The sequence below is a fragment of the Phoenix dactylifera genome, chromosome 14 (assembly GCF_009389715.1).
Source record: "Phoenix dactylifera cultivar Barhee BC4 chromosome 14, palm_55x_up_171113_PBpolish2nd_filt_p, whole genome shotgun sequence".
NCBI lineage: Eukaryota > Viridiplantae > Streptophyta > Magnoliopsida > Arecales > Arecaceae > Phoenix > Phoenix dactylifera.
The window spans coordinates 6,632,488-6,773,894 of NC_052405.1; the positions used below are offsets into that span (position 1 = coordinate 6,632,488).

General features: G+C 42.0%; 12 protein-coding genes and 1 long non-coding RNA gene across 24 annotated transcripts in view; 9 read left to right on the plus strand and 4 right to left on the minus strand.

Annotated features, from left to right (window-relative positions):
• The window catches only part of LOC103712374 (nudix hydrolase 12, mitochondrial-like), a 4,644-nt gene extending 3,892 nt beyond the window's left edge, over window positions 1–752 (plus strand). For both annotated transcript variants that reach the window (XM_008798880.4, XM_008798879.4), the window contains exons 5-6: window positions 1–71; window positions 170–752. The exon at window positions 1–71 is cut by the window's left edge and continues 79 nt beyond it. In XM_008798880.4, the coding sequence (XP_008797102.2) occupies window positions 1–71; window positions 170–367 (269 nt within the window). In that variant the 3' untranslated portion in view covers window positions 368–752. The remainder of the gene's footprint in view (window positions 72–169) is intronic.
• A 10,877-nt stretch (window positions 753–11,629) lies between these two features.
• On the plus strand, window positions 11,630–12,835 carry LOC103712373 (ethylene-responsive transcription factor LEP-like). Its single transcript, XM_008798878.4, has one exon. The coding sequence runs from the start codon at window positions 11,756–11,758 to the stop codon at window positions 12,620–12,622; it is 867 nt and encodes a 288-aa protein (XP_008797100.2). The 5' UTR covers window positions 11,630–11,755; the 3' UTR covers window positions 12,623–12,835.
• Window positions 12,836–15,308: 2,473 nt separating this feature from the next.
• On the minus strand, window positions 15,309–26,722 carry LOC103712372 (retinoblastoma-related protein-like). 5 transcript variants are annotated; one of them, XM_026806675.2, is made up of 18 exons: window positions 26,254–26,722; window positions 26,045–26,146; window positions 25,836–25,969; window positions 25,642–25,738; window positions 25,514–25,560; window positions 24,706–24,901; window positions 24,472–24,538; window positions 24,181–24,360; window positions 23,885–24,078; window positions 22,913–23,789; window positions 20,628–20,748; window positions 20,404–20,476; window positions 20,142–20,318; window positions 19,939–20,058; window positions 19,738–19,864; window positions 19,544–19,653; window positions 15,795–15,919; window positions 15,309–15,710 (listed from the first exon to the last, which is right to left on the minus strand). In XM_026806675.2, exons 1-18 carry the CDS (start codon window positions 26,356–26,358, stop codon window positions 15,554–15,556), a joined length of 3,009 nt encoding a protein of 1,002 aa, XP_026662476.2. In that variant the 5' UTR covers window positions 26,359–26,722; the 3' UTR covers window positions 15,309–15,553. The 5 variants fall into 5 exon arrangements, with proteins under 5 accessions (XP_026662476.2, XP_026662475.2, XP_008797098.2 ...); XM_026806674.2 differs by having other exon boundaries at window positions 15,309–15,704; window positions 20,592–20,748; XM_008798876.3 differs by having other exon boundaries at window positions 19,544–19,650; window positions 20,592–20,748; window positions 26,254–26,721.
• Window positions 26,723–28,548: 1,826 nt separating this feature from the next.
• LOC103712371 (multiple organellar RNA editing factor 8, chloroplastic/mitochondrial-like) lies at window positions 28,549–33,914 on the minus strand. Its single transcript, XM_008798874.3, has 4 exons — window positions 33,484–33,914; window positions 32,673–32,770; window positions 32,521–32,586; window positions 28,549–29,549 (listed from the first exon to the last, which is right to left on the minus strand). The coding sequence occupies exons 1-4, from the start codon at window positions 33,873–33,875 to the stop codon at window positions 28,759–28,761; spliced, it is 1,347 nt and encodes a 448-aa protein (XP_008797096.2). The 5' UTR covers window positions 33,876–33,914; the 3' UTR covers window positions 28,549–28,758.
• An 18,050-nt stretch (window positions 33,915–51,964) lies between these two features.
• On the plus strand, window positions 51,965–56,359 carry LOC103712369 (U-box domain-containing protein 44-like). Its single transcript, XM_017844102.3, has 3 exons — window positions 51,965–54,122; window positions 54,195–54,492; window positions 54,583–56,359. The coding sequence occupies exons 1-3, from the start codon at window positions 52,923–52,925 to the stop codon at window positions 56,178–56,180; spliced, it is 3,096 nt and encodes a 1,031-aa protein (XP_017699591.2). The 5' UTR covers window positions 51,965–52,922; the 3' UTR covers window positions 56,181–56,359.
• LOC103712370 lies at window positions 55,796–62,269 on the minus strand. Of its 5 annotated transcripts, none has more exons than XR_005514767.1 (6): window positions 61,814–62,269; window positions 61,594–61,681; window positions 58,715–58,816; window positions 57,306–57,375; window positions 56,638–56,737; window positions 55,796–56,176 (listed from the first exon to the last, which is right to left on the minus strand). It is a non-coding gene; the product is annotated as an uncharacterized LOC103712370 (long non-coding RNA). The 5 variants fall into 5 exon arrangements; XR_604928.4 differs by lacking the exon at window positions 55,796–56,176 and adding an exon at window positions 56,333–56,513; XR_001879759.3 differs by lacking the exon at window positions 55,796–56,176 and having other exon boundaries at window positions 56,333–56,737; window positions 61,827–62,269.
• Window positions 62,270–70,170: 7,901 nt separating this feature from the next.
• On the plus strand, window positions 70,171–74,995 carry LOC103712367. 2 transcript variants are annotated; one of them, XM_008798870.3, is made up of 4 exons: window positions 70,171–70,559; window positions 73,214–73,417; window positions 74,196–74,256; window positions 74,334–74,995. In XM_008798870.3, the coding sequence occupies exons 2-4, from the start codon at window positions 73,224–73,226 to the stop codon at window positions 74,631–74,633; spliced, it is 555 nt and encodes a 184-aa protein (XP_008797092.2). In that variant the 5' UTR covers window positions 70,171–70,559; window positions 73,214–73,223; the 3' UTR covers window positions 74,634–74,995. The 2 variants fall into 2 exon arrangements, with proteins under 2 accessions (XP_008797092.2, XP_008797093.2); XM_008798871.4 differs by having other exon boundaries at window positions 74,349–74,964.
• A 6,068-nt stretch (window positions 74,996–81,063) lies between these two features.
• Window positions 81,064–91,508, plus strand: LOC103712364 (potassium transporter 5). The gene is made up of 9 exons (XM_039133465.1): window positions 81,064–82,315; window positions 82,720–82,942; window positions 83,999–84,247; window positions 84,538–84,588; window positions 87,932–88,192; window positions 88,297–88,349; window positions 89,598–89,712; window positions 89,805–90,059; window positions 90,200–91,508. Exons 1-9 carry the CDS (start codon window positions 82,124–82,126, stop codon window positions 91,273–91,275), a joined length of 2,475 nt encoding a protein of 824 aa, XP_038989393.1. The 5' UTR covers window positions 81,064–82,123; the 3' UTR covers window positions 91,276–91,508.
• A 1,513-nt stretch (window positions 91,509–93,021) lies between these two features.
• LOC120113126 lies at window positions 93,022–93,978 on the plus strand. The gene has a single exon (XM_039133940.1). It carries the CDS (start codon window positions 93,022–93,024, stop codon window positions 93,976–93,978), a length of 957 nt encoding a protein of 318 aa, XP_038989868.1.
• Window positions 93,979–104,785: 10,807 nt separating this feature from the next.
• LOC103712363 lies at window positions 104,786–106,181 on the plus strand. Its single transcript, XM_008798867.4, has 2 exons — window positions 104,786–105,861; window positions 105,940–106,181. The coding sequence occupies exon 1, from the start codon at window positions 104,884–104,886 to the stop codon at window positions 105,859–105,861; it is 978 nt and encodes a 325-aa protein (XP_008797089.1). The 5' UTR covers window positions 104,786–104,883; the 3' UTR covers window positions 105,940–106,181.
• An 8,508-nt stretch (window positions 106,182–114,689) lies between these two features.
• LOC103712407 (zinc finger protein GAI-ASSOCIATED FACTOR 1-like) lies at window positions 114,690–117,054 on the plus strand. The gene is made up of 3 exons (XM_039133941.1): window positions 114,690–114,839; window positions 115,436–115,848; window positions 115,972–117,054. Exons 1-3 carry the CDS (start codon window positions 114,690–114,692, stop codon window positions 116,924–116,926), a joined length of 1,518 nt encoding a protein of 505 aa, XP_038989869.1. The 3' UTR covers window positions 116,927–117,054.
• Window positions 117,055–123,007: 5,953 nt separating this feature from the next.
• Window positions 123,008–128,237, minus strand: LOC103713274 (DNA cross-link repair protein SNM1). Of its 2 annotated transcripts, XM_008800142.3 has the most exons (9): window positions 127,547–128,234; window positions 126,484–126,664; window positions 126,094–126,333; window positions 125,874–126,018; window positions 125,153–125,287; window positions 124,809–124,875; window positions 124,644–124,721; window positions 123,532–123,584; window positions 123,008–123,452 (listed from the first exon to the last, which is right to left on the minus strand). In XM_008800142.3, the coding sequence occupies exons 1-9, from the start codon at window positions 128,079–128,081 to the stop codon at window positions 123,354–123,356; spliced, it is 1,533 nt and encodes a 510-aa protein (XP_008798364.2). In that variant the 5' UTR covers window positions 128,082–128,234; the 3' UTR covers window positions 123,008–123,353. The 2 variants fall into 2 exon arrangements, with proteins under 2 accessions (XP_008798364.2, XP_038989394.1); XM_039133466.1 differs by lacking the exon at window positions 125,153–125,287 and having other exon boundaries at window positions 127,547–128,237.
• Window positions 128,238–130,635: 2,398 nt separating this feature from the next.
• LOC103713272 (probable magnesium transporter NIPA8) lies at window positions 130,636–140,970 on the plus strand. Its single transcript, XM_008800141.4, is given in 16 exon segments — window positions 130,636–130,908; window positions 135,796–136,093; window positions 136,667–136,754; window positions 136,856–136,917; window positions 138,462–138,547; window positions 138,643–138,715; window positions 138,944–139,003; window positions 139,005–139,048; window positions 139,216–139,344; window positions 139,496–139,595; window positions 139,714–139,833; window positions 139,925–139,973; window positions 139,976–140,014; window positions 140,099–140,161; window positions 140,355–140,454; window positions 140,528–140,970. Coding segments are annotated over 13 exon segments (1,002 nt in total). The 5' UTR covers window positions 130,636–130,908; window positions 135,796–136,000; the 3' UTR covers window positions 140,158–140,161; window positions 140,355–140,454; window positions 140,528–140,970.
• Window positions 140,971–141,407: the final 437 nt, after the last annotated feature.

Genomic DNA, 141,407 nt, shown 5'->3' on the forward strand with positions numbered 1-141,407 from the left:
ACATATATGCCTTGAAGGTCACCGAGGAGCTTCAGTGCTGGCCAGAACAGGCGAGCCACAAAAGGAGATGGGTCAGTATCTAATTGCACTCCAATTATATGGTATACAAACCAGGTGCATCATTTGAGAACTCACAGGCCCCCTTCTAACACTACTATTCTTAAATCAGATACAAGTGAGGGAGGCATTTAAACTTTGTCGGTATGACTGGATGCGTTTCGCTCTTGAATCATTCATACGACTAATGTCGGACCAAACTATGCTGCCTGCTCCTGAGTTGCCAGAACCAAAAAAATTCCAGTTGCTTCATCGGAACCCTTCCACAGCTGTACCATTAGCTTCTGTGCCACTAGCTTCGACGAGCTGAGTTTTGTTAAGCCAGTCTTATGTTCGTTCTCTCATCTTTATCAGAGAACTTGGGGCTTGGCTTTGTATCATGTCACTCTGTAACATAATGGAGTTGCTTGTTCTACAAAGTTCTTGGTGAAAATGAGGCTCGTTTTGTTTACGCCAGAACTGTTGTGTGGAGTCCCAGACACAGGCGTTACTTTTGATGGGGCAATTTGGCATTGGTCTGCTGTTGGGTGAGTCCCAATCATGACAACATCTTGATCAATCCAATGGCTGTCATTGGGAATCCAGGATGGTTATTAGTGTAGAGTGTGTCACTCATGTTGTAATTCTGCTGTAATGAGAATGGGTTCATTTCCATCCACTGGGCATCTATGTGTACAGTACTTTATATTTTGTTACTGGCCTGATTATAGCTAATGCTTCATATATCAATACTAACGCTCGCTCGCGCACAAAAAGAGAGCAATCTAGCCTCTGCATGATGGACGGCTTAGGAATTGAATCTGTTTCCTATATTCATCCTTTCATCTTGATTGGAGATGAAGTTTTTAACCAAGAAGTTTATTGTTTCTCACCTTCTAAATATGACCACAAGTTTGGTGGTCCTGGAATTGCTGGAGGAGGTACAATGATCTAGAATTCTGAAAAAGAAATTTTATCAAAAAGTTTAGAAGGAATTTACACAATTTAAATCTCAGAGAGATATGCGAAAATAGAATACAAATCTATTCATACTTTTCCATAGTGATCATGCAAGAGCAATAAATAATAAATAAAAACAACTGCATTATTAATTATCGTATGAATCAGCTGTTACTTATTCATTAATTAAATTAAAGATTCTCAGTAAGCTTTGACTGACTGGGAATAATCCAAAGAATCATATAGCCGGGGAAAAAAATGTGAACAATGTGAGAATTTTTCAATAATTGAAACAATTTTTTATTATGCTTGTAGTTCTTAGCAACCTTCTGCTGCCTCCCTCTCTCTCCTCTGTAACCTCTCCACCTAATTCTCTTGCATTTTCTTTTTTGTTGTCTCTTCCTTTCATTTTCTTTTTATTCCTTGCTTTCTTTAGTCTTTCTTTAGTAGTATTTTTTCATTATCTCAACGAAATCTATATTAACGTAATACCTTGTGATGAAAAAGAAAAATATTATCCTTCCCCCAAACCACCAACAAAAAAAAAAATCTAAAAGCTTGGTCTAACCATGACCAACAGACATTTTTTTGGAACAAAGTTGTCCCTGTCAACCATACCATCCAACATTTAAGCTTACTAGTAATAATCTAGAAGCACTTATTTTATCATAACTCTGCAATCAGAATCAGAAAGAAGCACTTAACCACCAAAAGAAGAATCACAGAGAAGCACATGTTTGGTGCATTAAGTTGGAGCACCATACTCTAACCACCTCTTCTTGATTTAAAATATTTGGTACTCACATATGGCTATAACATTATTTCAGTACAAGAATCTCATTGTGTCTCTATGAGATTGTATTCAAAATTTGTATGACATGTGGTTTACAGTCAGTAGATGGTAGGGATGCTTTAATATTTCCAAGACATAATTAGTTTATTGTTGTCACTGTAAATCAGAATATAGTAGCTGTGTCCCTCTTTTGTTTGGAGAAGGCTCCAAGTACAAGTCTTGCAAAATGTTCCCCCCAAATGTTTAACTTGGATAATTGTGGCACCATTTCTTGAAATAAATGATCGTTCTCGATCATTAAAAAAAAAAAAGGGGGTGAAACAAGGTCATGCATAGCTGTGGCACTAACATAATTCACTGAACATAATTTTTGTAACAGTCAGGTTAAGTACTGAAGGATGTGCAGATTATGAAAGTAATATAAATGTTCATTTAAGTGAGGATCACAAGTCTGCGAACCATCTCAAAAGAAAATAGTATATTTATCTCATATCTTGATGAATCCAAACCATTTTGTCCACGAGCTTTACGTAATTTCAAAACAAAATTTGACATTACAATGGCAATGATGATGATGATGATTGTAAGTTTTCTCGACCTACAGCATTTGAATTCAGTCCATAATGAAAGAACCACAGCAAATAACATAAACTAGGTAATGTTGCATGACCAAAAAAAGATTTAATATAAGCATGCAGATTTGGTCTGGGTGCCAAGTGAAATCTCCAACTGGACTGAATAAGGTTCTGCCGAAGTTAAAGTCAATCCTCTGTTCGTAACAAGTCAAGAAGGTAGTTTAGGAACAGGCAGGCTCAGTGAATGTGGAAGGAAAAATAGATCACTTGTGTATATGAGTGCTTTTGGCTCAAAGTAATACGGGGTTCCAGCCATGGCCGTGCTGGCCTGGGTGGATTCTGATCCATTTCCACAGGGAAATATGGTAGGGAAAGGTCCAGTCCTTTTGCTGACAGCACTAAACTTTGTGACTTGATCCAAGGTAAGAGAAGACAAAGGGTTCCACCAATCAACCAACATAAACTCCGAGGGAAGACCCTCTCCACGCAGTGACTATAACTTTAGTTTCCTTTTTTTTCTTTATTTAAAGGAAACCAAGAAGCAGCAGCGACAAGTATCCACTTAAGTCTTCCTTGAAGCACTACAAGCGTGGAAAATGGCACTTGAGACTTTAAGGTCTGTACCATCTTTATATATCTACGATTTTCCCTTCATCTTTACTAAAAATTTTAAAAAAACAAGTGAGTGGCCTTCAAATGAACTCATTGGTCACCAATTTTTGTTTATAGCTCATGAGAGGGGCCACTAGCCTAGCAACTAGTATCTACCATTTACTACTTGACATTCCATCGTGCACACAAACCATGGAGCTTTTTGCTCTTATAGTGGTTTGCACTTTTTGACTCCCCCCTCATCACAAGCACATCTTTTCACATCATGTTCTACAGGAGCCTAGGAAATGAAGCCTAATGGGATATTGTGAAGGTCCATCACACCAGCTTTCCCACTTGATAGACCTTTTATAAGGTATCCTAACCCATGTTTACATGTTCAGTCCATGCAATATTAAGTTGGTGTGGGGCTTTAAGAGACAAGTTGGTACTCTTTCTAGCATTCTGCTGCAATTTTTGAACTCAATAGGTAGAGCATATTTCTTGCTCTGCCAGTGGCAAACAGCTAGAAGTTGGGTGTGTAATTTAAAAACTGATGCTGAAACCAGTCAAATTTGAATATGGATTGTGGCATCTGAGTAACAACTGAATTGCATATTTCTTTTTAGTGTAGTTCCTTGTGAGTGCTGACAACAAGATGATCGATGGTGGATTGTCTTAACTTTAATTATAACCGAGGGTGAGGCATTTAGAGGCAAGATTTGAGTGTTTGCTTAATTCAGTGGTAGAAGTTAAACCAAAAGTAGGATTTTTCAAATAACTAGGTGTAAGAGTTTGGATGGGATCATTTGAAGCTTCATCTTGTAAAATGTATCTGAAGTCTGTCGGATGGCATCTTGCCTCCCTTTCAATCAAAAAAAAAAAATCTAGAGTTCATCTTGCCTGGTAACTCTTCAGATGTGTTACAAGGCATATCCATGGAAGTCTTTTGTAAGGCACTTTTCGAAGTTCTTTTTTTCTAGTTCAAAAAGGAAAAATAAAGTGATTCATTTATAGCCTTTGTGAAAATGCATCTAGATTCTTGAACCTCAATAAGCCCATGCCAAATCCAGGTGATGCAAAATTAAAAAAGCAGACACTGGCTTAATTTACCATGAAGAACAATTAACATGTCTGGTGCCATATAAATATTTTTTTGAAAATGGCATGTAAATTGGAGTGCAAGGTGGAGGGTTACAGCTCTACTAAATTTACCTATTGCATTCAAATTTAGAGTTGTTATAACTGTTGGAGTTTTCTTTTTCTGCTGTCATTAATTGTTCTTTAGAGAGATTCATGAGAGTTCATGCATGTTTAGAGAGTAAAATACACACGTTCTGCAACATAGGCATGTGTGCAACCTATAGATACAATCAAGGCTATTTGTCTCATCTCATTTGGCCTGATTTAGCTAGATAAGACATAGCAGCTCCCTGATTCAATGGAACTTAACTTAGATTCTGCGAATATCTCAATACTGTTCTTATGCTTGACAAACAGTCATAAAATACTTATAATAGTAGTCCTTTAAGAAGAGAAACCAACAATATATAGTACTAAATGACAATGTAATGCATGTTATGGGATCTTGTGGTCCACGTGTCTGCTGCGAGTACACTGCACTCGACTAGCCTCTCATCTTTTCATGCACGTCCTATTTAATCAACATGTAGCTCTTGATGGGCCTCACTTAGCCTATCCTATATATGCTCCAATACGTACCTGAAGATGATATATATATATATATATATATATATATATATAGAGAGAGAGAGAGAGAGAGAGAGAGAGAGAGAAATATGAAATAAGCCTTTCGCTTAAGCTCAAGGACAAGGTTTGTAGGTCATAACCGATCTACATAAAATTTTAATCTGCTACTGTTAAGCATGGGATGCGAGGATGGCTCATCTCTTGTCTTGCCTTGGATAAGTTAGGATTTACTAAAATTAGTGCAGTAGTGGTGTGATTTATTTATTAGAAAACCCAAGTGAGAGCAGTCACAAGTCTACAGGCATCATATCCCACTCAAGCATGCAGTTGAGGATAGTATCATTATGGATTGGTGGATGGATATGAAGCTCTAATATCATTCTCTGTTCATACACCACTAATCCAATTCTAACTTTTCATTAAACTTTTTGGATTGAACCTGAGATTCACATCAAACGATGATAGTATCTTAACAGGCTTGAATGAGATTGTCTTCTGGCTTTTCTTCCTCGTTTTTCAGCAATGTGCCAGAGGGATTTTTGGCAGGGGTTCTCAAAAGAAAATCCTAGATGCCTAATTATCTTTCCATCTCCATATTGATGGGATTGAATTGTTCTTCTTTAGTAGCTCTCATTCTTGAGAGAGAAAGAGAGAGAGAGAGAGAGAGAGAGAGAGAGAGAGACCACAAGGATTGAACATGGCATGGAGAGGAGAGGGGGTTGAGTATTTCAAGCAAAACAGTTCATTAATTATAGTTTCATGTTCCCATTGATTTGGCACTACGACTATCTCATGTGCCTCAGGGACACATTTGGTGTCCTAACCATTTTGATGAATTCTAGCTTTTAACTTGTAAGCTCAAGTAGGGCTCGTTAGGCAACCTGTCGAGTGTTGAGATCGGAAACCATGTTTTGCCTGAGCCAGAATCCTGAAGTATATAGCAACCCTAGCTTTTATAGACCATTTTGACCGTTACCATGGATCTTTTCTGTCGTAGTGGCATCTCAGATACTACAGTGATGACTAATGTCAAGTGGTTAGACAAAGAATAAGCTAAATACGTGGGAGGTCCTTAATAACAAAGGCTAGAGCTCTCTTTTTCATTGCCCTCTTCCTTTGCTAAAAAAAAAAAGAAAAAAAAAGATGCTTTAGAATCCATTCGTTACCTCCTTATAAACTGCCATTGTTTTGGGTATATATGGAGAATGGCCATTGAAGTCTGTATGGTCCTGTTAGAGAACCAAAGAACATTTAAAGAACTGCAACAGCTCTTGGAATTCATTGCTTAATGCAATTTCCCGGTGTTTGGATGGAAAGAAACAGTATTTTTTTTTAAACTAAAGAAACAATAAAATTTCCGTTAGTAAAGCTGTTCCTCCACATCACACACTCATGAAGGGAATTTCCTTGTTCTTATCCTGGAGCACAAGAGGTCCTCAAAGACAAGTTTCTGGTGTTAACCTCCTCTGTAATAATATATCCTCTCTCTCTCTCTCTCTCTCGGCTCAATGTAATTGCCATCTCTGATGTTGCTGCTCCTCTGAGTCAGCTATTTCGTATCTTTGTTGCTGCTGCTGCTCTCTCTCTCTCTCTCTCTCTCTCTCTCTCTCTCTCTCTCTCTTTCTCTGTGTCTGTGTCTCAAAAAAAAAAAAAAAACAAGAAGAAGAAAGAAGAAGAAGAGGGGACCAAGTTAAGTGACAATATTTTAGCCTAGTTGTTAGAGTTGTTCTCAAGTGTCACCAGCCCAGTCTAGATTCATTGCAACCAGAATATAATGGGGATTTTCCTCCTCCTCTCATGTCCCACAGTAATAGAATAATATGAACAGTTTCCTATTGGACAATCCATAGTCAAAACCATTAGGGCATTCATGGGAGACCATATGAGAAACATTGACAAGGATGCATCAAGACAATTCCAGCTGCTGGGTGTTGGACGCAGGATCACGAGACTCCAACACTAGGCTTAGATAATAAAGGCAGTGCCAATCTACTAACCCGAATTCCAATGGTGTAAAAAAATTCATTTATTCACCTAGCCATTCATTTAGGTTCTCTTGACCAAAGAATATCACTAGCCTAATTCAATAATCATTGCACATTTGACAAGATTTCTGTATTGGCCCTCACTCCGCTTTGGATGGTAAAGCTTTTGCTAGTAGAAGTTTTAATAGAAAATTGCTTGTTGTTTTGTAACTATATTTGAAGTGACGTAGAACTTTAACATCTGTTTGGTAATTAAACTAAGAAAGTACTTTTAATACTAGAAAATAATAATACATACTTTCAATTGTCTAACTATTTTTGCTATCAAAAACTATTATTATAAAGTATTCTCAATTTATAAAGAATTCATATTCATATTTAACAAAAATAATACAATAAATTTATTAATAATGCTAAATTTTAAAATTTATTAAAAAATAATAAATTATAAATTATCTTATCATAATAAAAGATATTAGTATAATATAATATGCTATTATTATTTTAGTATATTAAAGTACTATATCATAATAATGATATAATATAATAATATTAAATTATTATAATATGATCATTATGATAATGATGACGATAATATAATACTGTTATTATATTATATTATCATACTATCAAAAAATTTTATTATAAAGTACTGTTAACATAAATTATTTTTAAATAAAATTTATAAAAATTCTGTTGTCAGGAGTTGCACCCTAGAGTTTTTGTTTAGAAGCTCCAACTTGAAGCTTTTTCCTATTAGATCTTTTTCAACATTTGAAGGAGATAGAAACCTCTTTCAAAACTTTTACCAAATACCTCAAAATTATCCAATAAAAGCTTATGCCCTTTCAAAAAAATGTTTTTCAGCCCCCCAGAGCAGTGCGAGAGGGAGCCTCTAGTTTTCACATCTTATTGGACTGCTACTGCACAAGGAAAATCTGGAACTTTTAAAAAACTGGGTTACCTATTTTTGGATGTCCAGATTCTATCAGTTCTTTCTATGTTTCTTGGATAAGGATTCATGATCCTAAAGATCCACAGCATGGATGGACTCTATTGTCTACGTCAATTCGGTAGAATATCTGGTAGAGAGAAATCAAAGGATCTTCAAACCCAAAGGCTGGGAGGCATCATTGTCTATTATTGAAAAGATTGCTTCTCTACTGCAAACCCATCTATGTCCTCTAAGCTGCTTCCTTTCATGTTTGCTTGTTCCTTATAGCTTCTCTGATAGTTTCTTTTGTTGGACTCTTGAATTGATTTCTTAATCCCCTGAAATGAGTAATTATGGGGATAACAAATTTGAAATATTTTTTGGAGGACTACTTGGTCTCAAGTTAAGACTAAAGACAAGCAAGATGACTCAGTTTGGAGAGACTTTTCCATCCAAAAAAAAAAGAGTTTGGAGAGTCTTCCCAGCACAAGAACCTAATATTGAAAGCTAATTTACACATTTGATGATTTTTCCCTACAAAAATTAGCGAATTTTGTGACATTCTCGGAAGGAAGAGCATGGTCCTCATGCCTGCAACTCTGGTTGTAATAACTCAAAACCTTACCCAAAAAAGCTAGCCGAAAGATATTATTTGGATTTCTTGATCTTGTATAAGCATCCAAGATCTACCTAGCAAATAATCGATGTGGAGCTAAACACACGGCTGCACGGGTCATCATATACTCCCTTCGTTTAAGCTCTGGCATCCTAATCGGGCGATGGATCCAACTCCATTCAAATCCAATCGTAAATACCACGATCAGCTCGTGGTCAGCTCAAATATACTTAGGTTGTAGTGTCCCCTGGTCCACATAGGTCATGGGCCGGATCCGCTCTGATACCATTTGTAGCAACTCAAGACCTTACTAAAAAGGATAACCAGAAGGTATTATTTGGGCTCCTTGATTCTGTCTAAGTACCCAAGATCTACCTAGCGAATAACCGATGTGGAACTAAACACACTTCCGCATGGGTCATCATAGTGGTCATCACAATTTGAATAAAGAGAGATTATATAATTAATTCAATTATAGCTAGGTTAATCAGCTAGATCAAATGAAAAGGAGTGAAAGCAAATCCAGAAATTTTTGGTATGGATAGAACCTCATGGCATTTGGATTTGTTTACAGTCGCAGGATTATGTCACTAAAGAAATTGCACATCCCTAATCTCATTAGGTTTTTACAACCTCTCTGCAGCACCGGGCTCTAAATGCCCTTTTTTATTGTTCTATTATTAGTTAGATTACCAAGAAACAAAGGAACCATCTCCTTGGATTCCATGGCAAACTTTATCAAAGGCAGTGTAATTAATGTCTTTGATCAATGCATCTGTGATTAGGCAAAGCACCATATTGCTTTTGTCAGAAAGCTTCTAAAAGGCTATATTGATTAAAGGACATGAGCTTATAGTGACAAGATCCCTCAAACCAAAAGATTTGGCTGCTGTTTATTAGAGCTCTTCTACTCTAGTGGATATGTGGCATAGGGGATGAAAGTTTCCAGTGCCTAGTCATTGTTTCACTAAATAACAATACTTGTACAAGTTCCCCCCTCACATGCATCCCAACATTTCTTTTGACTCATTCAGGGTTCCATGGGCCTCACAACCAAGTATAGAACTGATAAAAAAAAAAAAAAACTTACATCCCCACCATTAGATTGAAAAGGAGACATTGGCTTTAAAAAGGTGATGGCTTGTGGGACTGATCATTGATTTGGCTCAAATTGGAAGCACATGGATAGGCAATGATAGTCCTTTCATACCTTGGTTTTAAAAACTTATGCATGCCATTCAGAACATGATCTGCATTCAAGCTCCTGTAAAATATTCTAGTGTACCTAACCTCTTAATTTGAAAACTACCGAGCTCTTGGGACCTCAGCCTTCACCTTACAAGGTTAGTAATATGAGTGTTAGGTCAAAAGGCAAACGATAATCCATTGTTAGATTCCCAGCTGTTTCGTGATTAAGATGGAATTGTATATGACTCAGTAGATGGTGAACACAATTGATAAAGAAATCAGTCCTTTGGATGTGCCTAGTCAGTCTGATCTAAAATTCTGAAGTACATCAAGATTTAGTATGGAGAAGATAATTGTCTGTGATATTGATTAGTTTTTAAGAACCTTCGTCGGCAACTTCTGTAATGGACCACATGAGATCACTCTCTTCAATGGTGAAAAGGACCCACAATTAGTCGCTATGTTAGAATATTTTGTAAATCGATTATCTAGTTTTAAAGTGACTACTTGGATGTTTCATGTTGATACCCATCATGGTTTTGCATATATTTTTTTTTTAAAGTAGCCCCTTTTGCACCATTCAAACTGACTTCCCGAAACCACCAAGGCCATAAAACATCGAACACTATTGAAATCAAACATAGGAAACCACCTCAATTTCTTCCTAAGTTTTATTTTCTTAAAAAAAAATGGTGGAAGGGAAATGCTTCAAGCCTGTAGAAAGCATGACCAACTATAATATGGAAATGTCTGGATGAAGTTAAAGGGAAATACTTATCAAAGAGATAGATAAATCGAAAGGAAATCTTTGATATGTTATAGAACATCCACTGTATATAAAGATGAAGAACTAAAAAAAAAAAACATTTAATTGAAAGCTGCAGAGAAATCTCATGAGAGTAAATAAATTAAGTTAGAGAACAATAAAGGTGATCGTATTTTCTAGCTCATGGACGCAATCAAATCTATGATTAGTTTCTGTTCCAACTTTCGACTTTTTTAGTTTCACTATATCATATATGTGTTAGCTCTTTTTCTTGTACAATTTAATTCTCTATGAGGAAGAAGTACTTTTAAATTCGAATGTACTAGGGTAAGGCATCAAAAGGGAAGAGATTGCACATGCTAATCATTTCTGTGAAGCCCTCTAATCATGTGATCGCATTTGTTTTGTGAGGACCTCTCCTCATCATTAGAAACTTCTTCCATCAGAGAATAATCATCAGAGATTTTTATTTTTTAGAAAAAAGAAACTCCTGGGCTACTCATTAGCTTTTGGCATGCACTTTTTGATTCAGCCATGGATTTGTTATGACAGCGTTAAGGTAGGAGTAATGGGTTGTTGACGGTACATATCGTTGAATTTGTTCAAATGCCATTCATGAATCAACATGCGGACCGTAGAAATATGGGGAAAAGATAGAAACTAGTATCAATTCATGTATGTTGGTGAAATCAGACTATAAATTATGTGTTTAACCACATGAATAATGTTATGGCTGCAAAAAATTGGTTTGTAAGGTTTTTTGCACTCACCTAATGCAAATAATAGATGCATGAAAACCATTTGTTCCCTTCATATTGAAAATCTTCATTTGTAATCAGTTGTTCAAGTCTTCTTTGATCTTGCATGCTTCCGTTTATTGATCACAACTCCTCACTTTGCTCCTAATGATATGCATTCCACTCTTGCGTCTAGGTTAATGACTTTTCCTTGCAAATTATGAGGTCTCAAAATTTTGCTCTGTGAACAAGTTTCCTAGTCAAATTAATGATTCTGACTTCAATTTTCTTAAAATAAATTTTCTTGCAGAAAACTTGGACAATTTCAAATTTTCCAATTGACTGATACCCTTCTTTGTTAGCAGGTGATCATTGCAGCGTACCATGACAATGTTCTTCAGGATTTCTTGGCAAGTGAAGGTAATTGTTGGGTGCTCTCTAATCCATATTTAGGCTAGCTGAAACGTTGAGAGTCTCCCTCATCATGGCATATTAACATTTAGCTCAATCCAACTATCACTCATAGCTGTTACCTTGGAGCCATGGAGAAAACCATTTGGACTTCTTCCACCGGTCCAAATCATTAGGTTGACCAGTGGTGGACTCCACATAGAATCAAACCACAAATCCTCAGGCTAAATTGCCATTATAATTTTCTCAATGGCAATCAGAGTAAAATCTTTAAGGAATATCACTCTCTCTCTCTCTCTCTCTCTCTCTCTCTCTCTCTCTCTCTCTCTCTCTCTCTCTCTCTTTTTCTGCTCCTTATATAAACGCCACCATGCTGCACCACTCCAACCACCCTAAACCCCAACCTCTCTCTCTGTGTGTGTGTGTGTATATTTCTATTTACTACTCAGTGAAATGGACTTCTCCTATTTCTTATCCTCCTCTTCTTCTTCTACTTCACCAATCACCGACGTGCCGCAAGAGAAGAAACCTAAGCGCAAATCACCAAAGCAGCAACAAGAGAACAGCAGCAATGGCAATGGCACAGGTGGCAGCACGAGGTACCTCGGAGTGCGGCGTCGGCCATGGGGGCGATATGCGGCGGAGATACGTGACCCGGCGACCAAAGAGCGCCACTGGCTCGGCACATTCGATACCGCCGAGGAGGCCGCCGTCGCGTACGACCGCGCAGCCCGCACCCTCCGCGGCCCCCGCGCACGCACCAACTTCGCCTATCCTGACCTCCCACCTGGCTCCTCCCTCACTCCCTTCCTCTCCCCTGACCTCCAACAGCACAACCTTCTCCTCCCCTTCTACACGCCGTCAACCACTCATGACTCCCCTCAACCCCCGGCGATCACCTTACCCCACCACCAACCTCTTGCTGGCCATGAAGCCATGGGGGGCGGCGGCGGCTTCGTCCACCAACCGGAGCTCTACTATTCTTCGTCTTCTTCTTCTTCTTCGCTGTTAACTCCTCTTACACACTCTCCAACGCCAATGGCTCCGCTGGAGGCGATGCCCTCGTCGGATGCTCCACCGGAGGCGTGCTCCGCCGCCGGGATGGCGGAGGAGTTGGCGGCGGCGATGTGCTGCGACGTGGGGGAGTTCAACTCATATGGGTCGCCGGTCACGGCGAGTGGTGGTTGTGGAGGGATGTTCTTCGAGGAGGGATACGTGCACAGCCCGCTGTTCGGCCCGATGCCGACGGTGGACGACGCGGCGCCGGGGCTCGCCGACGGGTTCCAGCTGGGGGGCTCCTCCTCCTCTTACTTCTTTTGAGTTTTTGGCATTGACTTTCCTCTTCGCGCGTGCGAGCGCCCGCATGGACGTGGCGTGGGGTTGTGCGGGGTTTGAGCCAGTCCTTGTTCGGCTCATGGGTTTTCAGTGGGCTTCAAGGTTTTTCCTTTTCTCTACCCTTCTGTTCCTAGCCTTTTCGATCTTTATTTCTCTTGCTGTCGTGTGTTTATGTTATGACACAAGGTTTTCCTTCAAGTGATGAAGTGCACATAAAAAAAAAAAAATATCTATATAAATTGTCGGCTTAGAACGCTGGTGGTGTCGAGGGTCGTTGTAGGGTGAGTTGGAGTGCTGCATGGAGGCAAACACCGGGCATTTAAGAGATCCGAGTGGAAGAAGACACGCAAGTGTAGTTCACGTGGGTGGTGGAAGCACTCCACATGACATCTTCTAATTCGGAGGAAACACCTCCATGTGATATTTAGGTGGAGCGCTGCGTTTGATTGCTAACCGGCCAAAAAAGTTCCTTGTTGCATGTTCTAGAGATGCTAATCATTGCTTGGATGTGCATTAGAGCAAAAGCAATCGCATTTTCTAGCTTGTGACACATCAACCTCGTTACTTTTAATGTTTTTAGACCATTTTTATTTTTGTGGTAGCCAGTGTTCGTTCGATCATCCAATGATCTAATACAGCACTAGTAGCACGCCTCGCAATCATATCCTTTTTTTTTTTTTTTTTTTGGAGCTAACTAATCCAAGATCTACGTATTATAATTATCCTGGATCGAATACTTAAAACATACACCATCGAGGACTTAAACCTAAAATCTTTAGTTGCTAAGCAGAAAGGTATAACGTCAGAATAAATCTCATTTCAGGCACAAGAAGACAAATACATCAAACCAAGATCTAGCCTCATGATCTGCAATTCAAAAGGCTGGGTGTTTTAATGCAGCTATTTGTAAACATAGTATTTTCCTATTTGTTTTGGTGTCTGTGTCCTGGGAAGCAGCTAGAATGGGTACTGTTGTGACAACATGCTATCTTGTGTCAGCGCTCGGAATTTTCAATGTGCTTTCCATGGCATTTTTTCAACAGGTCCTGCCCATCAAACCCCTAGTCTCAGCCCAATATGAGCAGGCTTGGTTTAGTAAAACAAGTTACATGTGGAGCAGCCCATTTGATAAATGGATTAGGCCTGGCATCGGCTATGAGGCCTAACACTCCAAAGGAGCCATGTAATCTTTACACAACTGTTGGCCCATGCCGACATGTAGAGATATACGGGCCTATATGTGCATACAGAGTCGTTAGAATGCGTTGGAATATGTACCATGGACTTGGATTTGCAAATAACTCGAAACCAAAAGCATGCAAACATTTTTTGAGAGAAAGGAAGAAGCTAGCTGACCAAATACTTTGAGTGCACCATCCAAGAATAGAATCCAAAATATTTGATTACCAAGGGAGGGAGCGTGACCAATACTATAAAGCCTAATTCATGCATGCCAAGACTATAAATATCAGGATCACATCATTGCTAGAATATATATATATATATATAAATCACGATCGCAACAGGACAAGATGTAATTATGAGAATGAAGGATTACTTTTTTTGGTGCGACTAAATATAAAACAAGCATTTTTTTTCTTAGTTTGCCTAGTGGGCATCATGTATGAGCCAAGTGTCAGGTAATTACCTCACAGGATGGGTTGAAATTTACCTGCACTCAAGATGCCCGCTGCAAGAGAACCAAGCAAAACTACTGACCAATGGAAATGTTGCCTTTCAAGTTACAGTACAATTAAATTGCATGCAACTGGAATCGGAGGCAGCCAACTAGCCTGTTGTTCACACTTTTGGAATGCTTTCGTACGATCTTTGGGTACTGAATGTGACAGCAGCATCATGGGTCGTGTCTTCCACCTGCCGGGAAAGATTAAAATCCTGAGGAATCTGACAGAGAGCTGCAGCCCGTGAGGCATCGCCAGATTCCTGCCCTTCCAGAAAGCTAAGAAAGAGGAACGCGAAGGACACAGGCATCTTCAGATACCCAGTTATTTTCCTTTGGATTTAATACCAATCATCCTCTGCCTTGCCTCCTTTTCTTTAACTCCAGATCAGATATCTTGCCAGCCCCTGCTCACCCCTACCTTGGCAGCCTCCCCTTCCCCATCTCCCTTGCTATATTTGTTTCACAAGTGCTATCTGAGCCCACCACCCTGCTATCCCTAGCTCCGGCTGGCATCGCAGGCCCCGACCAGAATGGAGCCGCCGCCGCCGCCGCCTCGGTAGCAGTTGCCATTTCACCTCGAACAAAACCATCAGAGGTCCCTCTGCTGCCTGCCTCTCATTGCCCCTCACACCCTCGTCGCTAATACTTATTAATTATGTTCCCATAATCAAGTTGCCTCCATGGCTCATTGCTAACTGCTGTTGTGAGATTACCTTCCCTAAATGAATAACATTGGCCGCTCTTCTTCAGACAAACAAATGATATTAATGTATTTCCTAAATAAATAATATTCATGCAGTTGTTTGAACAAACCAACAGTTATACGGGACGATATCACACGTTTCTTTGAGGGTTTACTGTCAGCAAGTTGAGAGAATGAATTGAAACGGATCATAAATGCTTAAAACTCCTTTACAACAACAGAGCATCAATGCATGTAAGAAGGTTCTGTATTACACAAGCAGAAATGCATAAGAAGAACACGTATGTTAAAGAAGCAACGAGGAAATTCTTATTAAGTTGAGTAAGCACGTATATGTCGATCTTATAAAAAAAATAGCAAATCAGAGAGGGCAGCTGAATTATTTATTCTACAGCATGTGCTGCTCGCCTAATGCCCTATTTCATATACGCAAGTACAAATAAAAATTATACTCTCTCTGAAAGAAAATCTATGAAAGGTATGGTGGGTCAGAGCAGGCTACATACAAGGGCGGTAGTCCACGAGCTAGTCAGGAGTCAGGCTGCTCGCGTTTCACCGGAAAGTTTGGGGTGGCTGGAGCAGCTGAAGATGCCAAAGTGCCATTTGGATGGCCAAGAGCGCCACCTACCATAGAATCGCTCACGAGGTCAAAGTTGAGCCTGCTGTTGATCCTCCTGCAACTGCCACTGGCATTCCAATGAACACGAAAAGAGTCAGCAATCAGCATCTTCAAACAGAGTGTAGCGATCCTATGTTTTACTGGTGTTTACCTCACATACGAATTAAGGCGGTCATTAATGGCAGCAAGATCACTGGATGGGCTCCGATAAGCATGAGTGCTCTCACCAATGCATGCATAGTAACTCCTGGAGCTTGGTGAAAGCAGCGCATCCATCTGTTAATTTTCATAGAAGTTCCATTATAAGTAACAAAATCAAAACAAGCCCTGATAAGCATGAATGCTTTCACAGATACAATATATGAGCAAGAATAAGACTTGAATCATTCCCATAGACTTGGAGGTCTATTTACTTGTTCAAGAAAAATATAATTGACAATGTATATAGCACCTATTATTGTGGAAAGTGATGCAATGTTAGTTGTCTTTCCAGCTTATACATTCAGTATCTATCTCAGAGAACTGAGTTGTTGTCTCCAGGCTGTAGGAACATAACAAAGGAAATAACACAGAACAACATGGTACAAAGCAGAAGCACTATAATGATGGCACTCGCTAAGCACATGTTTTAGAGAGAGAAAGAGGGAGAGGGAGGGAGAGTCCATATCCATTGATAGCACCGCCAGATTTCGAAAACTGAAAATACACTAGCACATGCATATATGCAACTAACATTTAATACAGTATTCCATGCCACAACAAAAACATCATGACTTTGGAACAGGAGGCAATTTTTCCATGGATAACCAGCATGAGTAATCCACAAAATATGTTCTGCATTAGCCCAAAGGCAAATTTATCATTAAAATTTTCAGTTTAACCTAGAGATCTACCAGAAATAGCCCAAGCTTAGTTCAACACTCACTAAGAGATGAAGTTTTATAAGAAATATCCATACCAGGATGCGACACAATGAGCCCAGAATTTCCTAAGCAGACGCAGGTGGACCACCCTGTACATATTCTCTCAAACCATGGAATTTAAGTTCACCATGGCCAGTTTTGTACCTGCAGCTGACCTAGGCTGTATAGCACGAAATGAGAATCTGTTTGGGACCATGGTTTTGATAGGTAAATGTAAAACACTCCTAAACTTTACTGAGACATACCAAACATTTTGAAGTTCCTCTTACATCCTTGCCAACTTTAGTACAATCCTCACTGTTGATATAGGTAGTCAAAATATTTCCTTATTCTTTTCTCATTTTTTTTACGGTTTCCTCCAAATTCTTAATATATTTACTTATCTAAAACTCTTGCTCTACATGTAGTTGAAAAAAAATCTTAAAAAGGTTTTACACTTGCATCATTGTTCAATTTCATAAATAAACCGAAGCTCAATTGGTTTGGATGCTTCTAAAAAATAATGAAATTAAAACACAGTACCAAATTATTACTGCTATGTATGAATATAAAATTAGCTCTTTGGTTTTAGTTGGTTTTTCCCCCCGAATTGTTAGTACTTAAATTATCTAAACTCTTGCTCTATATAAGACAGTGAGCCTGGGCACGACAGTAAAGTTGCTCCATTTTGATCTAGATGTCCCAAGTTCAAAACATGGAAACATCTTCTTTGCATACAGGAATAAGGCTGTGCATACTTGACCCTCCCCGTACCCGCACAGGCCGGAACCTTATGCATGAGGCTGCCCTTTGCTCCATGTTGTAAGCAAAATAACATCTTTAAGGTTTCATATTTGCATCATCGTTCAATTTCATAAACGAACCATAGTAATTCATCTAGATGCTTCTAAACCGCAATTAAATTAAAACCACCAAACAATTAATACTATGTATGTATGTGTAAATTAGCTCTTTGGTTTTAGATATTTTGGACATTATTGATCATAATCTATGGCATGGACTCTCAAATTACCTAGCTTTGATTCAAAACACTTCAAAAAGGGCAAGTGCATTGTTATAGTTCAACAGTACCTATACCCAGAATAATCAATCACATTGGCTACAGGACGAGGAAAAACCTACGTGCATACCCATATCAATTAAACTGCATGAGAATAAAGAGCCAGGGCCACATGGAAAAGCATGATCTACAATAAATGACACTGCCAAAAGCATTTAGTTTGTCTAGCTTCTTGATAACTAAACTAAACATTCACAACATCTCAATTACCAAACATTAAAAAAAAATCCCCCTAAAACACAAGATCCATGACCCATGATCTTTTTCTTTTCTGCATAGGTATAAATTAGTGAAAAAGAGGCATACTGATTGGTTCAAAATGTACACAACGAATTTTGTCCGTATTGGCTGCACACTTTTTGGATAGACAGTGACAGTGATGACTATCAGAGTGGTGACTGTATGCATGGGAACCAGTTGTTTCCAATTTAGCTCTCCTTTTGACAATTTATTTCCATTATAGCAAGGGATACTGACTGTTTTATGGTTGAGCTAGGCTGCATCTCATTTTGTTCAATCATCTAGAATGCAAAAAGAAAAAAAATTCATACCAGGACTCATTATAGTATTCCACCGTGCCTAGACACATACATGGAAAGGACTTGGCAGTAAAGTTTCCACCCCGGTATATAATTAATTTGGTTTCGCAATATAGCCAGCCTATGTTCACAGAACTATCACAGCTAAAATGGAAAATATGGATACTCAAGCAACAAAATTGAAAAAAAAGGAAGTATATCAGGGCATAACATAAAGGTCGCAATGGCATACATGTTATCCAAATCCAACTTTATGCTGTGTTTGGTTGCAGGATAATCCTAGAATTGAGATAGGTTATCCCATTATCCCACCTCATACACTTTTGGGGTTTATTCTGGTCAATGCATTTTAACCCATTATACAGGGTTAACTTTATTTCCTTGGAGAGGAGGGAGGGAAGGTCAAAATAAAAGTAAACTGTGAAAGGATGAAAGTTTCTTCTCTCTCCTACTTTTCCCACTTTTCCCACTTGACCTCACAAACTCCAACCAAACAGCATTTTTTACTAATCCCAGGGCAGTTGCAGAATCTTGGTGTGTCATGAGGATTAAGGATGATATCCTGCTTCTTCCTGTTCTCCAACCAAATAGAACCTTTATAATAAAGGGTAACTTATTCATATTGCTCTCATAAATAAATATTTATTTTTATAATGTTCTGATAGATATTGATTTCTAGATATTCCACCACTAACCAAATCTTCACTTAAGCTGGATGTTGACCCAAGATCTGCCATAGGGACATGTACCATATGATACCACATACCGATAAGGTATTTTTACAATATTGAGGCTCGGTTGGGTTCGGTATATAAGCCAAACTGATCTATACCAGTCTAAACCGAGCAAAACCGCCCGGTTTCCAGCGGTACCATGCTAGAAGTGAGAAATAATGTTGGCAGCTTATCTCGATACGCGATGCATACCATACCTTACCGGTAACATTATCAGTATGGTTCTCAGTACTAGTTTTGTGGACCTTAGTTGGACTAGCTTATCTTTATTCACCTATTGATCATATTAAAGCCTTGAAAGGCAGCAAAAAAGAGCATGCATACAATTATCATTGTATGAGAAATAAACATTCTAGATCTAACTGTAATTTTTAAGCCTTGCCTCATATGTTTCTAGGATCGGCTTTACATATTTTCTTTACTCAGCGTACATCTAACCTTCCTCAAACCCCACAATGGCAGAAGCCTTATGCACCGGCCTGCCCCTTTAGCTTCACATATCCTACTTTTTAAGCAAACACAGTTCTTAACTCTTACATCTTGGAATAACACCCTAAGCAATAAGAGGATTTAAACCAAGAAAAAGGCACAAAAACTTGACTATCATAAAAGAAGAAAACCAAGTGAAATCAAAGAAGGCACACCTTTGATTGTCGCAAAGGAGAAACATAAACATTATGAGTAGCAGAAACTTTCTTTGGGGACATATCTGGGAGATTTGGGAAAGAAGACAACTTTGGTGACCCTGGACCTGCTTAATACAGTAGAAAGACATAAGACTTGTGTATCAGAAAACCTTCATGCAGCATGACGTGATTAGAAAAATTAGAATTCATACCATTAGCATTATTTTTATCTTCTGTGACATCTCTAGCAGGGGCTAGTTCCACCAACAAAGGCTTGACTGTTGGAATAAATATTTCATTGTAAAAGGTAATAATATCAACATGCTCCTGCACCATCCTCTGTTCGGAGATAATATCAGTTTCAAGGCTGATAAGAAAAAAGTTAGTTAAAATAGTAAGATCAGATACATTACCCCATTATGGTTTGCTGATGGCCAATTAACAAAGATGCTCTGGAAAACTTGAGGTTTACATTGTGGTTGCTTTCTATAATTGTTGACAATATTCTTGAAGGTCAAACCTAATTGCAAAACCTGCCAGAAACAATGTGAGTGAGAAATCACTGGTTGTAATGATCAGATACAAACAACTGTTACGTGAGCATTGGCATGCATACCTTAGCAACTCCGTAGAAGCTGCATAGGATGAGCTGATCAATATGTCGGTTGAAAAAAAGAGCTGTCCTCTGATAAAGAATTCGTTGGATAAGACAGTACATACACTCTGAAAATTGTTGAGACAGTTGTAGCCTTTCGGACAAACTTCTAATCCTGATAGCAGCTAACTTTAAAATCTACAAAGCACAAAATTGAACTTCAAAATTAAAATGCAAACAAATAAAAAAGAAATATACCCAATGATAGTCCACTAGATTTTACCTTACTATAGAAAACTTTAATCCCTGTCTCAGCACATGTTTCCCCTTCTCCTGTAGGACTAGGCTGTGATGGGCTGCAAATAGGAGTCAAATGTAAAAATCTCACAGTGAAGAAACAAATCTCATTAAGTTCTTAGAATACAGATGTGAAAAGAAAAAGAACATTCCCAAAAAAAAAAAAAAAACAACCTTGCAAATGTGGACTGAAGAGGTGCTAACTTTGACCTGAGGCAGTTAAAAGTCAATAGACGTTCCTTGCCAGGTGATGAAAATGAAGAATGCTCTACCAACACACTCCTGTATTCACCGCATATTCTTTTAGGTGATCGGGCATCACCGTTCTGATCTGTAACAAGGGTAACATATTTAATAAAGAATGCATTAGATATTCAGCAAAGCTAGGGGTATAAAATAAATAAATAAAGGTGTCAAGAGAGAACGTCTACGTCATTGCATGCCCCCTTGGTACCATCCACTAAGTCAACTTGCCTATGAGTAGCAACATCACCATCTTCAATCTTTTGCACATCAAAAATCATCCAATATTCACAGCCTATCATTACTGACTCATATACTTAACAATCATTTTAGATCATTCCTTTGACATTCTCCCTTGGCCACCTCATGTAGATTTTAGTGCATCCAATTGAACTGATAGCTTATAGGCTGGGCCTCAATAAGATTTCAGAACCCAGAAGCATATTAACAGATTTTAGGGGAATATCTCTCTAATGAGTTTCCTTATGTTAAGGTTATTTTAGAAGATACCAAGGTCAGCCAAACCGTTACGAACCGGATGGTTCCGGTCGTACCGAGTCGTCCCAGCGGAAAACCCGGATGGTTCCAGCAACAGAAACGAAACCCATTACTGAAGGGGGAGAAGGAGAAGGAAAGAAAGAAAAAGAGAGAGGGAGCGGGGGAGGGAGAGAGGGAAAGCGAGGGAGGCCGGCGGAGGGTGGCGGAGGCCGGCGCCTGAGTAGGAGGTGGAGGCCGTGGCCAGGTCCCCTGTTTCGTTTGAAACAGAGGTCCAACCGCTAAAAAAAATCATGATTTTTAAGTGAAGTTGGCAAATCGCTTCCTGCCCGACCGCGTCCTCCACCTCCTTCTCAAGCGTCGGCCTCACTCTCTCTCTCTCTCGTTTGCCCTCTTTCCTGCCTCCTCTACTATGTTAGTAGAGGCCCGGAGTGGGCCCGTACCGACCTATACCGCCGAACAACCGGTCCGGTGCTCAATACCAGCACAACAAACCATGAAGGGTACGTTGCACAATTTTCCTTAACCCTTTTTAATTTCTTTAGCAATACTCAAGAGAAATTTGAGAGATCAAATTTAACTTTTTTCACGTTTTTATCTTCTTTACTCTTAGTCCTTGGTAGTCTTTCCTAGCAAGCTGTTTTAATTCTCTATCCTAAAAAGAGAAGTAGCTAAAACTTATAAATATCTAGATCCTAAAGAAAGTTTTATTTGAGCTCTGTTTGTCACATCTTTCTTTCATATCAACCTTCTCTTTTCCTCCTCCTTTTTCCAGCCCTTCTCCCTGTAAATTTATATGCTGGTTTGTTGTTAAATGGTTATCTACCACACTTTAGACCCTGTAAAGCACTTGTCAGCACCTATAAAAGCCACCCTTTTAAATCAAGTTCTATTTCAATCCCCCATAGTCCCTAATGAACCCTAGAAACAATTCCCCAGTCCTCAACCAAAAGCTGTAGATGCACCAAAATCTGTCTGCAGGACGCATTTCTAGAAGGAAGACCTACAACTCTATCATTTAAATTGCATATAGCTATTAGTGTCTAGCTTTTTTCCCTAACAAAATATTGCACTCACTCCAACACTTGCTCCTTATGTCTCAATCTGCGACAAGAAAAAAAGACAGCACCGATAAGGTGCCAGACCTGTTCAATTTTATTATGAGGAGAAACTGCTAATCAAAATTTATATGATAAAGTTCTATTCTGCAGGAACTGAAATTTCATGACTGATACAGCTAACCGAAATTTATATGATAAGGTTTCTTAAATCTAGGTCATGCAGGACTGCAATGACAAAAAAGATTGAAATAGAAATTCTTGACTTAACATAGCAATAGAGCAGGAATGTTTCAAAATAAAATGTAGCATGCTTTAAAAATTTAGCATCAGAAACAATTAGAACACAACTATTGATCCCTTGGCCTTAAGAAACAGCATGCATACATAACATATAACTATTGTTAAGAAAGGTTCACAGCAAGTCAACAAAGCTGCAGCTTAAAACCCACAAATTTTAACAACAAATTTATGTCTTCATAAGATGTGTGAACTCATGCGCCTTGGTAGAGATTTGTATTTCATGTCTGATAAAAGAAGAAAATGATTATTTGTAAAATTTTTATTATAAATATGACACTAGAGAAAGTCATCTGAATAGGTTCTTCCAAAGCCTGTAATGACGTTGGATCCACAATTGACTACTATAGTCTCAAGCAACAGAAACGATGAAGCTTCATCTAAGGATAAAAAAGTAACCTGGCAAAGCATCAAATTTTTGAGAAGACAGGGGTGGCAAGCCTCCATACGGAATATTATGATGCACTGCAATGGCGTCGAGGGATGGCATTGGTTCAGCTAATAGCCCCAAACGATTTATTTCTGCGGCAAGATCTGGCCTTGCTATGATCAAGGAATTATACAATGATGAACCTTTTTCCCATGCCATGCTTTCTAGAAGCCGTTCTTCCAAAGAATTTAAATGCCTTTTCAACTCTCTTGGAAGAGTTTCCTCGTGCCTTACAAAAGTTTCAATCACCTTGCTTAGATCAAATGCTGTTAACCCAGTTACCTCCAAGACAGCAGGAAACATCATAACGACTGTCCTGTGTGTAGCCAAAACTAATTCAGATGAACAAGCAAGCATGCACCGGTGAAATCTTTCATTGGATAACAATGAAGAAAGATTATTGGTTTTCAGTAACTGCGACTCTGCTCTGCAAATCGCCTCCAAAATCCTGTAGTACAACTTCAGGGCCTCCATTTTTCTCTCCTTTGCCCATGTTCTATCAATCACATCGACACTCTGAATACTCCCAGAAACACATCGTTCACCAAAAGAATTACTTGAAAAAACTGCTTCCAATATTACATTGGCCCTACGCGTAATTTCATTGGTTACATCCCTGTGACATGATGAAAGAAACCGTTCAAGCTCTGCTGAGGGTTTTGGTGGAAGTGGAGAAATGACATCTCGAAGCCACTTTGCAGTCGTCATGGCAGTGCTCACTGGTGTAACAGGAGCCAGTTTAGAGCTACTGATATAATTAACACTTAAAGGAGATGTAGGAGAATGAGGAGGAGTTGACAAGCTTGTCATTGTCCTTGCTGGAGAAGCAAATGCATCAAATTTCCACTGCATAAATGTAATGAACCATAAATAGTTTGCTAGAAAAAAAAAATCAGTTGTGAAGCCATACTTGCATGTTTACGGCATTATGGCAAACATACCCTCATGCTGCATGAGCCCATGGCTCCTCCAGATAAGTTCTCAGTACCAAGTAAACTTCCCTTATCATTAACAAACATGCGTTCATCTAACTCACATTTATTATTAACTGCGTCATCATAATATTGCTCTAACATAAGCAAACTCGATTGCAATGACTTTCCCTCTAGTAGATCCTCAAAATATGTCAAGCCATCTGTTACAGTAAGGATGCCAAACAACTTGTTATAAAGCAATAAAGAAAAAGTTCACAAACCCAAATGCAATAATAATGACAACCATAAACAAGACTTTAGACCTGTGTTGATGTGATCTAAATTTTCTGTTTTGCATTCTGAAGCAGGACATGGTTGCTTCTTCAAAATATCTGTGATTAACTCGTTAGTTTTTTCCACCATTCTCCTCAACTCATCTTCAGAAGTATGATATTTGTCACACAAGGAAGCAAGGAGGTTCACACCCTTGTCAGATCTCTTAACTGGAGCAAAGAGACAAACAACATATACCGGATCTAACATTTTAGTACCTTTTATGAAGCTAGAATTCGTAAGAAAAAAAAACAACTTTTATGGGCTCAAAATATCATTACCAAAGCAAACAGAATCTTGGATAGTAAAATTTCTGAAGTGTTTAGGCATGTGAAGAACGAGTATGGCCTGTCACATAATCAGCAGATGCTTCATAGTCTCTCAAATGTAAACTTCATCAGTGCTTACTGATCGTGATAATATGATAGTGCACAAAAGCATGCTTCATTGGGAATAAACAAGAAAACGGAGCAAGAAAACCCAGAATAATTGAAGGATGAAGGGGAAAAACTAACCAGTATCGACACTAATCCATTTGTACACGTCACCAGATTAAAATGGCTAACTGAATGAATACGCAGTGCTAAGAACAGCAACCATCCAAAACGATAACAGTCTGAGACATACTGTGCACTTCTAGAATCTTCAGTTTGTTGAGCATTGCTCACGTCCTTCAGCAAGAAGAACTCTTTATATGCCTTATTGTAGAACCTGGTATACCATGTCATGGTCATAAGCTAAAGCTAGCAAGCCTTACATGGGACATATGATTGAATTAAGAAGAAAAACCACAAGCAACTGTGCTTACTGACTACACAAACAATATATACACAAGGGCAGTCATAATTGGCAAGTACAAATATAAAAGATGGTGCATTAAATATGAAAAGCATGACCAATATAGTATTGTGATCGAATTGCTTCTTAAATAAGTATATTGGGCAGATAAATGCACTCCAAATTCAAAGACCCAGAGCAGCATTTTTATGCAAATGTTGGTGTTAGATGCAGGAAAAATAAAATTCAGAAATCCAGGAGTCGATATTTCTAGCAAGTTTGTGAGTAATTGGCAAGTATGACAAGATCATCAGACTGTCCCATGCTCATCCTACAGAATTACCTTCGGAACAATATTCCTAGCGCACTGACACTTTATCCACCTTTTAAAAAAAATTAAATAAGCAGGTAATGTGGACAGCCTAACCCAGATTCACTTTACCCACTTATTGTCTTATTCCATATCATAATCTAACAGTTAATGTGGTGAACGATCAAACCAGAAGCAGCGAGAGATGGATAATCTTGTTGAGGGCACAACTTTACCTGCTCAGATCCATCAACTGCGCAACATTTTCCTGTAACTCCTTCAACTGCTCACCGAATGTCAAAAGCACAAATTAGTTTGACATAATAAAACTTTAAATTAAACTCCGTTCCCACAAATTTCTTACCTCGAGCCTCTTCTCCCAGTCAGAACCGTAGAGTCCACTAAGAATACGGCTAGCCTTCAGAGATAACTGTGGCACCTCTTTGAAGAAAGCCACAACACTACATTTCAAGAAATGCATACAATAAATCAAAAGCGATCAAATAGACCCCATGCGATATTCAACAGGAGAAGAAGGAAACGAACAGGACAGCTCACTTAAGCTTAGCGGCTCTCAAGATTTTGCATAGTGTAATCCTGCCTCCCTCTTTCTCCTCCTTCACCTCTCCCTTGCCCAGTCTGGTCACGCAGTAAAGAACAAATGCCGACCAGTACCTCTCCATCTCCTCCGGCTAAAAAGATTTCATCTTTAGACCATTAATAAAAAGAATCAATGAAAGAGAAAAATAAAGTGATTAGAAAATCACCGATCTGTTTCCAATCGCTGGCATGTTCGTCGAGAGAAACTTCTTGCTTTCTTTAAACGCGGCCATCCCTTGCCTCTCCATGCTCTGGCCAAGAGCCAATTCCTTCAACCCAAGCCAGATGGCCATTTCAGAACACAAACACGAAGAAAAGAAGAAAAGAAAAACTGAAAAGAAAAGAAACAGATCAAAAAAAATAACAAGCACAAAACCTTGCAAAGATCAGCGAATCGAGCTTCTATCTGTCCGCCGCCATCATCCGTACTCGAAGAAGCCGGAGGGTTCGAGGCCTCCACATCCATGGAACCAGGACCCATCGATTCAAGCTGCAGCCTTTCCGAACCCTAATCGATCTACCATCTGAAAAACATGAAAGATTTCGAAGAACGGAGCTGGGGAGATGGATCCAAGAAGATGCTGCCAGCAAAGGAACCTCAACGGATCTCCGACGAGATCTCTACGGTCCCCCTCTCGATCCTCCCGATCCGCGGCCGGGAAACAGTCGCAGAGCGCCGTAGAAGGCCGATCCGGCGGTGAATTCGGTGGCGAGGTTGGCGAATCGGATCCCCACGGACCTAGGGTTTTGGAGAGATCACGAGGACAAATTCCAAAACCCCCTTCCTCTTCTCCCTCTCCTCTCTCCCCTCCTCTTTTCTCTTTTTCTTTTATTTTCTGCTTTACCTCCAGGTGTTTTATATCGAGAGAAATTTCCCCGACGCTTTAGCGCGGGAAAGAGAGATACACGGGCGTTCCTACTGTTCCAGCCAATCCAGGATAGACACGTTGACATTCCTTTAGACTCCTTTACCGCCAAATTGTAACTCCTGGAACGTAAAAAGATGAGAATAAAAATAACGCGGGCCCACAGGATAGATGCTTTAGAGATTGCCGCCACGTCTCGTTTCTCGGCGGCTCGAGGCTCCGATCGGCTCGGCTCACATGGGCCGTACGGGAAACGGGAATTCTGTCATTGAGATCTGCAGATCCTCGCCGTCCGATTGGAAATTTACGGATAAGAACGGATCTTGGACGTAGCTGCCAGCCATGCGCGAATTATGGAACGGTGCGCACGACTCGGACTCGCATGTGGATAGCTTTCCGTAATACTGCGGTCAGCCACAAAAATAAAAGATGCTAATTATGATGATAGTAACCAAAAATAATAATAATGATGATAATAATGCGATGTTGTTATTTGTTAACCTTACGTTTTCCGAACGGCAAAACGAAAACTGAAGCGCCAACCGTTGCCTCACATAAATATTTATATGCCCCATTTTAGTTTTCCAGAGCACAGCTCAAGCCAGCCTTTTTTGCTTTGCGCTGCATTCACTGAGCGGTCACTAATCCTGCAAAAGCACTTATTAGGTTACTATTTGCCGCAGGGCTTCATCCCCAAGAAAAACTGGCTTGGATGTTTTTTTTCTATTTTTTTAATTTTATATAAATATTTAAGACTTTTTTTTAGTAGAACTAAATATAATGAATCCCATATCCTTTTCTCATTTAATATCTAATATCCTCATAAGCCTAAAGCTCCAAATTCATTTAAATTTAATTACAGGCACCTCGAACAGCTTATGGTAAACCTCAACAAGCCGTATTGTAGTGTTTTCAATTTATGAGTTATAGGCCAAATTCACTCCGATTCTGTTTTTTACAATTCAAAATTTCATCTAAAAAATAATTTTAAAATATTTTTTATGAGTATCTAAAATTTTTTTCAGTGGATGATCGATGCCAAACTAAAAATCTCACACTATTCCTCCAAAAAGTAGAAAGCATTTGTTAGGTTACTGCTATCCCAGATCACGTCCTACAGGAAAAGGTCCAAGTTAAGAATACCCGGTGATCGTCATGTAAGGGTGGCCATTAAAACACAGCCGCCCCATCAGAGCATAATTTTGTAACCTCTCGAGGGAGCTCCCACAGAAGAACTCCTTGTTCCAATCAGGTGAGTCTGGCGCATATGCTACTACTGAACATCGCAAGGAGCACCTAGAATTATCATTCTTATTCGCGTTATCCATGGAAGGATTGGATTGGGGTGAAAACTATAGACCCGCTTGGGTCATCAGAATTCCATATCATGCATGGAACTGAACGCTCCCATTTCTTAAAAAGACAGACAGGTAGGCAAAAACAAAAATAAAATTCCATAGCAGGGAGCTGAATTTGAGCGAAGCTCGGCCCCAACCTATGAGCATAATAATTTTATTAATCCTGTCAAGGCCGATATCAAAATTATGGAAAGAAAATCATAATAATCACCGAATAATTCAAATGGAGATTTGAATTCAAATGGACTGCCACGATGCACCACCAGTGAATTGTAAATACTCTCTATAGCCCGTCAATGAGTTAAGGATACCTGACACATTTCAATTTCATGGACCCTCTGATCCATTCAAACTTCTCAAATCAAAGCGCATACAGTCGGATACCATATATCAAGTTATTTGGCCAGAATTTAGCATCACAGGACATTTTGCTCAAAACAGTAACAATAACACTAGAAAAACTTCAGATCAAAATCCAAAACCTTTTAACACCTCAGAGATTCATGTTCTTACAAGCATAAAGAGAATCCGGAGGACATATTACCTATGCAGATAAGGTTCCAGTCTTTTAAACATTAATAACACCTGCACTATGGCTCCAACAGAGTTGCATTACCTTATACTCAATTCTGCACAAGCATCTCTAGCAAATAGTTCCTATTGATGATCTCTTCCTGGCAAGTCTCTCCCTTGATAAGCAGGAGCGTCTCCTTGATAAGTACGTCCACCCTGCTGATAGTTAGGGCTGCCTCCTTGATAAGGAGGTCCATCCTGCTGGTAACCAGGGCCACCCCCTTGATAAGGTGGACTACCTCCCTGATAGCCAGGGCCACCTCCCTGATAACCAGGGTTGCCTCCTTGATAACCTGGGCCACCTCCCTGGTAACCAGGGGCTCCTGGCATCCCACCCCCAGGGCTGCCCCCTTGATACCCATGGACGCCTCCTTGATAACCAGGGCCACTAGGCATGCCACCGCCAGGACTGCCTCCTTGATACCCCTGGCTTCCTTGATAACCAGGTCCACTGTTTGGCGCATAGCTGCTCTGAGGGTTAGGAGGCATTTGGCTCTGGTAGTTGTGGGGCATACCACCCACATTAGGAGGCATGGCATTGTAGTCACGGTTAGGTGGTGGAGGCATCTGTCTAGGAGGCATGGCATTCTGTGCATTAGGCATTGGAGGCATGTCTCGGGGTGGCATCCCACTTTGTGGTGGAAAAGGGTTCTGACCGCCCTGGCTTTGGAAGCTCTGATTTGGCATCGGAGGTGCTTCTCTGTTTTGGAAGTTCTGCATATTCTCCCTTCTCCTTTCAAAGTTCCTTGATCTATCAAAATTACGAGGTCTGTCATTGCGCCTGGATCTCTCATTTGCACGGGCATTATTCCGGACCCATTCTTCATGGTACTTTGGGTCATAAGGAACAGCTTTACCATCTATGAATGGTTCCCCTGCCAAATTAAAGGTGAAAGAATCCACACATTAGACTCGAGAAAAGCTCCTAAATAAACTTTTCTCTTATGTTGCTAATATGCAGTACAGAAAGATGAAAAAAAAAATATATATGAATCAAACAAAATAGCAAGCAGGCCAAGTTACCTTGACTTGGTTGGTAATACATTTGAATGCTATGCATCTAGTAACAATTTTAGGAAAATTTACGAAGCTTACTTTCACTGGAAACCAAGAAAATAATAGATAGCTAGTTTCAACCAATTGGGATTCGAGACCTCTTTCTTCTCTTGGATGCTTTGTCCATGTAATATAATGAATTTAGACATTTTATTCAAATATTAACTGTCAACCTTCATCTTTACTCCCTGAAACACATTTATGTTTTCTAATTTATCTTACGCGCTAACCACAAATAACACATGATCCTGCAACTGCTGATATTTGAGTAAAATCCCATCATTTTTTATTAAGTTCTTTCCTTGCAGTAAGGAGAAAAACACAATGCAACAAACGATTGGTAAAATTGGAGAGAATTATTAAGGATCCAAATGAGAATTTTCCAATGAGTCATCTGCCATCTCTAAATCCAATCTCTTTCCTAAAGAAAGGAACAGTAATTAAGATTTTAAGGAGTGGAGATCCCAAAACTATGTCAAGCAAACTAGAAACTTGAGATCTTCATATCAGTTGGTGGGTAAAGCATGTTATGCTGATCATCTGTTTCTCTATGCCACAGGATCAATATATGGACATTTTTCATGATTCCGGAAGTAGATTTGTCCTCTTCACCTTATTTTTCAATGGAAACAAATCTTTTTCACTTTAAAGCATGTTTTCCTCCTTACTAGATGGAAACTATTCTGGCCCCTAGTCAATGAATCTCCAAGTGGACAAAGACCAAGAGTGATAAGAAAAAAAATAAATGAGCACTTGGAATCCAGGATGAAAACCAATACATGGAGGACACGAACTAATTAAAGAATTACACATTATTCTCTATTGGATGACTTCACCACCCTAATTGTGCAGGTTATGCTTGCTAAACCTTAGAAAACAGCTAATTTAATCATTCAGGTCACACCAAGCGAAACTTTTTTTTACGCTAATATCATTCTTTTATATGATCACACTACAGCTTTTCTATCATGGGAAATGAGCTAGTTCCGAAGACGGTTGCGGAATTGTGTTCATACTTCTAGAGTTCAATATCACAAAAAAAAAAAATCATTGTTTACTTTTTATTTAATGTAGGTTTGTCCCTGCAATATGCTCCATATCACATCTTCAAGGATCGCATTATAGAATTTCCTCTTTAAAAAAATAATGTCAAAATATCTCCAATATCTATGAGGTGATCAATAAAAGATTCTCAACATCATCATGCAAACTTTCTTCCAAGCTAGATCAGTATACACATGTTACCTTAGTTTGTCATCATGTATCTCATGTATAATTTCAAGAAAACTAGCAGCAAGATAAAGACAGGGAAGGTGGTCGAGGTAATGAGGCAATATAGTATTCCATCTCTCTTCTTATTTATGTGTTGGCATAAATGGTGGCAAGCTCTGTTTGAGATGTGCTTGCATTCTCCATCATCACTCTAATAGACATTGTAGGCACAAAGGTATACTTGTCAATTGTATAAAGATAATTCAGCGCCAACATATGGGTGCAAGGTTATAGAACGAAAATGAAAATAATTCAGAGATAGAGGAACTGTGTGCGTGTGTGTGTGTTGGGGGAGGGAGGATTGGGTAATTAAAACAACACTCATGGAGAAAAATAATTCAGACTGTCATTCAGCCCATTTGATGGAAATAGCCCCACCTTACAGACATAGTTAACAGTAGCAAAACCCTAAGAATTAACAGAGAACTCATACAAAAATAAAAGTGATGTCACGATCCAACTTTGCATTCACAAATTTGAAATGCCTTAAAATATATAAGTTTATGATAATGACTTTGAATTTTGAGGTTTTCTAGACCAAACATAAAACAATAACTAAAATATGGCAAAATCAAAGCTTTGATGGGGGGAGTGCACCTAAAATTCTAAACATGATTGTGATAGCATATTAAGTATATGAGGAGACTAATTTTATACACAGAGCAACAAATCAAAATACAAATATCATTATATCAAAATCAAGAAATACATTTGAAGCAACATCACGTACGTGAATTCACCACGGAAGCATACACTGTCATGAAAGAAAACTAAGGAACACTACTATCTTCTATTTAAGTGGCACTTCTACAGTTGTTAAATAGCGCAGATGATTAACATGTAGGAAACCCTGAGATTTAGTATACATATCTTAAACCCTCATTTTGCATTCTAGCAAGAAGATATAGGGAAATGGCCGATAAAGATCTTTGCAAATCCATGGTAATTTCTACAATATCCATCTCTTTGTTTGGCTTACCCAGCAATGGTTATTTAGATTGTTGTTTGTGCAACGATAAATTGATACTATAAAAACTTTTTCCTTTAATTCTCCAACTACTTACCATTCTTTTCCTTTATATGTTCAACATTAGACATGACATCCATACATATGCTTGCACTGTAAGGCATTTTGTTCAGCATAATTCATCAAACTAAAGGCCAGCCAAAGCAATCATCCTAGCTGCCCATTCACAGGAGCCAAAAACCAAGACAAGAATGAGGCAAGTGCCATATTTCCATGTACATCAGCTGATCATTTGGACCTTATACTACCAACATACAAATAACCAGTCTGTATTTAGTATCTATTTAGATAAGACCACTAATTTAAGTTGAATATTGTTTGGGAAAGATATATAGACACGAATTGCAGACATTTTCTCATTAAATTATGGCATTGTTCACATAATATTTATCTTTAATGAGCAAAAGATGCATCCGTGTCCAATTGACCACCATAACCAGTGTCAAAAAGCATATTCCGTAACAAAATAAATTGATTTTTCATATGCTTACCTCCATAATCTTTGTTCTTAACATCCAAGTAAGAATCGGGAAGAACCCAGCGCACCTTTGGAAGAGCTGTATTACATTTCAAAGCATCAACAGTAAGATTTTCAATACTTCAAACAAAAGCAGGGATAAGCAACTGGATGCAGCAGACATACGCTTGATCTTGTATGATGTCTCTTCAGAAACCTTGCATCCAAAAGCAAAATAGTGCTTTGTAGACACTGAATATATCGATTGCTTTGCTTCTTCCTCACTGCAGTATGACATAAATTAACAGACCAAGCAGAAGTCTAGAAGAGACAATGACAAATAAGAGAAGACATGGAAGTTCACTATAGTAAATTATTTCCGTGGTAATAGATTCATAAAACTCGCCTACTCAAACCCAACTAGAGCAGATGCATGGCGAAAGATGTGGGAAAAGAAAAGCTAACAAGGACCTTTACAACACGTAAAGAATTAAAAAAGAAAAGAGTATCAGGTGATAGCAAAACAACTAATTGCAGAAATCAATAACCTTGGCAAATAACAGAGGAATTATTATCACAGACATCAGTGTCATATGGAATGGAGGTAGGAAGCCAACTAATGTTCTTTTCTCCAGCTCCACAAATATATTCTAATGTTATTTAATAAATGTTTGCACAAAAAAAAACACATATATATAAGGGTGTAAGAAAGAATATAAAGCTTGAAGAAATCCGCCACGGAAAATAAAAGCAATCAATCTTATTCTCGGAAACAAAATTACAAGCACCAAACCAGGGCTAGAAGCATGAAAACCATATCTTTCACTAGACAGCGCCAATCGACCATATCCTAAGCACAAAATTCCACAAAAGGGGATAGATAAAGAAGCATTTACAAGCATTTCTTCCATTTTCCACGCCAATCGAAGAAAAAATAGAAGGAGCGAAATTAAGCATACAGAGGAGCGGGAGGGAGAGGGAGGCGGAGAACTCTAACCTTCCGAGGACCTGAGCGAGGGTCTTGATGTAGCTGTCGATGATCTCGTCCCGGGTGAGACTGGGGTCGGGGGGCTCCATGACGATGAGCCAGTGCTCGAAGTCGCACCCGTCGAGAAGGATGGTCTCCTTGGGCGGCCGGTTGCTCCAGTTCGGCGAAGGATCATTCAGCGACGACGTCGTAGGCCGGGTCGAGAAGCACCGGACCACACCGCCGCGGCCGCCGTCGACGGGGAGGCGGAAGTAGTCGGCAAGTGGCAGGAGAGGGCGGAGGCGGAGGAGAGGGGAAGAGGGACGGGCAAAGAAGAGAGCTCGGGAGGCGAAGAATCCGGAGGAGAGGAGAGGGGAGAGGGACACCGAGGGGAACTTCGAGATTAGGGCTCGGCCCGCCATTGGAAAAACCCTAACCCTAAGGAGAACCAGGGGTTAAAAGAGAGGAGACGAAGGAGAGAAACCTTAGATATAACGGCTGTGGAGGGGTTTAAGAAGGTTTTATCTTATGTTTTACCGGAAATGTCTCTACCACTTTGCACCCCAAAACGCACTCCAGTAACAGCTGGGATGGATGACATCATTTCTTCATGGTTCTGTGACTTTAGTTTCCTTTGGAGTATTCATTTAGGTGTCAAAAGCATTGCATTGATATTTCGTGTGTGAGTCGGCTACAAATTCGTATTTTGTATTGAAGTTGTGTGAGTCGGCTACAAATTTCGTATATTTGTATTGAAGCTGGGTAATCATTTGCCGGCTTTCTGACATTATTTTAAGCCTCCCTCAACTCCTTGCGTATCCCATATAGCTCCATGTTTTATGTTGTAATAGGATCAAATTATGATGTTATACATATCATTGTACTCCATTTGGCTCTCATCTTAATCTAGCATCCACCAATTTGCATGTACACTCATCATATTGAATAAATGCTAGTAAATAACAAATTAGGCAAAGCATGTGTATTCTAGGGTCCGGAGCAAGCTTTCGCAAGTCATCTCCATGCCACCACTTCCAAAGCTCAGGTGGTCGATATTGATACCTAATTATGAAATCAATATTAGATGTATTTATCAATATTATTATACTTGCCCAATTGAAAGAACATTACTATAATCTACAGTAAATATAAAACTCTAATCCATTAGACATCGGACTCCATGTTAGAAAAAAAAGTATATTCCAATCGATCAAAATAAAGAAGTTTTTTTTATTTTGTTTTTAACTTTAATCATTATATAATATTAAATCATATCGTGCATTGCAAGAATCTAATCTAACTTATGTAACAACTAATTTGGTTTAGTATGACCCCATTATGAATCAAGATACTCGTAACTGTAATATGCCATTTTGTTTATTATATATATGTCGAGCATTAATTTTGCCGGCATATATTTTAGTTACATACTAGGCATCTAATAATTTTCTTGGCAATATCTATGCTCGGAAACAAACATAATGATAGAATAACTAACATTTACCCCATGCTTTATGTGGGTGTTGGACTCGTGGATTAGCTTTGTGGATGTTGTCCAAGAGAGCTTTGGAACTAAGCAGTATGAATAATCAAGATCATTCATTTGATAGTAGTAGTTATTGATAGAATCCTAATTGTAATTTTATTATCTAAACATTAGTTAATGATGCCTTATATTTCGATTCAAGAAATGAAAATATTTATGTTAACATATCATGATGAAATTGTGAGGATCCGTGTGGGCGTGTATTTAGTCCCACATCGGTTATTCGCTGGGTAGATCTTGGGTATTTATATAGGATCAAGGAACCCAATTAGTACCTTCCGGCTAGCCATTTTGGACGAGGTTCTAGGTTGTTACAAATGGTATCAGAGCGGACCCAGCCCATAACCTATGTGGACTAGAGGACACTGCAGCACAGATCCATTGAGGCTGACCACAGACCAATCATGGTGTTTGTGATTAGATTTGAACCTTTAGCCTGACGAGGACGTCAGGGCTTGAACGAGGGGAGTATGTGAGGACCCGTGCGGGCGTGTGTTTAGTCCCACATCGGTTATTCGCTGGGTAGATCTTGGGTACTTATACAGGATAAAGGAACCCAAATAATAACTTCCGGCTAGCCATTTTGGGTGAGATCCTGGGTTGTTACAAATGGTATTAGAGTGGACCCGGCTCATAATGTATGTGGACTAAGGGACACTGCAGCACGGATCCATTGGGGCTAACCATGAGCCGATCGTGGTGTTTGTGATTAGATTTGAATGGATTTGAACCCTTAGCCTGACGAGGACGTCAGGGCTTGAACGAGGGGAGTATGTGAGGATCCGTGCGGGCGTGTATTTAGTCCCACATCGGTTCTTCGCTGGATAGATCTTGGGTATTTATATAGGATCAAGGAACCTAATTAGTACCTTCCGGCTAGCCATTTTAGACGAGGTTCTGGGTTGTTACAAAAATATACTCATGTGTTACCATCCTTAGTTTTTTCTTTTATTTTAGATATTATTTATATGGCATGGGTGCATTTGTATATGACCTGGCTAAATTGATCCAGTAGATCCAACTCAACCTAATTTGAATTGACCCAACTAGATTTTTAAAACTAAGATCAAGCTAGGTTTAGGTTGAGAAACTCGAGTTAGGAGTTGAGTAGGATTGAGTTATTGGAGTCTAGCACTAGGTCTAGGTTGATTTTCATCCATTTTTAATTTGTCATTTTTTCTTCTCTACTTATATTAGGCCATTTATGTGCATAAGAAATAGAGGTTGACTAAACGAGGTGGCACCCGACCAAGGTCATATAGGCGAGTGAAAGATTGAATTTGGACATTTTTAGAATTTGTTAGATGTGATTGTAGAATTATTTTACCAAAATCAATATCTTGCCTAGCTTATTATCTTTGTGCCAATATGCTATTTGTAGAAAGAAGATGATGATGAAAACCCGCAAATTGGTCAAGCGGAGTGGTTATCAGGCATGACTTGAAATCACGTGGGTTTTGCCCGTAGGTTCGAATCCCGCCAATCACACTTTCCACCTAAAATTTTTTATTACCGTAACCCTTTATATTTTTGAACAAGAATCATCTACAAATTACTATTAGTTTTTATTTCCACAGTTTTTTATATTCTAGAACTGCAATCCCTTGTCGATATACCTTGTCCACTTTGCAAATTATTATTATCTTTTCCCTCATCATTTCCTAAAAAAATTTATTCACATAACTTCTTATATTTTTAAACAAGAATCTCTTGCGCATACCTCGTTCGCTTCTCGATTACTATTCTTATATCTTCCCTCATAATTTCCTCTTCATATTTATTTTCATAAATACCTTGTTTTCAAAATATCATTTTTCATCTTTTTCATATATTTTCATAAATCTTTATATTTTGAATAAATGAATGAGGTATGAACAAGATTCTCCTCCGCATCATTTCCTAAATTTTTATTTCATAACCCCTTATATTTTTTAACAAGATTTTCTTGCACATATTAGCTTTTATTTACATTTTTTATCTATCAATTTTTATTTTTACATATACCACATTCTCTTCTTAAATAATTACTCTTTTTCCCTTTATATTTATATATTTTCAGAATTTTTTATATTTTTGAAGAAGAATCCCTAATAAACCTCACTTCTCAATTTACTATTATTTTCTCTCTCATCATTTCTTGTCATTTTTTATTTCTGTATATACCTCATTCACTTCTCAAATTATTATTCTTTTTAACCTTATTATTTCCTAAAGATTTTCATTGTCATAACTCCTTATATTTTGAACAAGAATCACTTGCACATGTCGATTTCTATTTACATTCTGCACCTTCAACTTTTTGTTTTCATAACTTTTTATATTTTTGATCAAATATTTTTCACTCATATACCCCATCCATTTCACAAATCCTTATTCTTTACTCCCTCATCATTTTCTTTCAATTTTTATTTTCATAACTCCTTATATTTTTACCAAGAATCCCTAACAGGAATACCTCATCGAGTTCTCAAATTATTACTTTTAAAAAAAGGCCCGCTTTTCGATAGAGTAGGATAATTTTTTTATTAAGAATATAATAAATATTTTATATAATTTTTTTAAAAAAAAGATGCTCGGCCAAATATAAGCTATTTTAAAATATACTAACTAAATATGTAAAAATCACTTTTTCAGACATTAGATATCTAGAGATCAACTTTTCAGAAAAAAATAATAAATAGAGCAAAAAAAATTTCCGAGGCGAGGGAGGCCACCGGTTCATGGCATGTGGCAATGGAGCTTGTTGCTGGAAATTGGACCCGGGGGCAATCTTCGGTCGAGGAGAGAGAGCGGGAGGTGGATGCTCACGGCGGGACGGCGGTCCGTCGGCGGGCGGCGTCCTCCGTCCGGGGCGGTCGGAGAGAAGGAGCAGCAGGTCCTCGCAGCGGGGCGGCGATCCGTTGGCTGGTGGTGTCCTCCGTTCGGGTGCCTGCACACGAGCCGGTGGCCGGGTTTTCCGGCGCCGGCCCTCCGACGCTCAAGTCAGGGAGGGGGCAAATGGTGTGGAGAAGGAGACAAACAGTGAGTGTATGAATGTTTTTTCTCTCCCCCCTTCTCCGAGAGGCGAAGGCTCCCTTTTATATGCGGGGGTCGGTTTACCTGTGATGTAGCGGGGCGAAGCCGTAGTACGGCTCGGCATGTCGTTCTGGTCGGCGCTTGGTCAGGCGAATCATTGCACTGATGTCGGCGGTGAGGGCGTCGTACAACCCGAACTAGCGCGCAACCAGGCGAATTATTGTATCGGTGTCGGAGGTATGGCCGAGACCAGAGTCTTATCATAGTCGACTAGACTCTGCTGGGCTTACTTGCCGTGGAGAGCTGGGAGTCCGTAGATGACAGGAGCTATGTGCAACCAGGCGAATTATTGTATCGGTGTCGGAGGTATGGCCGAGACCAGAGTCTTATCATAGTCGACTAGACTCTGCTGGGCTTACTTGCCGTGGAGAGCTGGGAGTCCGTAGATGACAGGAGCTATGTGCATTTATTGTGGAGTAAGCCGGAGATCTGCATTTATTGTGGAGTAAGCCGGAGATCTGCATTTATTGTGGAGTAAGCCGGAGATCTGCATTTATTGTGGAGTAAGCCGGAGATCCGCATTTATTGTGGAGTAAGCCGGAGATCTGCATTTATTGTGGAGTAAGCCGGAGATCCGCATTTATTGTTGAGTAAGCCGGAGGATTACAGTGGCCATGCGCAATAAATGCCCGAAGGGTGTCAGGGCGTGGTCCTCGGCCGGACCTCAGAGGTGCACGGCCGTGGTAGGCGGTCGACAAGAGTAGACCTCGAACGTCGGGGTCTTTCTTAGCTTAGAGGTCCCGAGGTCGGTTGTCTTGGTCGTCTTGAGGTCGGATGTTCCGAGGTCGGATGCCGACTTCGGCTGTCCGGGGTCGGAGGTTGTACAGCTTCTTAGGAGCATTTATGTCACAGAGAGAAAAATCTTATTCCCCCCCCAACACTACCCCCCGACTTCCGAGTGCGAGCGGCTTGTGGGCTCGGACGTGGGAAGTAAAGTCTGTCACCGAAGTTGGGGGGACGAGTCTCGTCCGCCCCCTTGCGCTTTTCGGAGCTTTTGTGGTGACATCCGCGCCCTTTGGCGTCTCGAGGTCGCTTTATTCAGTGGACTTATGACAAAGCCCGTATCATTACGTTTCTAGAAGCGGGGGTGGCGTCCCTTGAATCGCCGGGATTGTTTTACGGCGGATTAATGTAGGGGATCCTCGGGTTCGTCGAGGCAGATTAATGAGTGTGCCGTTGCGGGGTCCCAAACGGACACGCGGCGTGACGCAAGGTCGGACGCTTCCGATTTCGTGTTACCGGACCATAATTCCGAAGAGGCGGAGGCCACATCGGGGCTCCAGGTGTCCCCGATCTTATTAAATGGGGGGAGCGGGGGCGCCGTCCGCTCGTCCTTCAAGGCGATTCGATTCTGTGGACCCATAATGAGGTCCCGAGATCCGATGGGACGACCCTTTGATTTCGTACTCGATTTATTAAACCGGAGTGAATATGGTGCCTCGGCCTCCGAGGTCGCCACGTGGCGCAGGCCGATCGGGGGATAGGAACCGACCCCATCGATCTGGGCCGTCAGGGGGGTCTATATAAACCCCACGAGTCTGCCCTAAAGGTTTTATTTGGCTGCCTCTCATTTCCGTTGTCTTTTCACCTTGCTTTCTCCCTCAACCGAATTTTGCCGGCGGTGCCCGGAGCGATTTCCGGCAATGTCCAGTAGGTTTTCTTCCTGCTTTCACTAGGGTTTCCTCTTTTCTTCTCCTCGTCAACTTCCGTTTCCTGTTCTTAACTTTTATTCCACTCTTCTGTGAGAATGGGTCCCGGTCCCGAAGAAGTTGGGTCGAGTTTGTCAGGGGAGGAGGTGGAGATAATCCGCTCACGTTTCTTCTTCCAGCCCGGGTTTCGTCTTGAAACCGCAGGGCCGGAAGACAGGGTGACGCAGCCGCCCCCAGGTCGGATCGCGGTTTACCGCGAGACACTTTGGGCGGGTCTGCGTTTCCCTACCCATGAGTTCGTGAGCAGCTTGCTGGCCGAGTACCAGCTCGTCCCGGCGCAGTTGGCTCCGAACTCATGGAGGACCATAATCGGGTTTTTGTCCCTGTGCCTCGGGCACGGGATTCCGATCACGGTAGGCCTTTTCCGCCGGTGTTTTCTGTTAAAGAAGAATCCGGCGGACGCAGGGTGGCTATATTTCGCCTTTCGGGGCGGTATGTCACTCTTCCGGGGCGCCCCTACCTCGATTCACGATTGGAAGCTGAAGTTTTTCTTCCTGGCGTCCGAGGCGCCTTGGGGGTTTGAGCCGAGGTGGGGTCACCCTCGGCTGAAGGCCCTCAACAAACTCTCCGAGCCCACGGGGAGGGAGCTGAGGACCCTAGACTCCGTGCGAGCCCTCGGGAGGGGCAACGACCTGACCGAGCTCTTGCGGGAGGACGCCCTGGCGAGCGTGGGTCTGAGCTCGGCGCGCCCCGAGGGTAAGGGTGGCTACGTTTTTTTTTTTTTCTTTGTTTTTCGCTTTTACTGCCACTGGCCTGACACTTAGCAAAATTTTTGATTTCAGATATTCCCCGTATGCCGACCAGTAACATATCGCTTTTTTCCCGCCTGAGGAGGCGGGAGGCCGAGGCCGAGGGGGCTAATCCCCAGCCTCGGAGGAGGGCAAGGACAGATGGTGCTTCCTCATCGGCCGGGACGAGTGGCCCCGGGGCGGGGGCCCCTGCAGCCGACCCGAGGCAGGAGCGGGTGGTTAGCGGTGCGGGCCCGTCGGCCCTTCCTTGCCCAGCGGGGGGAGTCGTCCGTGGCTCGGCCGCAGCAGCCAGGATCCGGACCTACCCGAGGCCCCGAGGCGAGCGGCTCCGGGACCTCGGGTTCGATCGTGCCGAGCTCTTCCCGGGCCTTCCGAGAAGAGTCGGTTGAGCCGGACTCTTCTATTCCTGAGGGGAGCTCGGCCTTTCAAGACGCCGAGGTCGCACGCTCCATGTTGCGGCGTGCAGTGCTTCCAGCGGACCGGGCCGTGTTCCGGGGTATTTCGCTGGAAGAGGTCGCCGGCAGTGCTTACTGCAGCACCGCCCGGGTAAGTTCCCTTCTTAATTTTCCTGAGTTATTAGCGTGCATACGTGCCTTTCAACTCACAGTACCCTCACTTCTTCTCTTTTTTTTTTTTTTTTTTTTCAGCATATTCTCGAGCTCGATACCATGGCGTTCCTCGCCCACGGGTATCGGAAAGAAGTTCGGCAGCTCGGCCAGCAGCTGGAGCCGGCCAGGAAAAGAATCGCCGAGCTAGAAGCGGCGTCGGCCGCGGCCGAGGCTCGGTGGGCGGCCGCCGAGGCCGAGCGCCTTGCCGTAGTGGGGGCGCTTGAGGAGGAGAAGGCGGCTCATGCCATGACCAAGGCAACCATGCGCGGCACGGAGGCGCGCTTGGGGGAGGTCCAGGCCAGGGTCGCGGCCCTCGAGTATGAGGAGAGGGCCTTTCGCCTCCGACTCGAGCAACTTGAGGCCCGGGAGAGGAGGGCTCTCGAACGAGCCGAGCACGCCGTGGAGCTCTTCAAAGAGTCGCAAGAGTTCCGCGACATGTTGGAGGAGGAGACAGTCGACGGTTTCCTTCGAGGCTTCGAGAACTTCCGGGAGCAGGTACGCCGGTACTGCCCTCAATACGACTTCTCGACGGTCCGTCCGAGGGAGGACCGGGGCTGGGGGTCCGACGTGCAACCCCTTCCCGTCATCTTGACGTCCGAGGCGGGAATATACGAGGAGGACCCCGCCGAGCCTTCGACGGGGGTAGCCGAGGCGGACGTTGTTACGGAGGCGGCTCCGGTGGCCGAGACCGACGTTGTCCCGGAGGTGGTGCCCGAAGCTCCTGCTCCCGACCCCGAGCCTGCTCCGGAGGAAGATCATGAGGTTATCAATGTGCCGGACGACCCCCCGGACGTGGCTCCCGCCGCTTAGGACTTAGCGTATTTTCCTTTTCTTTTTCATTGTATCCGGGGTCGGCCCTTGAGCGGCCGACCTCCGATTTTGTAATTGGCCTTCCGGCCCTTTGTTAATGAAAAAGTGTTTTTGTCATTCTGTGTTCATCTTTCCCTCTGTTGTCGTGAATGAGGTTAGAACCTTAGCTAACCACCTCGTCGATCTCTAACTTCGTATTTTAATCTTTGGGCTGCTTAACGGGGCTGCCCCTTTCCCTGGCTATACCTTAGCTTTCTCAGATTCCAGTCGTCCCGACCAAAGGGAGCTCCGAGCTCACGTTTCTAGAAAATTTCTCTAAGTTCTATAACTCGGATCTTAGAGTCGTGGGAGCTGCCATGTTTGGTTTTTAGGAAAATCTTAAGGCACCGAGGTCGGGCCTTAGCTCTTCAAGCGGAACCGGAATAGGTCCATTCGTGCCGCTATTTGGGGAGTTTTGCCGGGTTCTCGAACTCAACTCCGAACCCCTCAAAGAGGGCGCGGGCTAATAAGCAGGTCATTTGTCGAAGGTTTTCGTAGTTATCGTTCTCGGACTCTGCCGAGGCTTCGGTGAGCAAGGCCGGGATTTCCAGAGATTGCCTCGGTACCCGTGTTTGGCTGGTACATTCGTGGCCGGGACCACTTTCTCGTAGGAGTTTGTGTCGGAGAGCCGAGTCGGACACTAATTTATGAAACCCTCTGTACAAGTTTCGGAGACTTGACGAACGGTGCTTGCATAATGTAGTTAGGAGGTCGGCCCTAAGCCGACCCGTCAGAGAGACCCGGCTTTGGGGCGAGATAAGGCCCCAACATTAAGATTCCGCTCAGCAATATGTAAATAAAATTTGACAAGGAGGGCGTCCAGTTGGATGTACCTTTTCATTCTCAGAGTTATGCTTCGCATGTTGGAGTAGGTTGCTTTCCTTCCTCATCGACCTCCGGAGTCGTTTTTGACTTTAAAGGGGGCTCGGGCTTCTCACAGACCCGACGGCACCCACCGAGGTTGGGAGGAATTGGGAAGTCTTTATTGAGTCGTAGTTTTCCACGAGGTCGAGGGAGCCTCAGGCCCTATGGTCGGACCTCAGGGCACCTCAATCTTGGTCGAGGAATCTTGCGTCAGGTCGGCGGGTCTGTGGATGCTTTGCCGACCTGTGGTACCTCCCGAGGTCGAGGGAGTCTGGTTCTCTACAGTCGACCCTCGGGGCATCCCGACCTCAGTCGAGGGATCATACGTCAGGTTGGCGGGTCTGGGCACGCTCTACCGACCTGCGATGCTTCCCGAAGTCGAGGGAGTCTGGTTCTCTACAGTCGATCCTCGGGGCATCCCGACCCTAGTCGAGGAGGCACTACGGGGGGCCGCGAAGGTACTACCCCGTCTTCCCGAAGTGTCGAGGGGTCTGGGCACGCACTGTCGACACTCGGGGCATCTCGACCTTAGTCGAGGGATCGCTCGCTTCGGGGATCGGGGATCGTCGACCGCTCCTGGGGGTCCACTTCGTGGCGCCCCAGGTGGAGCCACCCTTTCCACCCCTCGCGGCGCCTTCCCGAGGTCGAGGGAGTCTGGTTCTCTACGGTCGACCCTCGGGGCATCCCGACCTTGGTCGAGGAATCGTTCGTCAGGTCGAGGGGTCTGGGTACGCACTGTCGACCTGCGACGCTTCCCGAGGTCGAGGGAGTCTGGTTCTCTACGGTCGACCCTCGGGGCATCCCGACCTTAGTCGAGGAGGCGCTACGGGGGGCCGCGAAGGTACTACCCCGTTGTTGGTGATGAGCGCCACGGGGGGGCCGCGAAGGTACTACCCCGTCTTCCCGAAGTGTCGAGGGGTCTGGGTACGCACTGTCGACACTCGGGGCATCTCGACCTTAGTCGAGGGATCGCTCGCTTCGGGGATCGGGGATCGTCGACCGCTCCTGGGGGTCCACTTTGTGGCGCCCCAGGTGGAGCCACCCTTTCCACCCCTCGCGGCGCCTTCCCGAGGTCGAGGGAGTCTGGTTCTCTACGGTCGACCCTCGGGGCATCCCGACCTTAGTCGAGGAATCTTGCTCCATTCGACGTTCCATCGTCTTGCGATTCTTCCCGAGGCCGAGGGAGTTTGGGACTCTACGGTCAAGCCTCGAGGTATCCCGATTTTGGCCGGGGAATCTGAGGATCACAGACGACCCAATATTAGAAGAGGATTACAGTTATCAAAGTGAGGGAAATATTTGCAGAAAAAAGGAGCTGAGTCCATTGTCCTGATTGTTTTGAACCCCTTAGGGTTTCATTGGTAATACATTCGTAGATTCTCGGAGTTCCAGCTTCGTGGGATCAGAGTCCCCTCCAGGGTCTTCAATTTGTACGCCCCTGGTCGTTGTACCCGGGCGATTTGATACGGTCCTTCCCAGTTTGGGGCCAGTTTTCCTTGCTCGGTAGGTCGAGAAGCCTCGGCTCTCCTGAGGACGAGATCCCCTGCTCTGAAGAGCTTGGGCTTGACTCTGGAATTGTAGTATTGGGCCGTTCGCTGTTGGTATCTCGCCATGCGAACCCGGGCGACCTCTCTCGTCTCTTCAACAAGGTCCAAGTTGCTCCTTAGCTGGGAAGAATTGGTGTCGGGGTTATAATGCTCCACTCTGGGAGAAGGTAGGCCGATCTCCAACGGGATGACGGCCTCAGTGCCGTATGCTAGGTTGAAGGGGGTCTCTCCGGTGGGCAGTCGGAACGTGGTCCGGTACGCCCAAAGGACATTGTACAAGTCCTCGACCCATTGACCTTTGGACCGATCAAGCCTAGCCTTGAGCCCCTGCAAAATAGTGCGGTTAGTTACCTCAGTCTCCCCGTTTGTCTGGGGGTGAGCGACCGAGGTGAAACGGTGATCAATGCCGAGTTCAGAGCAAAATTCCCTGAAATGAACATTGTCAAATTGTCGACCATTATCAGATATAAGGATACGGGGTAGTCCGAATCGGCAGATTATAGACTTCCACACGAAATCCCGCATTTTTTGCTCGGTGATCCGGGCGACAGGTTCGGCCTCGACCCATTTGGTGAAATAGTCGATGGAGACGACCAGGAACTTTCTCTGTCCGGTGGCGAGGGGAAAGGGCCCCAGGATGTCGATCCCCCATTGGGCAAACGGCCAGGGGGCAATGATGGAGGTCAGCAGAGCCGAAGGTCGGCGCTGGATACTGGCGTTTCGTTGGCACCGATCGCACTTGCGGACGAAATCTGTTGCGTCCTTCTGGAGTGTGGGCCAGTAATATCCTTGTCGCAAGATTTTATGGGCTAGTGCCCGACCCCCCAGGTGACTCCCGCAGATCCCTTCATGGACTTCTCGGAGAGCATAGTCCGCCTCGGAGGGGCGGAGGCATCTGAGAAGGGGCGAGGTAAATGATCGCCGATAGAGCCTATCCTCGTACAAAACATACCAGGGGGCTTGGCGTTTGATTCGGCGAGCCTCCGTTCCCTCATGAGGTAGGGTCCCATCCTGGAGATAGCGGACGAGCCCGTCGATCCAGCTTGGCTCGGAGTTAATGCACATAGTGAGCTCCGGTTCCTCCGTGCTGGGGATTTGAAGGTACTCGAGCGTTGTTCCCTTGGGAAGCTCGCTCATGCGGGAAGTTGCTAATTTGGATAGCTGGTCCGCCCTGAAGTTTTCCGCCCTGGGAATGTACTGAATATTGAAAGAATTTAGGGCGGTCGTAAGTTCCCGTACCTTTTGGAGATACTTTTGCATGGATGGCTCTTTAGCTTCAAAGTCTCCTTGGATCTGGCTTACCACCAGCTGGGAGTCACTGAAGGCCGTCAGGTCTCCCACTTTTAGCTCCTTCGCCAGCTTGAGCCCGGCGATGAGAGCCTCATATTCGGCCTCGTTGTTCGAGGCCGGGAACTCGAGGCGCAAGGCTTGCTCGGCCACCACTCCGCTAGGGCTGGTGAGGATGAGCCCAGCTCCGCTGCCCCCCGAGGTCGAAGACCCGTCCGAGTGCAGGACCCAGGGCTGCCTCGGGGCCTCCTCCTCGGGTCCAGATGGCGGCTCGAGGTCGTCCGGCAGGGTGCATTCCACGATGAAGTCGGCGAGTATCTGGGCTTTGATGGCCGGCCTGGGCCGATATTCGAGGTCGAATTCCCCGAGCTCGACCGCCCATTTGGCGATCCTCCCCGCACGGTCCGACCTCTGCAATATTTGCTTCATGGGCTGGTCGGTCAATATAACTATCGTGTGGGCTTGGAAGTAAGGCCTGAGTCTCCGAGCCGAGATGATGAGGGCGAAGATGGTCTTCTCAAGTTTAGAATATCGGGTCTCGGCATCCCTGAGAACCCGGCTGGTGTAATAGACTGGCTTTTGGAGCTTGTCCTCTTCCCGGACAAGGACTGAGCTCACTGCGGCTGGGGAGACGGCCAGGTATAAGTAAAGGGTTTCGCCCTTCTGGGGCTTGGTGAGCAGCGGGGGAGAGGCCAGAAGGCTCCGAAGCTCTTCAAAGGCCTGCTGGCATTCTTCTGTCCAACGGAAGTCTTTCGGCCGTTTGAGGCTCTTGAAGAAGGGGAGGCAACGCTCGGCCGACCGAGAGACGAACCTTCCCAGGGCGGCTACCCGCCCCGCGAGCCGCTGCACCTCCTTAACTGTCTTTGGGGGCGACATCTCTTGCAGTGCCTGGATCTTCTCTGGGTTGGCCTCAATTCCGCGCTGGGTCACTATGAAACCCAGGAACTTGCCCGAGGTGACCCCAAACGCGCACTTCGCCGGATTGAGTTTCATCTGATATTTTCTGAGCTTGGCGAACGTCTCGTCGAGGTCGGCTACGTGGTGTTCCGCCGCTCAGCTCTTCACCAACATGTCGTCCACGTAGACTTCCATGTTCCGGCCGATCTGGTCTTTAAAAATCTGGCTGACCAGTCTCTGATAAGTGGCCCCGGCGTTCTTCAGGCCAAAGGGCATCACCTTATAGCAGTAGGTGCCCTTGTCGGTGATGAAGGCCGTCTTCTCCTCGTCTTCTGGTGCCATTCGGATTTGATTGTATCCTGAAAAGGCATCCATAAAAGTTAGCAGTTGGTGTCCCGAGGTGGAGTCGACGAGCTGGTCGATGCTCGGGAGGGGAAAGCTGTCTTTTGGGCAGGCCTTGTTTAAGTCGGTGTAGTCCACACACATACGCCATTTTCCGTTGGCCTTTTTTACGAGGACTATGTTGGCGAGCCAGTCCGGGTAGGAGACCTCCCGGATGAAGCCGGCTCCGAGGAGTTTGTCCACCTCCTCGGCCGCAGCTCGTTGTCGCTCGGGGGCGGAGCCTCTTTTCTTCTGCTTTACAGGCCTGCTGGTTGGCCTCACCTGAAGTCGGTGGACCATGACCTCAGGGTCAATTCCTGGCACGTCCGCGGGGGACCAGGCGAAGACGTCGGCATTGTCCCGCAGGAAGCTGACGAGGCGATCCCTCTCATGGGCGTCGAGGCCGGAGCCGACCTGCACGGTTAGCTCGGGAAAACTTTCTCGTAATGGGATTTGAATAAGGAGCTCACCGGGCTCTACTTGCTTCTTCCAGAGGGTGTCCCTCGCATCGAGGGTTTCTATGGGGAGTGAAGGGCGCGTCAGGCGGTCTGGCGCCTCAGCCGGTTGCTTCACTGTGTGGGCCGCCATGTAGCATTGCTTGGCGACCAGTTGGTCTCCGCGGACCTCGCCTACTCCTTGGCCGGTGGGGAACCGCATGAGCAAATGGCGAGTTGAAACCACGGCTCGAAGGGTGTTTAACCCTGGGCGCCCAAGGATGGCGTTGTAGACCGAGGGCAGACGGACCACCAAGAAGTCCATTCTGACAGTGCTCTCCCGGGGGGCGAGGCCAATTGTGACAAGGAAGCTAGCCTCACCTTCAACCGGGACCGCATCTCCGGTAAACCCGACTAGCGGGGCATCGATTCTTCGGAGATGTCCTTCTGTCAATCCCATTTTCTGGTAGGCATGGTAGTACAAAATGTTGGCTGAACTTCCATTGTCAACTAGGACACGCTTTACATCAAACCTATTTACAATCATTGAGATGACCACAGCGTCATCGTGAGGGGTCTCGACCCCTTCTAAGTCCTCGTCCGAGAACGAGATGACTTCATCAGTACGTGGGCGCTTCGGGGGTGTTCCCTGGGCGGCCGCTCCTGCCGAGGCCCGCCCGATCATATTGATGGTGCCGGCGATAGGCCTGTTGTCGCTTGGATTTTCGGTTGGTGCGACATTCTCCGCCGGCCTTCTCTCCTCAGGTCGGTTCCTTACGAACCGGTTGAGTACTCCCCGTCGGATGAGCGCTTCTATCTCGTCCCGGAGTTGGAAGCAGTCCTCCGTGTCGTGCCCACGGTCTCGGTGGAAGCGGCAATACTTCCTGGTATTTCGGGGAAATCCCGTGTCTCGCATAGGAGGCGGGGGTCGGAAGAAGTCCCGACCCTCAATTTCCATCAGGATCTCGGCCCTGGGAGCATTGACGGGTGTATAGTTCTCGTACCTCGCCTGGTACATCCGGGGCCGCGGTGGGGACCTCGGACGAGGAGGTGTCCTCTGCTGAGGCCGCCCCTGCTGGCGGGGCGGGCTCCTCAGTCTGGGGAGATTTTTCTCTCTGCGGGGAGATCGGCTCCTTTGTCGACCGCGCTCCTCGCGGCGCTTCTTCTGCTTCTTAGAGGTGGGCTCGATTGCTCCCCGCCTGGAGGCGACTGCTTCCTCGGCCTTGGCGTACTTCCGGGCTCGGGCCAACATTTCGGTGAAGTCGGCCGGGAAGCTCTTCTCGATGGAGAAGAGGAACCGGTAGGAGCGAACCCCAGTCTTCAGAGCCGACATGGCTATCGACTGGTCTAGCTCGCGAACCTCCCATGTGGCGGCGGTAAAGCGGTCCAGGTACTCTTTGAGGGACTCCCCCTCCTTCTGCTTGATGTCCAGGAGGGAGTCTGACGTCCGTCGCTGACGACGGCTGGCTGCAAAGTTGGTGGCGAACTGCCTGCCGAGCTGCTCAAAGGAGGATACCGTGTTCGGCTTCAGTCCAGAAAACCAAAGCCGAGCGGTCCCTCGAAGGGTTGCTGGGAAGGCCTTGCAGAGTATGGCCTCCGAGGACCCTTGTAGGGCCATGAGGGCCCGATAACTCTCCAAGTGGTCGAGGGGGTCGGTGATTCCACTGTAGGGCTCCACTTGAGGCATTTTGAACCTCGCGGGAACAGGCTCGTCCTCAATTTGGCGGGAGAAGGGGGACTTGGTAGTGAACTCAAAGTCTCCTTCCTGTCTCGCCTTCTTGCCGTGGAGTGCCGCAATCTGGCGCTCCAGATGCTCAACTTTTCGGTCGAGCTCCCCCACCTGTGGGATTGTCGTTGTGGTTTGCACCGGCCCACGGTGGTCCGGGGCTGACTCCGCCTCAGAAAGTTGGGGTCTCCGGTCGAAACCTTCTCCCGGTAGCTCCCTACGGGGGGGAGCTCGTTCTCCGTTGTTGGCTCTGGAGGAGCCGTGCAGATTTTGGCTGAGGAGAACCGGGCCGTTGGGGAGACACTCCGGCTGGTCCTGGGCCTGCGGGGGAAGCGCCGGTGAAGCTTCCACGCGCCGCAGGCCCTGAACGGCGGCGGCCAGGGCCTGGACTTGCTGTACCAGGACATTGAACTGTTCCAGCTGGACCTGAGGACCTGGGCCAGCCGGAGTTGGGGAATTCTGGACGGAGTGTCCAGGGCTTTGCGGGGGACGCCGGGAGACGTTAGAGGCTCCCTTACTTCTCAACTTCATGACTGCTACTCGGGCCCTTCCTCTAGCGCCAACTGTTGCTGGAAATTGGACCCGGGGGCAATCTTCGGTCGAGGAGAGGGAGCGGGAGGTGGATGCTCACGGCGGGACGGCGGTCCGTCGGCGGGCGGCGTCCTCCGTCCGGGGCGGTCGGAGAGAAGGAGCAGCAGGTCCTCGCAGCGGGGCGGCGATCCGTTGGCTGGTGGTGTCCTCCGTTCGGGTGCCTGCACACGAGCCGGTGGCCGGGTTTTCCGGCGCCGGCCCTCCGACGCTCAAGTCAGGGAGGGGGCAAATGGTGTGGAGAAGGAGACAAACAGTGAGTGTATGAATGTTTTTTCTCTCCCCCCTTCTCCGAGAGGCGAAGGCTCCCTTTTATATGCGGGGGTCGGTTTACCTGTGATGTAGCGAGGCGAAGCCGTAGTACGGCTCGGCATGTCGTTCTGGTCGGCGCTTGGTCAGGCGAATCATTGCACTGATGTCGGCGGTGAGGGCGTCGTACAACCCGAACTAGCGCGCAACCAGGCGAATTATTGTATCGGTGTCGGAGGTATGGCCGAGACCAGAGTCTTATCATAGTCGACTAGACTCTGCTGGGCTTACTTGCCGTGGAGAGCTGGGAGTCCGTAGATGACAGGAGCTATGTGCAACCAGGCGAATTATTGTATCGGTGTCGGAGGTATGGCCGAGACCAGAGTCTTATCATAGTCGACTAGACTCTGCTGGGCTTACTTGCCGTGGAGAGCTGGGAGTCCGTAGATGACAGGAGCTATGTGCATTTATTGTGGAGTAAGCCGGAGATCTGCATTTATTGTGGAGTAAGCCGGAGATCCGCATTTATTGTGGAGTAAGCCGGAGATCTGCATTTATTGTGGAGTAAGCCGGAGATCCGCATTTATTGTTGAGTAAGCCGGAGATCTGCATTTATTGTGGAGTAAGCCGGAGATCCGCATTTATTGTGGAGTAAGCCGGAGATCTGCATTTATTGTGGAGTAAGCCGGAGATCTGCATTTATTGTGGAGTAAGCCGGAGATCCGCATTTATTGTTGAGTAAGCCGGAGATCTGCATTTATTGTGGAGTAAGCCGGAGATCCGCATTTATTGTTGAGTAAGCCGGAGGGTTACAGTGGCCATGCGCAATAAATGCCCGAAGGGTGTCAGGGCGTGGTCCTCGGCCGGACCTCAGAGGTGCACGGCCGTGGTAGGCGGTCGACAAGAGTAGACCTCGAACGTCGGGGTCTTTCTTAGCTTAGAGGTCCCGAGGTCGGTTGTCTTGGTCGTCTTGAGGTCGGATGTTCCGAGGTCGGATGCCGACTTCGGCTGTCCGGGGTCGGAGGTTGTACAGCTTCTTAGGAGCATTTATGTCACAGAGAGAAAAATCTTATTCCCCCCCGCCCCCCAACAGAGCTAAACATTTTGGTGCCATGGTTGAGCCGTGAATTTGATCCCAAAAGATGTCGGGCTTGGAGGAGACAAGGAGTCAGACGGTTTAAGCACTGACCAAGAAGTCATCAGCGTGCAAGACTTCCGGGGCATCATTCATTACACTCGACACCCTGGAAACTTCTGGGCTCCTTGCGACGAAAAGAGTAGCGGAGGGATTCTTTGCTTGTCCCAGGGGGAGTCCTCCTCAAATCTATCCTTACTAGAAAGCTAAACGAGAGAAGCTGCAAGCATTGAATCAAAGTAATATATACGATTCGAGTCTCGATTCCGAGAAAGCTACCGGACCTTTTCTTATAAGGGCAGCTTCCACCTAGTTTCGTCGCTATGGGCTTGTTTGGTTCGCAGGAAAAGGAGGGGGAAAAGTGTGGTCAACGGGAAAGTAATGAAATGCCTCTTGTTTGGTTGGAGTTTTCAAAGGAGAGAGATGGAAAAGTTGTATTCCCATGGGAATATGATTCCCACATTTCATGGGAAAGTCTTTCCCATGAGAAACATAGAAAAGTTACTTTCCCATGAGGTGGGAATCACTCCTTTTTTATTTTTTCCCAAAAAGACCCTTCAACATTAAAGAAGCATTAAAGAGGCATTAAAGAACTAATTTTTATTAAGGGCATAATAGGAATTATACATAACTTTCCTAGGAAAGTGGATGGTCAACCAAACATAAGCACTTTGAAAATTTGTCACTTTTCCATGGTTAACCAAACATGCCAAAAGTACTTTCCTAGGTATTCTCTTCCTAAGAATCTGATTCCCAGGAATCATATTCCTAGGAGGGAAAATACTTTCCGCGAACCAAACGAGCCCTATAAGTAAACGGCATGGAAACTAAAGAGAATTGGAAGAGGTATCAAACGGAAGCGTTGGACTCGGGGAATCAATCCCACAGCGGACTACGAAGGTCAGCCCATATGAAAGCAATATCCTGACTGCATTCACATATAACTACCACCCTAGCTTTAGCTTGTTGAGTCAATCATAAATAAGTGGCAATTCGGTCGCAAAAGGAAAAGTGGAATTCTCTGTACATATATTTTAGCTGAGACAATGTTCGATGAACATTGGTGCAAGACTTGTACGTCAAAGTCTACGCACACCATGTCCTAATATCTGCATGCATGAGAAGTCAAGCATGCATGTAGACGCATGCTCGTATTTTAAACTTGCCTTCCCTTGTGATAAACGTCCAACTCGCCTGGCTGCAGATCATCAGAAGGTCCAAAGCCTCTCGGTCGATGATTGGCGATGAAGTTCAACCCCGCGTGGCCATCGGTCCAAACAGAGGCCGACGTGCATGAGCCGCCGACCGGCAAACGTTCCACACGGTCGGGCCCCACCGTAATAGATCACTGCATTATCCTTGGCTTCCTTCGGCTCAAGGAACTCTTGACTGGAAGTACCCAGCGATTTCTCCAGCGAGGAGGAAAACTAGCAATACTGTCCCCATCACCATCTCAACGCTTGACCACGTACCAACCACACGTTAAACGCGGTTCTTACTGAGTCTCCTCCTTCAATATACTCTTTTCTTCCAATACCTTCTGAACCTTGGTGAATGAGATGCTCCTCGAAGGGCTGCTCCACCAATCCGATCCTCAAATTCTGCCTTGGTGGAAAGGATGGGAGCTTAGTTATCTGCAGGTCTTCCTCTATCTCTCTCTCCAAAATCGAAACCCAGGTGATGCATAGTCCACGAGCTCTGGTTGTGAAGTCCTGTATGTCTTTCTTGTTCATGTTTGATATGTCGTTCTGTTGATCTCAGAGCAGCCAAGCACCGCCGAGGGAGGGGAAAATAATCATCAGAAGCTCGAGTCTCGTTCTTAGAGATGGATGCGTTAGGATCCAATGCAAGGGATGAGTTCCTGAAGAGAATGGTAGATGATCTATCAGTGCTCATTACTGAGGCTGAAGATGTTGCACTGGAAAAGGGGAGCATTCGGAGATTCTCGGAATATGTAGCCCAGCTGAGGACTCTCCTCCAGGAGCTCCGTGCCAAGAGGGTCCCCGACAAGCTCGAGTGGGAGGCCACGAGTTCTGTGCTGCAGAAATTGCAAGCTGAAGTCAGGAAAGCCGGGGATGTCATCAAGGCCTACAATTCAAGGAGCCGGCTTCAGCTCCTGCTCAAGTGCAAGACCATGCTGTCCCAGCTGCAGCAATCAGCCGACGAGATCGCCAGCACCATTCAGAAACTCTCCTTGGCCAACCTTGATTCGATGCTACAATTGAAATTCAAGGCTGATGAGATCATCCGCGGTATGCAGTCCATCGAATTCAAAACGGCAGCAGCAACTGAGTCCATAGTCTCTGAGATCGAGGAATCCATTGCACAGAATAGCAGGAGCCGAGACCATACAATGAGGCTTTTACATCAGATTGCAGATGCTGTTGGTGCTGCACCAGATGTCTCCCTTGTAAGAAGCGAAATTGCCCTGCTGAAGCAGGAGAAGGAAGAGATGGAAGCTCGAAAGCAGCACGCCGAAGCACTCCAGCTATCACAGCTGATACATCTGTTGTACAGCTCGGAGATGGTCATGAGCCCACCACCGGAAAGCCTCACCATAATGAGCCAACAGGACCACCTGATCAATTCCTTCACATGCCCCCTCAGCGGCGATCTGATGGAAGATCCAGTTGCCATTGTTTGTGGGCATAGCTTTGAGAGGAAGCCCATTCTCGAATACTTCCAAATCGGAATGAGGGAGTGCCCGACCTGCAATAACGAGCTCTCTTCTCTGGATGTAATCCAGAACATCTCGCTACGCAGTTCCATTCAAGAATGGAAGCAGAGAAATGCCAAGCTCAGGCTACACAGTGCAGTATCCCGCTTAGCCTCAGATGATCCCGATGTGGTGAATAGAGCACTTGAGATTCTACTGGCTTTAATGGAGAACACCAGTTACATAGCTGAAGTCTCACAACAAGGTATTGCTGCAAAGCTGGTGGATTTGCTGAAAACCAATGCAGTTGACACCAAGAAAGCTCTCAAGTGCATCTGCCACCTTGCCCATTATTCTGAAGAAAATAAGGTAACTGCTCCGCTTCTACTAAGACTGTTTCTTTGTCCCAAAATTTGTGGCTTACTAATTTCAGATTAACAGGAAGCAATTGCTGCAAAAGGAGTCATCCGTTGCATCGTGAAGCAGTTCTGCAGAGGCGAGACTGAACCAGAAGGCCTCGTTATCTTGTTGGAGCTCTCAGAGAACGAAGTGTTCGCAGAGAGGATCGGAAATACCAAGGACTCCATCCCCTCCTTGGTCTCTCTGCTCCAAAATTCCAATCCAGACATATCTCAGAAAGCCCTGAATGTTCTAGGCAAACTATCCTGCAACAACAAATTTGTCATCAAGATGGCGGAAGCTGGGTACTTTGAACCCTTCCTCGCTTGCTTCCAACAAGGTGAAGCTAATAGCCTTTAATTGAGAAGCATCATGGATGCTTTCTTTACAGTATTACTAACACCTTTTCTGCGGGTTGGATTCAAGTCAGGCAATTCAGAGATCAGAGCTAACATGGCCAAAGAACTGACAGGGATGCACCTATGGGAAAGCACTGCAAGACACTTTGAAAATGAGCAGTTCATCAGTGCACTCACAAAGACATTGTACTCAAGCCCTCAGGACTACAAGTTGAAATGTCTCAGTTGCATCAAAAAGCTCTTGGCCTTCCCCAGATTTGTGAGAAAGTTTCTTTCGGACAAGAACACAATCCCAGCATTGCTTGGCCTAATACACTCGACCATTTCCAACCAGCAGTTGAAGCAGGAAGCCATGGAGATCCTCCTCTCGCTTGTGGGAGCCAGCGAGCCAAATGACTATGAAACCAATCCAAGCTTGGAGGAGCTGCACTCCCAGCACAATATCAATGTCTTCCTCCAACTTGCTTCCACCACCATTACTCAGATCAAGGCTTCCTGCCTTCACCTGCTTCTGCTGATGGCTCAGAAATCAGAAAATGCTCGGCTTCTGATTCGATCCGACCAAAGTGTGATAGCCCACCTCTTCTCTATCCTTGAAGGAGATTCCAGAAGCGATGTGAGGCTGCAAGTGCTGAAGCTGACATGCTGCATTGCTGAAGGCCATCCAGGTGGAGTTCAACTCCCCCCATCTCCTCTAAAAGAGACTGTGATCACCACCCTTCTGAACATCTTCACCAGTTCTACTGACACCGAGGAGAGATCTGCAGCTGCTGGAATCATTGGCCGCCTTCCATCTGATGACACCACCATCAATGAGATGCTCTGCAAGTCAGAAACCCTGAAGGCCATCCATGAGGTGGTCTGTGCCACGGACAGCATGTACGAAGGGATGAGAAGGGAACCACCATTGCCATTGGCTACCAGATCCAATTGCCTATTGGAGAACACCCTTTCAGTCCTGCTACGCTACACTGAGCCAAGCAAGCCAGAGCTCCAGACGCAAGAATCCAAGCTCAAGCTCAGTCCATCTCTCATCCATGTCCTCTCCACAGGCAGCTCTCTCGCCAAGCAGCGGGCGGCCATAGCTCTACACCATCTGTCTCAATCAAGCCATCCAGACACTGAAACCGCTACCGTTAAGGCAGACCAGGCACAAGGCTTCTTCCAATTATTACAGTTCAGAAGGCTCCTCCAGCTCAAGTCATGGTGTGGCTCCTCCACTCCAGGAGTGCATCGGAGCCTCTGTCCTGTCCACAGATCTGCTTGCTCATCTCGACATGCATTGTGCCTTGTCAATGCTGGTGCCGTGGGGCCACTGGTGCAGACAGTGGCGAGCGAGCTGGCATCCAGTGCCTCAGACGCTGCACTAGTGGCACTTGATAGCTTGCTCGAGGATGATGGCGATGTCTCGTCTGCAGCAGCGGTCATAGTGGAGAACCAGGGCATGGAAGCAATTCTAGAGGTGCTGGACAAAGGTTCCCTCTCCACCAAGGAGGTGGCTCTAGACCTCTTCTACAAGATCTTGAAGCATTCAGCAATCACAAGAGAGCAATCTCTGCGGTCAAGAGGGATCCTCATCAGCCTCCTCAGAGTAGATCAGCTGAGGAAAAAAGCAGCTTTGGTGCTCAGCCAGACGGATGTCATTCCGCAGCAGTCTTCATATTTCTGAAGCTCTCTCAACCAATCATTTGACATTAGATTTTTCACATTTAGAGAAGACAAACACTCTATTTACCAAAAGAATAATTCATTTTTGTACACATGCTGTTGAAAGTAATACGAGAATAATTAGAATAGCTTTAAGCTGATAGCACAAATTCATAAGTTAAATATTTTTTAATTATTAGTCAATTCAATGTTGCTAGACAAAATTCTAATTTTAAGAAGATGGAGGGATATATATGGGGACATCAGCCTAGAAGAAACTCGAATACATCTCTCAATGATATCATGCTTTCCATAAATCTTGTTCTGGGGTCAACGACAACAACCCGCCATACCCCTAATTAGGGAGAAAGACATGTTACCTCGATAGAGTTTTTCATGATCTCGTAAATGGTTTGTGTGCATGCATGTGTGCACACATGTGCATTTCCATGTGTCAACATAGATTCTCTGGCACGTACCTGGATCAGAAAGTGGCTCCAAAATCTCATGGAAAGAAGTTGAATGCAAACAAGTGTGGCATCATCTGCAGCCATTTGCCTGTAATACCTGTTCCAGCGCCTGAAACCAGATACAGTGGAGTGATAACATCAGCTCAGGGAAAATAGCAAAAGACTTTATTACTAAAAATTGGCTTTAAGTATAAGAAAAAATCCCAATTCCTGACTTTTTTTCGCAATGCCATGCAGAACATTTGGTACATCAGTGGTGGTGTGCACCAATATTACAGCATTCATCGTGATTTTAAGACTGTTTCACTATGCATTACAAAAATTCAATGTAATTGCAAGATGTACTTGAAGTGTTACTCCTGATAATGAAAATAAGTTGTTGTGAAGTCAATGTTATTAGCAATTGACGATATGAATGATGACAGATAAAAAGATCTAACTCATTTCCATGAATGGACAGGTCGTAGTTACATAGCTAATTTATTATGAAAGCTAAACACTTCCTTGAAATCTGAATATAGTACCATCTTAGCACTAGAGAGAAGCTACTCTAGGAATTATTTAAAAGGTGCGCTATCAACCTGAGTATGATTAGTGACTAGGTACCAAAATGATATAAGAGGTAGATACAGATAAACCATAATTAATGTATAGACAAGCCAACAGTATAGACTTACTTGCACCATGGTCATCTGATCAAGCTGGATGCAAGCATACATATCATCTTTTGCTAAAGCCATAATGTCACTGCATGACAGAAAACCACATTTACTCCTACATAAATCATATAGAATTGGAAAAATCAGAATGCATAATAATCACTGAATAATTTGCCATCTTAAGCCTCTGCCAGACATCTATGAAGATAGGCTTGCTCAAAACTGCTTCTAAACTGTTGATGAACTCAAGGATAGAAGATTGATAAACACATTTCAAGATCAACCAAATAAAATTGAGCCTTCCTAAGAGTCAGATAAGCCCAAAAGTATATAATTTTTAGGTCTACAGACCTATTAAATTCAAAATAGTGCATAGATTCCTATGTAGTTAGTCATGTATCCACAGGGGAAAGAAAGAAAAGGTCCAATTTGATATGATTCCAAAAAGAAACAACACATGAGAAAGATTTTGGAGCAGCACAGCATCAAATCAGAAGATAAGGCTAGGTAACAAGTAAATGACTTTCTAGTGTTTATGTTGCATTGACTGCACATTTTCCATTTTCTGAATTCCAAGCAGTTATACTTTTCTCCTTTCACAGTATTTTCTAACGTCATTGTAAGTTCGTAACACTTATATACCAGTTTGTTAGCTATCTTTACTTGTATCTGCATGACACATAAACACTGAAATGTGTGTAAATGCAAATAGCCACCTACAAATTTGCGCAGCGAACAACATGGGTGTAAGGGATTTGGAGAGCTAAAGTTCACCAGAAAGACAAAAGTAGGTGCCAGCATCTGGTGTTTTTAGCAAGGTAACTTATCTAGATGTAGTTTATTGAATGAACCACCTCTATGTTACCATTGCTCAAAGATCATTCTGATTGATAGCTTCTACCTAATTTGTATAATATTGTTCTACTGGAAGTTTAAGAGCTATATCCCATACAGAAGGTTCCTGCAAGACTATACATCGATTAAAAGCCTGCATACCCAATCATAGGACAATTACTTCATACATGATACAGAAAAATTGTTTCATAGGCATTTTAACATCCATGATGGAGATCTGCAAACTTACAATATTATATAATGAACTATATGGAAGCATAAGCAAATTATTAGAAAGGTTATACATCATGCATTGTTTGACATGGGAATGATGTCATATATAGTTTGCCTTGATAATAGCCAGTATACCCAATCATGGGAAACCTCTATTATTCCGTCTGAGGGCAGAAGTATGGGGTCTGGGGGCATGTGGCTTGGCAGTGAGGCGTGGATGACACAAAAGAAATTACATAATATTTGCAGGTACTAACAAAGTAAAGTACAAGGATAATTCAATGCGTTGGAGTTATCTGACAATTACCAAAAAATAAGTTAAAAGATGTGGATAAGATAGGTAACAAATGGAAACATACTGTGTGAAAAGAAATGTCATTCACCATTTCCCTGTCTTCTTCAAATGTCACATTGTTCATGGCCCCATACTCATCAATAAGACATGGTTGCCATTCATCAAACTGCCATAAAACATCAACAAGAAAATGGTACTGACATCCACCATAAGACCATATTTTCTATTGACAATCACGGAAACACGTGCAAATAGATAATTATGCATGACTGGACTACAAAAAAAAGCCAAACAACAATAATTTACATAAACCACCAACAATTGTTAGCTCACCTGGTTGGCACCCAACTCCCCATAGGAGAGGCTCTAGGTTCAATCCAAGGTGGTGACAAATAACCACAATATGCTAAAAAAAAGAAATAAAAATAAAATAACTTTCCAACACAAATGACAATTAGGAAGAGATTCACTAAATCAGTTAGGAAGAGATTCACTAAATCAGTTAGAAAGGGATCAAACAAACTGATTCCACTCATTAACAAAGTCACATAACATATCAAAATATCCCAAGTTTTCCTCTAATTCTGCAGCTGCTACCTACTCACTGTAGGACAGCAAAATATGTTTCACCGATAGTTTATGCATCAACTAGTTAAACTGAGTAAAACTTTGATTGAAGGAGAATTTTGAGCTAGACCTACTGAAGTTAAAATGCAAGGTTTTCAATGGGACCAGTTTTGCTTTTCAGTGGCAGTACCCCATCAACGCCAACTATGAATACAATTTTCTAAATGTCCACACAGACAATGTCAAGAGAAGAAAAACAAGAAACATCTACTCAGTGATAAGCCCATACTTTCTATTAAGGAATACATATGTTATTTATAAGGAATCAGATGGTTTTCCAAAAGATATTATGCTCTGAACTTTGTCTCTAGTGAGAGGAACCATGGCATAACATAATCTGACACAAAGTTATATACTTCTATCCTGCTTACAGATTCGCAGATTGACTCAGTCTAAGTATGTTAAGGTCTAAAGTAATGGAAGTAGGCCTTTTAGGTGACCGGAACGTATCTTCTCTTTTGACCGTTTAACTCAACAGAATGTGCAGATCGTTATCTATGTCAAGGTCAGCGCTTCATGTTTCAAAGAGAGCTTAAAGGAGCATTAGAGTCCTTAGAACATTATGAAATTAAAAGACAAGAGTGAACTTAATTATCCTTCCACACTATATTCATCTTTCCTAGGCCTATGTTCTAACCAACGCACTTGAAAACTTTGATGGTTCTACAAGGTTTTGTCATTTAACCAGCTTGTGGCTAGCGGCAAAGGCCTTACCATGCTCATGCCTGCCCTCACATACATGAACCTCTGCATGACTTGGTTGACATGTTATAGAACAGTTTTGGCTTCTACTAATTTTAAATGAATGGTTCATTTCTTTAAATTTTTCTAACAAAAATATTGTATGCTTTAGTTGTTTGATCTTTTAGCAATCAGATATACACACTAGAGAAGAAATGGAAAAGGCTAGTGGTGTTCCTGAGATGCACAGGATGGTGCATTAATGCTTTAAAGGAGGATAGGAACTGTTTGAGTTTCAGTTTTGATTATTCATATTGAAACTGAGAATCATGTAAGCATGAAATTGACTGTTAATTGCCAACATCTGTTAGCTCTGCTGGTTGGCATCCCTCTCCTTAGGGATTGCACTTGGGAGAGGCCCATGGTTCAAACCTTGGTGGGGGTACAGATACCACTGTATTACTCAAAAAGAAATTAGTTGTCAATTCAAAAACTCTGCATCATAGTCGTATCAACAGTATCGGGTGCCTTCAAGCAATCCTACAGAGCTAGACATTGACACCTCTCCAGATCAAAACTTCACACTTATCATGTCCCGCTGTCAAGAAATGCCATGCCTGTGCCATAAGTTATATTTTTCACATTTTTAATTCAAAAATTACAAATTGTTCAAGTCCTAGAGCAATCTTTCAGAGTTCTCTCTTTTTCCAGAGATCATCGGTATGTTGGCTAGTTAGTTATTATGTTTTAGTCTTTTCCCCTCTTTCCAGTACCGACATTCATAATTTTCTCCTCACCATCCTTCGCTGATGTCCATAAGGAATGAAAATCTCTCTTCAAGCAGAAGTTATTCTTCCCTTTCCATACCATCATACCCAACTATCAAGCAATTCCATGTCCTTAATTTTCAAAACAAGATATCGGCCCTGAGCTTGAACTATTAATTCTACCTTTTTTTATCATCAACAGCATGCAGAACTTCACGGGGATCGTTTCCTCTATCATTCACCAGTATCGGAAAAATCTCAGAGCTCAACTACATCTGATCATGTCCAGCTATCATCTGATGCCATGCATGATCGTATTGATTCAGATAAGTAATTGTCAAGGTGACAAAATTTTCATCCCCTCATCTTCCAATATTGATTCTCCTTTTCTTTCTTTAGCATATCATAAACAAAAAGAGTACAGAAGTCAGGTTCTCTCCCTGCTATCATTCACCCATGTCTTTACAATCTCCCTTAAAGCATATGTCGTCCTCTCCATATGATCATGCCCAAATATCAAAGATGATACGCATGATCATATGAATTCTGATTATTGTCATCTCCATACCCCTGATTTTCAAATGACAAATTTTCCAGGCCCTTGGCTTGCAAGAGCAATCTTTCCTTTCTTCTCTCAGCAGATCGTCCACACCAACCACACTCTAGCTACGGGATTCTGCCATGCAAGTCTCTTCCCCCTCAGAACTCACATGAATATGGGAATCAGCCGTGAATTCTCTTAGTTATCATTAACCAGATTCCATAAAAACTGAATCTTTCCAAACACTCCATACCACTCAAGGAAATACTGAAGTGACAAAGACAATCTAAAAATTGCTGGAAAAACTTGAATATTTTATATCTGTACCCGGTAAACACCCGGCGGAAGATCAAAAAACGCCAGAAACTCTGTAGGCGATCCATCCATGAGCATCATTGGCCGAGGATCAGTCCATCTAACAAAATCATCATCAAAGTTTCATTTTTTTAGATACTACGATCCCATCCAAGAAAAATAATGAATAAAAAACCAGAAAAGAAAAACAAGTGGAGGGGAAAAGAAAAGGGAGAAGAAATAAAAGGGGAACCATGTGAAAGAACCGCAAATGAAGACATGGTGCCCTCCATAGGGCCAAGAAAACCTCGTCATACCATCCCCACCGCCTCGCCGGCCGCCAGATTCGTCCTCCAAGCTTCAACTGATCACCGCCCCGACCATCCGAACCTTCCCTCTCCAACCAAAGGGAAAGAAGGAAGAGAGAAAAGAGAAAAACCCTGAACTAGCTGAATATTTATTCAAACTACGTCCCTAGAACCCTAATTTCAAGTGGACAGCCATCGAGACGGGCAAAACAAGAACATATTCTCGAAGAAAATAAATCTCTTCTCTAGGAGAAATTTGTCCGCTTTAAGAAGTACGGAAGTCTCGCCCGTGGGGCGGGGGGAGAGCGAGATGGGGGTCGAGGGAACGATCTTGGGGTGAATCGTGCGGTAAAAGAAAAGATTTCAGAGGAGTTTTTGTACATATTTATGTGTCAGTGTTTCATTAATTAGTAGATCGGACGGTTTGGGACGAGTCATAGTAGTGGTGACGGTGGTTTTGGAAGGAGAGTATTTCTTTACAGGAGATCAGGAGATTTTGGGGTGGGAGAGCAGGAGGGCACGTTGAGGTATTTGGGAATCCCGATCTCCGGTCAGCGCCTGCGCAGCAGTGATTGCACCTCTCTTGAGATCAGAGTCCGGCACCGGCTGGAGCGGTGGCAGATACATTCTCTTTCCATGATGGGCAGGATTATACTGGTACGGTCAGTTCTTTCCTCTATCCCAATTTACCTATTATCTAACTCTCTTATACCGGTAGCGACAGTTAGGAATATTGAGAAGATCTTCAGGGATTTTATTTGAGGGAGGTCTGGAAGCAGAGGGGGCGTCCATCTTATGGCTTGGGAGGTTGTATGTCAGCCGACGAGATATGGTGGTTTGGGTGTGCAGTCTTTGGTGGCGAGGCGGGAGGTTCTAGCTGCACGACACGCTGCTAGAGTGGTGTTGGAGCCTGATGGCATGTGGTCTTCACTTATGAGGGCCAAGTATGGCGATCCAGTGCCGGGTGCCCGGCCCGGGCGGCGCCACTCACCGATCTGGAGGGAGATTTGTGCTAGAGCAGGTTTGGTGCTTCCGGCGATTAGATGGGCCATTGGTGATGGTCGATCTGTTGATGTGTTGGAGGACCGGTGGGTGACGGAGCAGCCTATGAGTAGACTTCCGATTACAGCGGATACATCGAGGGTAGCCGGTCTCAGGGTCAGTGACTTGATGGAGCCGGAGGGGGACCGCTGGAGGGTGGAGCTGATTAGGGAGGTTTTCGGGGAGCAGTTGGCGGAGAGGATCCTGATCCTACCTATTTTTGCCCAGGGAGGGGCGGATAGATTAGTCTGGATGCCGACAGGGCGATCGCGGGTGCGAGCTAGGGATATTCACACATTATTGAGCCGGGAGCCAGCACGACAGATAGAGGGAGGATGGATCTGGAGGATGCGGATTCACCCGCGCGTGGCGCTCTTCATCTGGAAGGTAGCGTGGGGCTGCCTACCGACCAGGAGCGTACTGGCACGGCGAGGGGTGAGGATCACTCAGTATTGTGACGAGTGTACGGAGACAGAGGAGACGATGGATCATGCTCTTTTGCAGTGCCCCAGAGCTAGGGGCATTTGGAGCCGATCGCCCACAGTGCTACCCCATTCAGTCGAGTCGACACAGGATTTGATCCATTGGCTGAGAGTGGCTATGCGGCGGCCGAGCACGGCTGAGGCCGGGATCCGGGGGGCATATTTGGCTCACTCCATCTGGCTGGATAGGAATGCCGGCATTTTTGAGGGTAGACGGTCACCCCCGCGGCTGGTGATGGACAGGGCCCTGCGTCTTGCTAGGGAGGTCTCTACCACTGCTATCACTTTCACTTCTGAGATGGCCAGGGACACCTGGGGTACTTCTTCTGCTATCACAGCGCCCAGATTCGCCCTAGTTTCTTGGGTACCCCCACCCCTTGGTTATCTCAAAGTGAATTTTGATGGTAGTAGGTCGGCAGACGGGGTGTCAGGAGGAGTTGGCTTTGTTATCAGGGACCACCTCGGCAGTTTGATAGCAGCCGGTGGCCGCCGTGCGCCGGGATTTACCGTAGTTGGTGCGGAGTTGCGGGCAGCCTGGGAGGGGATATCCTATGCGAGGCGGGTACTGCGTGCTGAGCACATCTGCCTTGAGGGAGACTCCTCTGTGGTGATAGAGTGGATTCGGGGAGTGGACAGACACGGAGATGATCATCCTCTCATCCGTGAGATTCGGAGATTGGCTCAGGAGTCGAGCGTCTTCCAGGCTTCACATGTTTTTCGGGAGGCGAACAGTGCAGCAGACTGGGTCGCCTCTTATGCCGCTCGGCACTCCGGAGAGGTCATTTGGACTTCGTTAGGGGATACTTCCTCTACGTTGTTCTCTTTACTTTCTTTTGATTTGGCTGGATGTACTCAACTTAGAGTTATATGAATTGCCGTTTTCACCAAAAACAAAAAAAAAAAAAAAGGAGAGTATTTCTTTTGGGCCCATTTTTGGGGGTGAAAAATAACACTCCTTCCAAATCCACAGTAAGGCTACCGAGGAGGTAGCCTCGTAGAAACGTAGCCTTACATCCAATCTCAAAACAGACGTCGATTAAATTATAAAGACCGAATGCTTCCTGTTTGGACACGGAATCTGAAAGAACATATCGCTCTGTTGATAGCCTTGATGGTGCCAGATGTAACGTACTTACACATGATATTCGTGCCGGAGCCCAGAGGGATAATCGAGCCAGGCCCATAGATGGGGAGAATATGAGTAAAATCGGCCAGGATGCCCAACACACGGTCATTTATGCCCGCATGGAACATTCTCCTAGCGGGGTGCGGGCCCAATTGGGGCTGCTACGCAGAGATGGGCTTGTCCCTTCCTCCCCCTTTCTCTTTTTTTAAAGCAAAAAAAAATTAGAAATCTATATTTTTTAAATAATTATTTTTAAAAATAATATTTATATTAAAAATATTTATTTATTTTTCTATATACTAAAAAGTAGCTCCAGAATATTTTACTCATATTTTTTTAAGGAGTAAGCTCCTAAGATCTATTCATAACTTCATTATATTTGTGAGACTCTCATCATATCATATCATGTCAGCCCTTTAGATGAAGCCCACTCAAAAAAAAATAAATAAACTATAAAAGAAAATCAATTTTCTTTTTTTTGTGGTTGTCACCAAAATCGAACCATTTTCTTTTCCATAATATTTACACATCAAAGAACGGCGCAACCAAAACAAATTGTAATGGTGATGCCTAAAAGCTTGTATAATATTAACATGAATAAGAAATGCTACGATAGTTATTGGTCATACAAATGACCATATATAGCCCACTTAAAAACTCATTTACTTAGCCTAGCTACAATAGTCTCTATGTTAACATAACTAATCCACTATTCTTCTTAGACAACTAAAGGAGAGTTCATTAGGTCAGATCTCAATGCAATTGGGCATGTGATAGGAGGGCTTCGGGCCAAGCGGGTTTGTTATACCTTAAGAAGATCTCATTATAGAGCTGTATGAGGAAGAGAAATTCATTCTTAGAACAGTATATTAAGCACACCCTTTCTTTTTATCATTTTTAATTTATCTTCTTTCTAATTATTTGAAATAATTACTGTATGTAATTATTGATAATTTCTAGGAACCATGCGTCCACGCCTTCATGGTGAAATGGCTCTCGAATATGTCATCTATAATCAATGGGTGCCTGTAATATTCTATCATGTCCAAATTCTTGACATAGATTATGCATGTATTACTTGTGAAATATACATGCATCACATTTTCGTGATATTCTCAATTATTAGGATATTACTGTTATAACTGTATTAACTTCTACGTCATATTTATGTCATGCCCCGAACTCGAAGCACAATAAATACTGCATATATGCAGAGCAGACTATACAAGCATGTAAGGCTACTGATCAAATCATATAATCTTAAAACAGAAATGATAATTCTTCAATAAATTTAAATCAAGATGTAAACAAATAATTCTCATAATCAATTGTTCCATAAGTCAGATTATGCTAACTAATTATATGATTCAATTCTAATAAATGGTTCAAACTAAACTACTCTAATTAGTTTAAATCGGAAGTCCAATAATTGTGAATATCTTCAAAAAATTTAACGCACTCCTCCAAGTTCTAAGCAATCATTGGTTAGGAGCTAAAAAATAGAAAAAAAAAAAAGAATAATGAACTACACCAACCCAGTAAGCAACATAACACCGTAAAGTAGGATCTAAACATGCCAAATAAATAAAAAATTAAATTGCATGGTGCTGGCCAAAAATCAATCAAATCTCAAATAATACATATATCTCTTTTGAAATTTATTATTATTGTTATAACGGATACTAGACCCACTATCAAGTTCTAGCCATATAACCTAGTGGTAAGGGTCAGATAACAGATACAAGGTGCACAAAGTGCCAGAGTATAGATACCACCATTCTAATCACCAGTGGCTTAGTGTTAAAATCAGTTTTTTAGATAACAAGTTGATAGAGCCAATGAATAATCCTCATTAGTAGGGCTAGATTATAATCGGGCTGAGAATACATATATATAAAATAAATTTTGTCATTTACCTAGTCATGTTTTCTAAATAACGTAACATATTTTAAAATAATTTTTATCGCAATAATAATATGCCCGACCCATTTAATCAACTATAAAACAAATATTACAATCAAATATAATAAATTAATTATCATTTTACCAAAGATCCGAAAACATACTTTGAAACATTAGATTACTTACCTCTTCTCGCTTCAAAACTTTCTTTTTGATGCATATGTCGAAATCAATGGTGTCCTCCAATACTTCTCCTAAGCATAAACTTCATAATCACCATCATAGAACGTCCAGCGTACGCCAACGAACATCAAGTTGCCAGTTGTAATCAATATGAGCATTGACCATTACCTCCACTCGAGCAGCTTCAAGTATCTTCATATAATTTGCTCGTGCATATGAAATCAAATCCTCATGTGTAGTCTTCTAATAGCTCAAACTTTCAAGTAGCTTCAAAATTAGTTAGTATACTAAAAATCTTATCAAGTACCAAGGCATAACATGAATCATCTCCACCAAGCATATCTTTTTCCTGCTCGATCTCTAGAACTACTTCAAAATTAGTCAGCTTTTCAACCTCATACCTGATTAAATCTCAAAAAAAAAAATCCATATCTAGGATAACTTCGACACAACATTCTTCTACCATATTTGATTCCATAGTACTGATCTTTACAAATGAATCAACTGAAGCATCCTTTTGACTCTTCCTGAGCAACTTCAATCATGATCTCTTCCGAATTTGATACAACATCCGTATGATCAAGCTCCTCCTATTCTAGATTTTCTTTTAAACCTGATTAACCCTTAGGCTGATCAATTTTGTTATGCTCTGAGTATTCAAAACTTCAACCAGTATCTAATTGATCAACCTTCTCTTGATTCAAATCTTGAAGTCTTTTATAACTCATATGAGCCAATATAGCATGATGGCTATCAAGACAACTAAAATTAACAATATTAGTAGTGAGAGCCTAACTACCAGTTTTCTTCTTTTTCTCTTGCTCTGAAGTTGAGGATACAACATTAGATTGCTTGAGCTTCATTTTACAATCTTGAATTTTGTGGCCAAATTTTTCACACCTATGACAATTTCTCTTAAATTTGTAATTTTTCTTCTGATTAGAATTTTTATCTTTCTCAATTTTCAAACTGTCCTTTTTTTTCTAAATTTTTAAATTTGATATTCTACTTCTTATTTTTATTTTTACTCCTAGAAAATAAGACCTTTTCTTTTCGAGGGGATATAGTCAAATCATGCATCTGAATATTAAGTGCTTCTTGGCTAACAGGTTTATTTTCTAACTCTATTAATGTAGGTTGTTGAGCCCATCCAAAAATAGAAAGCATATAAGTATTATACTCCTATTTCAAACCATGAACTAGCAGTCTATGCCATTTATTTTCATCACAACGAGAGTTTGAATCAAGCATACCAAGCTCTTCAAATAATTTCTTTTCTTTAAGAAAATATTGAGAGATTGTAAGATTACTTTGTTTGAGAACACCGATTTCATTCTCTACAAATTGAAGCCGAGTCTCATTAGACTTCGTGTAGAGAGCAGCAAGAATATTCCATACTATTTTTGGCTCCTTTGATCTCCTACTTTTTCTTCACTTTTGCATTGTTAGAAGTTTCTGGTGGCTTCACCATATCTGTCCCATTCATATCTTCCATAAATCTTGCCGGATCAAATAAAATTTGATGCAGGCCTTCCAACATGCATAACTTGTGTTGTTAAATTTTTTGATCCTAATGCTAGAAATGATAGTAGTTTCAACCAGTATGCATAATTGTTTGATTCACCTCTTGAAAAATCAAATAAGAGTTCATACACTTGCACGACCATATAGCAAATTACTGGAAACTCTTCAACCATGCCAAGCGACGAATATACGAATAACCAATCTTCAAGCCTATAGCTCTGGTACCATGTAAAACGGCACGCTACGCGAAGTAGATCTACCGTGCTAGCCCAAGATCCAGAACAAACACTAAACAAAAAATAGAAAAGAGATGTTGAAAAAAAAATATTAGGAGAGAGAAAAAATTATTCAATTAAAAAATTGAGCAACACAAAAAATGTTCTCTCACTCCTCACCAAAAAGTACAACTCTCACTCTCTCTTTCTCTCTCTTCTCTCACACCATACTATCCCTTTAAATAGAGTTGGATGTTTCGTTCCTACTCAAATTTAAAAACCAACACCCACTAAAATATAAAACCTAATAACTACTAAGGGATAAGGATAACTACTTAAAAAAAAATAAATAAGCCTAATAAAATTAGGAATAAAATCTTAAAATCATTAAAACTAATAACCAACTAAACAAAAATATTAATAAAATTAGAACTTAACAATGGGAGTCCGAAAAATTATGAGCATTGCTTAGACCTCTGCATAGTTTTTTTTTTTTATAATTTTGATTTCACAAATAATCAAATACAATGCCTGCACTACAAACTCGGATATTTATGGCTTGCATGCGGTGACCATTGTGCATCAAGAAACAACAATATTTGCACATGGTGAACCTTATTTATGCCTTCCACCGCTGGAAATAAAGTTTGCGTCCAATGTCAACGACTTCGAACCAGCCCAAGCCACCAATAATTGCGGGATGAGAAGCCCACCGGAACATTGATACTGCATGATCTACGGATCGGACGGTGGAGATCAGAGCCCGACAGAGATCGCCCCAAAAGATCCAAACGACGGGCGCCAGTCTGGCGCTCGCTCAAATCTCACGTCGCCAGTTGACACGCGGCGACAGGATCTGCCATTCTCTCTCCTTCTTCTTTATCGTACACAGCGGTCGCAATCGGTGCACATATTTATTCCCGATTAAAGACAGCGGGACTTGTCCAACTACCACGACTCCACGGTGAAAAGTTGACAACAGAGATGGTTCGTCCGTCTGATCATGATCATACGGTGTCGAACATGAGAAAGATTACGTTGGGGAAAGGGTCGGGAGGGATTTAGATGGCGAATCGGAGGACGGGGAAGGCTCGGGAGAGTGGGTCCCCTCATTTGACGGCCATGATCAAGCCTAATCGCAAAGCGAGGGAAGCGGTAAATAAAGAAATAATTAAAAAGGGAAATAAAAAAGATGGTGGTAGAAATCATAGTACGTGACCAGGCGCGTGGACGGTCAGCGCGAGTATCGGTGCTTCCATGAAAAGAAAAGGACGCTTTTCCCTTTTTCGGACCTAAATCGGATGATTAATTTAATAAAAAACACTTCCCGCGTTTTACAATCCAGTGACCTCCAGTGCGCTTACCGCTATTTAATTACAGATATCTTCCATTTTTTCCCTTTAAATTTTGTGTCATAAAAGTTAGGAATTAAAGCAGGAAAATGTACGCATTGGACTTACCAAATTTGTTGAGGCTTATCAACTTGTTCGTATTTTATTTTGATATTTTTTTAAGAAAATGGATGCTTAGATATAGTGAAAACATAAGGCAAATACGGTGACTGACTACTTACTTTTACCGCAGTGGATATATATCAATAAATATACATATATTTTTTTAGAAGATAGATAAGAAAAAGAAAGGCGCGGACGGACGGGTCGAAACTCCCTCGAGTTTCCCGGCATTAAAATGTAAATACAAAAAAATAACAGCTGTCATCCACGGCGAACGAGGGTCAGGAGAGAGAAACGGGAACGAGAAATACCGGATCGAGGGAAAAACTAATTAATAATAAAACCCTCGATTAATATGGGATTAGGACACGTCGTAATCTCCGCTTAGATCGGGGATTACTCGAGGCTTTCGACCCTCCCCCGCGTTAAAAGGCGGTGAGAGTCGCCCGCCGGGGGCTCTCGCCGTCTCTTGCGGAGGGGACGACCGAGAGACTGAGTAAAGAAGGGGGAGGGAGGTGAGGAAGCGCCTTGCTCTTTTCTCTCTCTCTCCCTCTCGCTATATCCTGTACGCTCTCTCTCGCCTTTGGGTGCGTCTCCTCCGCCTCATCACTCGGCCGCCGGCGGTCCCGGCCCGGATGTGAGGAAATCTTTTTCTTTTCCCCCTCAGTTGGTCGTTCTGGAGGGCGATCGAGTGATAGATCGCGAGATTTTGAAGATCTGGGGGCAGATCTGTGAGCCAAGGCTTTTCGGGCGAGGTATATCTGGTAAGGACCGAAGATATCGATGGAAGTACCGCTGTTTCTTGAATTCATCGATGCTTCTCTTGAATGCGGTGCTTTTGTTTTTGGATTTGTGGATTTTGTCGGAGAAACCGAGATTTTCTTTTAAAGCTCCAAATTTGATTTATTTTTCTCGTCGTACGGGTCGTGGTGGTGGCTTGAACTTATTCTTGCTTTTGCGATTCCTGGTTTGCACAGTTGTTCGGGGCCACCCGTTCCCCGTCTTGCACGACTATTTTCTGGATCGGTGTTATTTCATCTTAGTGAACCTTTGGTTGGGAGTGATCTGAACCGATGTTTTGCCAAGCTTATCGTAAAGGCTTGAACTTTTTCTTATTCTCTTGTATAATTGTATATACGAGCTTGGTGGCTATTAGCTTACGATTATGGTATATATTTTTGGTGCATTTGCTGACAGATCAACGTGAATGTAATTTTAAGTTTGTTGGTCGTCTCTGGATTTAGTTCTGTCGATTCTTTGGGTTGCATTTTGGTTTAATTGTTTGGTGTTGCACCTGATCGTTGGATCTTCGAGCAAGCATTGTTTAATTACAAGGAGACAGCATGTTAATTGAATCAGAGCTGTTTGTTTAGATTATGAGATATATAACTCGATCTTAGTGATTCTAAGCACGGAATTGTAGTTTTCTTTTCAAAATTGTGTTTTTTCCTCCCCTGGTCTTGGCGGTGAATCTGTTCTTCTTCTATTTTACTCGCTCCTGATAAGTATTCTTTCCCTGTAGCTAGGTTCACGACATGATTGTTCTAAGTGTTCTATCCATTTTGGTGAGGTTAACTTTTTTCTTGAAAGACCTGATCTCTTGTCTGCGCCTCTCCCATATTGACGGTTGGGTTACTGTTCTTCTTTTGGCTGTCCTGGTCTTCGAGGAGGCAGATATCTCTAGTAACATGTCCACTGACAGCTCGTAGCATATAGTATACCCGTACTTGCTGGGTTTCTCTGACATTTAGTTCTCTTGGTCTTAGTGGCAATTCTGCTTGAGTGTTGGGATAGTTTTTGGTCAGTTTGTTGGTGTTGTGGCTGATCCTTGGATATTCTAGTTTTGTTGCAACTGCTTTCTATTTCGTTTACTTTGATCATTACAATTTGTTTTTTGGATGCTGTTATGAGCGTGCAAACACTAGAAAAATCAAGAAAAGAAATCTTTTTGAAGTTATTGTTCCTGAATCAAGGTGCAAGGTGAAGCTTTGCAACTTATTTTCTGGTGTTTCTGGAATTGAAAGCTACCTGGAAGTGATTATTTTGTTAAATTCTTTACTTTTTCTTAGAACTCCTATGTACATATCCATGTACTTTCATTGGAAGCTGCAGATGCTTATCTACATCCATTGCCTTTCTACAATTGTTATGCACTGATACTTCAGCTCAACTATGCTTGCCCTTCGTGTGGCTTTGCAGTTTTATGTTAGGGTAATCCTAGCGGGCCTATTTAGCATGTGTTTTAGTATAGGTTTTTGAAAAATGATCGAGAACATGCATTCTAGTCATCTACCTGTCGAGAAATAACTCCTTTCTTAGTTTGGGATTCTTCTGTAAGCACTCCACCCCGCAGGTATTGCATATAATGATCTCGCTCCAGTCCTCTTCTTCGTGTCAATAGCATTGCCTGTTTCTTCTGAAGCTCGGCCAGCTTATTTTGTTTGGACAATCTCTGATCTATAATGTATGGCTTTGGAAAGTTGATGAATCAAAGCACCTGAAGCCCAAACAGATTGGGTAATGCGTGTTGCTGGTCATCGTTATTCACATCAAAACATGGCTGGCAGATCGCTAGAGCCATTCTTGGAATATTGATTTGCATGGTGGTCATAGTAATGTACAAGTATGGCAGTGGTTGTGCATAACTATTTCTATCAATGGCGTAAAAACCTCTAATTTTCCCTGATGCTTTGTACAATGTTTTGATGACTTTTATTGGATAGAGATTTCTTCTAGCTCATTTTTTGATTTCTCTTTGTATTTATGAGTGGTTGTCTTTCATTTGTTTGGTCCATTAAAGACAATAGTTCTCTTATGTTAGTCCATTGCACCAGCACAGTTCTACTTGATACTGGTCATGTATTTGATTGACAGTGCTGCGAGGTTGTCTGGTGTTGCTTTTTGGTCATGGTAAAATTGGTATCCCAGTAGGCAAACTTTAGTATCTGTTTTTCATAATTGCGATAGTTGTTATATGTCTACATGTTATTTGGACAAGATGCGGTCGGAGTGGAATTTCTTTGCCTCCTTTTCATCATATTTATTTCTTTTATTTCGTATGCCCCTCGAAATTTCTTCTTTTTTTGTTGATAGAAGTGATTATGTCCATTTGCATATAGTATACGTGTTTTTGTCTAAGAATGCATTCGCACGGATGTTTGTGTTGTCTTGAGCATGTTATATGTTTGATTTCCTTGTATAATTTTCTTATGAATCTTTATTCTCATCATGTTCTCTTCTGGTGAAGGCTTCATCTCAGCAAGTTCTGGCATTCATGTCTAGTTAGTGCATCGTTATATACCCCATTACATTTAAAAGCGGCTTCTTTCTTTTCTTGCTTTGTCTTTTGTTCCTTTTCATAATTATTTTTGCTGTAGTGCTTCATCAATGCATTAAAACTTGATGTTTGATATTGCAGGAGAGTCATAATGGAGCACTGCCCGGTGAGACTCAATACCATGGGCCAACTGTACCCAGAATGCATGTCAGATAGGAAGTCAAGATTTTGGCAAATTGACAACCAATCTATTCCAGGAGAACTCATCTGTCCGCAACCTCGTCGTCCCACTAGGGTCCCTTGTTTCATGGATAATCTCAACAGAATTGGCCCGAAACCAAAGAGGTTAGCTACAACAATCAAGATCGTTTTTCTGGATTCATGGTTTTTGTCTATATTGTCATTGTCGAACTCACAAACTTATCACATTGTTCGTATATGATCGACCATATATATATATATATATATATATATATATATATATATATATATATATATATATATATATATATATATATATATTATTTCATGCGTGGTCCGGCATGGCAGTCTCTCCTTGCATTTTTTGTGGCGTATGATTTTACTGAACCTTTGAAGTTCCCAACCCTGTATCATTGTATAGTCTCTCTGCTATGACAACCGAAGTATTGAGGTCAGATGCCTAATCATTCATGTCACATCTCACTCCAGAATTAGGGAACTTATTGATGTGTTCTAACCAATTGATTGTCATTGCATTTTGCTTTTTAGAACCTGTCTAAAGGACTTGATGATTGCATGTTGTTGCGTGCCTGAATATGGGTAGTGATTTTGTTTTACATGTCAATCATGCTTAACCATAGTTCATGCATACTACCATATACAGCGGCGATCCCATTTGTGTAGAATTGAGTCGTTTGACTTCTTTACTGAGGAGTGCTCTCTTCATTGCTGTGAGCTCTCGTTGTAAAATTGTTGATGAATGAAGCAGTTTGAGCTTTTGAACACTTTACAAACCGTGTACTGTGGTGACATTATATACGCATGGAAGTTTCAAATCAAGCATATCAGACATTGACACCATGAAGAATATTCTCTGTTTATGGTTGTTTTGTTTGCTGATTCTGTTTTATTTTTTTTCCAGCATTTTGCCTGTCCATAGAGGGGATTGTGGTCCGGAGATCCTTGATATTATCTTGAACAAGGTACCCGTCTGCTTCAAAATCATGTAACAGATATTTTAGTCTTAATTTATTAGTTTTCGTATCCAACTTTTTCAAAGTTTGGTCCTTCTCAGGATGATCCTGATGGTGATTCAGACATGAACAACCAAGCAGGCTTCTTCTGTGGCTCGCCGCCTGTGCGCACTAACAACCCAGTAGTCCAAGATGCGAAGTTCGCTAAACAAACTCGAGACTTGGCTTCTCCTTTAGGAAACTCTTTTGGGATAAAGCCAGCAGGGAGAGTCGAGAGAGGCTCCCCATCCTGCGGGTCATCATTTGGAGGGAGCCCCAAAGCAAGAATCGAAGGTTTTGCCTGTGGCAACTCTGAGTCCCACTGTGTAGTCCCTGCTCTCGCTTGACCCATCACAACCCTAACCGGCCCTGCCGCCTGTGCCGCTGTAAATTATTGCCCTAGTTAATGGGCCTTTTTATCAAAGGTGCTGTTTAATCTTTTGGTTAGCCATCCTAGCTGTTGAAACTTTCCAAATGCTAGTTTGGGGGAAGAGAGTTTGCTCCTGTAAATATCCAGGTTTCCATGTATCCAGAATTTGTCTGTACGAATGAGTCTGCTACCCGAGGTTTGTTTAAGTTGGAGGCTGGATTCGGTTGCATTCAGATGTAAAAGTGTAAATAGACTTCTTTTAATTTCTTTTTTGTTGTGTGTGTGTGTGTGAATCCTTAGTTCTAGTCCTATCAATAGCAACTACTTCTATTCATCTCATTTGGTTCTTAGTTTTGTATTTTTTGGTTACATCTGCGGTTTACATTAGTCTTGCTTGAGTATTGCCATTTAAGTTAAAAAAATAATAATATGGTGATGGAGAAACAGATACAAAATAAGTTTAGAAATTTTTTTTTGGAATGATAAGCATTAAAAAAGGTAACTCAATCGGTGACCAGTAGATCATCCGCTTTTAGATGAGGGTGAGATTCAGGTGCTGCTGAGAGAGTCTTTTTCTTTTTGAACCAATGGCAATTTCATTTTCCGGTATCCGTCTTCGCTCCGACTGTGGCGGCCCGGAGGAACCGACTCCGGTCGGCGAGGCGGCTCTTCCGATCCTTTCGGAAAAGCTCCGCTCTCTAGTCTCTTACTCGCCGGCTCTCTTGTCGCTTCGAGCACCTTCTCCGGCGCACGTGTCCCCATTCTGTTCCCTCCACGTGTCCGACCTCCACTCTCCTCGGGCCACCTTGTCTCCTTTATAGGCTCCACCCATCATTCCCGTCCCTTCTAGAAGCCATAAGCAAAGAACCGATTCGTTCCCATCCTCGCTGCTTTCTTCTCTTGTTCTTGTATTCCATCTCTTCGATCGCTCTCGATCATCCTCCATGGCTTCAAGGATGGCAGTGAGTCCGCTCGCTTTTGTGCTCTTCATGCATGCACTTTGCGTTGCTGTTCTTTTCTTTCAAAGAGCCGTAATTAAACCGTAGCTTTCTATGTTCGCAAGAACATGTGGAGATCCCTCGCGCATGCTCGGCGATTCACCACGTCGACGGCGCCCAAGATGAAGGCCTTCACTCCAACTGCAAATGATTTCTTGGGCCGACATCCTGCCTCCAAACCAACGTCTAATTTCTCCCCTCTCTCTCTCTCTCTCTCTCTCTATTTTATTTATTTATTTATGAAATAAAAGCCGGATGAGTATATAGTAGCAGGGGGGAGTTTGTGCCGGTGTACGTGGCGGTGTGGCTGATAGCGTTATCGGCGTCGTTCGGGCTGTACACGGCGAAGCACGAGCTGCTGTACGAGCCGAACGTGCTGGTGAGCAAGAAGAAGAGAGAGACGATGCCGGAGGTAGAAGACCCCGACTGGGCCGCCGCCGAGGCCGACCGATTCGTCCGCAAATCCGTCTTCCGCAGGGTCGCCCACCTACAGAACTTGGACGCCGTCCGGGCCGGCATCTCCGATCCCACCCGGGCCAATGACCGCCCCGCCTCTTACGTCGCGTACGTATGATGGATTAATAATATCTCGTGTGCATAAAATTATGGACAAAATATAAGGGGCTTGCGTGGTAGAGTTAATTTCAGAGGCTAGAAAAATGGGGGCTAATGGCGACAAATGATGAAGGCTAGATTAGAATCCATCCTTACTTAAATATATGATGATGTCGGCACAACCGGCCCAATCACTGCGTTGACTTGGATTGCTATTTTATAAATTTGGGTTCGATTTTGGGCTCAAAATCCGCATTGACTTCAGAACTTCCTTTTTTTTTTTGTTTTTTGTTTTTGGGCAGTCCCTCCTCAGCTATTATGGGGGAACAATAATATACAAGATCAGAGAGTTAGGTCGTTGTTCTTTAGCTCTTTACAATAAGTCATTATTAATTAGTTTTTTTCATTCTTTTCAGGCCAAAGAAAGTGGAGACGCTGAAGTCGGTTGGGGTGGACCCTCGAAGCCATTAAGAAGACTGGCCGATCCTTAGGCTGAGCTGTATTGAAAGTATTCACCTTTGTAAATCTGGTGTTATGTTCATGGCTTGCTTACTGAAGAAATGGTCGATTCCTTCCTTTCGAAGTGTCTTAAGGGGAGAGGGGACCTGCTATTTGTTCCTATTGGGTTCGCTCTTTCAATCCTGTTTTTTATTGTAAATAAGTAATAATACAATCAATTCTGTACGGATATATTGCGAGCTTTGTTTTTTCTTTCTTCCTTTTGGATCAGTTTAGTTTGCGGGAAAATTTGTCATATTTTTTTTTGGAAAATTGATGTTTAGGCATATGATGTTAAAAATAATTTGATTATTGTATTGAAAGAAAAGATGCCAGGACTAAGTCATTAGCATGTAATGCTAGAAGGCAGTCGCGCCCCAAAGCCGTAGATCATATCAAAATAATGATAATTTTTTAAAAAATATTTAATTAAAAGTTTATTTAAATAATTTTAATAAAGTGACATAAGTTGATTTTACTAATTATTAATATAAATTAAATAAAATATTTTAATTAGTTTAACTAAAATTTTAACAACCGAAAGTCTAATAATTGAAAGTAGTTTTAAAAAATTTAGTGCATTCTTTAAGTCTCGAGCAATTATTTATATTTGAAAAATAGAAAAAAATATAATAATGAGTTGTACTAGCTCAGTAAGCAACATAATATTTTAAAATAGAGTCTAAGCATGCTAAAGAATAAGTTAAAAAGCAAAATATTGATTAAAAAATAAATTAATAATAAATATTTTTTTTGAAGTATACTATTATTTTCATCAAGAAATACCAAAAATCCAACAACAGCTATTGTCACGTAACCTAGTGGCGTGGGTCAAAATACGCAAAATATCAAACACTACTACTATTAACCATCAGTGGTATAATGTCCAAATACTACGATTTTAATCACTAGTGGTCGGTGTCGAAATCAGTTTTTCAAATTATAAGTCGACAGGGTCAACAAATAATGTTCATTGGTAGAGCCAGATCATAGCCGTACTGAGAATATATATATATATTAAACAAATTTTATAATTTGCCCAATCATATTTCCTAAATTTCATAACATAACATATAACATAATTTAAAATAATTACTATTATAGAAATAACATGCGTGGCCGTTTAACCAAGTGTAAAATAGATATCATAATCAAATTTAATAAACTAATTATTATTTTACCGAAAATTCGGAAAATACATTTTGAAGTATTAGGTTACTTACATCTTTTCACTTTAAAACCTTATTTCAGATAGGCAGGTCTGATTCACCTATTTTAATATTATTAAAATATCATTAATTTTATTATTATTTTTAGAAGTCAAACAAAATTAAAAAATAATATACTATTGAAGATACGATCTCATGCCCAAATCAGAATGGATGAAAGGTAATGTCAATCAAGCGACGGGACTCGACTGCAGGGTCGGTTTGAACAACGTGAACTAAATTGATCAAGATGAGGTATGATTTAGATGACTCAATAAAAGTTAATAGTAACCAAATTCCAAAGTACCTCTTACGACGTGTATGTATGATAGATTAATAATATTTCGTGTGCATAAAATTATAGAAAAAATAATGCTTGCATTGCAGCGTTAATTTCAGATGCTAGAAAATCATAGGGGTCATTATTAATAGACACACGCAGATTGGCAGATACAAAGTGATGCCATTATTTCTATCACATAAATTGGGGCTAATGGCTACAAATTGATGATGGCTAGATTAGAATCCATCCATATTTGGATATATGATGATGTCAGCACGAACCGGGCCAATCACTGGGTTGACTTGGGTTGCTATTTTATAAATTTGGGTACCATTTTGGGCTAAAAATCCACATTGACTTTAGTTTTTTTTTTAAAAAAAAATTTTTAATTTTTTTTTTGGGGGCCCCCTCTCCAGCTATTATTAAGGAACAATAAATAATATACAAGATCAGAGAGTTAGGTCGTCGTTATTTAGCTCTTCACAATAAGTCATTATTAATTAGTTTTTTCATTCTTTACAGGCCAAAGAAAGTGGGGACGCTTAGTTTGCAGGAAATTTTTTTAATAATTCGATTATTGTACCGGAAGAAAAGGTACCAGGACTACGTCATTAGCATGTACACCTGAGATGCACGGAACGAGGCTTAATGCTAGGACTGCAGGGAATGAAAAAAAAATATAATCCATTTTTTTTAAAGTTAATCCAACCGATGATGCTTTAGGTTTTCATTAATTAGTTAGTAATAATATATATTGTTAAGTATAACTATGTGTGTTAAGAATCAAATATTAAAATGTCTTCTTGATAAAGTTTACATGTATTAGTGGTCTGATTAGATAAAACCCGAACTGATGAAATAGATATTATATCTGGTTCAGCTATAGAAATGGACTAGGTTTGGAATTATGTTCTTTATCTGATTAAACTATGAATCGAATTGTGGTTATGTCATTAGGATGTAAGCAAGGGAAAAATGGAGAGCTTGATGTAACATATGTGTCGTAGTTTATCGGACTTTTGCCTTACGCATGCGATTGAAGTCTTCTTTTTCTTTCTTGTGAGGTGGCGCGGTTCAGTGGATCTCACTTACACATCTCCCAACCCCGAGTACTGCCGGATTTGCTCATGTCATACCCAGGTTCATGTAGTTTCTAAGCTTAATTCTCACCGTACTTCATTGAGGCGAGGTCATTAGTTTTTAAAATGGGAAAAGAAGGATAAAATACGACTTGCTGGATTCCATGACATCATATCCTCATAACACTTCTACTAAGAGCTGCCATATTGTCAATGCTGGATGTAGGATCAAACAACGTTGCTCGCACGCACACATAAGAGTTTTAATTTATTTATTTTCGAGAGATGACGGGGAAGAAGGCGATCGAGTGCTCGACTCCGGATCTAAGTTTGTCCGGTGTTCAGGTATACTGAAATACGAAGACTTCGTCGTAGGTTCAAAAAAATATCTTGAGGAGTAGGTCAGATAGGAGGAAAAAAAAGAAAGAAAACAAGCCATATGTGAAGGCAGCGTTGAGAATAGAGATTTCGTGTAGTTCAAGACTTCAAGTTCTTGAGTTAGTTTAATGAGCCAAATACTTTACGCACGCAAAAGTGAGAGCAACCCAAAATAATTGTCCTCTGTGTTGTACTACGTGAATACTCCATTTAGATAGCAACCTTGCTGCATTTCAACGGGGAGCCAAAGTTCCAGCCAATGCATAGAGACAAGTCCAAAGTATTAAAGAAGATTATCTTTTCTCGCAGCATGTTCAAAGGTGCATATAATTTAATGAAAGATATCATGAAGACATCAGCCTGAAGAGAGAGCTTGCAAGCGCGCATCTACCAGCTTTTTTTTCATCCGTTAGGAAGAGAGTAGGAAATCCATTGCAAGTCACAAATCATTACTTACAGCAATAAAGAACATTTATGATATATATATATATGAGAATATTCTAGAGCGCTATATGATATTCCAACCTGACAACAACGAAGAGTAAGACCTGGCTTTAATAATTGCATCAGAATAACCGGAATAATGCATTATAAAAACTAAAAATATCCTTCAATGAAAGAGACTGGAATGTATGGTCAACTTGACATAGTAGTACTAGCTTGCAGCTCATTCATCAGGCATCAAAATAATGTTAGTCTCCTCAAATCGATGAGGGCATAAATTCCTCCTCCTCCAGTGCAGAATGGAACTTCATGTAGGTATATCATACTTAAACAACAATTCAACGAGAGAACTTCAATAATTTATGATATTTCAAACAATAATCACTGACATGAAGAGCACGCGACTGCTGGTGACAGGCTGCTGAAATTTTGTCTTTCTTGTAGAGAAATGGTGCATGAATAATTGTGTTTAGTTCAACGGAGCATAATAATCTAATTGATCGACAACAAACGGCGAGCATCTTTTGGATGTCATACATCAATAATGTTACTAAACAACAAGTGGAACACCAATAATAGAAATGCATGCATAAGACTATTAGTTAGTTAAATTGTCAAACTTCACTACTTCCATACCAGCCAACTAAAGATCTGGTTCGAATTTAAGCTTGTCAAGAAAGTACAAGGTTACACCAATTACCAGAAAGACTACCTACCATAGTAGCTTAAGGTGGCTTAGGGTTCTATATTGCTTCGAAGGGAAAAAGGTATTCAGCATGATAATAGTATATATGTACATTGCTTTGAGGGGAAAAAGGATGGATGGTTGCAGACTTATTTTACAACTGGGTTAACAAATGCATGGGATGCATATATGCACATAGGTACCCTGGACTGGAACAAAAACTTGCTGGTATTTCCAACTGAGAACGTGTACGCAGTATATTTCATCTACAATCTGCAAAAACCATAGGAGGTTTTGTTGTTTAGCATGATAATTCCGTCTCAGAAACAAACTTAATTATGTGCTGACTCCAACAAGAGATAATGGCACAAGCACAAGCTGACTAAAATGATAAAGAGTAACTGAAACTAGTGCCTTAATGTAGAAATTTATTATATATGCACTAATCTGATGCTTTTCAAGTCCATATGCCACAACAATGAAAAGGAATTGTGAGTTTCTTGCATTATAATGGTCATAAGACATACGAAAGATTGCTTGCAGGTAGAAAACCATGTTGAGTTGATCCTTGAGTGACAGTTTGTGGCTTTGTGCTACATAAAGCCTGTTGATGTCTTACCATATTAATAATGATATTTGTATATGCAGCACCATCGCCATATGTGATGCAACAAAAAAGTAGGAAAAAAAAATTCATCAGCAGAGCTGGAGGTGCAGGATTGGCATATGACTCAAACCAGCCAACACACCCATATATCTTTCACCTTTTTTCATTTTTCTCCCAGGGTAAGGATGCATTTTGTTTTTTTAGTAAAAAAATTGTAGGAGATCAATTTAACAACAACAGCTCTAGCATGAGTTGATACATGCATGCATTATGCATTTGCAGACAAGCTTGCAGGTATGCACAGCCAAGGACATAATTGCTGGATGCTTGTGTTTTGAGAATCTGCAAATTTCACAAGTTTGAATGAAGTGTATGACATCCAGCATGATGTTTCCTTGATCTTGACAGTTTGATTCAGATGAAAATTAAGGAGCTAAAGAAACTCAAATATAAGAAAAAACTGAAAATGGATATTAGGAGTGCTAATGCAGTATGGTATTATGTAAGCAATTGCCTGATGTTTTCAAGTCCAAAACTAACAATAATACAAAAGGCTATGCTACTTCCAGAAATAAAATAACCGGTGCATAAGAAGAAAGATTCAACGAATATACCACAAAGATACAAAGCTTTCAGCTGATATTTCAACAAAAATAACAACTCAGGATTAAAATATTCATTTTCCAGTAAGCCTCATGTCTCCACTGCCTATAAAGCCAAGGCAGGTGAAAGATGGCTCGAACATACAACAAAGTATCAGATATGGCTGATACAACATGTGATGATGGTGGCAAAGGAGCGAAGGTTAGGAAATCAGAAGATGCTTTGGAAGGACGAAAACCATCATGGGGAAAGCTTCGCCGTATCGACTCACTGAATTTGGAGGCAGAGAGAGTCTCAAACATCCGAACCCATGGTGCTCAGGTATGAACTTTCACTCATGTCCAACTTTCATATAATATCCTCATGAGAAAGAACTGTGACAACTTTCTTTACTATGCATAGATAAGCTTAGCTTCTAATGGTCTTGCTTAAATTCTGATCTTGGACAACCAATATGTTGTTGATATCATAACTAATGATAGACTTTGTCAAGCTTCACAAAGTAGAAACAAATTTATGCTGTTCATCAACATTAAGATTTGCTCCTTTGCTAAAGATAATCAAGAAGGTATAAAAATGTTTTCAACAGTGAAAAGAATACAAATTTTAGAGAAGAAATTGTCCATCTGTCTACCCTTTCAAATTCCTAGATGGATGGAGACGCTTACAGATGCTTTCCTTATATTTTTAAAGCAACTTCTTGTAATGTTTAACTTCTGAAGCAGATGGGTTGGAGCAGGACACTGCATCTAGCATTCCAGAGCATTGGGGTGGTGTATGGGGACATTGGGACATCACCGCTATATGTCTATGCAAGCACCTTTACAGATGGGATCAAAGAAACAGACGACCTCTTGGGTGTCCTGTCTCTCATTATCTACACTATGATTCTCATACCTCTGCTCAAGTATGTCTTTATTGTCCTGTGGGCTAATGATGGTGGTGATGGTAAGTCTATCTCTCTGGCTATTGTCTGGCTAAATTGCACAATATACCTGAAGATAGTCAGTACAGTATTAAAAAGCAAAAATAATTTGAGAAGTGCATGCAAAGAATTCTACAAATGTTACACTCACTTTGAAGGCACTGCAAGATGACAAAAGTCATCAAAAGAAGGAAAAAACTTTAGTAACAATTAATCATTAGAACAGTCTATAAAGATTATTACAGTGGACAAGTGATTACACATCCTCCCCAGGATTAAGGTATTGCCTATACCAGTCCTGCACTGCTCAGTACATACCATACCGGTCAGTGACCAGTACACTGCACTTTTCATGATGGTTCTACAGATGAAGCAACCTTGTTCTGATCCATTCAGACCTGTATCAACCTTGTAACACTCTGTACTGCTTGGTATATCTTTTTACATTTCCTTTCTTTCTTTGTTCATTTCAGCCATTCCATAATGTCCTCTGCAGATGCCATACCACCCCTGTACAGCAGTACATAATGTACCAGCTTGTGAGTGGTACAGGTCTATACCTTAATATTTTAAATCCTTGTTGAATCGTATAAACTCCAAAATACCATTCACCTTTGCCTTGACTCTCCTTCTGGTTTGTTATGTTTCCTATAAATTTGTTCCATGGTAGTGGCCTTGAGCATGAACCTCTAATATAGCAAATCATCTTGACATAAATTTTTTAGGCATATCTTGTTTCTTTGAAGGCAATATTACTGGCTCACTGGTTATTCACTTTTCCACTACCTTATTGACCGAATACATCCACATAAGAAACGATTAAAATCCATATTCTTGCTTAGAAAGGAGGTGAAGAAGCATTAGATTTAAGTATGATGCTTCTGAACTGCTCAGGAGAACAATTGCTAGGCATTGTTCTTCCAACTCTGGAAAATTCTCTCATATGGAGGATTCAATTTGTAGAAACATGTTTGTTCATAGAAGATACAAGCACATATAATGATAGTAAAAACAAACAGAGATGATGTTTTGACCATTTAAACTCACCAATCTTGACTTTTTTTAAAATACTCTTATAGGAGGGACATTTGCGCTTTACTCACTGATATCTCGGTATGCAAACGTGAGCTTGATTCCAAATCAACAAGCTGAAGATGCAATGGTCTCAAACTACAAATTAGAGACACCATCAACCAGAATGAAGAGGGCTCAGTGGGCTAAAGAAAAGCTGGAGGGCAGTACAGTGGCTAAGGTTGCGCTTTTCCTCATCACAATCCTAGGGACTTCAATGGTTATCGGAGATGGAGTCTTAACTCCATCCATTTCAGGTGAATAAGACAAATTAATTGAACTTATTCAAGTAATAAATGCAAATATTTTGGACTAAAACTTTCAAAAATAACGGTAACCAGAAAATTGGACAGAGAAATTTTTAAAGCTAGCAAAGCTATGGTTGATTGAAATTCTTATCTACATATCTTAGTAAAACTTTTTATCCTCTCATTTTCTCCTTCTTTTAACTAGACATTTTAGGAAATCTGATGGCCAGCATCAGGCCATCATAGATTTATAAACTAGCCACCAACAGAAATCAATTGATTTTTTGGGTGTTTTGCAGTGCTATCTGCTGTGAGTGGAATCAAGGAGAAAGCAGCCTCCCTGAACGAAGGTACATACTATGCAAATAAATGCACCAGACTCTCATGTTGCTAAATCTGTTTGAGAAGCATACTTAGTGAATCATAGCAAATTACATCACCTTGACAGGACTTGGTTTGCAATTGTTAGATGTAGTCAAACCAAAATGCTGTGTGCAGATGCATAACATTCTTAGAGTTTCTAAAGAACAACAATCTAAGAGGGTATTTACAGAAAGCCCATTATTCATGTTAGGGAAGTACCTAAACATGTTTATTTTCAATTTATGGCCATCAGGGGCAGGTAAAGAATTATATACCTTCAAAGTCAAGTGAATTGATTGAGTGAAAACTCCATCCATGCACTCAAACAACAGATGAGTTACAAATTAAACAGCAGATGAATGATTTATGGTGACAATTCATCTTACAAAAAGGTTGATAGATTCTTCAACTATTATCATGCAAAAGAAAAAAAAAAGATTCTTCAACTAGTATATGCCAATCATTCAATCAGGATCATATAAAATGTGGACTTGCATACTGGTCAGTACAGGTGTATTGCTCGACATATACCACCTGTACTGATCTATATCACTGTACCATGTCAGTGTGCCTGCCTTGCCTCCTACTGCCTTGTGTCTGTATGTAGGTATACAGGTCGGGTCGGACATAAACAGGTCAGATCAGATGTAGGTCGGGTCAGAACATCATAAACTGTACCCGACCTGTTTATTAAACAGGTCAGAAATTACAACCCGAACCTGTCATGTTTAATAAACAGCTAACCCTACCCGACATGTTTAACCTGTTTAATAAACAGGTAACCTGTTTGCAATGTTTAATATTCACGAATAAGGACGAAGTAGGGGGGGAAAAGGAAAATGAGAGCGAGGGATCGCAATGCGCGTACCTAGAGAGGGAATTGAGTAACGGAAACGACGAGAATAGAGACCAGGAAGAGATCTTGAAACGTCTTGGTGAAGGACTTTCGGGCAAGGGGAAAGTTAGGAATTCTTCTATCGACAATAACCAACAACTCAAAATATGGAATGAAGGAGAAGCTTGTGCTGCACTCCTTTCGCTTCTTTATCCTTTTGCCTTTGATAGTGGGTTAGACGAGGTACCAATTTCTTCCTTTCCTTGCAGTCTTTCGTTCCACCCTTTTATCCTTTTCCCCTCAGGTTCAGACTTCAGAACGCGAAATAGTGGCGATGCAAGCAAGAGTCTGAAAGGAAATAAGGGGTAGAAGAAAGTAGGAAGGTGAGACCACCACTAAATTTTATTTGAGTTCCAAGATCCCCAAGATCAAGAAACAGAGACAGAAAGAGACGACAGAAGGAAATCAGAGATAGCATGACCATACTACTAGCGGAGACGGGGAGAGAATGCACGGATAGGGCGGAAGGCGGAGGCCGTCGCCGTGGACAAGACAAGACAAGACAGTCTGCCGTTGGAGACCAGATTAGGACTCGCGAGATGATGAAAAGCCCCAAGAAGGCGGAAGCGACATCCCAGGACCCCGTCGAGTCGCCGCGGTCACCATCGATGGGGAGGCAGAAGTAGTCGGCAAGGGGGAGGAGAGGGCCGAGGCGGAGGTCCGGAGGAGAGAAGAGGGGAGAGGGACGCTGAGGGCATAGAGCTCGGGCAGCGCCATTGGACAAACCCTAACCCTAAGGAGAAGTCGCGGACGGTGGACCTCGCGCTGAAATCGGGCCGAGGCGGGGAGTTGGGCCAACCATGGGCCTTATCTTGTAGGTTGTGGCCCTTATCTATCAACCCAACAGTTAAACAGGTTATACGGTTAAACGGATTAGACATCTAAAATCTATATTTGACCTAATTAATAAATAGGTTTAACGGATCAACCTGTTTACGATCCGAACCTGTTTAGGCCAAATCCGAACCTGTTTATAACGGGTCGAACACGGGTCGGGTTGGCGGGTCGGGTCATATTTTGCCACCCCCTGGTATATGCAATATGTCGTGCATTAGTCACCAACAAGCAAGGACCATATCTTATTACTTTAAACCTTATTAAGAATCAGTCAAAATGTACCAAAATAACAGAATTTAGAAAAGGTCCAACAATATAACATGCAAGTCCTATAACTATAGGCACTTGTTACCAAAACTAACTATACGCACAGAATTCTAGTCTTGTGGATGTCATAAGTAGGCTACGCTGAAATCTCTCAATAGGTAAAACTATCTGCTTAAAGCACATGAAAAGCAACTGGGAACTATATGGCCTAAAATTGTGCCCTAGACATGGATGTTATTCCTTTTATCAAATTTTGCATTCATTTCTTCTTCAACTATATCATTTTCCAAGGAGGAATCTTGAGGAGTTGCTTACCAATTGTGTGAGCTTAAAGTGCAAAAGATCTCTATTTTTGCCAACTAGCCATCTAGTTTTCAAATTCAGAAACTGAACACCGATTCACGTCCAATTCATAGAAGCCTTGTGTCAGATTGGGAGTTAGTCAATGGATGTTTGCGAAATTAAACAAGCCATAACATGATAGATAAAGGAGAGCAAATGTAGATAAGACGTTTCCTTTGGGTTAAAGAAAGTGATGATGGAATTTAGAGCATATGATAACCTTATGGCATCCAGGACTTCGTATCCAAATTAGTTATCTTTAAGATCCTCATTGAAAGCTCTTTTGTTTTTTTGAAAAAAAAACCCTCAAGAGTTAGCTAAGATTAACTAATCCGTCTAACTTTAAATTTCACAACTGTTCAAGTGGCATGGTCGGCGGAACCATTCCGAACTATCCAATTCAGAGCGTACAGAGCCGTACCGGCGGCGGACTAGGATGGTTTCGACAACCAAAATGAGAATCCAGCGACAGAGAGGGAGAAGGAGAAGGAAAGAGAGGAAAAGAGAGAGAGAGCAAGGGAGGAAGGAAGAGGGAGAGGAAGGAGAGAGAGGGAGGTGGAGGCTGGCCGACGGAGGGGCGGGGAGCCACCACGCGGAGGAGGGGCTCCGCCTCCGGTTTTCGTATTCCGTTCGAAACAGGAGTCCCAGAGGGGGTCCATTTTTATTTTTACAATTTTTAAGTGAAAGTCGGACCCCTTGCCGACTTCATTTAATCAAGTCTTATTGCAAATGACATAAAATAACGATACTATTCAAGAACATCAAGTCTCATGAATTAGCTCTAGAGTGTCGGACTATCAAAAAAGAACATTAGTGGGCATAAGAGGATAATTTTATAAAGCTGCAGCTACAATATCTTCTAGGACTAACTAGTAATGAAAACTCAAATTTTTGTTTGTATTTTTTCTGTTCAGCCTTCCTACTCTTTCCAAGTAGTGCAGTTCAACTTTCACTAACTTCTAATCTTTTTGTTTGTTCTTCTTCTGCAGGGAGCATTGTCATAATTTCCATAGCCATCTTGATCGTGCTGTTTTCTGTTCAACGTTTCGGAACAGATATAGTTGGTTATTCGTTTGCCCCTATCGTGTTAATATGGTTTAGCTTTATTGGCGGTATTGGACTCTATAACTTAATCAAGTACGATTTGGGTGTTTTGCGTGCGTTCAATCCAAAATACATAATAGATTATTTTAAAAGAAATGGAAGAAAGGGATGGGTCTCTCTTGGTGGCGTTGTGCTCTGCATTACAGGTGAATGGGTGATTCTATAATCGAATGATTAGTTCTCATAATGGCTTTTTTGGCTTTTAACCTGCTTTTTCCATTTATGTACTAAAAATACCTGTATGAAACAGGAACGGAAGCAATGTTTGCTGACCTGGGTCACTTTAATGTCAGAGCCATTCAGGTATTGGCATACATTTCCTTTTTTCCTTTCACAGTATCAACTAAGTCTGACAAAAATTGTTGAGGCGAACATAGCTGCAAGTGTTTTATATATTCATAATATCACATACCTTTCAGCATGCTTTACAAGTTCATGATTTTATTCTCCTGTAGTTTGTATGAAGCTTTTTTCTTAAAAAAAAAATTAGGGGACTCCCAGGGTGTTACTCCTTTACACCTTAACCATATCTGTCTCCTCTAAATATTATCTCAGAACCCTCACTAGAATATAGTCACTATTTCTTTTTCCTTTTTTTTTTCTTCTTGAGAAACCAGAATCCAGTCACTAACACGATAAAGAAAGTTGGAGTTCGACCACATGGCAAGAGTTTGGTTTGGGTTAATGGGCAAAGTTAACCCCCACACTCTGACTGCCCACAGGGTTTTTGGATGACATAAAAGGGTTCATTTGTTCACTTAGCAACGTTCCCATCTGTATGAGCCTTGATTAAAGTGCCACATGTAATTATTTTAGTAGCAGTAAGTTTTCATGTCCTTAGTTATTTACATATTGGAACTCACTTATTTTCGGTTCAATTTCTTTTCTGTTAAGTTGTCAAGACTGTTTGCCAGTTTGATACCTATTCTCCTTTAACTTGGTGCTAGTAGACCGTGCTCTGTCAACCGTGAAATACACTAAATAATTTATAATTTTGAAACCTAGAAAATAAACACACTAAATTGTGGTTTATACTAATTTTCAACTTCATTATATTGTGTAGCATGCCTGTTAAGGAAATATAATAAGCCTTAAAGGACCAATACAAAGTCCTTGCAACTTATGTCCTAAAGTCCCTGGGGATGGAAGCCAAACCATTTTAGCTTTGTAAACTTCGATGTCAAGTGCCTTTCATCATAAATATCTCCAACAATGATCACACCAGTAATATTTCAAAAATCTTAGAATGGCTTTATGTGACTGAACTCAAGGCCTCTCCATGAGACAGGTGGGTGTCAGCTGCTTGGGCTATGTCCCATCAATTTCTATATCTTTTACTACAAAATATGGTATACTACATGTATGTTTCACTTTGGCTTGCAGGAGTCTTGGCTCATTTATTTTTATGCATACTGCTGACATGCTTTATGTTAAAGTTGCCAAATTTTTTACTAGCCACATAATTTACCTGAAATCCAAGGTTTAGAGATTGTTTATATTGGTTTGAGTAACTTGAATGATGCCAATAACAAAATCTCTTCCAAATTACAGATCAGCTTCTGTTTTGTTTTGCTCCCAGCAGTATCACTAGCTTACATTGGGCAAGCTGCATATCTTACCAAATTCCCAGAGGAAGTTGCTGATACTTTCTACAAATCAATTCCAGGTAAGACATCTAGAGCATCATTGGCAGCACTTTCTACAAATCAATTCTGGCTTATATACAAGTCATAAAGGATTTTCTTAAATTGTTTGCAGGTCCACTATTCTGGCCAACATTTATAGTGGCTGTCTCTGCTGCCATCATTGCTAGCCAAGCTATGATATCAGGTGCCTATGCGATCATATCACAGTCACAAGCTCTAGGATGCTTCCCAAGGGTTAGGGTTTTCCACACTTCTCCGAAATATGAAGGGCAGGTGTATATTCCTGACATAAACTATGCACTCATGATTGCCTGTGTAATAGTAACGGCTAGCTTCAGAACAACAGAAAAGATCGGACATGCCTATGGTAAGTATAAAAGGTCATATATTTGTCATAAAAATTATCTAACAAGTATTTATTCTGGTTTATAAAGGAAAATTTGGATTCCTGAAGCTATATAGAAACTTTGCATTACATCTATAGGATCATTATATTTCCCCATGCAGGAATTGCAGTGGTTACTGTAATGCTCATCACAACATCCATGGTCACACTCATTATGATTGTCATATGGAAAACGAACATTTGGTTGATTATGCTGTTCTTCTCAGTGTTCAGTGCAATAGAGATCCTATATTTATCTTCAGTCCTATACAAGTTCACAGCTGGCGGATACCTACCACTAGTCTTCTCACTTTTCATGATGCTAATAATGGGTACATGGCACTATGTGCATGTAAAAAGATACAAGTTCGAGCTCAAACACAGAGTCTCAAGTGATTACATAACACAATTATCCTTCAAACAAGATGTAAGAAGGTTACGAGGGGTTGGATTTCTATACTCTGAGCTCGTCCAAGGTATCCCACCCATATTCAGCCACTTTGTTGAGAAAATACCCTCCCTTCATTCTGTTCTTGTGTTTGTTTCAATAAAGCACTTGCCAATCAGTAGAGTGGAAATGCAAGAACGCTTTCTTTTCAGACAAATTGGACCAAGGGACTACAGAATGTTCCGATGTGTGATACGCTATGGATATAGAGATGTTCTGGAAGAGGCCAAGGAATTTGAACTATTGCTCATTGAACAACTGAAGCAGTTTATCCACCATGAGTACTTCTTTCTCGAAAGTGGACCTGCTAAGCAAAGTGATCCACTGCCTGAGGCAGCAAACCTTGCAAGCTCGGTGCTTGAAACAAGTGAAGCCAAGCCACAAAGAACAGGATCATCCACAGTGCACGTCGAGGAAACATTGAAGCCACAAAGTTCACCTAATGTCTCTTCAAGATCGATCCATTATGGCATCAGCAAATGCTCAACAAACTCTTCTGGCAGAATTGCGGCCGCACAGATTCTGTCAGTTGAAGAGGAGAAAGAGTTTGTTCAGAAAGAAATGGAGAAGGGGGTGGTTTATCTATTGGCAGAAGCTGAAGTTGTAGCAGAGAATAATTCCTCTATTATCAAGAAATTAGTTGTCAACTACATCTACGATTTCATAAGGAGAAACATCAGGCAGGGGGAGAAGGTTTTGTCAATTCCACGGGGCAAGCTGCTCAAGGTGGGAATGACATATGAAATCTAGATTGTCCAAAGAAGCTTCATTGTCACAGTATTATCCAGATAATGCCCCCCTGGATTCCACAAAAGCGTGATCGTTTATGGCATACTGTTGGCTGGAAAAGCCAAAAACTCTTGTAAGAATAAATTACCAGAATATATGTGAAAAGAACTCGAGCACACAAGCAATATGCTTCTGTATGTTTTGGACTCCTAAGGTATAATATAGAGATTAAGAGGCATGCATTTTAAACATATGAAATCTAGGTTCTATTCTAACGAGATTCATAATCACCTGTATCATCCACATAATAGTCTTCTTGTAATCCACAACAAGGTTAGCATTTTATGGTGAGGTGATGATGGATTGGCTGGACAATATAAAGCTCAGGTCATTTACCATAAATCCATGGGAAGAGAAGTCAAGCACATAATACAATTTGATTCTCTTATTCTGGACCATAAATTCTCCAATCTGCCTATATTTGCTTTATAAGAGGGGGCAGGCATTCTAATATGTTTGAGAATACCTTGGATCAATATTGTCTATTTAGCTTTCCTTTTAATTCATCTACCATTTATACCAATGATGAAAGAAAAGACCTATGTCTTCTTTTCAAATATTTAATCTTTGCAAGTATTTTTTTATATTTTAAACTAAAAAAAGGGTCCAGAAAGCCCAAGGCCTGGCTTGAGATCCGGCCCGAAGCATGAGTAAGTACCAATCTCGAGACTCGAGCTTGGAAAGGAGGCCCGAAGGCCGGGCTGGGCCAGGCTCGGGCCTCACTAGTTTCAGTTTTCTCTTGAGTTGAGCCCGACTCAAACCCAGCCCAGCCTGCCCATGGAACAGGTTTAGTATACCCCAATACCAACTCACGGTTTACCAATATAGTTTGGTTTTTCAATAATTATCACCGAAACATTTCACAGCTTCTTGCTCCTAACATGCTGTGCAGCTCATTTTGATCAGCGCCTGCATGGGAAATTAGCTTTCCATTCGCCAAGTAGTGATCTCAGCTTGCATGAGAAAAATATCGACCAAAGCATCAAAAGCAAAGCAGCAGGTATTTCTGCTATTGATCTCAGCAATTATAAATTTTGAGGCTTACACTCTTTCCATTTGCATTTCTCTAAAGTCTAAACAGCTCAACTGTTTCTATCAACCGACCAAAATGGGTAAGCGCTCCATCAATTCTACTCAAACAAGCCATAATCCTTCCGAAGCATTACATCAAACAGTTTACAAGCCTTGCGTGCATAAACGTGAGAGAAGATTCTTGTTGAAATATACGAAGGAAAAAAGAAATCACTCAAATGAAAAAAAATTCTTGACGAACTACTAAACAAGCTTCAGGGTCAGGAATTTACCTTTCGATATATGCGTCGGATCGTGAAGAGAGATCGCTTGCTCGAGGGATAACCTATGGCGGGATGGATGAGCCCATTTGCGTCCACGGGTGCTATCGACCTATTGTATAGTATCGGATCCGGTTTCTACTAAGTTCGGATCCGGATTCACAGAGAATTCGTGTCTTTTTTATGTTCAAGGACAATCTAGCCGGTTCCAGGCATCCAGGTCTGATAATTCAAAATATTATTGGGTCTTTTTGCATCAATCCTTCTCCTCCATGAGTTAGTAGCAGTAAGGGGCTCTGTGGGACCGAAGCTGGTGAGCGGGTGAGCGGGTGAGCGGGTGAGCGGGTGCTTTGAGATTTGTGTTTGGGGGGGTGATCTCTCGAGCATTTCGCCAAACACCTGCCGGCGGGGTGTTATGGCCGAAGCTGGGGGGACGCCGGTGCTGGGGAAGGAGGGAGCACAGAGGAAGCCATCCAGTGGGAATGCAGCCAAGCGCCCGTCGTGGGCTGAAGTGACGAAAGGCGTCCCGAGGCCCCCGGTATGGACCTGCCACCGAACCCCTTCGCGTGAGCTGGAGGAGCTGCAGACCCGGTTCCCGGAGGTTGTCGAGGTGCCGGAAGAAGAGTTGGAGGAGGTGCGGTCCGAATGGAGGAGTACCACTGTCCTCGTGAGGAGCCTGGGTAGGAGTTTACCGGCCGATTGGGTGGTGAAGGAGATACGGCGAGCCGGGAAGCTGGATTATGACGCCGAGTGCTTCACCTTGTCGGAGGGTGTCATTGCCATCAGGTTCGCCAACGAGATCGACCGGGAAGCTGCGATGCGGAATGGTCCGTGGATGGTGGCGGGACAAGTTCTCGCCATGGACCGGTGGCGGCCTAGCTTTGTTCCGAAGCCCGGGTGTTTCGGACGGGTGGTGGTCTGGCTACGGCTCCCCAGTCTGCCGATGGACTTCTGGAAGAAGGAAGCGATTTTCAGGGTGGCGGCGAGGGCCGGTACCCCCTTGGCGCTGGATGGATTCACTGAGCAGAGGCGGAGGTATGGCTACGCCAGGGTGAAGGTGGAGCTGGACGCCTCTGCTCCGCTTGTGCCCGGAACTTGGGTGCGGGGGAGCTCGGCGGATGGAGGGGCTCCTTTCTGGCAGGGTTTTGTTTATGAAAACCTGCCAGTGCCGTGTGCTAGATGTGGACGAATAGGCCACTCGGCGGTGGGTTGTGTGTTTGTGCCTCCGGCGGAGGGGAGGTTGAATCCGGAGAAGGTAAGTGGTGGGTCTGAGGAGGCCCGCGATGGGATAGACGCCTCGGAGAAGCCTATGCAAGCGGAGACAGGGGGGACCGATCCCGGGAGGCAGGGGCCTTTGGTCCATGGTTGGTGACGAATCGGATTGGGCCAACCTCGTCGGCGTTCCGGAAGAAGGAATCCCCGCGCCCTGATGCTGGGAAGGCGGCGGGGCTAGCGGCGTCCGGGGCCGGTCCGAGCCGGACGGGGGACGGGCCAGCCTCTCCGATCGACCTTGAAGGGTGGCAGAAGCCATCCAAGGTGGCTCGTCGGAGGACGCCGGAGAAAGACGTGTCGGAGGCGGGTGCGAGCCGGCCGACGGGTGGACCGAGTCAACCTGGTGCGGGTTCCGGGTCGGATGCTGAGTTGACTCAGGACTCGGGCCGGGTGACTCCCTGTGTGGGCCGGCTTGAAGAGCGGTCCAACGCCAGTGGGGGTCTTCGACTGGGGGGCCCAACTCAAGGCCCGATGAAGCGTTTCAGAAGCCCGCCCAGAAGAGCTGTGGGCGCTGGCCTGTCTACGGGCGGCTCGACGATCTCGGGTGAGGGGAAGACCCCTGTCCAGGCGAAGGGCCGGAGGCCGGCGGTGTTCTTCCGGCAGAGGAGCCGGAGCTCGCCTCCGCCCCTCGCGCCTGTTGGTGAACGACCCCCCCGGGTGGACCAGCAACCGGAGGGCGATGACGTGCGGCTGGAGCCGGCCGCGAGCACAGGTGGCCGTCTGGCGCGGTCGTTGTCGTTGGCGGCGGACATGACGGAGCTGGGCCGGACGACGGCGCAGACGATGGCTTCGGGGGAGGTGCTGACGGTGTCGACCGTTGTGGTTAGCGGCACTGGGAGTGGATCGGATGGGCAGGTGACCCCGGCTCCGAAGGGGAACAGTCCGTGCCATATGGCACGGGTGTACAGTGAACCAGAAGCTTCAATGGTGAAGGGGAAAATGGTGGCCTCTGATGCTGGGGAGCTGGCTCTAAAATGTGGCGGAGGGAAGGACTCTTCTGAAGGTGTAGGGAAGGGGGGGAGACTGGCATAATTGGCACGAGGTCGGTGGACGGGTTGTGCCATATGGCACAGGGCAACAGTCAGCATCCTCAACTTCTTGCTCAGCTTATGGCTTCGGCAAAGGGGATGCGAAGTGACTCACTAGGAGGTGCAGAGTTCATGGATGAGGATGCAGGGGGTAGCCACAGCTCCGGAGTTGGGAGCTGTGCGGGATCATTGGGTGCTTTATGAAGATCCTACTATGGAACTGCCGGGGGGCGGGGAAACCCTCCTTTGCTCCGGCTTTTCGTCGGTTGGTGCAACAGCACAACCCGGAGATTTGTGTGCTATTTGAGTCTCGGCTATGTGGCAGTAGTTTGCAGAAGGTGAGAAGGGTGATCCCACGAGCGTGGGGCTTCTATGCTGTGGATTCTCAAGGATTGTCGGGAGGTATCATCGTCACATGGGATTTGGGTCGATGTACATTGGGGTGTTTTAATGTTTGCTCTCAAGAGGTGATCTTGGTGATTTCTGAGGGTAACAGGTGTCCTTGGGTTCTCTCAGCAGTTTACGCCAGTACTGATTATAGGGTCAGGAGGACACTTTGGGAGGAGGCTACGCGACTGATAAGCCATGGTCACCCTATGTTGGTAGCAGGAGATTTCAATTGTATTGTGGATGCTTCGGAAAAGTTGGGGGGGAACCCTTTCACTCTCAATAGGAAGATCAAGGAATTCCAGGATTTTCTCACTGCCAATGGTTTGATTGACTTGGGCTTCTCAGGGCCGAGGTATACATGGTGTAACAATCAGCAGGGGCGGGCCCGAGTATGGGAGAGATTGGACAGAGCTTGTGCTACAGCTGGGTGGTTTCAGTGCTTCCCGGACCATCATGTCAGACATCTGCCGAGGATTGCTTCGGATCATCATCCATTGCTGGTGAGTACTGAGATATACACTCCTGTTCGCCCCCCTTTCAGATTTGAGAAGTTCTGGCTTAGCTATCCACGTTCTTGGGAGATGGTGAGGGAGGCGTGGTGCTCCCCGGTTAGGGGTGATGCTATGTATCGGGTATCCCGAAGGTTGGAGTTGACTAGGCGGAGGTTGAGAAGGTGGAATCGGGAGGAAGTGGGGAACATCTTTAGGAGGGCAGAGGAAGAAGAGGAGGCCATTTCCAGACTTCAGGTTCAGGAGGCACAGATGGGAGGTTTATCGGAGGTTCTGATGGGGGAGCTTAGATCCCACTTGGCATTGCATGACTCCCTTCTCAGACAGCAGGATACACTATGGAGACAGAAGTCCAGGGTACGGTGGATTTTGGGGGGGGACCGAAATACAAAGTTCTTTCATCAGTCCACGGTGATTAGGAGGAACCAGAACAGGATCAGAGCTATCAGGGGTGCGGACGGCCAGGTATCTGATGACCCGGTGGTTATCCGGAGGATTGTTGAGTGCTTCTTCAGAGCGAGGTGGACGGAGCAGAGGGGAGAGGGGGGTCGAGTGGAGCCGCCGGTGCCGGGAGTGAGGGTGTCGGGGGAGGAGGCTGCTGAGCTGACTAGGCCGGTCTCGGTGGAGGAGATTCGGGGGGCGGTTTGGTCTCTTGAGGGGGACAGGGCGCCAGGGCCGGATGGCTTTCCACCGCTCTTCTTCCGTAGGTACTGGAGGATAGTGGGACAGGATGTGACGGCGGCCATACAGCAGTTCTTTACTTCAGCAGTGATGTCCTCGGATTGGCAGCGGACTTTCATTACCCTGATACCGAAACGGCAGGATGCCTCTGAGCCGGGTCACTTTCGACCGATTAGCCATTGTACCACTTTGTACAAGGCTACGGCGAAGATTCTTGCTGTCAGGTTGAGGGATGTTCTGCCGAGGTTGATCAGTCCGGAGCAGGGTGCTTTCATAGGTGGTCGGAGTATATCCGACAATGTGATGATAGCCCAGGAGTTCATGTTTGATTTGGAGAGGGCTCCGATGAGGAGAAGCTTGATGGGAGTCAAGCTAGATATGGAGCGGGCCTATGATAGGATGTGCTGGGAGTTTCTATATCAGTCCCTGCTGGGGTTTGGTTTTCCTGGGGTGTGGATTCAGTGGATCATGGGCTGTGTCAGGACTCCCTCTTTTGCCATCTTGGTGAATGGCACGCCTTCTAGCTATTTTGTGTCTACGGGAGGGCTACGACAGGGGTGCCCCCTATCCCCTTATCTGTTTATTCTATGTGCGGATGCACTATCCAGAGCTCTGCATCAGGTTGTGCTTGCCCAGGAGCTGGAGATTTACAGGCCCGCGCTGGATGCCCCACCGATTTCACATTTGCTCTTTGCGGATGACTGTCTGCTGCTAGCCCGTGCGACGTGCCGAGATGCTTTGGTTCTTACTAGAGTCCTTCAGGACTATTGTGCTATGTCTGGTCAGAGAGTCAACTTTTCGAAATCTGCTGTGTGCTTTAGCCCATCGACCAGACAGGAGATGAGACATTCTATTAGGGAGATCTTGGGGATAGGTGAGCAGGATGGCACGATGAGATACTTGGGAGTCCCGCTCTCTGGCCGGCGCTTGCGTGGGGGTGACTGTTCCTATCTGGAGACCAGCATTAGGCAGAGGTTGGAGGGTTGGCAGATGCGTTCTCTATCTATGATGGGGCGGATTACTCTGGTTAGGTCAGTTCTCTCCTCGATTCCTGTTTATTTACTTTCCCATTCTATTACTCCAGTGTCGACCATGAGGAATATTGAGCAGCTGGTTAGGAACTTTATTTGGGGTAGGCAAGGTGGTAGAGGTGGTATTCATTTGCTGGCATGGGAGGTGGTGTGCCAGCCTACCAGATGTGGTGGTTTAGGGGTGCAGTCCCTGTTGGTGCGGAGGGAGGCTCTAGCGGCACGCCATGCAGCTAGGTTTGTTATGGAGCCCGATAGTTTGTGGTCCTCACTGATGAGGGCCAAGTATGGCGTTCTGGGGCCCGGAGTGCGAGCGACCCGTTCTCATTCCCCGGTGTGGAGGGAGATGTGTGCTAGAGCTGGGGTGGTCCTTTCGGAGATCAGATGGGCGATTGGTGATGGACGCTCTATTGATATATTGGAGGACTGTTGGGTGACTGCAGTGCCGATCAGTCGCATGCCGACCATGGTGGATACGGTGCGATTAGCAGGCCGGAGGGTTAGCGACCTGTTGGACTCAGAGGAGGGTAGGTGGAGGGAGGGATTGATCCGAGAGGCGTTTGGGGCTCAGTTGGCTGAGACGATTTTGGGCCTCCAGGTGCCATTTCAGGGGGAGACTGACAGGTTGGTCTGGATGCCGTCGGGCCGATCACAGGTGCGAGCCAGGGACCTTCAGGCTTTGTTCAGGGGGGAGCCAGCGAGAGTGATTGAGGGAGGTTGGATCTGGCGGATGAGGATTCACCCGAGGGTTGCGCTGTTTTTATGGAAGGTGGCTTGGGGCTGCCTCCCTACCAGGAGTACACTAGTCAGGCGGGGTGTTCGGGTTCCTCAGGAGTGCGAGGTGTGCTCGGATACAGAGGAGACTATTCGACATGTTCTACTACACTGCCATAGGGCTAGGGAGATTTGGAGGCGCTCTCCTGTTCCTATTCATCACTCGGTAGAGACGGCTCAGGATTTGTTGCACTTACTGCGAGCCTCGGTGCGGAGCCCTATGTTCGCAGAGGCAGGGATACTCAGAGCGTATCTGGCCTACCATATTTGGTTGGACCGGAACGCTCGTCTGTTTGAGGGTAGGAGGCTCTCGGCGATGATGGTGGTGGAGAGAGCTGTTCTTCAGGCGGAGGAGGTCCTCTCCTGCATGGCCTCGTCTTCACTTGGGCCTACTAGGGACATCTGGGGTATCCGTAGTGCTGTTTCAGCGCCGAGTTTTGCAGTGGTTTCTTGGGTACCCCCACCCCCTGGTTATCTCAAAGTGAATTTCGATGGCAGTGTGGCGAGGTATGGGAGGTCAGGTGGAGTCGGCTTTGTTATCGGGGACCACCATGGGAGGTTGATTGCAGCGGGTGGCCGGGGCTCGACAGGGCTCTCGGTTGTGGGAGCAGAGCTTTGGGCAGCATGGGCCGGCATCTCCTACGTGAGGCGGGTGCTCGGGGCCGGGCGGGTGCTTCTTGAGGGGGACTCGTCTATTGTTATAGATTGGATCCGGGGGGCGGATAGATATGGAGATGGCCACCCACTTATTCGGGAGACTCGCAGGCTGGCTATGGCGATGGAGGAGTTTCAGGCAGTACATGTTTTTCGGGAGGCGAACAGGGCAGCAGACTGGGTCGCCTCCTATGCTGCACGGCATTCTGGGGAGTTATGTTGGTCATCCACGGCAGAACTCCCGCCTGATCTGTATCTTTTGCTTTTTTCTGATTTGGCAGGATGTACTCAAGTTAGAGCTATATGAATTGCCGTTTTAACCAAAAAAAAAAAAAAAAAAAAAAAAAGAAAAAAAGCAGGCAATATCTGACAGACTGAAATGTCCCAAGCTCTCACATATCAGACCTTATGATGGCAGGGTAAAACCGATATTAATCGCAGATAACTTCTCTGTCACAACTAACTAAAAATGTTGATTTCTGGTGAAATATATTTCAAAGAATCATCTTAAGTACTTAATGATCAAAGATCTCACAGAAAATGTAAAAAAGCAAAGAAAAGCAACAGTATCGTCCTCACAAAATGATAATTTTGGTCTAACTAAATATTGCAGTTTGAAGTCATCATGCAATCCACCTCTTAAACACAGGACTACATTGATTTTGTCTTGCTCATAGCAGCTTATTGAGCAATTCATGTGATAAACCCAGGTGGATTTATGTTTTCCATGACTATTTCTATACCAGTTCCTCTTTCTCCTAAATATTTCTTTCTTTCTTTCTTTCTTTCTTTTAAAAAATGCAATGTTTCCTATCAGTGATCCTTAGTGAATGCTTTCTTTCTTTATCCTGGTGCGACCTGACAATACCTTGCAGGCACGCTATTTATATGGATGTTATTCCTTGTGTTTCCTCAAATTCAAGGAAGAGCAATGTTCTTTGACTTGTGGATTTTCATATTGTTTTATTTTTTTCTAAGCACACTAATAGCCAAATAAATTTGATTCCTGCCACTTCTTGGCATTTATTAGTGTATTTATCGAAAAATCATAAAATGAAGTCTTGGTGGTAAATTCCACCATCTTATCTTTTGTTTCAAGAAATATCAAAAGTCATCATGCAATTTTGCTAATTTTTTATCTGTTCTTTTTATTTGATTTATTTATTTGACTGCAGTATCTATCAGAAGTATAACCGCATAATGTTCTGGGTTCTTGTTCTCTCAATTGTTTATTCTTTTTCTTTGGTTTATATATTTGACTGAACTGTCTATCAGAAGTAGAATACCACATAATGTTATGGATTCTAGTTTATGACAAAACATTTCTTTGCACTTCGTGGAGTTTTGCTTGGCTAATTAGTGAGGTACCCTACCTTTAAATTCTATACACGGTTTCTCCATTTTCATTTTGGTTGACACCAACTAGATTTAGGTATGAGGCTTGCTTCCATGCTGGTTGTGATACATTCATTTTGGTAGGCATTTATTGATGTTTGCAAGGATTGGCTGAAAGGGAAACTCCAATGGATAGATTAATTTGTGGAGATGTTGGGTTGGTAAAACTGGAGTGGCATTTTAGCTTTCCATATTTTCGTGTAGTCTCTGCTGGAACACAAGCTATGGTTCTTGCACCAACTACTGCTCTAGCCAAACATCACTTTGATGTCATTTTGTGAGCGTTTTTCTCAATATTCTCATATAAAGGTTGGACTTATAAGCAGGTTTCAGGTATATCATAATACCAAATAGGTTTAATATGGAATCGACAGTAGCAAATTATATCTTTAATTTTTTTAATGCTTTCCCTTTTGGATCATCTACAACATATGCATGTAGAGAGAAAAACATCTACTGCCAGTTGGATATCGAATTTCAGAACTTTTGAATTGTTAGGTTTATTTGGAAACTAATCATGTTGATCTTGTTTGTCCGATCATGCGTCAACACAGTTGACAATGTCTACTCTTCAGTTCCAGAAGCCTGCTAATTTTTGTTTATTTTTTTTTGGGTGGGGTGGAAGGCTCACTAGACTAGGTAACACAGGTTTATTACTTGTAAAAATGTCATTAGGCCGAGGATGCTCTTCTAATCTTGTGTATATAATTTATCTGATTTCCTTCGTCTATTTATGTTTATCCTGGGTACTGAATGTCATCTATGTAATAGCACTTTTACCGCACGAACCTCGAATCATTTATTTGCAAAGTTAGAACTTTAGGGTTTACTTTTTTGTATGACTGCCCCTAAGACTTAACTATTTTAGCTGATCTTGATAGACTTATCAGATGTTCGCAAACTTATTGCAGTTCTTCTTAATGTCTTCTTTTCATGGTTGTGTAAATATTCAACAAAGAAATAGAGAGTTAGAAGACTACTTGGTAAGTTTCATATAATTAGAATTTCTTTTTTCTATATGAATGATTTTCTTTAGTAATACACATTTGGAACTCGTCACACTTGACTTTCACCTTGAAGAATATATTTATTCTTTCAGTTTGATTTCAATACTGCAAGACTACTTGGTAAGTGCGTATAATTAGAATTTTCTTTTCTCTATATGAATGGTTTTCTTTAGTAATACAAATTTGGAACTTGTCATACTTGACTTTCACCTTGAAGAATATATTTTTTTCTTTTCAATTTGATTTCAATACCAGACTCATTTGTCATCTTATAGTAAAGTCTTACCGGTGTTCGAGTTTGAGTTGGATCGTCGTGGCCAAGTTCTATCTTTTACCTCACATTATAGGTTACATTTTTTACACTTTTAAAAAAAAAATTCCTTAACAAAAGGTACAAGCCATATTTTTTCCTCAAATCTCTTGACTTCCTAAAGAATATCAGAGTGCATGTCACATGCCTCATTTGTTGAGCAATTTTTCTACACATTTGCAGATATATGTGCACACAGTCATCCGTCACTTTAAGAAATAAATATCAATATTAAGATGAAAAAACATAAAGTTATAATTAAATTTAAATGAAACAAGTTATAGGTGAATAGATGTCCATGCAAGTTTTTTATTTGAAAAATGGAATAACATAAAACATAGTGAATCTATCTATTTCTGCTAGTCTGTAGTAGGGTTTGTAAAAGTTTTAGTATTTTTATTTCGTAAAACGGTTTCTGATATTGGTTTGTTTTGCTAGCTTATCTAATGGGATAGGAAGAGGTCAGGGAATTTCTTGAGCAATCATTCCCAGATGCTTCAATTGCTATTGCTTGTGGAAAGGTTGGTTAGCTTAGTTAACCCATGTATACTAACTAGTGGGCTTTCCTAAAGTATTTGACTGTTTAGTGGAGTATCATACTGTCCATCTTCCATCACAGAAAACTAGAAATTAGTTCAAGTCAGTAAGTCAGCAGGCATTATAGGTTTGAAGTTGTTCCTATATAGACTCTGCCTGTTTTCTGTAATTAACATATCTGTAGTTTCTTCTCCAGCTGCTCCATGCAACAATTCCTATCTTATAGATGATATATTTGGAAACAAATTTACTCCTTCCAATTAGCAAATGCTTGAATTAATGTTCTCTTCTAGATATATCTTTCTGAGGAAAGTAAACCTATTTCATGGAACACATCATGCACCGGAAAATTATCTGCTCACGCCTATTGCTATTATAGTTTCACAGTTTGCACTTGAACTGGTAGGCCTGCTTTATTTCAATTCAGCTTAGAAGCTTCAGCTCTGGTGAATGATTGTTATAATTAGTCTTTCTGAAACTTCTATGGCCTTTAGGCATGTAAGTGATTCTGGAGCTTGGAAAGGGTAGCATGTCTACACATTTCTCTGATATTCTCTGTAACTTTGAAAGAGTTGCATGCATGAATACACGTTTCTCTGTTATGATTTTTTGAACCACTTTAATCACACTTTTTTTCACTGATGATGTAATAGAATGCCTAACCTGTAATAACTTTGTAAATGATATCTTGGAATGCTTGTTCTTAAAACACTTATGAACTTATTGGAAGCATGCTGTGTCCATCTCCTAAAATATTGCCAACAAACTCAGAGATGTGAAAATATCCTAGAAACTTGTTTTGTACCAGAGCTGTTGTCAAGTACATACTAAAATATCTAAATCTTCCCACTTAATTACCATTTTCTGGGTTATATTCAGTAGCCAGAAAGGCCACCTCAAGTGATAGATGGTCCATGATCTTTATCTACATTTTGAAGATCAAACAGTGTTTTGGAGCTAGATTCTAAGATATTAGTTTTCTAATTGTAAAATTATGCAACAGATGTCCAAATCGATGACCTGATATGGAATTAACCACATTTGAGTATTCAAAATTCTGTATAATATATTTGTGATTAGGTATCTTCCTTTTTGTCCCTAAATTGCTGGTTGAACTTCTTTTGGAGCTACCTCAGGAACAACTCAATTGGATTTTTCAGTGCTTGTCAGAACTCTATGCTGCATTGCCTGCTTTAGTGAAGTTCTCCAGTGAAACAATTTTAGAGAATTCTATCCAGTTCTTTTTGGGATTGCATTGTGGTGAAATGCACAAAAAGAAAGGGCACTTCGACTTTTTCATTGTTATGAATATCGAGGAAGCCCATATCTTGTTACTTCCCCAGAATCAACTCGACCGTCTGCCGACACTTGAAATGCTGGTGGTTGACACGAAGCTCTCTTCCACAGACACAGGAAATGTTTACTCATTCAAGCTTACAGCCATAGCAGCAGTTACACTATGAGGATTTTTCTGGCAAGGAGTCTGATGATGAATTTTGACCCTGATAGGTAGACGCAGGTAGGTGTTGAAATATTGCTTTAAATAATATTTGCTTCCTTGGTTCCTACTTATGTGTCGGATCAAACTTGCAGCATTTTGCCTGAAGAAAATGATCGGACTCGGTGTAAACCACATTCGTGATTTCAGAATGTTTGGCATGAGGAAATCGGGCTACGGCAACACTATCACATCCGCAACAAGTTTCACTACCAGATGGTTACTAACCTGAGAGATCTGGTGGGATTTATTAAAATAGTCAGAAAGCCTAACTAGATGTCATGTTATTGATCCTCCCACCCCCCAAAGGTTTTATATTTGTCATACGAGTGCTATATTTCAGCAATCCTCAGTGTTCATTGTTACAAGAGCTAGTAGCAGTAATATTCTCCTGTTAATTTGTTTAATAGGAAACTCTGTTTCCATCAACAAATAAAAGATGTTGCATTACACCAATGAAACATATTCCATCAAGGAGCTCTTTGGAGACTTCACATTTTTACGGGTCTCATTTTCTATTTGTTTTCTGAGCAGACTCAATTTCTATTTGCTAATGCTATTCTTCTAGTATGACTGCATGATGATTGCTTAGAAACAAATGAAGCTTATCCATCTGTAGTGGTTTCAGAAGCAGAACTTAATATCAGATAGATTCCTATCATCATAAACTTGCTCCAATCTCTTGGATTCAAACTTGATGGCTATAATCCACGAGATTGCACTAACTATTTTTGAGAGGAGCCCCTGATTTGATTTTGTTGGTACACGGGAAATCTAAAGGATTAAACTGATTTTTAGAACAGGTCAAAAGGTCAAACATTTAGAATAAAAGAACAACAGCAACAACAAAATATTTTTTTTTCTTCTAGCTACGCCCATCCATGAGCTCTCATTGGCTGACCAATCCCACGTCAATTAGCCGAGGTCAATTCCCTTGCACCAACGTCTAAACCAAACCAAATCCAACAACTACGCGAGACCACCTCTAACATCAAACGTCCCACTAAATCTAAATTCAGATTACAGACACGGTGGGCTCCACTTACAAAAAAAGTATGCAACATAGCACGATGGACAAAATGGGTGGCATCTTCCATCTCCAAACGCGTGACCTTTTCCCTTCCTCTTTCTTCACCACCTCTCTCTCAAAAAAAAAGGGAGAATTAGAAGAGGAACACCCAAAGGCTAAAACCCATGGCCGTTCTGGTCTACCACATCTTCGCCTTCTTCGCCCTGTCCTCCTACGGCCTCTACCACCTCATCTCCGCCACCCGGGCCCATCTCAAACACCCTTCCCCTTCCTCCTCTTCCTCCGCCACCCGCGGCGCTGCCGCCGCTGCCGGCGACTACTCCGCCCATCCCTACTACCCCCTCCCCCTCCCCCCCCACCGCCACCACCTCCTCCGCCACCTCCCCCTCTACCTCGCCGCCATCTCTCTCCTCATTGCCATCGCGCACTACGCCTTCCTATCCCCCGCCGCGGCCGACGGCCGCTCCCCCGTCCACCGCCTCGCCGCCCTCCAGTCCGCCGCCGCACTCCTCCTCTTCCTCCTCCTCGCCGCCGCCACCCTCCTCCTCCCGCACCCTCTCACTCCCGACCTCCTCTTCCTTCTCGCTTCCCTCGCCTTTGCCCTCCTCTCCGCAGCCTCCGCGCACTCGGCCGCCGCCTACCAGACCTCCGACCTCCAGGCCAAGTGCGACTCCCTCTCTGCCACCGTCTCCGCGGCCTCCGCCGCCGCCTGCCTTGCCCTCGCCCTCCACCCGCGCTTCTTCACCGCCGAGCTCGCCCTTGCGGGCGCCATCGTCCTCCAGGGCCTCTGGTCCCTCCAGTCCGGCCTCTCCCTCTACGTCGACGCCTTCATCCCCGACGGCTGCCACTGCCTTCTCGACGTCCCCGCTGGATCCGCCACCCGCTGCGACGTCGAGGACTCCCGCCTCCGTGCCGCCGCCATCCTCGACCTCGCCTTCGTACTCCACGCCGCCCTCGTAGCCGCCGTCGCTGTCCTCGTTTACGCGGTCGTCTCCAGGGCCTCCGTCGCCGTAGGGGGCCTCGGTAGGAGGTTCAATGGCGGGTCCTACGAGGCCTTGCCCACCTCCTCCTCCACGGGGGCGGTTGGCGATCTGGACCACGTCCAGATGAAGCAGCTCGCAAAGAATTCGACGCAGGCCTGAGTTGAGTCTCTTTCTCTTGCTCCGATCTTAACTAGTTTTCTTGTAGTTTTACTTAATGGATGGGATTGTTTTGGTTAGGGTTTTCCTGGGACGGTACCAAAATGGATGGAAATGGCGTGATCCCTTGTAGAAAAAAATAGGTTTTTAAAGGGCATTGTAGCTTCCTTTGTATGGATATTTGCAGCATTCTGAAATCCTTCTCGACGATCCTCTTAAGAATGGGAATTTTTATCTCTGGCATTTTTTCTTTGCCTTTTAAGCAAACCCTCTGTACTTGTTTTGTGGAAATGAAATCACCGAACTTTCTTCTTGTTTATGAATCTAATCTTTGCTGTTTCTTGATACGAGAACTTGGTGCTTTAGATGAATGAGTAGACGCTACTGGTTTGTGGCATACATAGTTTAGAAGGAAGATGAACTGCTTTTTTGAATATTTTTTCAACTGATTTACCTGATATAGGATCTGTGATACTTCTAAAGTGCAAAACTGTGATTATTTTTTTGTATTCAGTTGGTGTCTCACCTGGTTCTTAATATCATCATTGCGGTTTCATGAATATGCTTGTTAAAAAAAAATCAAACTGCAATGACCAATATTAACTGATTTTGTTGCTGAATCAATATAAATGGGACAAGGCATGCTTTTATTTATGTCTACTTTAGCCTAATGGTATCATCATGTAGAAAATAGATTCATATTTATGGGATAAGGCATATCCTCCATTATAGTAAATGGTTATTCCTTTAGAAGAGTACATTCTATGGTAGCTGGATCTGCAGTAGATAGGTTTTCTTTGTATTTGTCTCCCCACAAAACTATGTGGGGTGTAAGGGGAAACTGCGTGCAAAAAACTAATGGCATTATAGTGTCTCTTTACAAACACATAATATGAATTCTTTGGCGTTTAGCTTCATTGTTAGACAATGCAATTCTTCTCACTGCACCTAGGCTTTTTCGGGACTGATAAGTCCACACGCCTCTGTTACTTTTTTGACAGGTCCTCTTAATGTTTTTGTTGCATATTATTTTTCCTTCTTAGTCAATTAAAGGAAATGGAGTTGAAGATAGGATGATTAAGTCTAGAGGAGGGAGAGAAACAAGGAAAAAAATCTGAAAAAAATTGGAACTTAAGAGGGTTATGGGGGCTCAATTTATGTTAGCGTATTTAGTATATTCTCAAAAAATGCTAGCATATTAGTATTTTGAATTTTAACTTCTGAGTTTGACAGGATTTATAATATAGTTCATCATATAGAATATTTGATCTGCACTGTAAATTATGGTGCTCAAGTGCTTTCAGTCACTGATTACAATAGTGGGAACCACAAAATTTGGCTGCAGGGATGTGCTAGATATGTGACTAGATAATACATGTCATTTTGGGAAAGCTAGATGTCTGGAACTTCTGGTCTTCTGTACTTCTGCATAAGTGCCTGGCCACGGATCATAAGCTATCTGTTCTTTTTCGCCACTGTTTAGTATTTAAGAAGTGAAAAAAGTCCTACATCTAGAAAAGGGATAGAGGAGCTTCAACTTTAACTGTTTCTTGCTATCATACATTATCTGATTTTTGATCTTTCGACCATTTTCAGGCAACGGCTTTTTTTAAAGTTGGATTGAGGATATCGATATTGATAGGGATTCAATCCTCTCCTGAGAAAACTGAATTGAAAATTTAGTTTTGTGATCTGATGGGTTTTCCAAAAGTTTATTCATTTAAGATTTAGAGAGAGAACTATTAACTTGCATTCATGTTAATTTTCTCTAATCCTTCTTTGGAGTAATGACTAAGCTTTCCTTCTTCTAAGATCAACCCTAATCATCATAGATATACTGGCCGTTATTCCTAAGCATTTATTTAAAATACTAATCGTATTCACCTGAAGGCTCTTTTTTATCTCAACATTTTGCTTCAGCATCAGCCTTGCAGCTAACTTACACAGACTTTCTCCAAGTCTCACTACTTGTTGATACAGTCAGGGAGCATATCTCTACTTTGTCTACCCGTTAGATGTTGTTTCCATTCTGTCTCTAGTATTGGATATAATTGATCAAGGTAATGGGAGTAATCACATTCAAGATACTGTACAAGCTGGAACTAAACAAGGCTTATTCCATCATTTGGCTATAAATGCTTATTCATGCTCCACTTAAAAGCCCTGCCCTGTTAAATTTAAAGCTTTTTTAAATCATTTTATATTACCTCCATCTGCGTCTTCTTCATTCTTTGGCCCTCCTTGTTATACCCTCAACCATTCCTTCAAGACACTCTTATCCAGGCTTTTGCACATTTATAATCCATCTCATAAAATTTGCCCTTATTCAATCCTTTTTTGGTGCCAGTCCTTATCTCTTTTACTTTATGGATCACTTGATTATAAAATCTCTTTCATTTTATTGATACCAAATTTATAATTCATGCACAATTTGGTCAAATTTGTTTTCTATTTTCCTTAGCTTTGCTCTGTATCTTATCATTTATGTCTATGATACCCTTGTTTTGTTCTCATCTTAACTTTCATACCCCATGACATCTCCTAAACATTATCTATCAGTCCTTCAGTAACAAGTCTGAAGAGGCAGTGGCCAAAATTAAACACTTGATGTGAGCTGACTTCTTGCAATCTTGTCATCATTGCCATACTCGTCATCAGTGACTTCAGTCTAATTCTTCATAGTGTCCTTCCTGCTTCCACATTTCATAAATTGTAAAATTGGTGATTTGGAAAAGCATCATTTGAGACTTAACAATATACATATTTCAAGTTGTTGAGTTATTGTGGGCCAAAGCTGTCAGTCATGATACGTGTGCATGTCGGGCCATTTTTTCCTTTCCATTTTTGTGCGCGCGCACCTCGCATGCATGTTGGGCCATCATTGTGTTACCAATCATCAGCGATTTCAGTCTAATTCTTCATACCTTCTTGCTTCCACATTTAATAAATTGTAAATTTGGCGATGTGGAAAAGCATAATTTGAGACAAAAGTATACAGATATCAAGTTGTTGAGTTATTGTGTCTTAGTGATAAATGTCATGATTCGTATGCATGTTGGGCCATTTTTTCCTTTCTTTTTTTTCTGTATTTGTGTGCACCCAGCATACATGTTGGGCCTTTTTTCCCTTTCTTTTTGTGCATGTGTGTTTTGGAAGGGTTCAGGTTGTATCTTTTGCGCAAAAGAATGATTCCCATTCTTTCGTGACATCAACAGCTGGATCATGTAATAGCCACTTCGAGATCTGTGCAGGTAGATGGAAGAAAAAGATTGAAGTGCTTTGAAATTTGTGCAAGGTGCAATCCAACGGTTGACGTTGCGAAAGAAGATCAATTGTTCTTTCATGCGAAAGATACAACCCAAATCCGTTTTGGAAACGGGGGTTTTTATGCTTCCATATGGCTATTTGGACATCATTTTGAGAATTGAGGATTTCAAAAACAAGATTGGGATCTGATAATGAAGAGTTCTAATGGGGTACCTGTGAGTTAGGAGCATTAGCTCCCTTCACTTGGGATAAGTCAACTTCATCCAATCAATACAGTGCTTGCTCAATTTATGAATTTCAACTGGAGTAGCTCAGTAGTTGGTCAGAGGTTTGAGGAGGTCCTCTAGGAAGGGGGTCAAAGGGAAGAATACTGGAAAATGCTTCGACAACGAACTAGGATAAGAAGTTGGTGCCTATCTGTTAACATATTCTTTGCTAATTATGTAGATATAAGTTTGTATCCGGTACTAATGTGCGTCTTGATAGATAAATGGAGTGTTGGACTGCTCTTCAAATATTTGATGCATTTTACCTTTTAGACGCTGCATAAGGGGAGTATGGTCTGACAGTGTTTGACAGGAGGACCAATGTGGATTACCTGTTGTCCAATAATCTTCATTGTCATTTGTGCGAACTCCATTCGTGTCATATTTCAAACCCGGCAATGTTAATGTATTTGAGGGAATTTGTGTGTAGGTTTATGTTTTGCTCGAACATCATTAAACATTTGATTCATAGTGTATAAATACACTGTTGTGTGTTAATATCTGCATATGTTTATGCAAATGGTCGCAGGTGGTGGTTAATGTAGTGAAAAAGGAGACGAAACTCAATCTATGAGGACTATGCCTTACTGCAGAGGTGAATTTTGGAACGACTTGACTCCTTCTGATAGGATGTCGGGAAAAGAAGAAACGACAATAAATCTCGTCGTTAAATTGGGATTGTGTACTAGGTTTAAAGAGATAGGTGGGGAATACTCATCAAGTCAGGATATTATATGCCCTCACTCTATGATTGAAAATTTAGAAGGGGCATTATACTTCTAGATAGTCTATTGTTTAAGGTGCAGCAACATAGAATATTGAGATTTTGGATTATTTGGTGGTGTCTCAGCCCCCTCAATTTTTTCTTTTCCACAGCTTTCACATTTGTCCGTGAGTTGGAGTTGGCTGTTTTAAATTATATCATCAAGGAGGGGATGAGTTTTTTTGTTCTAATCTCAGGAGAAACTTGAGAGATCTGAAATTTGGGGGGATTTTTTAATGCGTGGAGCATACGAATTCTTGAAGATGAGTGATGAATAAGGAGTCCTCAGTGAAGCATTGGGACAAATTTCTTGAGCCATAGTGTGAGATCTAATAAAAAAAAAAAAACAGATTCTGGTTGAATCTCTTATAAAATCCTAGTTTTCTCATGGCTTTATTTCTTGAGACAATGCTGATCTCCATGAAGTTCTAATATCATTTTGTCATCTCACTCAGCAGGTGAATAATGTTGCCTTGTTTGCAAGTAATTTGATTATTATTTTTTGGGTGACATGGTTGTGGGTTGTGGGATGTGCGGAGTACCAAGTACTCTTCTTTTACTCTGTTTCTTCTCTGCGTACTGCAGCAAATACTTGTTATAATATTTGATCCTCCACATTCTGATTGGTGTTTGTATTATTGTGCTATTTTGCCATGCTTGCCATTGTTGTAGCATGCCGACTGAACTCAAAAAGTTACCATGGTAGCTTGCTGAACCATGCAGGGTGAAAAGCAAAACATGATCCATGGCACTCAACATCAGCAGATTCCAACAGGACTTAAAAGAGTACCATGGAGGGTGGTGAGCTTATGTTCCTTTCCAGTAACATAGCTGCCTTCTTGTTTCTGAATATCATCCCAACTGAGTAGCTACTGCTGTAGATGCCAAGTAATAGCAAAACATAACAATTATATATATATAGTGCTTCTCAATTTTATAGAGCTTGAAGAGAAATTGAAAGAAAAGGTTATAGAATAGGTGAAAGAGGTGCAACCATGCCCAGTGATTGAAGAAGAACAAGGGCCACCTCTCGGTGAACAAGAGCAAAATGCTACAGGAAACTTGCAAGCCATGGCATCCAGAGGAGGTCCCACCTAGTCAAGAAGAAGTTCGAGAGGAAATCGCACTGCAGCCATAGTTAAGGAGGTTCACTCGAAAAGGAAGGACCAATTTATGGTACCCTAGCTCTAATGCAATTCTTGCTCGGGAAGACACTGCTAAGGAGCCAAATATCTTCGGAAAAGCAGTACAGAGTGCTAAATGGATAAAACCCATCGAAAAAGAGCTCCAGGCACTAAAACATAGCTAGCCAAACTTAGGATTTAGTAGTGTTCAATCAAAACAAACAAAAAAAGCTTACCGTTTAGTGCTGAAACCTAAGGATGTGATGTCGATCTCGTCGTCGGAGATATAAAGAGAAAACTTATAGGATCAATCAAGAGGTACAAGGCTCGCTTGGTAGCTCAAGGTTCCCGCAGCATTAATATTGTCTTGACTATGATGAGACTTTTAGTCTAGTGGCGAAGATCACTACCATTTGTGTCCTACTAGCACCCGCAGCAAGCAAGTCATGAAAGCTTTTGGTAGATGGCTGTGACAAATGCTTTCATGCATGGAGAAGTGGAACGAGATACTTATATTAAGCAACCAAAAGGGTTTGAGAGTAAATCTCACCGAGACTATTTCAGTAAATTGAGGAAAGCATTCTATGGTTAAAGCATGCTCCAAGGGCATGATAAGGAAAGACAGCTGAATTTTTAGTTCTGGATGGTTATTATCTAGTACCTACAAACTAGAACCAGTTCATGAAAGCTTGTGAAGCCAGTTCATGAAAGCTTTGTCTTTAACTTTGGTTCAATTGTTATCTCTTGGTGTAGCAAGAGATATTTAACTGTATCACTGTCTACAACTAGGACTGAGTACCGAGCAGCAGAGATGGCAACTCAGGAGTATACGTGGTTAATATAACTCGTGAGGGACCTACACCAAGATTTCTTCTTTTTTTTTTCCTTGTGAATGGAAAAGGAGGAAGTAACAAACTTCCCATACACCAAGAAGTTCCATATATATTCATGCAAGAATGAAACACAGGGAGGTGCATTACCACTTTATAAAAGAGAAGATGCTGCAAGGACAGAGAAGATGGCAAAAAGGTGGATTTACAAGACTTCTTGGACCTCCCCTTTACTCAAAAAAAAAAATTCTGACTTGTTCTCCATAGGATTGCCTACGTTTAGGTTTGCAGTGCTACGAATGCCGCTTGCCATGACTTCTAGGATGGCAATGAAAGAGAGTTAATGCTATAAGGCACCAGCTAGGGCATGTGGTTGATGGAGCTTTTACTTCATACGGACACGCGATCATTCAGTCTTCTTTGTTTTAAAAAATATGGGATAGCAAAAGATTTCAGACTCCTATTCGGCTCAATCAAATGATTCTGATCATCTCCTGAGAGCTCCCACCTTCAAGCTTTCTCAAGATTAGCTTCGATAGGAGTATGTTTGTTGGTGGGTGTAGGGTGAGAGTGGAGTTAATTTGTGATCAGAGAATCCGACTCCGGACTGGTGACGACAGGCGGTCGGCACATCTACGATATCTCAGTTTCTGGAGTGGAAATGAAGGCAGCTTAGGAGGACATCACCTATGCAAGAAGCATCTTGAGAGCAGATCGCATTCACCTTGAAAGTGACTACCGTGGTTAATTGGTGGATTTAGAACCCATCCAGAGCGGTCAAAGAGCCCCCATTGCTGTAAGACATCTACAGGCACGCGATGGATTGTATTACTTTTCAGGTCAACTATGTATATCGGGAGGCGAACATATGACCGGGTTGCTTTTTATATAACTTGGAGGTTGTTTGTGGGACAGGTACGAGGCTACTTCTTTTTCTTTCCATTATTTCTTATCTTCTAACTTCGGTGGATGTACTTACACTAGTGTTCTACGATCTATTCATCGATAATAAGGGTAACATATTTCTGTCTCTAGAATTCCCACGCGGCTGTTTCAATCCCTCTCCTCCTTCCTTCAATTCTCACCACGGTACCAGAAGTTTTCCATCCTTACTGACTCTTCAATCCTAGGGATATCCATGCTTATCACTTTGCATTGGGAGGTGTGAATGCTGGCCTGCACTTCGCCACCTGCACCTATTATAAAAGGTGCCAATGGGGTCGATCCCCTATATGCATCGTCCGAGATAATGCGAGTAGCGTGCGAGAGCGAGTGTGTGAGAGGGCGTTCGAGCGTGGTCCAGTTTTGGAGTTTCTTGTTTTAGCGAGCTGTCGCATAGCCATTTGTGAGTGCCCTTTGTGTCAAGTGATCTTGTGTTGGAGCATCATCATGCATGTCTTGCTTTGCAGAAGTAAGTTTGGTGGTAATAAAAGTACTCTGATATTAAGTTTGAAGCTCACAATGTGCTCTCTTCTTCTCTACAAACCAACGTGCACCCGTGTTTGGCTCCACATCACCAATAGAAGGACACGCTTCTATTGTTCTTAGGAAGATACTTAAGGTTGATTGGTTAAGATCAGAGAAGCATTTGCTTAAGTACATAAACTTATACTATAGAGTTTCATTTGGCCATTCTTCAACTCTGTGCATCAATTTGTTTTAGTCTTTGTTTCCATTCAGACGGCTTCTTGTAAACTATAGAATGAGACGATTGAGGGCGACAAGCTCCTCCGTGAAAGAAGTTATTAATGATCACATCAGAGCAGTTCGGCCTAACAATAAAAATGGCAAGCATTGTCTGTTCACACGGATCTCTTCATTGTCACCCTCCCTTTGTCTCCAGGAAGTTGTCGCTTACCCTCCCTCTATTGTTCTTATCAATATTTCATCTATTAATTTGCTTTGGTTGAGGCGAATTACCGTCAAAACCTTCTCTCAGCAGTACAGACGTCCTAGTACGTGACCACGAAAAAAATAAGCACCATTACCTTATTCTCAGAAAAAAAATCTTGATATTAATTTTAATATTAATTTACTTAATTTGATCTTCTTTGCTAATATCTGTCTGAGATGATGGTGCAAAGCTAGTTATGAGGCACTTAAACCTGATCGCGCGGATTGTTAGAGCCAAATCTGGCATTAATCTTTGCCCGATCGCCATTTAGCATATAAGAAATACTTGTGCATCAAGAGAAGTAATTAGAGAAAGAACTTAAATTTTTGTGCCTATTTGGATTTCTACATGTTTGGGATATTTTTGATGTAAGGTTTTGAAAGGGATCTTTTTCTTTCACTCCTATATAATCTCATGCCATCCTCGGCAAGCAAAGAGACAAATAGCAAACTGCTAGCATCGATGGAACATCAAAGAACCTTTTTATATGGCAATGGTGCAGTCCAAATGATGAGGAAACAATTCCTTAACCCAATTTAATATCTACTGGACTGCAGGTTTTGATATTGAAATGGAATTTTCTCATTCCCCTTGTACTCTTTCTTTCTTTCACCTTCTTACCTTCCCTTCGTTCTATATAACATCAGTTCTCCTTCCAACATGACCGGAATTAATCAATTCCGGACAATGTCCAACGCATCTGAAGAAGAGTCGTCCCAGAGCACTCCTCATCAGCAATTACAAATGGGAGGTTGCATGCCTGTCTCAAGCAAAGGAGACACAAGTGCACCCGTGACAAAGAAGAGACGAAGCCTTCCAGGCAATCCAGGCAAGGAGGCACACTGCATCCTGTTTCCCATCAATTTTTGATGACTACATATATAGCTTATATATCTTGTCACAAGATGTTTCAATACAGAATGTTCGAGTTTAGAAATTTAAGAACTTTTTTTTTCCAATTAGCTCCTGTATTGAGAACTCTAATATCGGACTGTAATTAAATATGCACCTGTTGCTTTGAACAGCACCTGAGATTTTGCTGCATGTCCGTTGTTTAAAAAAATATGCAGAAAATAAAAGGCTATGTGTAAGTTTTTTGATAATTTTATTAGCATACCGGTGTGCTAGAGTATGCGTTATGATTTATTAAACAGCTTTTTAAGATGGAATATATGGTTTGATTAAGCTATCTGCTACGACTTTGAATTTAGAATTCATGCATGCTCCGGTATCATCCGAGCTGAGAAATACAAAAAATTGGATAGCTAACTCTAATTTTTTTGAAGGGAACTCAAAATTTTCAGTGGCATATCAACCATTCAACATGAGCTTTTTCTGAACCATGATGAATGACCTTTTCTGAATTGGAGAAAAATTAAACTTACAATAGGTTACTAGGTTTCGCTCCTGTGGTTTCAGAAGACTAACTTTAGCATATCCAACTTGTAGACCCGGACGCGGAGGTGATAGCTCTTTCTCCCAGGACCCTTTTAGCAACAAACCGGTACATATGTGAAGTGTGTCATAAAGGCTTTCAGAGGGATCAGAACCTTCAGCTACACAGGAGGGGTCATAACCTTCCATGGAAGCTGAAACAAAGGAGCGGTGCAGAAGCTAAGAAGAGGGTATATATCTGCCCTGAGGAGAGCTGCACTCACCATGACCCAAGCCGGGCTCTAGGTGACTTGACAGGCATCAAGAAGCATTACTCGAGAAAGCATGGGGAGAAGAAATGGAAGTGCGACAAGTGCTCCAAGAGATACGCAGTTCAATCGGACTGGAAGGCTCATGCAAAGGTATGCGGCACTAAAGAATACCGCTGCGATTGTGGAACGATTTTTTCAAGGTATGCGTCAATCCTCTTTCATTTTGGAGTAGAGTGCTTGAAAGTTAGATTGCAAGCAAACAAAGTAGTGCATAAGAAGAGCAGATAATTTCTATAGGCTAAATTCTGTTCTTGTTGCTTCAGGAAGGATAGCTTCGTGACTCACCGAGCATTCTGCGATGCACTGACTGAAGAGAACTACAGAATAAATCACGGTCTCGCCGCCATGGTTGGAAGCTTGCATAGCCAGGCACAAGCAGTGCCTAGTTTGCATCCCTCCACCACAGATACAATTACAAACCCATCCAACTCTGATCGGAATTCAAACAACCCTCTAAGATCCTTATCACTAAATCCTTCAATTCCAGGCAGCTCCGATATGCTTTTCAATCAAAGCACGACACGCACTGCTTGTCTCCAGCTTAGTGGAAGTGGATCGAGCAGTCACCACATGTCGATGGGCTCTCCTTTCATGTCCGCAACCGCTTTGCTCCAGAAAGCGGCGGAGATGGGAGCGAAGGTCAGCGATGATTCAATTTCTCCTATACTTCTCAGAGGTTTCACGGGCTACTCAGCTGCACCCAGAGCATCGGGGTCTCTCAAGCAGCCTCTTAGCGGTCATGGTGATGTTTCTTCTCAGTGCCTGGGCTCCTCCATAGAGGAAGGCTCCGCAGCTCGTAATCTGGGATTGATGTCCGCAACATCCGGTGGTTCGTATGTCGAAAACCAAAGCGCCCTTCAGGCGAACTCAAAATGGACTACCAGTGATTACAGACCTCCAGCATTCTCTCAGAGTGGACTGGTTGGCCTCTCTCTTCCAATGAGAGCAGAAAACCAGACTTCCATGGCTGTTTTGGGAGGACAGATGCAGCAAAGCACTTGCGAAGAGATTGCGGGGGATAGAGAAGTGAGAATGACTCAGGATTTCCTTGGCTTGGGACCCCTTGGAGATGCAGGCTTTGGCAATCCTAGCTATGATGAGAGTGCAGTTGCGCTAAATTATTCGGATGGGCAGCAGCCAAGTGGACATGGAATGTATCCTTATCATCAGATGTCTGATGGTTCAGCTGCGCTGGAGAAACCAATATGGGATTTCTAGGTGGACATGACCGGTTTTATTTCAATCTGCTAGTTTTTGTTGGCTCATCACTGAAGCAGTTTTGTAGTAGAGGTTCGTTGTTGGTAAGTAGTATTTTAGCAGTAAACTTTTTTTTTTTTTTTGATGATGAAGAGGGAGGCAAAGCCACTAAAATAAAAGGGTTGCAACAAGGGGGTTGCCCGTTTTGGTACACTCGTCCAAGCATGCTTAACTGTAGAGTTTTAATGGGATTCGGTGTATTAGTGCTAGTATTTTAGCAGAAACTATCAAGTTGTCTTTTGGTTTCATGAGGTCTGTTTGAGCATTGGCATAGAAATGGATCTTGAATTTAAATTGGAAGTCTGTTTGTGTGAACCTACTTATAATCTTTGAGGTGCAACATGAAAAGTTGACCGACTATATGCATAAGAATTGTGAAACTTAGATTGAAGAGGCTTTTTCCTTTATTGCTTTGTTTTTGTTTTTGTATTAAATTTTTTTTTGTCGGGTGAGGATGAGGGCTGATGGTTACAATATGATGACAATAAATTTTCCCAATCAAGTTGGGTGGTGTTTCCTTCCCTTTTCGCAAAAGAAAGAGAGAGAGAGAGAGAGAGAGAGAGAGAGAGAGAGAGAGAGAACTGATCAAAATCATCGACATATATGCATAAAAATGAGTAAATTAACTAAAATAGTTTGTCAAATTTGTCCCCACATTACTTTTATAAATAAATGGCTCAAGTGACTGTTTTTTTTTTTTTATGTAAAAGATCGGATAGGAGACTAGAATAGGTACATCGAAATAGAGGAGGAAGGTGTTTATGATTTAAATTGAGTGATGGAAGAAACATTGAAAGGGGTACGTCTAAAATGCTTAGCTAACTGGATATCCTTATTTTTTTATTTACCACCTCTCTAACTGTTTTCTAGAGAAGAAAACATATATTGATTATATCAGCACTAATACACCGGATCCCATCATAACTCTGCAGTCAAGCGTGCATGGACAAAAGTGGTACTAGGATGGATGGGTGACCCTCTCAGAAGCCCCCGTGTTGCACCCAAAAGAAGAAGAAGAAGAAGAAGAAGAAGAGGAGGCAGCTTTGCCTCCCTCTTCATCAAAAACAATTATATAATAATAATAATAATAATAATAATAATAATAATAATAATAACAACAACATATAGCGAGCAGATGCCCAATCATCCTCCATTATCTCAGCCTTTAAATTCAAACTCTCTTCTTTCTTTCTGGCCCGAAACATCCTCCACCCCTACACTCACCAACCCAAGAAACAACAACAAAAAAAAACAAAAACAAAAACAAAAACCAAACAATAAAGGAAAAAGCCTCTTAGATTTAAGCATCACATCTTAGCATTGCGTTGTAAACAAAAATCAAAGAAAGTGAAGCATTAATTTTTGTTGTGCTGCTTTGCTTTGGTTATCAAGGATTAATTTCTGTTCTCTGGTTTTGCATTGTCTTTACCTCCTCTGTAAAGCAGCAACATAGTTGCTGCTATGTACATTCTTCTGCTTTCTTCTTGTAAATATTCTTCCACTTAACAAATTCAGGGTGGCTATTGCCTCCCTTACCATCCAAAAAAAAAAATCAAAGAGAGTGGGCTTTTGATAAAACGCATGCTAATGGTATTATCTACTTTTAAGTGACATTCATATGCTAATTCAACCATGAGGAGACAGAAATTTATCTCTGCCTTTTCGCAGTTAAGCATGCTTAGTCCAAGTGGCATTAGGTATAGATTTTGCTAGAGATGAAATGGATACACATTTCATAAGAACAAAATAAGAAGTTCTTGAAAAATAAATTACCGTTGTTTTTCGAGCATCATTGTGATCAGAGAAATCTGAAAGGCATTTTGAGGGGTATGCTCTGTATCCCCCTTAGTCCTCCAACTGGAGGCCTTTGAGGGATACAAAGTACAAACCCCTCAGCGATAACACCACAAGACCTTCGGACAATGATCTTTTCTGATCAACTCCTGTCTCAGAATTTGAGCCACTTTGGTAGGGGGTGTAAGGATTGCACTTGCCTATCCGTTAACTGCTATGCAGAGCTATCCATTACCATGGAGTTATATAGAAGTATAATTACTATGCTTAACATTATAGAGTTGACAGAATCTTGAAATATCTTCTTATGTTTCTATCTTATCATGCATCAAATGCTTAACGTGCCTCACGGGTCTAGTGGAATATATTTGATGATCTATTTTATTATGTAAATTAATTCTGCCTCACCTTTGGATAAAAACTATCAAGAATAAAGTGCAAGCATAAATTTTGACCATTAACACAGCTGAAGGGCCATGAGAATGTCTACCAATATTCTTCTGAGAATCGATACTTTAAACGCATGTCAAGATGGACCCTCTGCCTAACCATTGCACCTCTTGCGAAAGACCTCCATGAAGATAGCCAATGACTGCATGACAACATTCTGATGGAAGCCCAAGACATCATTAAGTTATCATCTTTCTACACAATCCAGTACGCTAATACATGAACTTCAAATTTAGAGCTGATGGCAGCTGATCGGCACTTAATTTGAATTGGATTGTTTAGATGATAACAAATAATTATAGAGAAAATTGAAAGCCAATCCATTAATTGATTGCTTCATGAACCATAGCATGGGCTCTATCCAATTATGGCCGTCGTGCCAATCATGGACAGCCATGATTAGAGCACCCATCCTCTCCATATTACAAACCAGAGAGGAAATGAACACTGTGTAAGTGTATGTGCTTCTGACATAATTGTGCAAAATTTTGTGTGCCTACGGAATGGATATAAATGCATGCAGAAACAAATATTAGTGCATATAATACTACCTTAAGGATTAATTTGCAAGGTCCTGGATGAAAGCGTGCATGAGTAAACATCAAAGTTCCGAGTGTTAAAGGACCAATCCCTTGTATTGCATCTTTCTATTATTTTATTATTATTATATTTTTTTTGTAAATGGCTGGAGAGGGACCCTCACCAGCTATCTCTTGCATTGCATGCATGATTATGAAATACGAGCTATCTCTTTTTGAGTAATATGAATTATGATGAGCTATCAGATGCTTCGGGATGCACCTTGCACTGACTTCCTAGTTACCTTATAGTCGAAACTGGGAACCTTGTTTAATACGAGGCTCACCAGTTTCGTATGGCTAGGATGTTATGGTACGTACCTGACATGCATGCAGACATGTGGTCATGCTATCAGTCATGCATGTCTATATATGTGCCTTCTTAAGCATCAGGATACGATGCAGCTACAAGCTGAGCCCATTACCGTCATGGATGATCTATGCCATGGCAGTTGCCGAGCTTATCAGCCGTTGGAACTACTAAAACAGAGATCTGGGTGCCATCTTTAAAACACCATTCTACATGCTTTTGTTTTAGGTCTAAATATTGTACTCAACGATGCAAGGAATTTTTCTGGGGGCATAAAATATCGGAGTCTCATCATCCAGCATCAACAATGAGAATACCCAATCCACCATGAGAAAGAATGTAGCAGCTGAGGACAGTGCCGTGCATGGAAGCCTCCATTTTTGAGATCACGGAAGTCAGGTTGGCGCAGGACCTTCAGAAATATTACCCCGCGATTCACGCAGGCACCACAAACTAATCTTCTTCACTTGGTTGGAAACCCTATATACAGCCAACGCTTTTGGAAGCAGCTTTATATTTTGCTGCTTTGAAGGTGCACATTCGTGAGGTTATAACCTAATTATTTTTGTTCATTATATGGTTGTCATTTGCCCAAAATATGTACTTAATGTTATTAGTTTCAACTGGTGAATTGGAAATTTCAGACCAATATTATAATTATAATAATAATAATAATAATAATAATAATCAAATAAAAGGGCTTGCAAACCTTTTCGCTAGCTGTTTTAGTTTGAGAGCTTTTCCATTTTCTTAATTAATGAAATAGTTTGGGTGGAAGAGTGGCTCATACAATTTCTCCATCCTCATGCATATGTGATCCTCAACCCCCTTCCCTTCCTTTCACTTTATGAGGTTAGCATAATTTGAATGCAAGATGTTGTGCAAGTTTCAAAGGCAACCTACCATAGTTTTTTTTTTTGGGAAACCACAACCTACCATAGTTCAACGGCAGCACCTAGTGCAGATAACCTTCTAATTAAGAGTTGTTTAGTGGTACACTAGAGGTGCATCCTCTTCATCTCCATCAAAATCTTCCCACTGGGGGCCTTTGAGGGAGAAGAAAAGCAAACACCTCAAACTCTGCTTCCACATCATATTTGCTCCAAGCAAGCCTCCAATTAATGCAAGAAGCTAGCTCCTAAGTTTCAAGAATTAAACACTAATATATTTTAGGTTACCATGCCAAACTATGCACCTCCATGAATTAAACACTAATATATTTTAGGTTACCATGCCAAACTATGCACCTCCATGAATTTATATAGGTGATAAAAGAGATGTTCATCGCATGCTAGCGTGACAAAGGTCCTCACCTATAAAGCTAGAAAGCCATTTCCCTCAAAAAAAAAAAAAAATGCAAAGGCTACCATGCCAGTCGTTCATAAGCTCGTCTCTCAGACTACTTGACAAACATCAAACACCAACTAATGGAATGGGGTCTTGATCATATATGCCAAAAGATCGATGTTGATAGGCGAGGGTTTAGGTTGTATCTTTCGGACGAGAGAATGATTTATCTTCTTTTACGACATTAATTATCGATAATTGTTAGATACGTTCTGATGATTGACATCGTAAAGAAAAATCAATTATTCTTTCGTACGAGAGATACGATCAAAACCAATAGATGATTGCTCTCTATGATCATCTTTTAGGATGGAATCTACTCTTTGGATGTTTGTGGCGCATCGGAAATCAAGGTGCGGAGCTCGACTCAAATCTCAACCCAAAGGTCACTCTAGAGCATCTGTTCTTAACCGATGGATCTTATCTATGATCGAGAAAAGAGCACTACAAATAAGTGGTCAGCTAGTAAATGGGCACGAATTCCCCCACTATGAAATGAAGAAGCCGAACAAGTTGATGACAGGTTTACAAGATGTTGAGGAATTAGGGTAGAGGGAATACCCAGAAGCCTGTGAATTACCATTACAGGATTTGTGGTTGACCTCCGAGCATGTTTTTTTCCAGTATCGTAAAGAGGAACAGGTGGAAGGACCCCACCAAGTTCCTAATGGTTTCGGATTCGTGCATCCTTGCTTCGAGTGGAGCTCCTGGTGGGTTTAGTGGACCTGATAACTTATTTAAACAGCAAGAGAAGCTGCATTGGCCTCTTGGGTCCCACACTAACTAATGGGCACTTCCTTTTAGGTAGAAGAATATCTTGGTTAATATATTAGATAGTTACCAATATAAAACAATTAATTACTCCCCCCGCCATTGACAAATTCTTCAACATATGACTTTTCATGCAGCTTGGAAGGTGCCAACTTACTAAGTTGATGAGGTCTTGTTCTTGTAACCTGGGACTGAATATCGTCTTCGCCGTCCATCCTATGAGAAAATACATGACTTAGAAATGTTTGTCATGGAGGTGATATAGAAATCCCCTCGCCCTCCTAGAGTGGATCCATGAAGTGATGCAAGCGGCTTCCGCCCTATCATCCACCTAACTACTTGCAAGATCATCAGCAATTCTTGTGGTCATGCCTTCTCCAACTCCTCCCTCTTCGATGACCTTGTTGGCCTCGTCCACCACTCTGCTCTCCTCGACTCCCTCGCCTGTGATGAAGTCTTCGTTCCCAAGCCCAAGTCGATCTTCCCGATGCCGAGCTGGTCGACAAAGAGCCTATGGTGCAGCCAGCCATCTTGCCCTCACGGATGAGCTGAAGGATGGGCCCGGCAGCCTTGTAAGCAGACTAGACTGCTAGCCGACCATGCCCTCCGAGATAATTCAATGATAACCACGAGAACAAGAATTTTTGAAGATCTTCGCATGATAAAAGATTTCTTAAAATATGATGATATGATACAATAACTGTGTATGTGCTTGTACAAAGCAAGCTTTTCTATTTCTGTTTCACAGGTCAAGTAAAATCTTCTTTGAGGATAACCATTGATGTAACAAAATTATGTCATGAAGCAATAAAAATTCAAGGAAGGATTAATAATAACAGTAATACAAAATTCAATACATCTCAAATAAATCAGTAGAACACATTGAAGAAAGCTAATTATACCAGGAGGAAGCAGGAACTATTAAACTGAAAATTAGTAGCAATCACTTAAATCAATGTTCAGCTATTGCAGTACATCCACCTGGCAAGAAGCTTTTCTGTGCCAACCAGAACCAATTAGGCAGCTCTTTCAGTTCCACTGAGACATGACTGGCAAAGGAGATTGGCAGCTGACAATATGGCCAGTTCGCAGCAAGATGTTATGATAGCAGAGCATAATTTCGAGCCTAAGTGCATCTTTAGGATTTCAGCCATTCACGGAAATAGGCCTGCATCTTCTCACGACTAGTAGGATTGCCAGCATTGACAGTGGGAATGATCTTGTCAGGCTTCAGGAACTAGCGGAAAGGGCATGAACAAAAATGTGGGATTAAAAACATATGGATAGAATTAGGGCAAAAGATTTGCTTATTTTACCTTTACAAAATCTCTGAGCTCTGGGAAACTCGAGTGCTCACTATAAGGAACCCCTGCAGAACAAAGTAGCTGATATCTCAGACTATGTTCTCAAATTCAGAAAAAGCAAGCAACGTGCATCTCATGGCAAGCAGCACTAACTAGGAGTTTTTGAGAAAGCTTAGTAACTAATTCAAATCATGATAGTGCCAACCTAGTTTGAATAACAAATACAAAATCTGACTCCAATTTTACAGATATATTAGAGGCAAATTTGCATAAACTAAAATCATTTTATCAACGTCGGAGCACGCAGGAAATTATATGAAGACCATCCAATACAGCCCATAATCCTGAATACTTTCCAGTATTAGAAACATCACTTAAAGTTTAGCTTTTAAACAGTTTTAAATGGATTTATTGATGCTTGTATAATTAGAAATATATAGATGCATATTTTTTGGGTAGCTTCTCTTCCCATCTCCTTGAATTTACATATGAAGCAACCTCAGAAGAGATATTTGCCGCTAGGCTCAGCCTGTGCTATTTAATATCATCAAAGCTTTCCATAAAAAGAAAATACCAAAGCTCCGTGAAAGAAATGAAAAAGGACATTTTTATTTGGGTGTCTGCAACATAATAGCAGGATTCTTTTATTTAGGGTGGTGCATTCACTTCGGAATCTTCTCGAGAACTCGTTCCACTTCCTAGGTTTTTTTCGGTTTTTTTTCAAAGAGACGCTTCCTCATACCCGCACCCAATCCACCTCCAGTAACTAAGATCTGCACCAATATGATTTGCCTTCCCTGCTTCTGTGTATATGTCACGGTAAATGTCTTATCAAATTCCATATATCCTCTCCCAAGGGACTCAGGCATGTAATGATGCTTATAGAAAAATATTCCGAATGACTTATGATGTAGAGAAACAATAGAAAAGAGAGAGACATTACAACCGTTCCACATTATTATACCTTTTGCCATTTGTGCGCGCGCGCGCGTATGTGTGTGTGCGTGTGTGTGAGAGAGAGCATGCAGGAAAGTCACTTTGTCTTGCCTGTGGAAGATGATTTGGAAAAACTGAGACGCTTAGGAAGAAACTTCTTGTCAAAGTGAAAGATGGGAGCAGCTTACCGTAGATGGTAATGTTGCCTTTAGAACTGGGTTTAATTAAATCTAGCTGATTTCCGGTAGTTCCAGAATAAGTCCAACCTGGAGAAATAGACCAAATGAGAAAAAAGTCGCATTAACAACTGCCAGTAGAAGCTTGTTAGATAGCCAGTACGGTAAACGAGTCACCTGTAGGACGAAATGCCAGGACAGCTGCATATTGTTGCTTGTAAGTCTTCAAGTATTCACTCAGATTCTAAAATACAACCAATGCTACATAAGCAAACATGAAAATTATATATATTAACAGGAGAAAAAAGAAAAACGTTGTGCCACGCCACTCTGTTTACCACCCAGTTCACCCTCTCATGTGGCGCCTGATCATTGAACCCACCCTCCCCCCCCACCAAAAAAAAAAAAAAAAACCAACCCCATGAATCATATGAATCTCCTCCTACCATGTTCGATGGTGAACTGAATGGTGAATAGGGTGGTGCCTTATAGAATTACTCGAGGACAAATAATGTCTAGACCTCATGTCGTAAGAAAGAAATTGGTAGAACATGCAGTGGAGAGGTCCGCCCGCATGAACAAAGCTTTCTAGATAGCTCAGGCCAATCAAATGACTGCAAAATCCGTCTCCTTGAAGAATCTGTGTATATTGGGACCTAGAAAAGGAAAAGCACTAATTTAAGAACTAGAAATAACGTAGAACTTCAGATGTATTAAAAACAATGAAATATGCATATAATCATCTAAAATAAATAAATCTAAAACCGTAGGACGTCCTGTCTTTAAAAACCAAATAAGAGTCATCATCAGTTTGATCATACTTGATGGCCCCGGTGCCAAAGTCCTCCAAAAATTCTAGTCCTCCATCTAAGACTGCTTGAGTTTGTACATCAAATTAAAGAGCCCATGACCGGCGGTCTTTTAGGCTAAGCATGTGTTTAGAGAGGCCAATGGGGCCGCAGAATTGATGGCTTCTTATGTAGCCTGCCACTCCGGGATACCCTATGGGCTAGGAAAGCAGAGTCGTTTAGAGCACTCCGAAACTTGTTGTTTTCTGATTTTATTGGATATATTCATACTCGTAATGTATGAAATGCCCGTTTTAGTGTATACACACATATACGTGTATGTATATGTGTGTATGTGTGTGTGTGTGTGTATATATGTATGTATGTATACACACACACATATATATATATATATACACATATACAGTTAAAAAATGAGTCTGGATGTTTCTACCTCCAAAGCTTGAGAAATCGCAGCGTAGACATGCTCTTTCCCTATGCTGTAAGCTCCAACAGCAATAAGAGTTTTTGGCTGCTTTTCAAGACATTTACGAGCTGTCCTCACGATAAAATCGACAACATCTTCTTTTGGTGGGAACCTGGATTTCAGAAGCCAGCTTGTACAGAGACGAAGAAGGATAAAAATATAGACCTGAAAGGATCGGGGAATTCACCTATACTTGGGGTTGCAGTATGTTGTATCAAGGTAAAGCACATTGATGTGGTGGCTGAGAAGAAGAGGGTAGGACTCCATCTGTTTGCATGCCCTAAAGTCTCCAGTATGCAGATGAATTTGCCCATTGCTCAGCCTAAAATGGATCAGAGCTGCACCAGGGCAGTGATTGGCCTCCAACAGCGTCACTTTGGTTCCCTCAATAACATGTTCAGCATCAAGTTCCAATGGGCGGATGTAACTGAAACCATGGTTTCAAATCAACAGTTCATAGCAGTTAAAATTCAAATAGCTGCAAATTTCAAGTATCGGTTGATAAAATAGATATGGAAAAACTGCAACAAAAAAGTAGTATCATTAAGAGACTTCTTTATCAGAATATATGTCTTACAGTGCATTTACCGAGAGACACATTTTGACTAGGCGGGCTGTGAGTGGAGTGCAGTAGATAGGGCCATGAGACCATTTCTTGCCCAAGCCACCATAATGATCATGGTGGAAGTGGCTGAGAAAATATGCCGAGCACCCTTCAATTGGTCCATGCCGAAAAGCATCTACCGTGAACGGTGTGCCTGCAGGTATTAAGGTAAAGAAAAAGCTAAAAATTATGGAAAATGCAGTTCTCAGAAGCTGCAATGCAATAGCAGAAGATAGAAATAACTGAGGAGCTCGAAGGCACGACTTTAACCATCATGGAAATCAGGTATAATTCAAGGATAGCCTACTGAAGAATTTTCTTAAGAAAATTATAATCATTGTCAGGCCTCCATTGTAACCATTGCACTGGTATTCTACCACATGAGCAGCATGAAGACATTCTGCAGTCGATCGCATCCATCCTAAGCAATGCTTCCGTTACTTTCCATCACCTTATCCAGCTGAAATTTTCTGGCCAGCATAAAAATAAAAGGAAGTTTTCCCCCGAGAGAGGCATTTCCTTTATTCCATACCTCATTCTACCAGTTACGCAACCACCTAAGCAGCAGCAAGTAAACAGAACCACTGAAAAATTCAATACCTGAGCCCTTGCGGACTTTGTGTTTGATGAAATATATAGACTTGGTTTCGAAGCAATGTATTTAATAAATAAAGAGATCTTAGCATATTAGATCAGCAACACGATCTTTATTTCTATGAATACAACATTTTGGCAGGAAAAGCAGAACGCTCCATCAATTTCAGATGTATAACAAATCAAATTTCTAAGCAGGAATATGATCTAATGAAGCTCAACTCCTTCCTCCTGATATTTAATGATTTTTTTTTGGCGCCTCACACGGTCACACGATTGGCCCTCAGAAAAGAAAAAAGAAAAGATAGACGTCTACAAACAAACAAGACCACATATAATTCATAGATAGTTGAATTTAATCTAATATTTCTGGGAAAGTTATATCGAAAGATTGAGCCCAAGAAATGATCATAGACGATGTAAACATTTTAAAAAGCCTCACCTGGAATTTTCTTATAGAAGGGGCAGACAGGAAGCCGATCGGATCCCCTATCAAATCTCATCCTTTTTAGTTGAGGAACCTCCTGATCCACACGATCCCCGCCCCCAGCACCTCCGATCATCCTCCGCCGCGTCTTGCGAGACGGAGACGAAACCAAAGATCCCGATCCCGATCCCCATCCATCCGCCGGCTTCTTGATCCCCCACATCTGGAACAGATCTCTTTGAACGAGCTCCCTGTTCTCCTTCCCCGCCGACGACTCCTCCGCCAGGCACGACCAATCCGTCCCGCATCGATAGAAATCCGAAGCGAAATCGCTGGTGCTCGCTATCGAAGCTTCGATTTGGGGATCGCCTCCGCGATCCCCGCCGCCGTCGTCGAAGGAGGAGGAGGAGAGAGGGCCGACGGGGAAGCCGTTCTCGTCGAGCTCGTCGGAGAGGGGGAGGCGACCGTCGGTGGTGATTTCTAATGCCATCGGAGGACAGGAGGAGGAGATGGCCGGGGATGGCTTCGACCTTTTCGGCTCTTCTTCCATGGGCGCCCGCGATGAAGGTTTTTGAAATGGCCGGCGGGAATCGACGCCATATGAGGGATTTCGCGGAGGGCGGGGGAGCGCTCCGAAGCGTTGAAAACCATTGGTCGCGACGTGGCCTTTCGCGAGTCGGTGGTTTAGATGCACCCTCTTCGCGAAAACTGCCTTTGAACCCTCTCATGATACAAGGCTGCCAATTAAAGCGGGAACCGCGGGTGCGGTCTTGGGTGGCTTTTGGGTCTCGTGGAAAAGGACCGTCGGTGCGATTGCTTTGGGTCAAGGCCAAATCTCCTTCCTCACTCAGATCTGGCTCGCCTGACTTGGTTCCATAGATTGGATGCATTGATAAGCAAGGATGGATTTGGTTTAATATTGGTGTCGCATCTAGGAGTTGAGCATAATTTTGTGTTTGATAAATATTGATTTTGCTTTATTGGAAAAGGACAAGTATACAATTGGAATTTGTGACGAGCCACCAAACAATATTTTGAGTACAATTTGACGCGGGGTATGTAGCATTATTTTGTATTCATGTTATCCCGACAAATTTGCAAGTACGTTGCTTCTTGTTGAATGCCGATGATGTAAAACTCTACCTGTCACGTTAGGTAGATATTGAGAAATTTTATGTGACTTGATTGACCACCAATATTTACGATGAAGGAAGTAATTTACACCTCCAAAAGAATGTTTATTCGACTTCTCATCTCATCTAGAACATATGGAGTTAGTCAATAATAGTAGAGAGGTTGAGGATATTTTCATCTAGAGTATTTATAAACTACAACAATGTAGTATTGTCTCATGAAAAATCAACCATTATATAATTTTTAGTGCTATGCTATAGATAGCACATCTTTTGCACATTATGAAAAAGCATTAAAGAAGTGCCATAACTTTGATTAGTTAATCCTTAATCTCCTTCTCCGGGCTCAAGAGGTCCATCATTCAAACCTTAGTAATGGCATCCCAAATATATTTCTTCAGAAATTTAGCCCAAATATATTTCTTCAGAAATTTAGACAAATCACCATGATATGTGCGTGCATGCGTGCGCGCGTGTGTGTGCATGAATGCCAAGAAATATATGACTAGATTTGCAATGACCCACCAAACAGTATTTTGGGCATAATTGATATAGAGTAGGTGTAGAGCTATCAAATAAAATATATAGAGTCAGACAATTTGGTCATGGCAATTTGCCCATCTAACCATCCTCCTCACCTAATCTCTCTTTTTAATGTAGATAGTGGCACTTGTTTGATAAAAATGAAAAACAATACTTAACTAATCATGCTTATCAAGTCACCGCTACTTTTTTCTAGGGGTGGCAAAATATGACCCGACCCGCCAATCCGACCCGTGTTCGACCCGCCATAAACAGGTTTGGGTTTGGCCTAAACAGGTTCGGGTCGTAAACAGGTCGACCCGTTTAACCTGTTTATTAATTGGGTCGGATACGGATTTTAAATGTCTGACCCGTTTAAACCGTTTAACCCGTTTAACTGTTGGGCAGGTTAAACAGGTCTAAACGGGTTAAACAGGTTAAACGGGTTAAACAGGTTAAACAGGTCTAAACAGGTTAAACGAGTCTAAACAGGTCTAAACAGGTCGGGTTGGGCAGGTTAAACAGGTTGGGTTGGACATATTAAACAGGTCTAAACAGGTTAAACGGGTCAGGTTGGGCAAACAGGTTAAACAGGTCGGTTCGGGTTGGGTAAACAGGTTACCTGTTTAAACAGGTCGGGTCAGGTTACCTGTTTAATAAACAGGTCAGGTTCAGGTTTGTAATTCCTGACCCGTTTAATACACAGGTCGGGTTCAGATTTATAGTTTTCTGATCCGACCTGTATTTGACCCGATCTGTTTATGCCTGACCCGACCCGATTGCCATCCCTACTTTTTTCCTTGCTCTCTAACCAATACTTTTGGAGGATACCACAAATAAAGAGGTGCAAATTGTCTACAGCCAGAGTGGAACTACTAGTACCCTCATTCAACTCGTGTAAACGCTGCACCTTAGCTTTCCTTTGATTTCCAGAAACTTACTGAATATTAAACGCCGTAGGTGAGAAGGAAACAATTAAAACCCAAGAAAAATCACACGATGCACGGCATGTAATGGTAGCATCCACGTAAGCTCTCGCGTGTAAATCCACCTACCTAAAAAGAACTTACCGAGAAATCTGGGATAAGCGACAAGCCCGTCATCCTCGCCGTGACGTAAGCTATTTCAACCGACAAACCGACCAGGCGTGCAGCCAATATACAAAAAAGGAAACAAGTCACTTTCGCCGGATGTACAAACCGAGTGACTCCCGGAATTTCAACCACGTATAAATATGAGGCGTCGGTGGATATTGGAGGTCATTTCTGGGGTTTCATTTCTCGGTCTCTATAGCACATTCTCCGGGGTCTCACGCGGACCAAGGTGCAATTACGATGTCCATTGGACCCAAATTGGTGGAGCTAAGAGCGGTCAAATAATTAAAGGTTATAAGTAATGTCGAGATTTTAAAGCGCGGTTAATATTTAAGGATGAGAAAATAGCATACGATACCGGGAATATTGGACGGTTGAGAACGGCGGCGGAAGCGGTCGGTCGGTGTCGCGCACGCATCCATCCGCCCATCTTTCCCTCCCTCGCATCATCGAGAGAGAGGCGTCGACCGTCGCTGTCTCGCCTGCCCCCCTACCTTCCTTTCCTTCCATTCTGGCGGCGAGAGCGAGAAATTGTTTTCTTTTTTTTTAAAATCTCCCATGGATGGTTTGATTCGTTACGAGGGTCGCGAATAGCTCCGGAGGACGGATTTTGAACGGATTTGGGGAGGTAAGGAATCGGAATTTGATGGTTTTCTGGGTAAATTTCAGATCCGATATGCATGATTTTCTCTTTCTAATGCTATGGGTTCTGGGAGCTGGATCTGGTCGCCGTTATTAGATATCTTTCGTGAAAATTAGGTGGTAGCGGGGTCGCAATTTTTATCTTATTTTCTCCTCCTTTTAAATTCGTTCATCCGGTTGTTCTTTTTTCCCCTTTAAATTTGTTGTGCAAACTGTTTGGGCTTTTGCGCTGCTGTGGTGAGATCTGGGGCCGGGATTATCGAGCTTAGACCAAGTTTTCAGATTTTGTTGCTGTATTTCTAAGAGTCGTTTTCCCCTTGCATTTATTTGTCATGGTTTAGCGTAATAGGAAACTTGTTTCCATTTCGCTGTTGCTGATTTTTCCCCCCTCCTTCCCATTGATGAATTCTTGAAAATTGCCAACCTTACTCATTTTTCATGCTAATCGTAAGAAGAGTTAGCTCTTCGAATGGTGTAACAAAGCACACGAAACCTACTTTTATTCCGTCTAAAACCATAAACGCAAAGACCTACTTTTATTCTCTCTAAAAGCATAAGGGGAGGTGACTATGGATGAAAAAAGGAAGGAAATACCAGTAGGCAATATGAACAATTGAAAAGAAATACACGACAAAAGTAAAAAAAGAGATGGATCCACCATATGCCAGGAATTGGATCCGTGACCAAGAACGGAGATGACAAGAGAGGCTATGATGGTAAGGTATGGTTGATGACCTTTTGAGTTCAGCCAAGATTTTAAGTTTTGTTTATGAAGTTCAACTTATGCTCGAGGGTGCCCAAACCATTGATGTGAGATGAACAGTGAGTCAGGATGGTGCAAGGTTGATGGCAGGGCAATTCTGAGAACTCACAGCATCAGGGCAACATAGAATTTGCAAGTTGATGTGGGTTCATGAAGTTGGCAGATATTGTTTGAAATCTGATAGTAGGCAATCACCAAAGAGGAATTGTTGATGGGGAGAGGAATTGCTGAGTTATGAGACAGGAATTCCAAGTAATCAAGGATAAGTCCAGGGACTAGTAACAAAGCCAAAGACGTTGGCATGCGTGTAATGTGAAGATGATTGTTTGTTAAGCCACACAAACTCCAGTATTGCATAAATGATTGTTATAACAATAGATAACCCAATACATGATTTTTTTTTTTTCTGTTGTTCATTGGTTTAATAAGGTCTGAGTTTGAAGGTATCCAGCTTGTCCATTGAAGCAATTCTGACCAAAGAAGAGATTGTATATGAAGATGAATTAGCTTAAAAGTGTATAATCAAAATGCTCAACAGAGTCTCAACAAAAGACAACATCATGACGAGCATTAATTTGAAATTTTTCGTTCAAAATTATAGGTTTGGCACGAGACGTCTTGGGCTTTTAGGAGTCAGATAGAAATGTGATTGCAATAGGACATAGAAAGCAAAACCTTCCCATAAAAGGTGTTTTAAAGATATTAACTGCCAAGAACATTATTAGAAAAATATAGACAAGCATTATGCAATATTTTCTTGGAGAATCCCTCAGGAAGTGAAAACCCAACAGAGGAAACTACAATAACTAATGAATTAATTGAAGGTACTTACTTGAGCTCGGTAATAAGCCAATTAGATATGGCTTGAGGATCACTTTCACAAGTACACTGTTTTTGTTTGAGAAATTCATGGTTATTCACTCCTAAGACCTTTCATTTAGAGAGGATGGTACCAACCAGCTAAGCTAACAACTGTTGGCAGCACGTATAAAGTAAGCATTTACATTATTTTCGTCCTGTTCATGTCAAAATGCCAGTAGATGATGCCTACTGGATGTTATGTGTGTATATAACAAGAATTCTCAGAAGGATCCAAACAGAACACCCTTCCTTTCCTCTTCTGCTCCTTTAGATCTCCTTGTCTCTGTCAGTTTTCCTCTCTTCAGTGCTAGAGTGAATGCTAAATACTAGCATACTTGAACTTACTTTGCATGTGGGGTTAAAGAGTAGAATTTATTTTTGTTTCTACACATTACTTAAGTTAATAAGGGTAATAAAATTTTCCTTTTCGTATTTTTAAAGAAAAGATTGGGAGAGCCCAATCAAGCTCATTCAATATATTTTATAATGGCAGTATGTTTAATTTTAGTTTTAGTTATTAGTGGAGTGGTGTTATAATCATAGTTATATGTTAGACACTCACTTTTATAGAGAATTCCATATGATTTTATATTCCAAAGACAAATAGATATCAATAATGTTATAGAATCCTTCGCTGAAACATATAAAAAAGAGATAGTGTTATTGAATTAAATTTGCTGGGCAGGTACATTGCCAAGCTAAGACTTTAAAAATACATACTATATCAAATTTAAATTACTTGTTAAATAGTAAGCAACTTTTGAAACAAAAAGAGATCATGGTTAATCATTTGTGCTTTGGCTTATAATTGCACTGAGATTTGGACATGGAAATCTCAACAACTTAGTGGATGATAGATGGATACCCACTTACCAAAAATGTGTTTTGACTCAAGTAGAGATTGGAAGAGAAGAGAAGTTATAGTTTGGGTAAATTGGGAACACATGTGATGTATATAACATCAAAACAACCATTATAACAATTACATGGTGAGTACTAAACATAAGCACTTATTCAACCATAGGTCTTATTAGAAAGGTCAATATACAATGGAAGTAATGACCCTTTTTTGAGATACGGGAGGGAAGTCCTACCTCGTGAGAAGAGTAGGTGATTGGGCCTATCTGGGATGTGTAACTGCAAACCCAGGGTTTTTGCTTGGGAAAGTCCCCAGAAGGTTGGATATCGTGAGGGATAACACCAGACTCAAATCTTTGACCCCTCCCTTCCAAGTGAGGGGATGCGACCCCTGACCTAAAGCTGAGTTCAACTAATGACAATTATTTTATACTTGGTTTTTTATATTATTTATCCCATTAAAATAATATTATGTCAAATTGAAATGTCCATTCCAGCTAAAAAAGATAAATTTCTTTTTTCTTTAAACAATGGTTTAAATAACATTGTTTTTACCCCAATCACTGTTCATTATTTCTTGTTACAATGGCCAATAAATATAATGACTGCTAAGGAAATTATTATTTTGTTCTAGAAATATCCAGTCACTGGCTTGATTTGGGAAGTTATGGCTGTCATTTCCATTACAATCACCAAACGGGATCATAGCAGAAAAATTATTGGGGGTGATAGACCTGTTTGGGGAGGGGGGGTGGAAGGGGAGTTTTGCTGCTGCTGGAGAAAACTCTGTGGCAGGTCATGTATCCCATATGATAGAGAGTCAAGGATTTCAGGGAAATAGAAGCTCCACTTTATGGTGGCACAAATAGAATCATGTACAAATTCTATATTATACAATACGTAAGAGTCATGCAACAGAATAAGCTGTATAGGTCGAGTGCATGGTGAACCCTATGTGCACTGTAGTTTATCTACACTACCATAGGCTACTAATAATCACTTTAGTAAAGTCTAAGTGGTGGATTAAATTATTAGGAATGTAGCAGGATCCTTGTTTAGGCTTATCTATAAGTAAGGAGCTCAAAGTTCAACTACAGTCAAAGCATAATCTGTCATATAAGTTTTAAGGTGTGATGTTCTACTTAATGATATCCCAGGATTAGGAGGTATTTATATGTCATTATACTAGCAAACAGGAGGATTGCATATAGAGGATCAGATTCACTATTTGTTGCAAAAAGACAATGAGATCTACGATTTGTTGCAAAAAGACAATGAGCCACATCTACTGGTCAAGGGCTTTAGATCATGCTATGTCATGAGGACCTTCATTCTTTTAAACTGCATATCATAGCTAGATCCTTGGGATTGTAATTTAAATTCTTGACATGTTAGACATAGATAAATGTATTTTTCTTCTCTGAATTCAGTGAGCATAATACCTTGTGGGTCTGCCTGAGCATATTGGCAGATGATGATAATTTGTTTGAGAAATAAAAATGAACAATATTGTAAAGTATTTTTTAACAAATTTATTGTTTTTAACAATATTGTAAGTTGGAGTATTTAAGGGTTTTGAACATTTCATAAAAACATCTAACTTTAAAATAGAACCTCCTCACAACTTGAGGTTTATTCTCTTCCTTGTACATTACATTCTTTTTCGAATTTTCAGTTTTGCAAACAAATAACATAAATTATACTCAACTTGGAACTCTACTATCATTACTTTTTTTTTTTAACAATATTGTAAGTTGGAGTATTTGAGGGTTTTGAACATTCCATAAAAACATCTAACTTTAAAATAGAACTTCCTCACAACTTGAGGTTTATTCTTTTCCTTGTACATTACATTCTTTTTCGAATTTCAGTTTTGCAAACAAATAACATAAATAACAATATTGTAAGTTGGACTATTTGAGGGTTTTGAACATTTCATAAAAACATCTAACTTTAAAATAGAACCTCCTCACAACCTGTGGTTTATTCTCTTCCTTGTACAGTACATTCTTTTTCGAATTTCTGCTTTACAAACAAATAACATAATTATACTCAACTTGGAACTCTACTATCATTAAATCAAATAAAAAGTGGACAGAGTTTGGCCAGTTTTAGGGGATTTTTTTTTTTAATCTTTTGTTATTAAAAGAACTACTTATGCTTGAATTAGTTCAGATCATGTTCTGTCACTCCATCCATTTGTCTTGGTTTTCTAGTCTTACCTTACTCTCATTTGTTCCTTCCAGTCACTGGAGATCATTTTCTAAGTGGTTACATAGTATTTCATATATAAGCTGTTATATCTTGTAGTATGTGGCCCCTGTATGATTTAGAATTTAAGAATGTTGTTAATGCGAAAATTATTTGTATACTAACTTTAGAAATGTGCAGGTATATGAAGGATTGAATTCAGTTTTTCTAACCACATCTGTTTACTCGATATAGCACAAAGAGCTTCAATGATGATTTGAGGAGACCTAGGCAATTGCTTAAAGGATCTGCTGTTAAAACACAACATTATGCGTTTATCAGCAACCACAAAAGTAGAGAACTGGCTTTTGTTATAATATAGGAGTTCTTCAGCAGCATTTGATCCATGGGCGAGTGGGTTATTGGGGCATTGATCAACATAGTTGGAAGTATTGCCATAAATTTTGGAACTAACCTTCTAAAACTGGGTCATGACCAGGTACATATTTACTTGCCTGGTTGTTCAGGCTGTATTTTGTTTCTCTGGTTTCTGGCATTTTATGCTTTTGCATATAGCTTGCCTATTCCCAGTTCAGTGGTTCAGTCTCATTAAATAATTCTTGTTTAATAGTTTTCTGCTTCTCAGTTCTTGCAAATCCTCCCTTTGCCAAAACACCATCCCATCCCCTCCTCTGCTTATGCATGTATAGTAGAAGGGAGGTCCATACACCATAGGAGCAGTAAGGGTTAGTGCACATGCGCATGACACACACACACACACACATGCGTATGTGTATATGCATGCGTGTATTTAAAAGTATGCATATATGTGTATAGAATAAGAGGCCCATCCCCCAAATACCCAGACCTTGGTCAGGACAGGATTCAACCCAGGTCTTTGGTACAACTACCAGGAGACTTTACCAGCAAGATAAGCTGACATCTTTCAAATGTCTCTAGTTTGTTGAGAATTAATATGTTATTCATAGACTTGAAAACCACAGATGTTAAAACTTTTTGTAACTTCATGTTTTCATGCTTTCTATAGTTCTAAGTATGCTCTTTTTTTCAGCGAGAAAAACTTTCCACACTTGGGGGTGATGGACCCAATGGCAAACTTATTCTGAAACCGATCATATATTTTCAGACATGGAGAGTTGGTAATGTTTCTTTCTATTCGTTTGGTTATTCATTGTTCATATTTGGTGTCAATCTGGAGAGATTTTGCTTCATTGCTTTAACGACGAATATTTCAATGCAGGTATTCTCTTTTTTGCTCTGGGGAACTGCCTTAATTTCATTTCCTTTGCATATGCTGCGCAGGTTAGATACATATCTTAGAATTGATCACGAGTTAGAAATATCTTGCACATAAAATGGAGTGAGGTCTAAGTTTCTCATGCTGGTGCCGTGCAATCCTAGAACTGGTATGATACATGTCATACCATGCCACTGGTAGTGCTTTGCAATATGTATACCAGTTTTCCCAGGATTGCAAGGGAGCTAAACATGCACTCATGCCACATGCTGGCCCACTGCTTGCATAATGTGCGCGTCATATAGCACGGAACTGTACAGGCCAGCACACCAATACTTGACATGGAGACATGCAATAATCATGTCCATATCAGTAACTACTCATGAATCCATATGACTTCTTTGAGCGGGCACTTTTTGATCAAGTTTGAAGTAATTGGGCTCAAACAGAATTACAAGTAGAACTAACTTCCTTATCTATCTTTGTTGAAGTTGTTGGTTTATATAAAATTGAAGTTAGTGTCTATTCCTATCCTCAGGATGCCCTCTATAAATAGCTCACTCCCCCTTCCCTTCAGATCCATCAATCACTCACCTAGCAAGGCATTCCACTACAATTTCAAACTGACTAAAGTATCTAATGAAGCTTTATTGCTAAGTAAGGAGGAAGGAGGCTAGAGGAGTGATTGCTAATCGACATCATCCCCAGCTTGGAAGAGGCTCCCTGGCTTATCCCTTCCTCTCTCTTTTATCCCTTTATTTCATGCTCATTCCTTCATGTGATCCTCTCATGTGTGAATCTAGGCTAGATAGATGCCTTTTTTAACTCCCTACCTATTCTTTTTGGGGTTTTAATTAGGGTGAGGAATAATTGTTTCATACTCATGTCCTCCCTTGACCTCTTCTCTAACAGTTTAAGCTTTTGGGATTTAATGGTAAACTAACATCATATCTAAGCCAAAGGTTAGGGATTTAAATCCCCATTCGGGCCAATTTTACCCATTTATTTTCTTAAGTCTTTTCTTCTCTTGACTCAAGGTACGCCATACCATACCAAACCAGATGGTACGAGGCATATCGTATTGTACCGGTTCAGTACTAGTACACGATATGGAAGGCGTACGGACACTTGGTGCACCGAACCAACTCTTGTACCAGGCGTACCGATATAGTAATAGGGTGGCACCAGTACGGCCCGATACTGAGAGGGTGTACCTTGTCTTGACTCATTCATTGTTGAGTCAATCATGGCTCATTCTTATCTCGAGTCATTCTTGACTTGTTCATGCTTTCATGTGTGGTCTGGGCCGCACGGGAGTGCAGGTGTTAAGGCCTGATATACATTGTTGACCCCATTTCTAACATGATGCTTTTGGGGTGTAGTGGTATGTTAAAATTTTGAAGTTCAAGTCATTCTTATTGTTTTCTGAAATTTGAAAGTTCAGGGCATTTCAGAGTTTGAGTAACTTCCACATAACTGGTTGTTGACTGGGTTCTTAAATTTTAAATTCTATCATTATGCTCTTAACTGAGAGATGACTAGCCATATGTGTTTATTTAGGGATTTTTGTTGTTTACTAAATTTGGCTGTTCTGTGCTTTTGGTTGCAGTCACTTCTCGCAGCCCTGGGGTCGATACAATTTATATCAAATATTGCATTTGCTTACTTTGTCTTAAGTAAGACAGTGTCAGTCAAGTATGTTCTTTCTGAAATGAGATCATTGCCTATCTCAAGGATTGATATGCTTAAATATCAAATTGTCATATGATATTATAATGTTGTTTTTGCAGAGTTATGGTAGCAACAGCTTTTATAGTTTCTGGCAATGTCTTCCTTGTTTCTTTGGCAATCACCAGTCACCTGGTACTGGCCTTAACCTTATTTTGGAGTTCTGGTATATGCAGTAGCTAATATTATAGATGGGGTCTTAATTTTATTATATTTTGCTATGTATATATTTTAATTGGCATATATATATGCACTGATTTATGACCATAATCTGCCTCCATGCTTTTCTTTAAGGCGTATAGAATTGATGGAGAGTGCTTTTTTCATGAGTATATTAAGCGACTGATAATTCTTTTCCTCCAGTTTACCACACCTGAGCAGTTAATTGCCAAGTACAGCAATTTAGTATTTCTCCTTTATTGCCCTGACATTGGTGTTGGTGGTTGCTGCAAATCAGTATATTTACAGGTGAAACAATAAATTTTTTTAATGTGTTGCCAGTGCCTAATATTTTTTACTTTGCAGATGCTGCTCTCTCTATCTGGCATGTCTTTTCTATTATCACACATTTTTATGATATACTACTGGCACGAAGTCCTATGCTCTTTCGTACTAACACTAGCCAGAACCAACAGGAGAGGAGAAGCTGATCTTGCACTTTCTGGAGAAGATTTTAGCCCCTATTGGCGCACGCTTCTGCCATTTTCATATGCCACTGTTTCTGGTGCTGTAGGATCGTGCTCAGTGTTGTTTGCAAAATCATTGTAAGCTGGTCAATAAGAATGTGCAATTATCATCTATAATCATTTTTCAAGGAAAATAATCTATGACCATTTGAATTTTATCTTTTTGACTTCATACTAGTATATCGGTTGCTGACAAGCATTTGCTGCTCTTTTTCTTGTGACTTTCCAGGTCCAACATGCTGAGACTGACCATTGGCAGCAACTATCAGCTGCATAGCTGGTTTACATACTCCATGCTTTTGTTGTTTTTTAGCACAGCAGGATTTTGGGTAATGATGTGATTGAGAAGCACTATAATATTTGATTGGTTATATTATTTTTGTAAATTCCTGTAATTTTGAGAGCTTTCTACTTCCATGTATCTCATTTAACTTGTCTGCATGTCAGATGGCGAGATTGAATGAAGGATTGTCTCTGTTTGATGCAATCCTCATCGTTCCCATGTTTCAGATTGCATGGACCTTCTTCTCTATCTGTACAGGATTTGTATACTTTCAAGAATATCAAGTGAGCCTGCATTTTATACAGATCATTATCTCCTGTTCTGCTTCCATTATATTTTCTGTATGTGTCTAAATAACTTGAACTGCTTTCACAGGTATTTGGTACGCTAAGAATAACAATGTTCCTCTTGGGCATGACATTTGTATTATAGGCATTTCCTTGTTAGCACCTGATGACGCCAAAGGTATTCCTACTAATAGTCCTTCTGTTGTCATGATTTAGAACCATCCACTTGACACAAATGAAATGTTATTGTGAAAATTTTCAGGAAGTGATGCAAAAGATTCTCTTCTGCCTTCTTCAACAGCTCAAGTGTTACTGATATAAACAGGTATTCTGGATGCCTTCAGTCATGGGTTGTCATTATAATGCATTTGTTGTCTCCGATACAGACAACTTGCACACTTTTTGTATGTTGGATGCCTTTTTCAAGTTTTTTTTTCCTTAAAATAAATAAATCAACAGCGGGGACTGATGTTAAATTATTGCAGAAATTATATGAATATTCATTATCTAAACTGCAGATTTGCCAAGCTACCATCAGAAGAGACTGAAATAAATGATGTGACATCTTTCATGAATGTGATGAGGACAAAAGCAAACTCTATTTTAGCGAAGGCAAAGGTGATGTTACTTGCAATTTTTTCAATCTTAGATGTTTTACATCCAAATGTTACTAAGCCTCGTTCTCTTGCAGGCTGCTTGCTCGCTCTCATTAGGTCTAGGTGAGCAGTCAATGAGTGCTTCTTCAGTGCTTGTGATGCCTATGGTGTCTTCAAGGACAACTGGTTTTAGAGGAACCATTCTTGAACGGGCCAAGTTCATTCCTGTTAGAAGTTCTAGTTGGAGTTATCCTTCTATTGATGATGATGATGTTGATCTTGATCATGATGATGCAGAATTGCAGGACACGAGGACTCTTCTTTCTTAGAGCCATGGGTATAGGTGGTGTAAATTTTGTTGTTTGTTGATGAGATGGTTATTTTTATAACTTCCTTGTATTTTGAATGTATAGATTTATGTATTTTCCTTTTTTTAAAATCCTTCAGTCATCACAATTGAATTTGTCAGACCTTGGTTATAACGAATCCCTGTTTCTGGAATATCCATTAATTCATTGGCAACCATGTTTCTTCTCCATTTCATATGTATCCTGTCAGTTCTAAGTTTTAGCGCTTAAGAGCAGTCAAGAGTACTTTGTGCTATACTGCCTGCATTTGGACATATGGTTGCTGAAGTTCAACAAACAGAACTTTCTGAAAATTTCTGAAATATGTCAAAACATGCCAGGAAATCACAACCTGGTTTTGTTGGCTTTTATGCCTTCAAGAAAACCATGTTGCTTTTTTGGAATCTCAAAGACAGCACGAACATGGAATTTCGTAGCAGCCGCACATCAGTGATATGTGAATGCATCAGCTTCCTTTAGTGCTGAAAATTTTTAGGCCATCCTCTTAAACACAGTGAACATTTGTTTCAACTTTTGGTGCTTGGAAGAACAGTGGGCAGAGTACTTGCATTTGCTATGTTGTAATTGCAACTGTTGTTGCCGAACCATAGATGGTGGCACTGAAACA

Bases quoted from the DNA above. Each gene is read 5' to 3' on its own strand.
- LOC103712407 (XM_039133941.1), top strand. From the start codon at position 114,690: ATGTCCAACGCATCTGAAGAAGAGTCGTCCCAGAGCACTCCTCATCAG. The intron at 114,840-115,435 runs GCACACTGCATC...GACTAACTTTAG, and splicing joins CAGGCAATCCAGGCAAGGAG to CATATCCAACTTGTAGACCC. The intron at 115,849-115,971 runs GTATGCGTCAAT...TTGTTGCTTCAG, and splicing joins TGTGGAACGATTTTTTCAAG to GAAGGATAGCTTCGTGACTC.
- LOC120113126 (XM_039133940.1), top strand. From the start codon at position 93,022: ATGGCCGAAGCTGGGGGGACGCCGGTGCTGGGGAAGGAGGGAGCACAG.
- LOC103712363 (XM_008798867.4), top strand. From the start codon at position 104,884: ATGGCCGTTCTGGTCTACCACATCTTCGCCTTCTTCGCCCTGTCCTCC.
- LOC103712369 (XM_017844102.3), top strand. From the start codon at position 52,923: ATGGATGCGTTAGGATCCAATGCAAGGGATGAGTTCCTGAAGAGAATG. The intron at 54,123-54,194 runs GTAACTGCTCCG...TCAGATTAACAG, and splicing joins ATTATTCTGAAGAAAATAAG to GAAGCAATTGCTGCAAAAGG. The intron at 54,493-54,582 runs GTGAAGCTAATA...GATTCAAGTCAG, and splicing joins CCTCGCTTGCTTCCAACAAG to GCAATTCAGAGATCAGAGCT.
- LOC103712367 (XM_008798870.3), top strand. From the start codon at position 73,224: ATGGAGCACTGCCCGGTGAGACTCAATACCATGGGCCAACTGTACCCA. The intron at 73,418-74,195 runs GTTAGCTACAAC...TTTTTTTTCCAG, and splicing joins ATTGGCCCGAAACCAAAGAG to CATTTTGCCTGTCCATAGAG. The intron at 74,257-74,333 runs GTACCCGTCTGC...ACTTTTTCAAAG, and splicing joins TTGATATTATCTTGAACAAG to TTTGGTCCTTCTCAGGATGA.
- LOC103713274 (XM_008800142.3), bottom strand. From the start codon at position 128,081: ATGGAAGAAGAGCCGAAAAGGTCGAAGCCATCCCCGGCCATCTCCTCC. The intron at 126,665-127,546 runs GTGAGGCTTTTT...TAATACCTGCAG, and splicing joins CTTCTATAAGAAAATTCCAG to GCACACCGTTCACGGTAGAT. The intron at 126,334-126,483 runs GTAAGACATATA...CCATGGTTTCAG, and splicing joins TGTCTCTCGGTAAATGCACT to TTACATCCGCCCATTGGAAC.
- LOC103712371 (XM_008798874.3), bottom strand. From the start codon at position 33,875: ATGGCGGGCCGAGCCCTAATCTCGAAGTTCCCCTCGGTGTCCCTCTCC. The intron at 32,771-33,483 runs GTTAGAGTTCTC...GTCATACTGCAG, and splicing joins CTCGCTCAGGTCCTCGGAAG to TGAGGAAGAAGCAAAGCAAT. The intron at 32,587-32,672 runs GTATGTCTGCTG...AATGTAATACAG, and splicing joins GACATCATACAAGATCAAGC to CTCTTCCAAAGGTGCGCTGG.
- LOC103712372 (XM_008798875.3), bottom strand. From the start codon at position 26,358: ATGGGTCCTGGTTCCATGGATGTGGAGGCCTCGAACCCTCCGGCTTCT. The intron at 24,539-24,705 runs GTTAGTTTTTCC...ATTATGTGACAG, and splicing joins ATGGATTAGTGTCGATACTG to GCCATACTCGTTCTTCACAT. The intron at 20,059-20,141 runs GTATGCATGCCA...TGTTTCTGGCAG, and splicing joins GCTTCTACGGAGTTGCTAAG to GTTTTGCAATTAGGTTTGAC.
- LOC103712364 (XM_039133465.1), top strand. From the start codon at position 82,124: ATGGCTCGAACATACAACAAAGTATCAGATATGGCTGATACAACATGT. The intron at 84,589-87,931 runs GTACATACTATG...CTTCTTCTGCAG, and splicing joins AGCAGCCTCCCTGAACGAAG to GGAGCATTGTCATAATTTCC. The intron at 88,350-89,597 runs GTATTGGCATAC...TCCAAATTACAG, and splicing joins TTAATGTCAGAGCCATTCAG to ATCAGCTTCTGTTTTGTTTT.
- LOC103712373 (XM_008798878.4), top strand. From the start codon at position 11,756: ATGGACTTCTCCTATTTCTTATCCTCCTCTTCTTCTTCTACTTCACCA.